The following is a 110201-nucleotide window of genomic DNA, read 5'->3' on the forward strand; positions in this document are numbered from 1 at the left end:
ACATAAAGCAGCCCTCGTCCTAACGGCCCTGCAGCTCCGCTTCCGGCCTCCTTCAGGTGGTGCGGAGCTGCAGGACCAGGTGGGCTGCCCTCCCCCTCCCTAGCATGGTGGAGGGGGGCGGGGATTGCCTGTGGTGCTTGGGGCAGCAGTGGAGTTGGGGGGCTCAGGTAGAACATTTACTCTGTTCCTAATGAGGTGTTTGCCTTGCTGGGTCTTTGCAAAATAGAACTAGCGCAATGCACCTGATGTCCTGGCTGAGAATGAAGCTGATTGTCCTAAAAAGCAAGTTGACCTAAAATCAGTCTCAGGAGGTCCGTGGCGGGCGTGGGGCGGGGGGGTAGAACTGGTAGCGGTGGGACTGGTGGGGATGCAATGTGCCCAGAAAGAGCCTGCAGGGATGGGAGGTGATGAGCATGCAATACCTCCAGCCCTGCCGGAGGCTCTCCAGAACCTTCTCCATGCAGCCCTGTGTGCGGGAGCTCCAGCCCACAGGACAGGTGAGCAGACTCAGATTTGGGGTTCCAGGGATGAAGCATAGGGCCTCTGTGGTTGGGAGGGCTGGACCTCAAACCTTGGTGCCCGGCAAGTCGGGGGTCACAGCACCCACCTCTCATTCCGGTCCGAGGGTTAATGTCCCTGGCCGCAGGCCGAGGCCCAGCCCGGGAATGAGGGGAGATCCGGGCACATTTGCAGGTGCCCATCTGGCTTCAAAGTACAACATAAAGAAAACACAATTTCCACAAAGATGGCCATCCCGAGAAGCATTGCCTCGGAAGGACTTGAGGGGTGAGTCATCAATGACCTCCATCTTCCAGTGGAGACGGTGAGGCAGGAAGGGGCAGCCAGGGAGGACAGGCTTGGGGGAGGGGCCTTAGACGGTCTAGATGAGGCTGGAGGATGAGGAGTCCCAGGACTAACCACTGGCTTAGGTCTGTTTGCCGTTATTTTCACTTATCTATTTATTTATTTATTTTTATTTTTTTTGCAGTATGCGGGCCTCTCACTGTTGTGGCCTCTCCCGTCGCGGAGCACAGGCTCAGCGGCCATGGCCACGGCTCACGGGCCCAGCCGCTCCGCGGCATGTGGGATCCTCCCGGACCGGGGCACGAACCCGTGTGCCCTGCATCGGCAGGCGGACTCTCAACCGCTGCGCCACCAGGGAAGCCCTTTCACTTATTTAAATTGTGGTAAAACACACGTAACACAACTTACCACGCGACCATTTTAAGTGTACAGTTCAGTGACATAACGTACACCCACGTTGGGAATTCCCTGGTGGTCCAGTGGTTAGGACTCGGCGCTTTCACTGCCGACAGTGTGGGTTCGATCCCTGGTTGGGGAACTAGGATGGCGCAAAGCCTTGCAGCGCAGCCATGAGTAAATAAAAAGTACATCCACGTGGTTGTATAACCATGCCCACCATCCATCTCCAGACTCTGTTCATCTTCCCAAACCAAAACTCTATCTTCGACTAAACACTAACTCCCCATTCCCCACACCCCTAGCCCCTGGCAACCACCCTTCTGCTTCTTTCAGTCTCTGTGCACTTGGCCACTCTAGGGACTTCATACAAGTGGAATCATACAGTATTTGTCCTTTGGCGACTGGCTCATTTCACTCAGCCCAATGTCTTCAAGGTTCATCCATGTTGTAGCCTGTGGCAGAATTTTCTTCCTTTTAAAGCTACTGTTATGCCTTTTTTGAAACATGAGTTTTTATGGAAAGTGACGCACGGCACAGAAAATTCTAACAGCACAAAAAAAGCTCACAGAGAAGAGTAGGTGCCCATGTCCCTCCCCCTGAAGGCAGCTGCCCGCAGTGTCCCGCAGGAGGTATTCACGGGGCTTGTCATCCGGTTGGAAACAGCGGCCCTGCACCTCCACGGCTGTTTCCATGGCGGCAGGGGTGAGGGGGGGTTGTTTATGGCCCCCCGCCCCGCTGCCGGAAATTTCCCTGTACAGACGTCTTCCTGAGCGTTTCCCTGTACAGACTCGCCATAAATTCCTAGACACGGAATTCCTGAGTCAAACCACCTGCCTCACGCTCCAGTCCGCCCTATCCCTGGCAGGGAAGAGCTGCCGGGCCCAGCTTCCCCTGAGCAGGTTCCCTGCTGTCTCCTGGAGGGCAGCAGGGGGTCCCCATCCCCGTTTTCCTGTGCGCTGAGGGCGTCATCATCATCGCTGGTCACATGTGCTGTGAGGCGTGGGTGTGGGATGAATTTGTCATTGGTGCTGGTGGAAACTGCTCAGAAATGACGGAGAGGTTCCTGGCTGAGACCCCTGCCCTGACTGGAGCTCTCCAGGCCTCGATCCCCGCCGACCAACCCTGGGGCTGGGGGGCAGGGACCTCGGCATCTCGGCCTCTGGCTGCACTGACTCTGTCCAGGACTGCTCGGTCATTTCCTGGCTGGTTCCCATGACCCCGAGTGTGTGGCTAGATTAGGGTTCGCCATACCAGGACACGGCTGCATCTGACCCCCTCTCCCACCCCTAGTTCATTTCTTCTTCCCTGACCCCCACTGCCCCCTTGGGGTCCATCTGCTCCCAGACATTGCCCCCACCACTGTAACCCAGCCCTGACCTCACAGAGACCGAGCAACCCCAGTGCAGGGCTCCCCCAGGGTAGGACGGTGTAGCTGCTCTGAGGTCTGGAGCGGGGATCGTATTCAGGACGGAGGAGTACCTTCCCCTCTGGGTGGGACGTGGAGAGGTCTGAGGGGTGAGGACCCCAAGGGAAGGTGGTTCAGGGGGCTCTCTGGGCTGGCTGGGCCACCCCCTCTGGCTCATGTATGGCTGTGGCCCCTGGTCACACCCGGGACCCCAGGCTGAGCGTGGGGTCAGGACCAGAGCAGAAGCGGCTTTGAGAACTGGAAATGGGCACCCCCCCAGAGGGGGCTGCAGCCACGCTCCCCTAAGACCCCCAGGACAGCGCATGCTCAGCATCGGGTTCTGGCTGAGAACCAAGACCTCCTCAGCAGGCTCACGAGGCTTGCCCCTCTCTGCGCCTGCCGGGGGACCTGTGCTGGGGCGTGGGTGAGGCCGCATACGGCAGGGTAACCTCCACAGAGGGCCAGGGGCATCGGGGGGGGGGGTCCGCTCACCTGTCCTGGCCTCTGATTTGGGGTCCTACCTGCCAGAGCCAGGGGTGGGGTTTGGGAGGAGGGGGCTTCAGGAAGGGCCAAGCGTTCCTGATGGAGGGAGGGGAGCGTGGCACAGAGGGCTGGGCTGTCATGAGGATGGGGCCGAGATGTGATCGGCCAGCAAGAAGTGGCCACTTGGCCTACAGAGGCTTCCTAGGCTGGACGGGGGCTGCAGCCTGGCACCTCCTCTCCCATCTTACTGGCCCAGCACCTAGACCCCAAGTAACTCCAGCTGCCAGGCCTCCTCAGGCCAGGCTTTGGGCCTCCCACGGGCTTATGGGGGCAGGGACCGGTTTATCTCACCAGACCTTGTCCCCTCCTCCGCCGGCACTCAGGAAGCTGGGGGCGGGGGTAGGGGAGTCCGGCCAGGCAGGAAGCCTGAGGTCAGCCGGCCACAGCCCAGAGTAGCCGGCACCCAGCACCGGCAACATGTGGGCTCTCCTGATGCTGTGGCCCCTAGCACTGGGGTTCAGCCTGGATGACACTCAGACCCCCATTATCTACGACGACGATGGGGGCAGCACGGAGAGGGGTGATGGTGAGTGACCTCGGGCCCTGCCTTGGGACTGGGAGGGTGCCCAGAGACGGTGAAGGGGAGACAGGGAACAGGGGTGGGGCTTCTCCAGCCCAGCCCTGAGTCCCCAGGGCTGGGGGTTTCCGTGTCCAGCTCTGTCCCACCAGCCCAGGGGCTCCTGAGAGCTGGGGGCTAGATCTACAGTTTCTCAGGGGCCTCGCCATCCAGCCGGGGAACCAGGTGAGGGGCTAGGGGTTGGGGGGTGACTCCTGGCCTCTCAGCGCTTCTATCCCCTTTCCCTCCGGGCCTCTCTCCCTCAGATAGCACACCGGGGCCCCACCCGCGCAGCTTCCCTGGCCAGCCCTGTGCCAATGACAGCAACACTCTGGAGGTCCCGGGCAGCTCTCGGGCACTGCTGCTAGGCTGGGTGCCCACGAGACTGGTGCCCGCGCTCTACGGGCTGGCCCTGGCAGTGGGGCTGCCCGCCAATGGCCTGGCGCTGTGGGTGCTGGCCACACGGGTGCCACAACTACCGTCCACAGTGCTGCTGATGAACTTGGCAGCGGCTGACCTGCTGCTGGCCCTGGCGCTGCCGCCACGCATCACCTACCACCTGCGGGGCCAGCGCTGGCCCTTCGGCGAGGCCGCCTGCCGCCTGGACACGGCCGCGCTCTATGGTCACATGTACGGCTCCGTGCTGCTACTGGCCGCCATCAGCCTGGACCGCTACCTGGCCGTGGTGCACCCGCTGCGGGCCCGCACCCTGCGAGGCCAGCGCCTGGCCATCGGGCTCTGTGTCACAGCCTGGCTGGTGGCAGCCGCCCTGGCCCTGCCCCTGGCGCTGCAGCAGCAGACCTTCCGGCTGTCGCGTTCGGACCACGTGCTCTGCCACGACGTGCTGCCCGTCGGTGCCCAGGCCTCCTACTGGCGGCCCGCCTTCATCTGCCTGGCGGTGCTCGGCTGCTTCCTGCCGCTGCTGGCCATGCTGCTGAGTTACGGGGCCACCCTGCGCACGCTGGCGGCCGGCGGCCGGCGTTACAGCCACGCGCTGAGGCTGACCGCACTGGTGCTGACCTCGGCCGTGGCCCTCTTTGCGCCCAGCAATGTGCTGCTGCTCCTGCACTACTCAAACCCAGACCCCGATGCCTGGGGGGACCTGTACGCCGCCTACCTGCCCAGCCTGGCGCTCAGCACCCTCAACAGCTGTGTAGACCCCTTCATCTACTACTACGTGTCGGCCGAGTTCAGGAGCAAGGTGCAGGAAGTGATGCTTCGCCGGGCGCCTGGTACTGCAACAGCTTCCAGGGAGGGATGCAGCCCGGCCACCTGCACCCGGTCCTCCTCGTTTGTGTGACAGCCCCTCCACAGGCCGGACAAACAGGAAGGGGGTTGCACTGGGTTGAATAGGGTCCCCTCCCAATTCATGTCCACCGAGAACCTCCAAAAGTGAGCTTATTTGGAAATAAGGTCATTGCAGGTGTAATTAGTTAGGATGAGGTCACACTAGAGTAGGGCGGGCCCAAAATCCGATGTGACTGGTGTCCTTATAAGAAGAGGACACAGAGACACACAGGGAAGTCCATGTGACCACAGAGGCAGAGATGGGGTGATATGGCCACAAGCCAAGGGATGCCACAGACTGCTGGCAGCCACCAGAAGAAGCCAGGAGACCAGCCTGGGACAGACGCTCCCTCAGAGCCCCCAGAAGGAGCCAACCCTGCCCACCTCAGACTTATGGCCTCCAGAACTGTCAGAGAATAAATTTCTGTTGTTTTAAGCCACCTGGTACGTGGTACTTGGCTACGGTAGCCCCAGGAAACTAAGGCGAGCGTTAAATGCAGGTTCCCAGGCCCAGCCAGCTCGCCTGTGTCCGTGTCCAAGGTGTGGACAAGGCGAAGCTGATGCTGCCTTGGACCTGCAGCAGGACCCCACCCAGAAGGAGGCTCGGGCGCCCTCCCCGCTTGTGGCCAAGGCGGCTGGGAGCCCTGTTGGCGGTCCTCGTTCCCAGGATGGGCCTTAGTGTTCTGGGGCATCTCCTGAGCACTGGAGACCTCTACTCTGCTCCCCAAAGCCTGGTGCAACCCATCACTGGGAGCCACAGGGCTCAGCCTCCTACTGTCACCCTGGCTGCAAGACGTCACCTCCTCCTGCTTTCCCTTGGTCTGATCCCTCTTCTCAGGTAACTCCCCCATGGACTGGGTGGGTGGAGCAATGCAAGGATTTACAGTGTACACCCAGGGTCAGGGGGCTGCAGCTTTGCAGAACCCACCCCCAGCCAGCTGAAGGCTGCTCTGAATCAAGTCAGGGGGCACCACATGGGGAAGGGCAGCCATACCCCAGACACATACACCCTGCCGTTCCCCACCCCAGAAGGCAACACAGGGCACAGTGTCAGGAGCCACCGAGGCGTCAACTGTGGGAGTACACAAGCCCTCTCCAGAGGCAGAGGGGAATGGGTGCCATTCCTGGGCTCCCTATCAAGTACAGATGTCTCTGGTCTGGGGAAGAGTGAGCCGGAAGCCCCAGGATGGACACACACACACACAAGCGCGCGCACACACGCTCTCCCACGTAAAAGTGAACCTGGGGCTGTGTGAATAAAGTCAATGAAGAATATCATGTCAATAGCCTGGTGTGATGATGTGCTAGAGTCTTCCAAGGTGTTACCACTGGGGGAGGCTGGGTAAAGGGTAGCCAGGACCTCTCTGTATTGGTCTGATTTCTTACAAGTGCATGGGAATCTATGATTACCCTGGGATGCAAGTGTTCCAAAGCCTCACCCTGCTCTGAAAGGCTGGGCTGTAGATGAAGGAATGGAGGTGAGGGGCCGGAAGGGAGCTGGGCTCCAGCGCTTAGAGCTGCCTCTCAGCCTCTCCTGCCCACAGGAGGCCCAAGTCTGTCAGGGACTCTATGGAAATGAGCTTTTATTACACCAGCAGCCTCTATGGCAAGTGGCAACAGGGCCTCGGCAAGGGCGCTGTAACCTTGCAGGATGGCAGGGGTCAGGGGTGTGGAAAGTGGCCGGTGCTGCACGACGGGGACCCACAGGCTGGGCAGCCCCCTCAGGGTCTCCATGCTGTCCAGAGATGAGCAGTGTTGGCTGAAATAAATTACCACCGTGGAGGCGGAAGACAGGAGAATGCAGGAGGGGGCACGGAGAGCCGGGAGGCAGGTCTGAGCACACGGCTTCGGTAGGTCCAGAGCTGGGACACCCTCCCAGGCTGCTAGGAGGGGGACAATCTTCCAGGCGGGGCATTGGAAGATCAGGGGTTCAGAGGTCGAGGTCAGGAAGTGGGCAGATAAAGGTGCATCTGTCTGGAGCCCAGGACTTTCTCTGCAGAGAAAGTGGTGCTGTCGAGGCTAAACATTCAGGGACCCCTGGGTTGAGGCAGGGGTGCAGGGACTGTGACAGTTCTGGGACAATTTGGGGTTTGGGTCCGGGGTTTCAGCAGCCCAGGCAGTCATTATGCAGAAAAGCAGCCTGTTTCGTTTCCACGTTGCTGACGCTCCGTCCCTGATTTGGCCAGAGTCATGCCCCCTCAGAAACAGGTCTTTGGCTATGAGTCCTTCCCAGAAATGTCCCTCCTCCGGGGAGCACAACTGTAGGAGTCAGGCTGTGGGCTCTGGCCACCCAGCCCAAGGCTGTAGGGTGGGGTGACTGGTGCTCCAGCTGCAGCTGGCAGGGAGGGGGGCGCCTCCAGCCACCTCGCTGACCATCCTTCCTGCTGAGGTGGGGACTGGGCCCCCAGGAGGCCCACCATTGTCTCTGATGGTCTGTTTATCGGGTTCGTTTGGAAGCAGGGGTCACCCGGGCAGGGTCCAGCAGCCCCCAGACAGTCAAGTCTCCTGTCAGCGACCCTCTTCCGGTGGGGCGAAATCACAGCCAGATCACGTCTTCCTGCTCGGAGCTTTAGGAAGAGAAGCCACTCTGACTGATGGGGAGAGAAGCCGAAAAATGCCTGTGGGCTGCCAGGCCTGGTGGGGGCGGGACTGCGGACCACTCCCTAAACCCGCCTCCAAGTGGCTCGGCCTGGCTGCCTCCGCCCACTGAGACATGAGCGCCCCACCTGGAGCAGGGGTTTGGGGGACATGGTCCAGCAGGGCCCCTCAGGACCCCGCCCATCCCCACCAGGCCACAGTGATGGGATGGGGCCTTCACTTCTGGTAAGAATGAGCGCAGCATGCAAGGGACCACTGATCAAATAGAAGACTTATCTGTGGAACTCAATCAGCTATGAAAAGGGAGGAACTATTGATACAACACCATGGATGGACAGCAAGGGAACTCTGTTGAGTGAGAAAAAGCCAATCTCAAAAGGTTACATACCCCACAATTCTGTTTACAAAGCATCCCTGAAATGGCAAAAGTATAGAGCAGGAGAACAAATGAATGGTTGGGGGGTGGGGGGCAGAAATCGAGGTGGGTGTGGCTATAAACCTGCAGCTAAAGGGATCCTTGAGGTGATGGGCTGTCCTGTATCTTGACTGTGGTCATGATTACACAAATCTACACGTGGGGGGAAATTGCAGACTCAATTGCAAATGAGTGCATGTAAAAGTGGTGAAATAGGAGTAAGACGGGTAGATTGCATTGATGTCAATTTCCTGGTGTTACACTGTAACTTGAGTTCTGGGAGATGTTACCACTGGGGGGAACGGGATGAAGGGCACCTAAGATCTCTCTGTTATTTCTTCCAACTGCGTGTGAACCTATGGTACCTCAAATTTAGAAGTTTAATAAAAATCTTCCCCTGCCAAAGGAAAATAAAAGCAGACCTCTCTCAGAAGACACTGGACAGGGTGGGCAACACTTGGGCGACTTTAAAGCTATACATATGATAATTATTAGCATGAGAGATGGGAGGGGACAACACATGGACAGAGATGGCTTCAAAGTTGCTACATTTTGCTGAAGGTGGTTACAATACTCCCACCAAGTAGACTGTGAAAAATTTAAAGATGAATAGTCTTATCCCCAGAGTTACCGCTAAAAAAATAATGCTAAAACAACAATAACTGAATCAAAATGCAATTCTAAAAGATATTCAAAAGAGGGCATGGAAGGAGAAACACAGGGGGGCAAAACAAAATTAGTGCAACAGTAACCCTAAACCCAGCCCTATCAATAATTATATTATATGCATGTGAACTAAACCCAGTGCCTGGTGCGAGATGACGCACCCCTAAATCTCTGGGACTTTGGTTGGTGCTGGTGGAAAAACTTTCCTACTGGGTTTGCTGAGTGGGGATGTAAACCAGCCTTTGCCACCAGCATGGGGTGGAGAGACCCTTGCCACCCAGGAAGGCAGGGCTCTGAGGCCCGCCAGTGCAGCCAGCCTCCAGGACCTGGCACTTACCTGAGCAGATAGATCAACCTGCTGTTTAAACCTCTTGAGTTGAGTTTGTTCAACCCAAAAGATTTGCCTCATCCAGGAAGTCTGCCCAGCAGCCCCTTCCCAGCCTCACCCCACAGGGCTCTCTGGTCTCCTGACCATTTCCTCCATCCTTCCTTTAGGGGAGACAAAGATTCTCTACCTAACCAAACTCCACCCGGGCTCCTCTGAGCTCTTTTTTCACTTCGGTCTCAAATTCTAGGCTTCCACGTTCATCTCAGCACTGCCCAACTGTAGCAAGAATCTGCTAACATGTCAGTTTAGCCAGAAACCCCCCTCCACCGTACTGATCACCCTTGATATCTGATTGGGTTCCTCGTCCTCCACCATCCACCCCCTGCCCCCTGTAATGTCTCATCACCCTGGCCTACCTTCAGCAACAATCAGGTGCAGTCGGTTTAGCTAGAATATCCCCCCTCCGCCCCTGACGTTTCCTCCTAGTAACTTTCCATCCACTGACTGCCACCCCCCACTCCTTGGCTATAAATTCCCACTTTTCCTTCTTTTATTATTAGGAGTTGGTTACAATCTCTATCCCCACTGCAAGACTCTATAGTGCTCCCCCTTGAAAAATATATTCCTTGCGTCATGAATAATTTCTTCTTTAACAGGGGTCCCAGGCCCAGTGGGTCTCAGGCACAGGTCTGTGCTGGGGTCCAGTCCTTGGGAGGGTTCGCTAAGCTCACCCTACACATACAGGCTGCTCTTCTATGTGTGCTGGGTGGATGGGGGTCAAGGGAGAACAGATCCCCCACCTCATCCCCTGAAACCCTACAGCAGGCTGACCCCTCCATCAGTCACTCCCACTCCCTGCCAGGTTCCAGGGCCAGTGGAGGGAGGTTGGGGGCGGGCCCAGCTCTCACCTGTCCTCTGCTTCCCCGTCCAAGTCCACCACCTCATGGCCGGCTGCCACGTGCCCTGCGTCCAGGGGACCCAGGTCATAGTCGTAGCTGTACAAAGCAGAGGCTGGTGTCGGCTGCTCTGGAAGGAAGGAGGACTGAGTCGGTAGGGAAGGCACTGGAGGGAGAGGATCTGGATGACCAACAACCCAGGGGGCCTGAGGGGAGGAGATCTGTGGCCCAGAGCAACAGATAGGAGGTGAGGTCACAAGGTGGGGAAGCGGACACAGAAATCAGAGATGAGGAGACGCAGGAAAGCACAAAGTTGGGGTGGGGCTGGGGAGAGACTGACCAAGACTGAGGAGATGCAAAGGGACCCAGATGCAAAGAGAAGAAGATGGAGCGATACATTCTGGGACAAGGTGGGGTCCCCGAGGCGGGGCATGGGTGGATCCTCACCAAGGGCACAGCGGCCAGAGGGCGCAGGTTCCAATCTCACGCGTTCGCGGCAGGCAGCCTCCTGGAGGTGGCAGGTGCTGGCATAGACGACGCCGTCGGAACCACACACCGGGTCCCCGCTGGTGGTGCAGTCGTGCGCGCAGCCGCAGCGCGTGATCTTCGTCCCCTCCTCCGGGATGGCAGCGGGACCTGCCTCGCCGGGGGACCAGCCTGGTGGGCGAGGCGAAATGGGCAGGCCCCGGGAATTCCACCCCCCAACTTGATCCCTGCCTCCACCTGGGCCTGGGGTTGGGGAGAAGTCCCTGGGGTCCGGACCACACTCCACAGCGTGGAGACAGTTCCTAGGAAGCCCTGAGCCCTGACCTGGTAGAATTTCACGCAAGTATTTGCCTAGTATTTACCAAAATAAAATTTAAAAAGAAAACTTTTATGTTCATTGCAGCTCTACTTACAATAGCCAGGACATGGAAGCAACCTAAGTGTCCATCAACAGATGAATGGATAAGGAAGATGTGGCACATATATACAATGGAATATTACTCAGCCATAAAAAGAAACGAAATTGAGTTATCTGTAGTGAGGTGGATGGATCTGGAGTCTGTCATACCGAGTGAAGTAAGTCAGAAAGAGAAGAACAAATACCGTATGCTAACACATATATATGGAATCTAAAAAAAAAAAAATTGATTCTGAAGAACCTAGGGGCAGGACAGGAATAAAGACACAGACCTACTAGAGAACGGACTTGAGGATATGGGGAGGGGGAAGGGTAAGCTGGGACGAAGTGAGACAGTGGCATGGACATATATACACTACCAAACGTAAAACAGATTACTAGTGGGAAGCAGCCACATAGCACAGGGAGATCAGCTCAGTGCTTTTGTGACCACCTAGAGGGGTGGGATAGGGAGGGTGGGAGGGAGATGCAAGAGGGAGGAGACATGGGGATATGTGTATACGTACAGCTGATTCATTTTATTATATAGCAGAAACTAACACACCATTGTAAAGCAACTATATTCCAATAAGGATGTTAATAAATAACAAAAAGAAAAATTAAAAGGAATCTAAACTCATTTCAAGAAGTCTGGAAAATAAAGGAAAAGGTCCCGAGGGACCCCTAGCCCGTCCTGCGTCCTTCGCTGTGGCCGATTGGGGCTCCCGGCCTGGGTCCCGACACCCTTTGGCTTGTGGGGAAGCGGAGGCAAGGGCTCTCCTTTGGGCCGCCCGCTTCTTCACCCGCCCCCTCATACCCCCCTAGGCCCCGCCCCTCCTCACTGCCCACCCCCCCCCACCCCCGCGCCCCGCTAAGCCCCGCCTCCTTCTCACTGCCTGCCCACTCTGCTCAACCCCAAGCCCCTCCGCTCAGGCAGCGCGCCCTTGACCGTGCCGAGTCCTCCTGCCTTTACCACTCCCTCCTCTGCCGCGGGTGCGGTCGGGGTGACGGGTGGTCGGAAGGGGCAATGGCCCCGCGCACTTACCGGGGCCCTGGGCCAAGGCACGCTCCACCTCGTTGCACGCAGGCCCCGCGCACAGCTCCCGGGCGAGGGGACTGCGCGAGCTGACATTGTAGAAGCGCGTGGCCTCGAAGGCTGCGGGACCAGGGGAGAAGGGTGACCAAGTGATGGATGACAGGGTGAGGGACTGAGCTAGAGTTGTGGGTGTTGCGCGCGGACCTACCAGGCTCGTAGTAGTCGTACACGGAGATGGGCAGCGCCGACGTCCTGCCCACGACGTGCTGGCGGAGCGCCCGGAACCTCACGCACGTCAAACACTCGCTGGGGATCTGCGGGGGCAGCGGGCAGGCTCAGGCTCGGCCGGGGCCACTAGGGCCAGAGACTGAGCTCCGGCCTCTGTGCTCTGTGACGCCGCAAAATGTGGGCCCAGAACTGGCTGATTTCGGGATGCCCAGGAGGCGTGAAACAGAAACGTGATCCCATTTTAATTTTGTGGGTCCTTCCATCCCACTTGGGAAAAACATCTCAGCTGGTCTTTCATCCCCCACTCCCTCCATGGCAGGTGCCCTCCCTCCTTGTGTGTGTGTGTGGACATTGACAAACTTGTGCAACCACTATCCATCTGCAGAATATGTCCATCACCTCAAAAGGAAACCCTATCCCCATTTGCACTCCCCATCCCCCCAACTCCTGGCAACCACCAGTCTGCTTTCTGTCTCTTCACTCCTCATGTTTTTGAGGTTCAAACCATCACTGCTTCATTCCTTTTGATGCCTGAATACTATTCCATACCCCTCCCAACTTTCTGCACCAAAGCAAGCTGGCTAGGGCACAGGGCAGGCAGCCGTGCCAACTCCGCCTGAGTTGCCTCTCCCAGTTTCTTTTTCTTGGTATGAGATCATTGCAGGAACCACGCCGGGCCGTGGCAGCTGTGCCCTCGCCAATGTGGCTGCCGTGGAGGCCTCCACCCACCACCCACCACCCCCGGCCAGCAGTACCTCATCAAAGTAGAAGAGTACTCTGCGACCAGCCACCTCGTACCTCTTCAGCGCCATGTGCTTGTCGAGGAGCAGCTGGCAGGGAAGCCAGAGGTCAGGGTCTGCCCGGCCCTTCAGACCCCAGTGCTCTCTTCCTCCCCGATCTCCAAGGGCCCAAGGTGGGCTGGACCCGTGAAGACCCAAGGCCCCGGAGGCTGAGGAGTTTGCCCACGGTCATCCAGCAAGTCCCCGTGGGCCAGGCCAGGGGGTGGAGGTCAGCACCCAGGAGAGGGCATTCAAGGCTGGTGACCACTGTCCCGAGTGCCTGCTTCCCCTTCCCTGCCTGCAGTCTCCCCTGAGCGAGCCTCAGTCCCAGGCCGGGCCTCCCTGTGGCCCCCTAGGCGCCCACAGAGCCCTGCCACCTGCTCCTGCCTCACCTGCACCATTCAAACCCCCTCCCCCAGGACAGGCCCTACTTTCCTGTCCCTCCCCACACTGCAGACATCCTCAGGTAAGGCTGTTCTACCCACTTTGTGACCCTCTTCCCCTCCGCCCCCCCAAAAGGGGGCCGGTCTCTCTTTAAGTTGAGGATGGTGGCAAATCTCTCCCTGGTATCCCAGATCATCCCCAAAGTGCAGGCAGGTTCGTTGAACCCTTCCTCTGCCACATGGATAAAAGCACAGGTGGCCCACTGAATGACACCTACTGGGAAAGCTCCCACCCCTCCCCACCTGCCCCTCAGCAGATGGCCAGCCCCCAAACACCAACTTTGCCCAGAAAGACAAAAAAACAAAACCCATTTTATGAAGGGCTGGAAATTTGCAACCTGGGCAGGGCCACCAGCCAGAGACCCGCGCCGAGCCCTGCCCACCAGCGCTACCTCACCTGCTCCAGGCTCTCAATGTCCGCCCGGAACCCTGACAGCAGGGGCACCTCCAGGACCGCCATGTTGGAGGAGCCTGTATGCAGCCACCTTCCGATGAGGGGAGAGAGAGACAGGCTCTTGAACTCAAGCCCCGCTGTGGAATTCATGGACCCCTCTGTCCCCACAACCCCCGAGCCTGCCTGGCTGGTAGCCCATCTGCACAAACACCCTTGGCTGGGTCGTTGGTCAGCCCATTTCACAGCTAAGACACTGAGACCATAAAGAAAAGGCCTTGCCGAGGGTTCTGGGCCTGACCCAGGTCTATCAGCTCTGGGCTGTGTTTTGACCCGAACTCCATGCTGTGCCCCCAGTGTGGGAAGCTGCTCCATGGGGCCGAGGGAGTTCAGGCCACTGGGGGAGACCTGGTCACTCTCCAGTGCCAGCCCTCAGTTTCCCCTTCTGTGACATGGGGGGTAGGTAAATATGGCCTCTGGGGCTTGCTATGTGCCAGGCCCTCCCTGTGCTGGGTGCTGGTGACAGGGAGGCTGACATGGAGTGAGGAACCTGCAGACTGTGTCCCAAGGGGACCGGGTGGCCACAGCTCCTGGGGCAGACGGGGGAGGCTTCCTGCAGGGGTGAGGCCTGAGAGACGCTATATCCGGGTGGCACACAGTGGGGTTTTTTTTCTTAACACATCTGAGGGAGGAACAGAGATGCCCCAGCAGGCCTGCCGGGACCAGACAGTTGGGCCAGTCCAGCTGCTTCTCGCTCCCCCGCCTGATTAGACGGTGATCACAGCCGTGCTTAGTGGAACCATCCTGAGTCTCACTGTGGAGCAGGAAACACAGCTGGAGGTTTGGGAAGCCACTCAGCCAGGGCTCCCGGGCTTGGACCAAGTTGGGCTTGTTCTTCAGAACTTCCTAAGATGGGGGCCTTGGACATGTGAGGGCTGAGGGTCAAGGTTAAAGAAGGTGTCTGGGCAGCTTTGATGGGCTTCAGGTGCCATAGCTTGCAACCACCTTTGGGGTCCCCCATCGTTGCCATGGTAATGAGCATCCTTTGTGGGCAGCTGCCTGCACCCACCACCGAGGACCCTCTGTGGCCTGGTCCCAGGGTCACACCTGGGGCTGGTGGGTCACACAGGGGCCACAAGCAGCCATCCCACCCAGCCCCAGCTGTCACTGGGGCTTGCTGCACCCATTCAGAAGCACTTCCATTTCTTTCATTTCAAAAATCATTTGGAGTGTAAGCTTCTGATCGCAAAGGCATCCATTTCGAAGACATCCATCTCGAATAAAGATACTGGCAGCTGTATGACACAGCTACTAGCAAAACAACCAGAAGAGGAATCAGGCTGCCCCCAGCCACGAAGGTCCCTCTTTCAGGAGGCCCTGGGTAACCTGGATGACGGACCACTTGGGTCACCCTGCCTTCCCCTTCCAGCACCCTAATTCCCGCCCTTCTATTTTAAAGTCGCCAATAAAGAGTGAATCCACAAGAACGTAGACAAACCCCCCCTCGGACCCCAATATAGGCAGAACCTCAGGTCCGTGCCTTCTCTCTGTCTCTCTACCTGTGACCTTGCTGTGTGACCCTCAGGAGGGTCATGTGCCCTCCAGGACCTGTGAGTAAGAAACCTTGTTCTTCAAAGGTCCCGGATGGGTGTGGCTGAGGTGTGTCTTGTGATCAGACTAAGGACCGCAAGGGCTGGTCCAGCCACAACTTTGGCTCGAGTCGGTGAAATGTCTGTGGGGCTCCTACAAGTAGTACAGGCCCAGATGAATGCCCGAGGCGTTCTTAGGCGAGAGCGTCACTGTATAAAATGCCGTCCAGGTGGCGGTGCCAGCCAGCGGGGCAGGAGGCCTTACCTGGTGCACACCTCCAGTGTCACCGGGTACTCCTGCTGATGCTGGTCAGCTGCTGGGTCGTCATCGTCAGCCGAGGAGGCAGGCGCAGGGGGCCGCCGCTCGGCCTCGGGCTCCTGGAGGTTGACAAGCAGCTGGAAGGACGGCTTGGCCACTGGGTCTGGCACGTTGTAGGTAACGTCGATCTGGGGGGGTGGGAGGACAGAGGCTGAGGGGACAGGGGAGTGGGGAGGGGAGAGGCAAGGGCAGGACAAGGTGGGGGACAGCCAGAACGACGACAACGGTGACATCAACAATAGCTCTGGGCACTACGGTCATTCCATTTCGCCCTGATGGTGTAGGTACGACCATCACCCCATTTTTCCACATTTCAAGCCCAGGTCTGTCTGCCTCTCAGGCTCCCTACCCTATCCACTGTGTTGTCTGGGCTCCCACCTTCCAGATGGAGAAGCTGAGAATGCGAGGGTCTCCTGGCAGACTTGCCCTCTGACCGCCGGCCAGAGCCTAGGAGGCCAGCCTGTCTCCACCCAGAGTGTGACTAAATCCTGAGCCTGGTGACTGAGGGGTCGTGGGGAGCGCCAGGCTGGCCATCTCCATTCAGGCCTTGGCAGGGAGAATAACAAGTCCCACCATGGGGGGTGAAGGGAGGGGTCTGCTTAAGGTCAGAGACCACCGGAACGGGGATCAGATGGAGCTTCTGGGGGGACTCCATCCTCAAGGGGACACATTGCCATCTGCCTTGGGTCCTGCCTTGGGCAGAGTGGATGGCATTTCAGGGGGCTGACAGGCTGCCCTGGGGTGGCTCTCACACACACATCCACCCCACTCGACCTGGCCCAACACTGAGCTCCCTCCCGCCCGCCCCTCCAAGGGTGCCCTGGAAGCGCCCCCCTCTCCCCGCAGCCTCACCTGCATCAGGCAGCAGCCTTCACCCTTGGCGCTCACAAACAGCCCTGTGGGGAGGCTGGGGATCTGGGGAGAGAAGATGCCGTGGTTTCCCCCGCAGACCCACGTGGACAGACAGGCAGCAGGGAGGGGCTGCCGTCGTTGCCCACCCCCCAACCCTGGTCCCGGGAGCACGCACTGCCGCCATCTGTAGAAGTTTCTGGTTGGCCCTGTGCAGCTCGAAGGTCTCCTGGTAGTCCAAGTTGGTGGAGGCCAGGGAGACGGTGAGGTTGATGCCGCCCGCGTAAGACAAGATGGCATACTCTGCCAAGGCCTGCAGAGCCACGCAGGTGTCCTAGGGACAGAGCAGGAGGCTGGGGTCAGCCCCAGGAGCAGGTCTGGCCCACACTGCGGGTGCCACGGACCCTCTCTGGATACCAGCGACCCGTGAGGCTGGAACAGAGCACTGGGTGTCCGGTGTAGATACCCACAGGGCTGGGGGCCCCAGGCAGGTGGGGAGCATCTCCATGGAGGCAGGGGCTGGGTTCCTGTCCCAGAGCCAGGCACATCTGTCCCTCGGCCCCATCCTCCTGACCTCTCTTGGACATCATGCCCCCAGGGACTGCGGGTAAGGAGCCGTCCTGAGACTTGAAGCAGCCAGTGGCTTCCTACCTGGCTCTTGAGTCCCAAGCCTGGGCCACAGTAACCCCGCTCAGACCCGAGCCCCTCTTTTGGCCTTCCTGGCTCACCTGAGTGGAGGAGAAGCCTCCAAGGGCATTCCGCTGCTGGGACAGCCACTTCACCACAGGCAGGGCAGTGGCCACATCTCCCAGGAGGGTGTAGGTCAGCAGGGCATAGGCTGTCATTTCCACCTCGGCCGAGACCACTGCAACGGAAGAGGCCAGCTGGGGCCCTTTTGACACTGGGACCCAGGACCCGGTGCCCACAGCAGGCACCGCAGGTGGGGTGGCCAGTACCTGTCTGATAGACCCCGTCACTGAAGCTCAGGAACGCATCCTTGTCCACATCCCGGGAACCCGTCAGGCTCCAGTGGGTCACCCCATCTGTAAGGCCAGAACAGGTCAGGGGCCACAACCCCTGTTGGCACTCAGCCTGGCAACCCATGCTGAGTGTCAGCGCATGTGGTCTCAAGAATAGACATCAGGGGGCTGGGCCCCAGGGCAAGAGGGTACTGGGGAAGATGGCTGGGACAGGAAGGGTCTTGGGGCTACATCTCAGATCTGCAGCTACAGCGACAAACCCAGCCCCCTCCTGCACCGTTGGCAGACATCACCAATCCCTGGCTGCTTTTCTGTACCCCGGCAGACATCACTAATCAATGGCCTCCCTCCTGGCTGGAGCCCTGAGGCAGGCCCCAGTCTACCCCACCTGGGGACCAGGAAGCCACTCCGTACTTGCAAAGGCTCCAAAGATACTGGGCTCATGTGTGGTATAAAAAGCCCTCAAACCATTGAGAAATCAGCACTCCCTGCCTCAGAGCTTGAGCAGTTAGTCCTAAATTGACACCGTCATCCAACTGGATGGTTTTAGAATTTTGCTTTTTAAGTTTTTTTCTTCTTCTTCTTCTTCTTAAGCAGTGAAAGCAATTCTTCAGGTGACATCTTAAGCAGAGAAGCTGGATGGAATACGAGCGCAGCTCCTGGGAAAGCCCAGGGGTTGGGGGGAAGGAGACTGAGTTTGGGGACCTCTGAGAAGTCACAGCTCAGTGACTGGGGCTCCCCAAACACAGTGAGGAGTCATTTTGTAGATGGGGGACTGACACTTCAAGATGGAAAAGGCTTTCCGAGGCTCACCCAGTGATGGGGGGCAGGGTGGGAGCCGGCTGCAGCCCTCCCCTGCCTCCCAGCACCCTGCCCGGGAATGGTTTCCAGGAAGCCTGGGGGATCCTCTACCGGGGATCTCCGAGCACTGTTTTCCCTGGTGGGGGCGGGGTGGCATCCCCTACTTCATAGGGGAAGAAAATGACGCTCAAGCTCAAGCCACTTCATCAAATGAAGCCACTAGTAGATGCAATAATAAATGAGTAATAGATGAATAAAAAAAAACAGTGAGGGACTTCCCTGGTGGCCCAGTGGTTAAGAATCCGCCTGCCAATGAAGGGGACACGGGTTCGAGCCCTGGTCCAAGAGGATTCCCACATGCCGCAGAGCAACGAAGCCCGTGCGCCACAACTACTGAGCCTGCGTTCTAGAGCCCGCGAGCCACAACTACTGAGGCCCGTGCACCTAGAGCCCGTGCTCTGCAACAAGGGAAGCCACCGCAACGAGGAACCGGCACCCCGCAACGAAGAGTAGCCCCTGCTCGCCGCCACTAGAGAAAGCCCGTGTGCAGCAACGAAGACCCAATGCAGCCAAAAATAAAATAAAATAATTAAAAAAATAAATTTATAAAAAAAAAAAACAACAGAGTGAGCAAAGGACGCCTCCTTAGTTCCATGCACATGTTCATGAGCTGTTTACTGGGGACCGCAGTGGGCTGGCCCCACACCGTGTCCGCTGGGGTGGCAGGCAGGGGCACCTACCCTGGGTGATGGCCAGGCTCCGGAGCTTTCGCAGAGCGGCGGGGGCTGCAGGGCTGCGGAGCAGGGTCAGCGCGTAGGCGGTCAGGGCACTGCTGTAGGGGTCCATGGCCAGGGGCGCGCTGGACTCCAGGAAGTGCCTGGCTTTGGCAATGGCACCCCTCTCCTCCTGCGGGGTGCAGCGGGGGTAGATGGGAATTGGAGCCCTGGGAGGCTGCTCTGCCTTCACCCCACCCACCACGCTCCCAAAGGTTCTCAGGACACGCCTGGGGCAAGCACTGGATGGCTTGCAGCCCCTCACTTTGTATCCTTCTGGTGCCCCACTGCCTGCAGCCTCAGCTTTCAAAGCCCCATTCCCTTTCTTTTATGTTGGTGCCATGTTTTCCAAATGAAGTCTGAGCATGACAAATCAATTCAGAGACACTCTGGGGGAAGCAGGCAGACCCCTGGCCGCCCCTCCCCAACCCACTCTATCACTAGGCTAGCTTCTAAGACCCCCAGCTCAGGCCCACCTCATCCTCCAGGCCTAGCTTCAATTGTCACCTCCTCCAGGAAGCCCACCAATCCTCATCATGCTCCTGACCCACAGTGTGAGCAGGTGAAGGACAGAAACCAAGTCCATTGTCCAGTGATGGGCTTAGTTCAGAGAAGCTGCCCAGTAATATAGGCTAAATGGAAAAAGGAGTGATTCAAAGCATTCGGGAATTTAGCAAATGAGCAATGGTGCTCCTGTGGGCACCGGTGGAGCCATGGAGTTAAGATAACTCTGCTTTGGTGATTGTTAAGATTGCAGAAGGAATGCTCTCCCAAAGCTTTCCATCTTTAGATCAGGATAAAGCATGGGAACCGCCCTTACGGCATGTCGTTAAGACGTACCATCTCCCTCCCGGGGCACGTATCAGGGATGACAGAGCAAATTAACTGGACCCCAAGCCTGAGCCACGTAAGCCCAGAGCCTGGGGTGGGGGTGGCTGGACACTTTTGCAGAGGTAGCACTGATGTCCTTATAAGAAGAGAGGACGAAGAGACACAGAGAGAAGGCCGTGGAAAGACAGGCAGAGATTGGAGTGATGCAGTCACAAGCCAAGGAATGCTGGGAGTTCCCAGAAGGTGAAAGAGGCTAGGAAGCATCCTCCCCTAGACCTCCAGAGGAGCCATGGCCCTGCCCATACACTGACTTCAGACCTTGGCCTCCAGAACTGTGAGAGAATAAACTCACGTTGTTTAAAGCCACTGTTTGTGGTACTTTGTTACAAATGCCACAGGACACAAGTCCAGGGGCCTTTATTCAGCCTAAGGCACAGGGGCCTTCACATTCTTGAGTTCAGGAAGAAACACTTGGTTCAGCTCTAGAAAAATCTGATAAGGTCAGAATGACCTAAATGTCGATTTTACCAAAACAAAAAGCAGAACCAGGGGATGGAGGAGAGGCCCACCTTGGGAACGCCAAGGAGCCTGGGTTCCTCAGTCTCAGGTGCAGGCAGGGAGGAGGCACCCACGAGGCCTGCATCCCCGGAATCCCTTGGTCCCGGGCCAACCAAGTTGGTTGGTCTTCCTAGAGGCAAGGTGTATGAGTCTGCTGGGGATGCGTAACAAAGTACCACAAATTGGGTGGCTTAAAAAAGTAGAAATTTCTTGTTTCGTGGATCTGGAGGCCAAAAGTCCAATATCAAGGTGTTAGCAGGGCTGGTTCCTTCTGAGGGCCATGAGGAAAGGATCTGTTCCAGGCCTCTCTCTTGGCTTGTAGCTAGCCATCTTCTCCCTTTATCTTCACATAATCTTCCCTCTGTGCTGGTCTCTGTGTCCTAATGTCCCCCTTTTCCAAGGATGCCAGTCATAGTGGATTAGTACCCACCCTAAAGGCTACATTTTAACGTGACTACCTCTTTAAAGGCCCTGTCTCTAAATACAACCACATTCTGAAGTCTTGGGGCTGTTATGTACTGAATGTCTGTGCCTCCCCGCCCCCCCCCCAACAAATGTATATGTTAAAGTCCTAACCTCCAATGTGATGGTGTTAGGAAGGGGTGCCTTTGGGAGGTGATTAGGTTTAGATGAGGCCAAGAGGGTGGAGCCTCTATAATCAATGAGGCTGCTTATAAGAAGACAAAGAGACACCAGAGTGATCTCTCTCTCAATCTCTCCCCCAACCCTATCCCACCTCTCTCCATGGTCACGCACCAAGAAAAGGCCACGTGAGGACACGGAAGGAAGATGGCTGTCTACAAGCCAGGAAGAGACCTCTCATTAAGAACTGAATCAGAGGGGATTCCCTGGTGGCGCAGTCGTTGGGAGTCCGCCTGCCAATGCAGGGGACAAGGGTTTGTGCCCCGGTCGGGGAAGATCCCACATCCCGCGGAGTAGCTGGGCCCGTGAGCCACAACTACCGAGCCTGCGCGTCTGGAGCCTGTGCTCCGCAACGGGAGAGGCCACCGCAGTGAGAGGCCCACGCACCGCGATGAAGAGTGGCCCCCACTTGCCGCAACTGGAGAAAGCCCTCGCACAGAAACGAAGACCCAGCACAGCCAAAAATAAAATATAAAATAAATAAATAAATTAAAAAAAAAAAAAAAAGAACTGAATCAGAAAAAAAAAAAAGAACTAAATCGACCAGAACCTTGACCTTGGACTTTCCAGTCTCTAGAACCATAAGACATAAATGTCTGTTGTTGAAGTCCCTCACTCTGTGGTGTTTTGTGACGGCAGCCTGAGCTGACTAAGATGGGGGTTGGGATTTCAGGATATGAATTTTGGGGGCGACACAATTCAGCCCCTTAACACAGGGCAAGCAAGGGGCTCTCTGGGCAAAGCGTGTGGGACGTGGAGGGTCTTAGGTCACACCAAAGCCTAGACACAGTCACATTGGGATTGTGAGGCTGAAAATTCTGAGAAGTGCCACAATTCACAATTCATCACCAGAGGATTTAGAATTGACACAGGTGTTAGGAATGGTGGAGTCCCGACCCCAGAGGCTGAGATCTGTCTAAGCTCTCACTGCAGGGGACATGCCACACCCATCTGGGACAGCCTCACAGAAGTGACGATGGCCCTTGAGTTCCTTGGGACGTCTAAGCCCTGCTGGGTCTAGTACCATCCCTGAAGGTTCTAGACTCTTCCCCACAAAAGCATTCATGAGTCCAACATTTTGTATAGGGCTCCCTGAAGGCAGCCCATGGGTCACTGGCCGGGAACCTGATTAGGCCCAAAATGATTCTCCAATTGGGCCTGGGGGCTGTGGACAGTCCTGGGAGGGCTCATACTCAGGATACAGCCACCCCTACCCCACTCTCCCACACACGCATGTCCCCGGTGATTACTGCTGGAATCTCTCACACCTCTGCTCAGGCCACAAGAAGTTGGATGTTCTGTGACCATTGAAAAGCATCAAAAAGTCTCACTAGTGAGCAGAAGGGGGGCAATAAGGAATAAATAGAAGCTGAAGATGGCCAGAAGATGGCCAACCTGGCCTGCAGGGCAAAACTGTCCACTTGCTCCTCCAGCCGGCATCTCCCGGGCCCACTGCGCTTACCTCCGAGGCCAGGCCCATCTCCAGGAGCGCTGCCACCACGTAGGCTGTCAGCGGGACTGTGCCGTGGATCCCACCCTGTAAGAGGATTTGTAGGTTTCATCCCAAGCCAGAGGGGACAGCCCCCTGCCCCCGCTGGGCCCAGACAACACCGGGGAGCAGCCAGGGCAAGGCCAAGACCCCAGGAGGAGGCTGGGAGGCTGCCAACCTGGATGTCCTTGTTCAGAATCCTGCCCACCGCCGGGAAGGAGCCGTCTGCCCGCTGCTGCTGGACAATCCAGCCCTTGGCGGCTGCCAGCTCCTGAGGGTCAATGAAGATAAAGCTGCGCGCCTGGGCGAAGGACTTCAGGACAAAGGCTGTGAGCCTGAAACAGGATGAGGTGGGGGCTGGGAGAGCCATGGGCTGGGGAGTTGCAAAACAGAGTCACCTCCCGTGTGCCCCGCCAGGGACTGTGGCACGCTCCCCGCATCATCCAAGACTCTGCTTCCTACTCTGCAAGACAGGAGGGTCCAGCCTGCCCTCGCAGGGCTGTTGGGAGCACTTGATGGAAGTGTGTGGGCACCCAGCAGGACCTGATGATGGAGCCCAGCCTCCCCGTTTGCTCCCTCCCCCGCCAGAAGCACCCGGTCCTGCTCCTTGCCTTGCACTCAAGGCCTTTTTGTGAGCTGGTCCAATCCCACCACCCACCCCGCCCCCACCATGTGCAGAAGACCTTCCTTGTTGCTCCTCCATAACCACTCCCCAAGAGATCCCAGGTTTTGCTGAGAGATCCCAGGAAAAACCGGCAACCAGGTACACTGGACACTTGGGCTCCTCTATAGCCCTAGCCAGCCACAGCCATGGGCCTTCCAGTCCCCAGACCTGCAAATGGCTTTGGAATGGGCACATGAGGTGATGCTGGGAGCAGCTGCAGCCATTTTGCCACCACGAGGAGAGCAGCTGCTGTGCCAAGGATGGCCACAGGGACCAAGGGAAAGAACCAGGAACCCCAATGGATTGTGGGGCTGCCAGACTGGCCAATCCTGGAGCCTCCCCAGCTCTATGGTGTGAGGAGATGTTCAGAATTGCTTTTTCAGCCAGTTTTCTTTTGTTTGCAGCTGAAAACATCCCACCAACCCACTAGCTTCAGTTACTCAGTTACCCAGGCCCTGGATGCACCATGCTCCTACCTCCCTTCTTTACAGGATGAAGTCTTACTTGCCTCTCAGTGTTCAACCCAGGGGTCTCTCCCCAGAGGAAGCCTCCCAGACATCTCCACTCTGTGATGGGCATGCTGCCTCTGGACCCCCAGGCCCTCCCTGTGTCATTGTTTTCTGTCTGTATCTCTGCAGCCTGCCCCTTGTCCACCCCATCCCCCCAGCCCAACTGTTGCTAGCGCACCCTGAATGGGAGACGATGAAGCTGGAGAATGAATGAATGAAAAAAGGAATTCAGGAGAACCACCAGATGGAAACCAGGGAACCAAGAGGGACAAACAGCAGAACTATCAGGAGGGGAAACACCCCAATTCAGGACCAAAGAGTAATCCATCCTTTTCAAAATCAAGTGGCTCCCCCACCTGACACGCATCAGGATGGCTACCATAAAACAAAAACCAAACGACACGTGTCGATGAAGATGCAGAGAAATTGGAACCCTTGTGCACTGCTGGTGGGAACAGACAATGGTACAGCCCCTGTGGAAAACAATATGGCAGTTCCTAAAAAAATTGAACACAGAATTATCATATGATCCAGCAATTCCACTTCTGGGTATGCACCCCAAAGAAATGAAAGCGGAGTCTTAAAGAGATATCTGTGCACCCATATTTGTAGCAGCATTATTCACAATGGCCAAACTATGGAAGCAACCCAGGGTCCACTGACAGATGAATGGACAAGCAAAATGTGGTATTGAGGTAGGATGTAGATGGGCCCCTGGGCTGAGTGGCTGGTGTTTGTCAAGCTGAGTAAACTGAAGCTTGTTTCCCCCTGATATTTCAACGGAAAAGTTAATGGCAGGAGCAGAGGAGAGCTGAGCTCTGCTGGAGTAAAAAGATAAGAGGACCACATCTTTCATTCTTGAGGTCAAGGAGACCTCCCCAACTGCCCATGCACAAAAAAGCTCCTTTGGGGATCAAAAATGGAGGGAGCACTAACCCATAATCTCTGTTCTGTCAATCTCCCAGAGACCCCCCTCACTGGAATACATTTTGGCTAAAAGATGCATGCGTGTATCAGGCAGGGCCCTGGGTCAGGTGAGATGTGGAAAACCAAGAAAGATGATTGGTGAGAGGAAAACAAAAACCCGGAAAAACTGCCCCCATATAAGTGATTTAAATCATCTCTCTGGTGTACTCCTCGTTAGGGAGGATGCCCGCACTCTTCTCTGGGTGTGTATTTCTGCTTTACAAAGTCTCTTTGTGGAACTGTCTCTCTAAAGAAGACGAGGACCAAGGTCCTCTCACCTGCCGACACCAGTATATCCATACAATGGAATATCATTCAGCCTTGAAAAGGAAAGAAACGCCGCAAAGTGCTATAACGTGGACGAACATTGAGGACATTACGCTGAGTGGAATAGGCCAATCACAAAAGACACTGTATGATTCCACTTATATGAGGCACTTAAGAGTAGTCAGAATCATAGAGACAGAAGGTAGGATGGTGGTTGCCAGGGGCTGGGGGGAAGGGAGAATGGGGAGTTAGCATTTAATAAGTATAGAGTTTCAGGTTTACAAGATGAAAAGAGTTATGGGGATGGACGGTGGTGTTGGCCGCTCAACAGTATGAATGCACTTAATACCACCGAACTGTATACTTAAAAATAGTCAAGACAGTAAATTTTCTGTTATTTAATACCATTTAAAAAACCAGGGCTTCCCTGGTGGCGCAGTGGTTGAGAGTCCGCCTGCCGATGCAGGGGACACGGGTTCGTGCCCCGATCTGGGAGGATCCCACATGCCGCGGAGCGGCTGGGCCCGTGAGCCATGGCCGCTGAGCCTGGGCGTCCGGAGCCTGTCCTCCGCAACGGGAGAGGCCACGACAGTGAGAGGCCCGCGTACCGCAAAAAAAAAAAAAAACCAAAAGAAAGAAAGTCAAGTGGCTCCAAGCTCTGTTTCTGTGAATCACCAAAACCTGAAATATTAACCTTACCATTATTAACCTTGTCCTGGCCACTCTCCTTCCAAGATACCTCAAAGCCATCCTCTTCCTTCTACCCCCATGGCTCCTGTGTCAGCCAGGCCACCCCATGGCTCCCACTGCTTCCACCAGCCCAGCCCTGCCCCATCACCTACTCCGTATGCAGCAGAGTTTAGAAATTCCAAACACTGGGGGGCCAAGATGGAACTTAGTTGCCCCTGTGCTGGGATCTGTGGAATTTCCACATTCTGCTACACTGTTCTCTCTTTTTTTTGCGGTACGCATGCCTCTCACTGTTGTGGCCTCTCCCGTTGCGGAGCACAGGCTCCGGATGCGCAGGCTCAGCAGCCATGGCTCACGGGCCTAGCCGCTCCGCGGCATGTGGGATCTTCCCAGACCGGGCCACGAACCCGCGTCCCCTGCATCGGCAGGCGGACTCTCAACCACTGCGCCACCAGGGAAGCCCCCACTGTTCTCTTTATTTTTCCATCTTAAAACACAAACAGGGATAAACAAACTGTGATACATCCATACAACTGAATATTATTCAGCAACAAAAAGAGCTAACAAGCCACGATATGACCTGGAGGAAATTTACATGCATATTACAGAGTGAAAGGAGAAATCTGAAAAGGCTGCATACTGAATGATTCCAACTCTATGACATTCTGGAAAAGGCAAAACTATAGAGACAGTAAAAGTCTCAGTGGTTGCCAGGGGCTGGGGGGAGGGAGAGACAAATGTGCAGAGCACAGGGGATTTTTAGGGCAGTGAAACTATTTTGTATGATACCTTAATTGTCCAAACCCATAGACTATGCAACATGAACCCTAAACTATGGACCTCAGTTAATAATAATGTAACAATACTGGTCCATCGTTTATAACAAATGTATATCACTAATGCAAGACGTTAACAGCAGGGGAAACTGTGTGTAGGGGAGAGGGCGTGTATGGGAACTCACTTCTACCTACTTAATTTTTCTATGAAACTAAAACTGTTCTACAAAAATAAACTCTATTAATTAAACACACACAGCCCAGCATGACTCAGATTACAGCCATGCTTTGTTCTAAGCCCTCCTGCTCCATGTGGAATAAAATCCAAACTCCTTCCCCTGCTCAGTCTGGCCTTGCCACCCTCTCCTCCCTCACGTTGGGCCACTCTCCTCCTCATCTGTGCTGCTTCAGCCACATTGGTCTCCTTCTGTGGCTCAAACTCGTCAAGCTCAGTTCTACCTCAGGGCCTTTGCACAGGCTGTTCCCTCTGCCTGAAATCTTCTCCCCTTGGATTTTCATACAGCTCCTCTCTCATCTTCAGGGGACCTCTTCAGGGGCACCTTTCCTGACCACCCCATGTAACTGTGTGCCTCATCATACCCTACCCCCTTAGCATGCTTCATAGATACGAGAAATTATATAGGTGATGTAGTAGCTTTAAAATATATCCACAAATGCCTTGCTTCTTTTCCTTTCAAGCAGTAGAACTCAATTTCCCCCCTGCTTGAGTATAGGCTGTACATAGTGACTTGCTTCTAAAGAACTTAATGTGGTGGGGACTTCTTGGTGGCGCAGTGGTTAAGAATCTGCCTGCCAATGCAGGGGACACAGGTTCAAGCCCTGGTCCAGGAAGATCCCACATGCTGCTGAGCAACTAAGCCCGTGCGCCACAACTACTGGGCCTGCTCTCTAGAGCCTGCGAGCCATAACTACTGAGCCTACATGCCACAACTACTGAAGCCTGCGCACCTAGAGCCTGTGCTCTGCAACAAGAAAAGCCACCACAGTGAGAAGCCCCCACACCACAACGAAGAGAGTAGCCCCCCGCTTGCTGCAACTAGAGAAAGCCTGCACACAGCAATGAAGACCCAACACAGCCAAAAATAAATACATAAATTTTTTTTTTTAAAGTAGAATGTGGTGGAGGTGACAGTATGACTTGGGAAACCAGATGATAAAAGGCATGTGGCATCCTCCTTGTTTTCTCTCTTGGAGTTTTTATTCAAAGGGAAGTCAGCTGCCATGTTGTAAGGACACTCAAGCAGCCCTATGGGATAGTCTTCAGTGAGGAACTGAGGCCTCCTGCCAATAGCCATGTGAGAGAACTAACTTGGAAACAAATGCTCCAGCCCCAGTCAAGTCTTCAGATGATGACAGCCCCAGCCAACACCCTGACTGCAACCTTGGGAGAGATCCTGAGCCAGCAATGCTAGCTAAGCTGCTCCTGAATTCCTGACCCACAGAACTGTGACTAAATGTTTGTTTTAAATGGCTATGTTTTGGGGTGACTTGTTACACAGCAGTACATAACCATTACGTCTTGTCCAGGGTCTCTCTCTCTCTCGGGCAATGAGCTCCTGGAGGCAGGAACCACGTCTTTCTTGTTCTCTCAGGAGTAAGAAAAGAGCCTGGCACATAGTAGACACTTGAATAAACAAACAAATGAATGAGTGAATGAACACTGGATGCACCGGAACCTATCTATAACAGATCCTGAGTTTTAAGGAAGTTGAGGAGGTTGGACTGGATCCTGGACTCCCTGGCCAAATATTTAGGGAGAGGTGCTAACAGGGTATCCATCCCAATGGGTACCTGGCACTGTAATGAGCACGCCCACACCCTTATCCTACTGCCTACCCGATCCCAGTCCAGAGTGGGATGTGTGGTGAGGAAACAGGTTCCGAGAAGTTGAGCATCTGGTCTAAGGCTGCCACAGTTCACACGAGACAGAGCCTGGGTTTGCCCAGCCCCGGGGTGGATACTGTTGCCATTGTCCTGTGCATCCTGCAGTTTTGTCCTACAGGGAGGTTTCACAAGGCTAAGGGGGAGAGGCAAGCTGCTGGGTGTCACATTTCCATGACCACGGCAGAACTGGTCTTTTCTTGCTCAGTGTGTGTGTGTGTGCGTGTGTGTGTGTGTGTGTGTGTGTGTGTGTGAACTGTGGGAGGGCATACAAAGGTCACAGCTCACTATTTCTGACCGGTGGAGACCTCTGGCAGCTGCCAGGACTTGGCCAGCTTTCAGAGTGACTCAGTGGCTTTGGCCAATCCCGCAGAGGGTGGGGGCCTCTGCTTGCTAGTGCATGACTGTGGCCTTGCCTCATGGGCTGTCAGCAAGGCAGGGCCCTGGGACCAGAACTGGGTCAGACGATTGGCTTCTGGGGACTGGGGGGGGCTGAGCAGGTCATCAAGGCTGGGCCCCTCGGGAGCCAAGCGAGTGACACTTCACCGCAGCATGGGCTCAGCCAGCCGTGTCCCTGTTCCCCCGGCCCCTGGCACTGACGCTGGGCCAATTTAAGGACTGGATACTTTCCATGCCCATAGCTGCTGCAGGCGCCATCAGGGTGTTCCTCTGAGAAGGAGGCCTCACTAGGGACAGAAAGTTCGGGGTGCCCCACTTCCTCAGTAAGCCCCAAAGTGGACGAGGCAAATCCCTGATGATGCCAAGAACTGCTGTGGCCCAAAGATCTCAGGGAATAAGACCCAGGTACACCCAGGCCCTCCCTGCTCTGGTTGACCCTGAAAGCCAGAGGGAGCCGCTCGCAAGGGAAACCGGACCCCAGGACGTGCCTCCAGAACCCCACAAGCCAGCTTTGAGGCAGTGGTCTGGCCTCTCCCAGCCCATCCCCTCCTGCTCAGGGTCACCCCATTCCTGGGTCCCGTGGGCTCTGAGGAGGACCAGAGCACCAGGACCCATCCTCAAGGGGCCAGAGGGCAGGGGTTCAGTTCCTGGGCCCTGTGGCAACAACAGCAGAAGGAGTAATAGTAACTGTCACCGCCGCCAGCTCCACCATGCACAGGCCAGGCAGAACCCGCCCGCCACCCCAACAATCCAGACCTGTAAACCCCAGGGGCTAAGACCATGGCCATCTGCATTTCCCATGCAGGCTCCCGGCTACGCTGTGCTGGACATGAGAATGTGACTTCAAGTGGAAGAACCTCAGCAGCCGTGCCTGGGGAGTGAGGACTCACCACATACTCCCCGACTTGTCCTGCTCCCCGAAAGCACTATAGGAGCCATCTTGGTGCTTGTAGGTCAACTGTCTCTGGTAGCCTGTGGGGCAAGAAGATGGGACAGCACCCTGGTGAATGGCTGGCCGGCCAATGTCTTACCCCAGGACCCTGAAACAATGCCACACCCACATCGAGGGTTCCTGAGACTACCCCACGCCCACAGCTGGGGTCCTTGAAACTGCCCCACGCCCACAGCTGGGGTCCTTGAAACTGCCCCACACCCACAGCTGGGGGGATTGAAACCTCTACTTTATTCTTCTTTTGTTTCCTGATATCGCCCCTTTGTGACTCCTGGTCACACACCGGCCCCTCAGTCGTACCTGGGGCAGGGGTTGGTCAGTGAAATGCACCATCTCCAGGCGCCCTCGAGCTTGGTTTGCTCAGAGCAAGGGAGCAAGGAGGGACAAGAGGGAGGGAGGTCAGGTGGGTTACTGGGGCCTCCAAGGCTGGGCTGGGTGGTTGGTCTTATTGTGAGGGCAGCAGGGGGCATGAGTGGAGGGGGTGAGGGGAGCAGGGGAGGGGTGTGAGGGGACAAATGTAGTGGGTGGATCGTAGGGTCCAGAGAGGAAGCAGAGAAACTGGGCAGGTGGGGACTGTCTAGGCGAGCATGACCATGGGCTTGGAGCGGGTGGTGGGGACAGGGAGGGAGGGGTTCTGCGGTATAGGCAGAGCTGCCTTAGCTGAATAAGATGTGAAGGAAAAGAAGGATGCCGAGGGCATCAAGGTTTGCGGCCTGAAAGGCAGGAAGGATGGAGCTGTGCCCATGGAGGCGGGGAAAGAGGCAGGAGGAACTCTGAACTGGGTGGACAGTATCTCCCCCGCCAAATTAATGTCCACCTGGAACCTCAAAATGTGACCTTATCGGGAGTGAGGTTCTTTGCAGATGGAATTATGTTCCTGGATTAGGCTGGACCCTAAATCCAATGACTGGTGTCCTTCTCAGAGGAAAGAAAGGGAAACACACAGATATAAAAGGGCTTGTGGAGACGGAGGCAGAGAGCGTGGTGATGTGTCCACAAGCCAAAGAACACCTGGAGTCACCAGAATTCCGCCAGGACAGAGGCCTGGGACAGATGCTCCCTCGGAGCCTCCAGACGGAATCAACCCTGTTGACACCTTCATGTTGGACCTCTGGCTTCCAGAACCATGAAGGAATAAAGTCCTATTGTTCTAAGCCACCCAGTCTGTGGTACTTTGTTACGGCAGCCCCAGGAAACTAACACCAAAGGTTTGCCGGAAAACCAGGGGGACGGGGGTTAATCTGGGGCTTGTTGAGTCTGAAAGGCCAATTGGCTGATAAGCCTCAGGTCTGGCTGTCCCGGGGTGGGGTCCAGGCTGCCACTCTCCCATACAGGTCATCGCACTCTGGGTGGCATTCAAGGGCCTGAGCCCAGATGAGTCCACTGAGGTATGCCTGGCCCTGGGAGGCCAGGGCCCACCCACCTCCAAGACCCTCACAGCACATGAACCTGAGCCCCCCGTCCCCACGATGGACCAAGCAGACTTGGGGTTCTGGGCAGTCTGTGGTCAGCCTTCACGAAGCCAAACCTTCAGCCCATGGCAACCCCTGAGTTCTCTTTTCATCTGAGAGTTGTACGTTCTTCATAGTAAGTTTTTTCATTTTCTCATCCACAAGGACAGATGGTTCTAGATCATCAGGACTGCCCTTGGAGTACAGTAACTGCGGGAACCGTAACAGGCCAGGAGGCAGGGACCCCAGACTCGCCTTAGGGATCGAGATTGTCACATGCCTCAGTTTCCCCATCTGATAGGGGCCAGCATCGTCTGAGCCAGGCACCTGCGGGTCCTTTTCGGTGGCAGAAATTTCCAAGGTTGTGCCCGTGGGTTCTCATCTCCCTCTGGCTGGGTCTAGTGCCCTGGCTACCCCTCGTGCCCCAGTCCAGGGGAGCCTGCAGTCTGAGAAGCCCCCACCACTTGCCCCTATGAGGTTGTGGGCACCTCTTCACTCCCAGGAGCTTCACTTTGCTCATCTGGGAAATGAGGACCATCAGTGTGGAGGCTGCCGGGAAGGCAACTCAGGGCAGCGTGGATGGAGCGGCACTTGCCTGGCACAAGATGGATGCCAGCTTCAGAGCTGGGTCCAGCCCCCTCCATGCGCTCCTTTCACTTCAGCTCCAGCCCAAGGCTAGAAGCAGAGCCCAGGAGGCCCCAGGACCTTGGGATCAACTGACAACTCCCTTGTTACACAGGTAGGAAACCAAGTTACTGAGAAAAGCAGGCCCTACCCGAGGACACAGAGTGGGAATCCATGACAGAAGTGAGACCCCACCTCCAGCCTCCCACCCCCTTCCTCCTACCTGTGGGGCCTAGATGTGCAAAGTGGGTAAGACAGGGCCCTCAGAGGCCTTGTCCGCCCCCCTGCCTCCGCCCCCTCTGCCATAAGGCTGTTCCCTATCCTAAGGACCTGAGTCATGGCAATGGAAGATGTTCAGTGCTGTGTTATTTATATCTGAAGTTCAATGCTGCTTTGTTTATTTCTGAAGAAGTTCAGTGCTGGTGGTTTATTTCTGAAGATGTTCAGTGCTGCATTATTTAGCAAAAAAAAACTGGAAATAACCCCAGTATGTCCAAAAGCATAGTTCAGTATGTTGTGCTCCATAAATGCACGTGATGAACAAATAGTGTAGTCTCCAAAGTGATTATGAACTGAACACATCCTGAGACCCAGCGATTTCACCCCACAGAAATTTGGACGTGTTGTCACCAAGTACACTAAGAGGGTGATTAATGGCAGCACCATTCTGAAATCCCTGAGTTGGAAGCTGCTCCAAAGCCCATCAACAGACACACTGACTATGGTCTCCCCACACAGCAATGGAGGTGAACAGACCACAGGTCCCCACAGCCCAGTGGACGAATCTTATGCACACCGTGTGGGGTTGGGGGTGGAGGGCATGCCATAGGATGCCATGTTATGAGACACCAAGAGTGGCAAAGCTAATCTTTGCTCCTGGAGGGCAGAGGAGTAAACCCAGAGCCAGCAAGACAGGGAGGTTATGGGGATATTTTTCCCTTTCCGGATGTTTTTATAATGCTATTATACTGCTCTGGTTGTTCAAAATATCTACATTTTTAAAAGATGCTATTCCTCTCCCCATGGCTGATTACCAGCATTCAGAGCCTTTTCCTAACAGGTGCAGACACCAGGTTCCTATTAACAGGGACCCCATCAGGCCAACCAGAGTGGCCTCTTTCACCCACTTCTTTGCCTTCTTCTACATCTGTCGCACTTGGCATATGAGCTGCCCCCCCCAGCATGGTCAAGGCTACCTGCAGTCCCACCCCCTCCACCCAGGCAGTGTCCCCAAGTACCTTGCACCAGGTAATCAGTGGTCTCCCTTTCCACCTCAGGGCTGAGCTGTCGGGTTTTCTGGAGATACTTCAGGACAAAGACGTTGGGTGCAAAGTGGATCATGTTTTGCTCTCCGCAGCCAAAGGGCAGGCGCAGGTGGTTGCTGAGATGGTTCAGAGTTGGCCCCATGACATCTCCTGGTGGGAAGAAAAAGAAGGATGGGCTGGGGACTGGTCTCACCCAGTGCCCTGGCTGTCCTACGGACAGCTTTCCTTAGAGAGAGCCCACTTGTGGCCTAACACCAGCAACCCATCCTCTAATTGCCAGTGCTGCCCTTTGAAACTGGGCTGCACCCTTGCCCAGTCAGCCTGCTTGGTCTCCTGGCTTTGGTGAACACCCACTGGCCCTTTCTTCCATACCTCCCTCTGTGTTCTTTAGTTTTAACTCAAGTGCTCTTTCTCTACCTTTCCATTATGTTAAATGCTCTTTCCTTTCTGGCTTTTTAAACAGGTGCAATTAAGGCTATACATTTCCCTCTTAGTACAATTTTGGCTGCATCCCACAGACATTAAGATGTCAATCCAGCCATGCGATTCCATTCTAAATATTTTTTCTAACTTCCAATATGAAATGTGATTTTTCTCTCTGTGAGTATTTAGATTTTTTATAAAACTCTTCCCACATGTGTGGTATTGTTGGTGTGTTTTTAAAAGTTCTTTTTTTCTCTTATTTCTGACCTACTATGTTCTCATCCCTTCAGTACCCTGCCTTCCTCTCCCTGGCCTCTATGCCCCAAACATTGCTGATGGGCCCTCCGGAATCCCCACTGTCCCCTGATTGCACCTCTCTTCCTTCCTCAGCCTTTCCTCCTGCCCCACTGAGGCTGCCACTGCTCTTGCAGCCTCCTCTTGTGGCAGGGCCTACCTGGCTACTTTCTCATCACCCTTCTCTGGGTTTTCCAGCTTCTTCTCCAACCTTCCATCCCACTGTGCTGATGACACTGACTGGCACACAAGTCCCTGCCTTCACCTCCTCTCCACTGCTGTCCATCTGCCTTCTCCCCTACATCCCTCACCTCCATCTGTGCCACTCATCCCCAAGGCCACATTTGAGTTTATCTCATGCTTCAGAAGTCATAAACTCCAATATCCTCTGGTCTGGTCACAACCACCACCCTGCCCAGGACCCAGGGCTTCCATCCTCTGATGTCAGAGAGACCCAAGACACCCTCCTTCAGGCCTGTCTGCCTCCTCCTGGTGTCTCACCCTCACCTCACCCTTCCAATTCCCAGCACTAGATGGATCACACAGTCCCCACTTTCCAATCCTATGCCTGGGCTATAGGAGACAATCCACAGCCCAAGAGATCCCTCGCCACAGCCTCTTACCCCTGCTCAGTAAATGCTCTAAGCGTTTGAAATGGTCCTGCCCACTCAGCTGGACACCCAGAAGCCCCGCCCTCCACCCCATACCTGGTTAACTTCACCTGGCCTTTCAACCTTCTTGTATATCACCCCAGACCCACTGCCCTCATGGAGTTCACCACCCACCCTCCCGGTTGCCCCACACAGGGCAAGGACCTGCCTTCTCAGCCAGACTAGGAAGCCCTGAAGGTCGGGTTTGAGGTCATCTCTGAGTCTGGCCCCAGCGCCCATCATGGAGAAGGCACTAGAAGCTGCTTGTCAGGTGAGTGGGTGTGTGGTTGGAGGCCCCGGGGCACAGGTCCCCAGCAAAGCCTGGTATGAGACTGAGCCCAGAGTAAACACTTGTCCCTTGGCCTGGGTTCTTGCTCCTGTCCTCCCCAAATCAGGCTGCAGGGCAGACGCACCTATGATGGAGGCGGCTGCACGCTCAGACCCAGGGATGGCACTGTGCGGGACCCCCAGAGTGAAGGCTTCGCTGTAGCTCTCATCTACTTCCACCTTCCTCCAGATGCGGAACTCGCCCACAGAACCCCAGCCAGTGGAGAAACCGATGAACTGGACCTCTGGTGTCTTGGGGAGGGTCCAGGCCATGATGACAGAGTCATTGGATGGCTCTGGACCATGGCCAACCTGGAAAAAGAGGCCAATGCTGCTGGATGCTGGCAGGAAGCGTGAAGCTGTGCTCAGACATGGTCAGAGGCCTTGGCCACGCTCATAAGTTGGGGCGGGGTTCTCAAGGGGTCAGAGATGAGAGAAACTATAGACACCACACTGTTCATGAAACACCCAACAGAGACACAAGTGTGGCATCTGCAGGTTCCAAAGTCGCTGGGCTCCCTGGAACCTCTGGATCTTAGCATATGCCTGGCAAACTCCTCTATTTGTACTTCAAAACCCCACTTGGCTATATCTCTCCTCTAGGAAGCTGTGTCAGCTGCTTCTTTTCTATGTCTCCTTTGCTTGGCCCAGAAAGAGTCCACAGTCCCCATTTTACCTGTTTTATCCACTTTCTTTCTCCCTGACCATCCACCACCCTTCAGCTCCCAGATCCCTAGGCACTTCCTCCACCACAGCTCTCACCACCTGTTTTTTGTACGTAACTCCAGGCAGACTATGAGCAACTTGAGAGCTGCCTTGTGTTTCTTCTCTCTCCTCCCCACCCCTATCACATGTATCAGGAAGCAACAATGCCAGAGGACCAGGAGGTTCCCGCGCCCACCCCAGGCAAGCCCAGCCATGCCTGGATGAGCCCGCTGTGCCAGCTGATCCAGAATGTTCTGAATTCATCCCAGGAGAGGATCTTGGCTGTGTGTGTGCTGGCCACGGGCTCGCCCATCTTGCTGGTGGAGATCCAGGACCTGGTGTTCTGGTGCCCTCCCAGAACGATCTCGATCATGCCCGCCGTGTCCTGGGGTCCTGGGGACAAGGCCATGCGGGCATCGTTGTGGGCTCGCACGGCCACGTCAAAATGGGTGAGGCGCAGCGGCCGCTGCACATACTGGAACTCGTACTTGTTGGGTGTGGAGATGTGGACTCTCTCTGGATGGAGGGAAGGAGAAGGGGTGTTGAGGGGGCACCGAATCATCCTACCCCCACCCCCCGCCCATGCCCAGAGCTAAGCATCGGGACCTCAGGGGGCCAGCCTCACTGTGGCTCCCCATGAAGCTGCAGGAAGCATGGTGGAACGGAGCTGGCTTAATGACCGTTTTGTCAATAGCACACAAAAGATGAAATGCTCACAGAGATAAATCCTACAAAAGACGTGCAAGACCCATAAGCTGGGAACTGCAAAATGCTGCTGAAACTAAAGACACAAATCAATGGAGAGCTAGAGCGTGTTCGTGGGTCAGAAGATAACACTGCAAAGATGTTAATTATTCCCCAAACTGATTTATAGATTCAATCCAATCCCAATCAAAATCTCAGCAGAGTCTTTTGAGGAAACTGCCAAGCTGATTCCAGAATTTATATGGAAACTCAAAGGATCTAGAAGAGCCAAAACAACTTTGATAAACAAGAACCAAGTTTACTCACACCCTCTGACACTGAGACGTACTCTAAAGCTAGAGCAATCACAAGAGTGTAGCATTGGCGTCAACATAGACAAATGCTCAATGGAACAGGACAGGGAGTCCAGAAATGGACCCACACATGTATGAGCGACTGATTTTCAACAAAGGTGCAAAAGCAATTCAATAGCAAAAGTCTTTTCAACAAATGATGCCAGGACAACCGGGCCTCCAGATGCATAAAAAGGAACACTGATCCATACCTTGCATGGGCTCCAAGAAGTAACTCGAAACAGATCATAGCCATTTTATAAATGTAAGACCTAAAACTATAATACTTTGAGAAGAAAACGTAGGGTTGGGCAAAGATTTCTTAGATAAAACAACAAAAAATAATCCATAAAAGGAAAAAGTGATAAGCTGGGCTTCATTGAAATGAAAACCTTCTGTTCTTTAAAAGACACGATTCATCCAATGATGGACACTTAGGTTGCTTCCATCTCCTGGCTATTGAAAATAGAGCTGCAATGAACATTTTGGTACATGACTCTTTTTGAATTATGGTTTTCTCAGGGTATATGCCCAGTAGTGGGATTGCTGGGTCATATGGTAGTTCTATTTGCAGTTTTTTAAGGAACCTCCATACTGTTCTCCATAGTGGCTGTATCAATTTACATTCCCACCAGCAGTGCAAGTGTTCCCTTTTCTCCATACCCTCTCCAGCATTTATTGTTTCTAGATTTTTTGATGATGGCCATTCTGACCAGTGTGAGATGATACCTCATTGTAGTTTTGATTTGCATTTCTCTGATGATTACTGATGTTGAGCATTCTTTCATGTGTTTGTTGGCAATCTGTATATCTTCTTTAGAGAAGTGTCTATTTAGGTCTTCTGCCCATTTTTGGATTGGGTTGTTTGTTTTTTTGTTATTGAGCTGCATGAGCTGCTTGTAAATTTTTGAGATTAATCCTTTGTCAGTTGCTTCATTTGCAAATATTTTCTCCCATTCTGAAGGTTGTCTTTTGGTCTTGTTTATGGTTTCCTTTGCTGTGCAAAAGCTTTGAAGTTTCATTAGGTCCCATTTGTTTATTTTTGTTTTTATTTCCCTTTCTCTAGGAGGTGGGTCAAAAAGGATCTTGCTGTCATTTATGTCATGGAGTGTTCTGCCTATGCTTTCCTCTAAGAGTTTGATAGTTTCTGGCCTTACATTTAGGTCTTTAATCTATTTTGAGTTTATTTTTGTGTATGGTGTTAGGGAGTGCTCTAATCTCATACTTTTACATGTACCTGTCCAGTTTTCCCAGCACCACTTATTGAAGAGGTTGTCCTTTCTCCACTGTACATTCCTGCCTCCTTTATCAAAGATAAGGTGACCATATGTGGGTTTATCTCTGGGTTTTCTAAGCGTCCATCATCGGATGAATGGATAAAGAAGATGTGGCACATATATACAATGGAATATTACTCAGCCATAAAAAGAAACGAAATTGAGCTATTTGTAGTGAGATGGATGGACCTAGAGTCTGTCATACAGAGTGAAGTAAGTCAGAAAGAGAAAAACAAATATCGTATGCTAACAACACATATATATGGAATCTAAGGGAAAAAAAATGGTCATGAAAAACTAGGGGTAAGATGGGAATAAAGACACAGACCTACTAGAGAATGGACTTGAGGATATGGGGAGGGGGAATGGTAAGCTGTGACAAAGTGAGAGAGTGGCAGGGACATATATACACTACCAAACGTGAAATAGATAGCTAGTGGGAAGCAGCCACATAGCACAGGGAGATCAGTTCAGTGCTTTGTGACCACCTAGAAGGGTGGGATGGGGAGGGTGGGAGGGAGGGAGACGCAAGAGGGAAGAGATATGGGAACATATGTATATGTATAACTGATTCGCTTTGTTATAAAGCAGAAACTAACACACCATTGTAAAGCAATTATATTCCAATAAAGATGTTAAAAAAAAAAAAGAGTGTGTCAGTAAAAAAAAAAAAAAAAAAAAAAAGACACTATTAAGAGAACGAAAAGACAAGCCACAGACTGGGAGAAATACCTTTGCAAAGCATTTATCTGATAAAAGACTTGTATCCAGAACACATTTTTTAAATCTCTCAAAACTCAATATAAATAAACAACTCAACTTTATTTTATTTTATTTCACTTTGGCTGCACCATGCGGCTTATTAGATCTTAGTTCCCCAACCAGGGATTGAACCCAGACTACGGCAGTGAACGCACTGAATCCCAACCACTGTACCACCTGGGAACTCCCAACAACTCAATTTTAAAAAGGTTAAAAGACACTTCACAAAAAAAGATAGACTAATAGCAGATAAGCATATGAAAAGACGCTTAACGTCATTAGTCATGATGGAAATGCAAATTAAAACCACAATGACATACCACTAGACACCTATTAGAATGGCTAAAATTAAACAGACAATACTAAGTGTTGATAAGAATGGGGCAGAACTGGCTTATCCAGTGCTGGTGGGAATGCAAAATATTACTACCACTTTGGGAAACAACTGACAGTTTCTTAGAAAGTTAAACACAAACCTACTACATGAGTTAGCTATTCCACTCCTAGACATTGACTCAAGAGAAAGGAAAACACATCACCCATACAAAGACTTGTACATGAATGTTCATAGCAGCTTTATATGAAATAGCCCCAAACGGGAAATAACTTGAAAAAATAACATTCAAAAAGTGAATGGATAAACGAAGTGTGACACATCCATCCAATGGACTCCTACTCAGCCTTAAAATGACTGAATTATTGACACACACAGTATGGTTGAATCTCAAAATTATTATGCTGAGTGAAAGAGGCCAGACAAAAAGAGGACATTCCCCATGATCCCATTTATGTAAAATTCTAGAAGGTGCAAAGTAATCTATAGAGAAACAGAAGCAGATCAGTGGTTCCCTAGTGGCAAGAGTGGACAGGGTGAGAGAGTTCAAAGGGATGTGACTTTAGGGTTAATGAAAATCTTCATTATCTTAATTGTGGTGATGGCTTCACAGATGTACACACATGTCAACATTTATCAAACTACCCTTAAAATATGTCTAATTTATTGTATGTCAATTATACCTCAATAAACATGTTAAAATGTTACTGACCTTACTTTGAATACAAATATATTTGGCCTAGTGTTGATTATGATATAAGAAGTACAAACAATATATAAATGTCCAATAATGTTTCAAAATGTTCCATAATGATCAAATTTTGGAGCAGTCCTTTCATGGAGCATACTAAAGCTCTTTTGAAATGCTGTTTATAATGACTTTACAATAACAAGGAAAAGTTCTCAGGATGTGTTAAGTGAGAAAGGCAAGATATAAAATTACATAGCTCATGAGTCACAACTGTGCTAAAACAAACAATAATCAATCCTATGAAAGTGAATACAACAAAATGTCAAAAGAGGTCATCTTTGGGTATGAACCAGAGGAGATAGTTTCTGTCTTTCTCTCTTTCTAAATTTTCTCTAATACACAGGTATTGCTTTTTCCTTTCCCAATTTTTAAAATTATGGTAAAATACACACAATGTAAAATTTGCCATCTTAACCATCTTTAAGTGTACAGTTCAGTGGCATTAAATACATTCACATTGTGCAAACATCACCACCATCCACCTCAAGAACTCTTTTCATCTTGTAAAACTGAAGCTCTATACTCGCTAAACAATAAACCCCCACTTTCCCCTCCCCCCAGCCCCTGGCAACCACCACTCTACTTTCTGACCCTATAATTTTTACTGCTCTAGGGAGCTCATATAAGTGGAATCATATGGTATTTGTACACACGCATTGCTTTGTTAAAACGTTTTTAATTTAAATTTTACTGAGATAATTATAGATTTATATGTGACTCTAAGAAATAACACAGAGAAATCTGTGTACTCTTGACCCAGTTTCCCCAATGGTAACATCTCACAAAATTCTAGTATAGTATCACTAACGGGATATTGGCACTGTTACAATCCTCATTCAGATTTCTCCAATTTTATTTTATGGGAGAAAAATAAATGTTGCCATTTTATCATCACACCCACACCCTTTCTCCTTGCCCTAACAACCAATAATATGACAACCATCTCTAAAATTTTGTCATTTCGAAAAACAGAATCTTTTATGTACCCTTTTAGGATTTTTTTTTTTTTTTTTTTTTTTTTTTTACTCAATCCACTTCATCCAAGTTGCTGCATGTTATCAATAGCTTCTTCCTTTTTACTCTAGATAGTATTCTAAGATATGGATGGACCACAATTTTTTAACCATTCACCCACTGAAGGACATCTAGACTATTTTCAGTTTGAGGCTATTGCAGATAAAGCTGATATGAACAGTTGTATACAGGTTTTTGTGTGAACATAAGTCTTCATTTCTCTGGGATAAATGCCTAAGAGTGTAGTTACTGGTGGGTATGCTGATGGCATGCTGTCTTTTAAGAAACCACCAAACTGTTTTAAGAAACCACCAGCAGTGACTGTACCACTTTACATTCCCACCAGCAATGGGTGAGAGATCCAGTGTCTCCACATCCTGGCCATCTTTTGGTGCTATCTCTACTTTTTATTTAGTCATTCTGGTAGGTGTGTACTGATAACTCACTGCATTTCAGTGTGCATTTCTGTAATGGTTAACAATGTTGAGCACCTTTTCGTGTGTTTATTTGCCACCTGTACATCTTCTTCGGTGAACTGTTTATTTCTTTTGCCCATTTTCTAATTGGATTGTTTGTTTTATTTACTGTTAAATTTTGAGAGCTCTTTATATATTCTAGATCCTAGTCCTTTGTCAGATCTGGGTTTGGAAATATTTCCTTCCAGTCAGTAACTTGAATTTCCCCCCATTAACAGCATCTTTCACAGAGCAAACATTTTTCATTTTGATGAGGTACATTTATCAATGTTTCCTTTTGTCATTCATACTTTTGGTAATATGTCTAAGAATTCTTTACCTAGCCCTAGATCCCAAAGATTCCTCCCATGTTTTTTTTTCTAGAAGTTGTACAGTTTTACATGTAAGTTCGTGCTCCGTTTTGAGTTAATTCTTGTATAAGGTATGATCTTTCAGTCGAATTTCATGTTTCTGCCAATGGATGTCCAATTGCTCTGGCATCATTTGTTGAGAAGGTTCTCCATCCTCCATTGAACTGCTTGTGCACCATTGTCAAAACTCATTTGAGCACATATGTGATGTATTGCTATTTACTGAAAAAAGGGAGGGGGGGATGTTAAAGGAAGCCTGTGTCCAGAGTGTGCTGTGGGTCAGGGGACCTGTTGTGCTGAATGCTTTGGGAACAAGGAGGTGGTACACCTAGAGGGTAGGCATCACCAGGGGACTCCACTTCAGATCCTCTGCTGTGCCTCTTGGCAAAACCTGCCAGGTGAGTGCCCAGTGCCAGGCCCAGCCCAACCTCCAAGCTGGAGGGCTCTTTGGGGAGGGACTGGATGGGGAAGGGGCAGACCCTCCCATAGGCAGCTCAGACTCATGTTCCTCCCAGCACTGCCCTGATCCCACAAGGCAGAGGTGTGGACAAGCCTTTGGCCACTCCACCCACTGGGCACTCTGTGCCCATTTCCTGTTCACAGATCGTGGGCGGGTATAATGTCAATTTCAGGGGATCAAGGTGCACCCCAGATCTCACACTTTCTGGAACCCACCTTAATTTCCTGCATCCTCCTTTGCTATCCCTGGGTTCTGGGTCACCCTCATTCCCACAGCTTTCCCATGATGTGACTCTAAGACCTCCTTTCCCCAGACCCTGGGTGAGGAGCCCAGGGCCCAAGGACAGCCCTACCCCTGACGGCAGTCTCTTCTCATTGGTGTCTGCAGTCTACCATCATATGTGCTCATTTCCTGCATGGCAGATGCCCAGTCCTCACTCTGGCTTACAGGTGCCCCCAACTGGGACATATCAGAGCTTTGCTGCTGTGTCCCCAGCTCCCAGGGATGGTGGGTGTCCACTCAGCAGCAGGAAAGCTGCCGAAGTGCAGGGGTAAGGGCCAAAGTCCTCGGCAGGGTGGACACGGGAACTCACCATTGGGACAGAAGAAAGCGCTGTAGGTGTATGACCGGGGGGCTCCTTCAGGCTGAAACAGAGAAATGGGGAGAACTGAGAGATGGGGGGTGGCAGCCAGTGCAAGGGTGAAGCCACCCTCCCACGGCAGCAGCTCTGAGTGTGGATCCCGCGGGGTGATACCACGACCACAGGTGCACAGAGATGGACCAGGTCACCTGCCTCCCATGCCCAGATAGGGAAACTGAGGCTCGCTTCCCCTTCTCTGGGCTCTAGTCAAACAAACTCACCAACCGCTCCTAGACTTATCATGTTTCCCACACCCCCATCCTACCCTCCCAGCCACCCCTTTGGCCCAGCTCCAAGCCCAGCTGCTCCCTGTGGGCAGAGAACACTATGACTTGAAGGCTGCCAGGATCTGAGGCCCCATCCAATGTCCAAGAGCACTGAGAAGGGGGCACCCAGGTCTGCCAAGGACGGGGTCTCTGTCCCACTGTCCGATGCATCCCTTGTCTCCTGTCCATCATGCTCCTGCTTCCACCCCTTCCACAACGTCCCCCAAATAACAGAAGGCAGCTGGTTCGTTCTCTTATTTATTTATTTCTAAAATTTATCTATTTTTGGCCCCACCACGCGGCACGAGGAACTTCCCCTGACCAGGGATCGAACCTGTGCCCCCTGCAGTGGAAGCGTGGAGTCTTAACCACTGTACTGCCAGGGAAGTCCTGGCTTGTTCTCTTAAAAGGGAGCACTGGGAATTTAACCCGATACACCTTGTGGGTTTTCGTCTGACCAGAATGGCCCCTGTGGGGTTCTCGCTCTTCCAGATCTCTTTTAGCGCCATCAGCAAATCGGTGAGCTGGGGCCACCTGAGGTCAGACCTCAGACGGTTAATGCTTGGCCACTGCAGCCAGGCAGCCTCCTGGGGTCCCAACTCCTCCTACTGTGAGGGTCATTTTATCTGCCAACTTGTGTAAGCCAGGGCATGCCTAAACATCTGGCCAAATGTTACTTCTGGGCATACCTGTGAGGACTTGTCTTAAAGGAGTCAGCACTTGAATTGGTGGACAGTGATGTAGATGGCCCTCCCCAACGTGGTGGCCCCCAAACACTCCATTGAGGGCCCCAATACAACAACAGGCAGAGGAAGGATGAATTCTCTCTCTGCCAGACTGCTTGAGTTGGGGCATCCATCTTCTCTGCCCTCGATGCTTCTGACCTTCAAACTCACAGATGGCAGACTTCTCAGCCTCCATGGGGACTTCTCAGCCTCCATGATCGTGTAAGCCAATTGCTTATAATAAATCTCTTCCTAGAGAAATGTATACGTCCTATTGGCTCTGTTTATCCGCAGCACCCTGACTAATACACCCACTCCTTGCTGGGTGACCGAGGTCCACTCACTTAACCTCTCTGGACCTCTATTTGTCACCTCTAAGACGGGGGTGATGAAGGTGCCGACCTCACCGCGATGTGAGGGTTAGGTGTATTTCAGACAGAGCCTGGCGTCTTCTCAGTGCTGCTCAACAGTCAGCTCTTGTTAGAGTTCCTCATCCCCCTCTTCCCCCCACCCCCGCCCCCAGTCCTCTGTTGAAGCTGCAAAGATGGGCGTCATCCATCCTGGGTCTGTACTGATGAGTCCGGGAGGCACCTGTCTGGATCATGTCCACTTCCTGCTATCATCCCAGGGCCACGCCCAGGGGCCTGCACCGGGGTCCTGCCTCACCCACGCAAGCCACAACCTGACACCCACACTGCACACCTCGCTAGCAAACCTTTAGCAAAATCACCCGCGGTTGGCACCGAGAGGCCAAGCGCACCCTTGTGGATGATGCTGAGCTGTCCAGCAGCCGGATTGTCATCTCACACCCAGAAGGCCTGACGCGGAGCCCACAGGCCATCTGCTCAGCCACAGGCTCCAGGGTGAGCCCTCGAGATTTTGCTTGGACTTCAGCAACCCCCTAACCGATCTATCAGCTCAGCCCCTTGTTGGAAAAGGGGTTGAGTCACTGGACAGGGCCTGGCCATTGTAAGCCCATGATAGCTATACAATCATAAAAATGATTCATAACTCAGATGTCTATCAATGGCTGAATGGATAAACAAAATGTGGTCCATGCATATGACGGAACATTATACAACCGTGAAAAGGGATGGAGCGCTGACACGCGCTACAATGTAAATGGACCTCAAAAACATCATGCTAAGTGAAAGAAGCCAGACAGGAAAGGCCACATAGTGTACGGTTCCATTTATATGAAATGTCCAGAACAAGCAAACCCAGAGACACAATCTGAGTCTTTCTGCTGGTGCTGAGATGCCCTCTGGCTCCGGCTGACCATCCAGGGCCTCCTGGACACACCCCCACCCCCAGCATAGCCTCTGAAGCAGCCAATGGGGCCGCTCGTGGCCACGCCACCCTGTCTTCTTTTCTGGCTCAACTCAGAGGGGACCCTGGTGCCAGCCTCTCTCCTCCACATGCTGCCCTGGCTTTTAGCTGATCCTGGGTTCCAACCTCCTTCGCCTCTGTGCTCAAGGCAGCTCCTGACCAGGTTCCAACACATGGTCACTGCATGATGTCATTATTACCTCTGGCAAGACTTTTCTACAACCTTGTAGCACAGATCAGTGCTTCGTTCTTGTCTGTTCTATGGATTTATCTATTCATATAAATAGGATCATACACCATGTGGCCTTGTGTGTCTGGCTTCTTTAACTCAGCATAACATTTTCAAGGTTCATCTACACTGTTGCATGAATCAGCGCTTCATTCCTTTTTATGACTGAGTAATATTCCGTGGAATTGGGTAACTGGATCCCCTTGCACCACATTTATCCATTCATCAGCTGATGGACATATCCTAAAACGGAAAGAGCGTCCCTGGTTTATGTCCAGGTTCCCCCAGTTGACCATTCTAAATGCCTGGATGACCACAGACCACTTTTCTTTAGCACTCAGGCCAGGCATCAAGAGATGTCTTCCACACACTCTCATTTAACCGTCCAGCAGTTTCATGTTTGAATCCAGGGCTCTCACTCCAGAGCCCACCCCAAGCCAAGAAGGCAGACTTCCTCTCACTCCTGTAATGCCCGCCAGGCTCCCCTCATGGGTCTGAATTATGTCAGCCTCCTCTTTGATCCTGTGAACTCCACTGAGACACGGTGGGGTGATGGAAGGCTCTCAGCCTTCCAGCAGAAATGCAAAAGGTCACAATCCCCTGGGCCAGCTGGGGAACCAGGAGGGATGGCATTCGCCGCCCCTCCTCCTGATACACACCCACGACAGCTCGGCCATCACCTGCTTCCCCACCACGTGTCTCTCAGGAATGGCCTTTCTGTTGTATTCAGACTCCTGCCCGGCAGGTGGCACGTGGTGTCTTGGGAGGGTCCATCGTATAACTGATGGAGCGAGCGACCCATGCGCTCAGAGCTCTGTGGTGGGATGAGATGGGAGAAGCTGTGCACCCAGTGCCTCCTATTTCATAAATCCATTTTTCTAATTCATGCTTCATTTTTTTGCATTGACATTTCAAGTCTTCTGATGCCTAACTCATACCTCCTATCCTCCAGTGCTGTCTGTACAGAGCTGGACCAGTGGATGCTGCAGACATAGGATACTGCTGAACAGCATGAAAGGGAGGAAAGGCTTGAGGATAAGAGAATCGTTCTCTGTGCATCTAGAAATTCCTCCTGCAGAGGAAGAAGACAAGAGCTCCAGGCCTCCAGATCAGGCTGGCCACACTGGGGGGCTCGCTGCCTCCTCGGACTGAGGTAGGGCAGGCTGTGGTCCAGGGAACGTGCTCAGGCTGTGCAAAGGGTCACCAGGGGTCTCTGCATTTCCTGTTGAGGCCATCCTATCCTGCTGGCTCACAGAGATGGCGTGCCTCATCTGATGACACACTCGGAGGACTCCATCACGTCATGTCAACAAAGCTGCAGCAGTAACCCATCCACCTCCAGGAGTTCCACCCAGCGCGCGTGTGACTCCAGGCACTGATGGGAACCATTTGTGCTCAGCCCCGTGAGGACTGCAGCTGGGAGGGAGGGCAGCTGTTTGCAGCTGGGCTACTGGGGAGGGGCAGAGACTCGGGGCCACTGTGAGGAGATTCAGTGGGGCTGCTGTGTGCTCTCCATGCAGCACTAAACAGGAGTCTCTCCACAGCTCTGGGCTCTGATACATCTGAGCAGCCCAAAAAAGACGGGGCACTGTTGCTGCTACAAGCCCAGCACTGTGAAGTGCCGTGTGCATTCTCCAACCTTCCCCATGCTATGGGGTAAGCGTGAGCATCCCAGTCTTACAGAGCAGAGTCGGAATAACAAGACACTCGCTGAGCCCCATGCGTAAGTGGCAGATCCCAGATTCACAGCCCGGGGAGGGTCGGGGGGCGGAGGTGGGGGTGGAGGGCGGGGCGGGTGGGCGGTGGTCTGGGCGCCCCTGCTGGAGGCTCCGTGTCCTTCCCACACAGGCATTCCAAGGACAACCCTCTGAATGATGGGTCACAGTCCCTACAATTGCCTATTGACAAACGGACAGCCAGGAGACAGGGGCACACCACCCTCCAGGGTGATCAAGCCGGGGGTCAGGAGGACACTTCCCTGCAGCCCGTGTGAGTCCCAAATCACTTCACCAAAGCCTGCTCTGCTCCTTGGAGAGGAGATGGATGCCGCAGTCCTCCAGCAAGGCAGCCCCGTCACCTGCCCCAAGCCCCAGAGCAGGACTCATGGGGGCTGCCCTGGCCCTGGCTTGGGAAGGGACCACACTCTCCGGCCCCAACCTCACTGTTGAGGTAATCAGGCCCTGGCCAAGTGCCTCGAGTGAGGACATAGGCTTACCTCAACCATCACACCGCGCCGGATGTGATCCCTCCCAATGGGGACCCTCCTGTCAGCGTAATTCTCCTCCGGGGTTCTGACCGACTTCCCATCCCGGCAGCAGCTCGTTTCTCTGTAAGCCAGGACTTTGGCTGCGGAGATTTGAGTACTCGGTGCTGGCTCTCAGAACAGGTCCCTATCCGGCGCTCTTCTATACCCCACCCTTGTCCCAGGCTTCCCAGGTGTGCATGCACACATATGTGCGTGTATGTGCCTATGCGCGTGTGTGCACGGTGTAGGCTGGATGTGTGTGCATGCATATGTATGCATGTGTGCAAGTGTGCGTGCATGCGTGTGCTACCTCGGTTTGGCATCTTAAAAGACTGGCTTCCCCCAGATGAGGCCCCCTACCTCCTGATCATTCCCTCTGGCCTGCATCCCCAGCAGCTGTCTTGCCCCTTGATCTCATCTTCTGCCCCGCTGACCCTTCACCCGTGCCTGGACTCTGCACCTGAACCCCTTGGCAGCCTGGAGAGTGGAGTTGCCCAAAGAAGCACATGACCCTCACCTGTGATGTTGCTGAGACCCAGGTCGCCAAAGGACAGAACCACCCAGGAGGGTTCCATCTCCCCAGGGACCACACACGTCTTCTTGGTCAGATGGCGTTTGCCAGGATGTCCGACAAATTGGATGCCCTTGGGAACTGAGATCTTCACGTAGACCTGGAGAGTGTGGCAAGAACCATGGTGCCCGGAATCTGTGTGCCCTCCCAGCACACCCCACTGCCCACTGCACTCCGTCCACCCTGGCAGCCTTTCCCCCAAAGCCACGCTCTCTTTGGGAGGCTCTCTTTCCATTTCTGATCAGAACAAACCACTTACCATTGTCCTGCTGGGAGCCCCCTCCTTCCCTCAGCCCCCTGAACCCTCACTGGTCCAGCTCTCCCTTGGGACCAAGGGCTGTCCCTCTGGCCAAGCATGGGATAAGAGGGGCCACTCCACATGCAGGCCCCGCAGGGAACTTCATCTGACCCTCTTTCCAACCACTGAGGTCCACCGAGTCATAATAGAGTTTGGTGTGCACACGTGTATGTGTCATGTGTGTGCTGTGCATGCATGCGTCTCTGTGTGCACACCTGTGTGTAGGCGTAGCATTACACGGTGTGTGAGTGCACGCGAGTGAAGGCAAGTGTCTCTGCACACGTGCAAGCATGGCTCTCTACACATGTGTGCTTGTGCACACCATGTCTCCGCGTGCATGTTGTGTACGTGTGTGTGTTTATAACCCTCAATCTACAATAGGCTCTTTGCTCCACATGCATTTGTCCAACCAGCACATATGCAGCACCTGGTGGGTTCAGGAGCCCTGCTAGGAGCTCAAGAAACAGATCTGAACAGACAAGAGCGATCCCTGGGCCTCAGAGGCTTGACATGCCTGAGTCACGCACACACGCAGGTGTGTACAAGGAAGCTTTACAGTGGCAAGTGTGACAGTGTCTGAATCCTGCCCAAGGGCAGGCCCAGTAGAACCTGAATGAGAACGGTTGGTGCAGGGTGCTTTGGGGACTCCCCCATTCCCCTCGAGACAGCATCCTTCTAGAAAGTTCTTCCAGGGAGGAAAGAAGAAATTCAAGCATCAAGCATCGGTGAGATACATTTTCCAGGTGCTGGATGGAACCCGCTGTCCAGGCTGAGGGGTCTGGATGTGCCTGTTTTCCTGGAACCTCAGGAAGAGCACATGGAGGTGGGGGGGCGGGGGGGGGGCGGGGAGGGCGGTTCCTGAAATTGACGTGTGGTGATCCCTGGACACACCTGCTGCCCGGCAGGGCTTCCTTCTTCCCGCTGACAAGCCAACCACCAGTGCCTGCTAGGAGCTGAAATGGGCACCTGGGGGGCCTGCCTGCAGTTCAGGAGGGAGCCTCCCTTGGGGGCCACCCTGTGATTAGGGACCACCCTACATTTATTCTGGCTTTCTGAAACTAGGGTCCTATTCCTCCTAGCCATAAGCTACATAAAAAGCATGAATGATAAAGGTTCTGGGTTTGGGGGCACCTTTATCCCAGCTGACTGCCCTGAGCCCCTCACATATCCTCCTTGGCCCCCTCCAGGCCACCGCGTGGCCACTGCCGTGGTTCTCACTCAGTGGCTCTCACTCAGATTACTGCAGAAGCGTCCCCCTTCTCTCCTGCTTTTCCAACCAGACCCTAAAGCCCAGCCAGATTGTGTCACGGTCAGTTTCTGGGACAGGCCAAGCTGCCTCCTGCCTGTCACTTGCATATACTATTCCCTCTTCCAGGAATGCCCTTCCAGAGCTGGTGCCCAGCTTAAGCATCGCCCAAAGACTTCGGCGTTCAGAGAAGCCACCCCTCCTCAGGGCCTCCCTGGCTTCCTGTAGACACTTAATTTTTTTTTTTTTTTTCTGGCCGCACTGTGTGGCACGGCTTGCGGGATCTTAGCTCCCCAACCAGGAATTAAACCTCTGCCCCCTGCAGTGGAAGCGCAGAATCCTAACCACTGGACAGCTGGGCAATTCCCGACACCTAATTCTAACACAGGTCTGCCACTCACTCCCTGGGGGACCTTGAACATACGACGATGCTTCTCTGAGCTCCCCAAGCGGGAATGATTCCATCACAGCCCCTCCTTCCTCAGCCCACGTGGGCACTTGATAATGATACAGTTAAAATCATCCACCCAGCACTGGGCACAGAGATGCGTGCCCAAGAACACCGAGTTAGTGGCATCAGAGCTCCAGGTGAGCTCAGGCAGACCCCACGTGCTGAGCATTGGGGTCTTCAGATTCCCACACAGAGCGTGGCACGCATCAGGTATTGGGCGATAGCTTTTGAGTGAATGAATTCAAATCTCTCACATCTTACACACAGGAATTCCTTTCTGGTGGCCTCTGGGTGTTTCATTTCTATCCCAGACCTGCACTGACCCCTTTTATTTTCACTTGGAATTTTCTTTTCATTAAAGACCCAAGACAGAAGTTACTGTGTGACAGTACATTACGTGTGGCTCAAATAAGCATCGGGGAGTCAAATGCAAATACCAGCCTCAAACCCGGACTGTGCCAGGCAGAAGGCAATGGGAGGGGTCCTTTACTGGCCTCAGGGCCAGCATACGGCATTCTGAACAACACGTTCTTGGGTAGATGTAATCAGTCAGCAGAGGTATAGAATTTGCAAAGGAAAAAGGGAGTAAATGATTTCATGGAAGCTCAAGGTCAGCCTCTGAGCTGAGACTCAGAGACTCGGGACACTGCTGTCTCCACTCTGGGCCAGCCTCAGAAATGATCACAGACATAGCCGAGGGTGCAGGGGGTGAGGGTAGATCTCTCACACCCAGATAAGGAAACTGAGACAAAGTGGGCTGGTGAATGGAAACAGCAAGCTGAAGTCCAAAGGGTCATCTGGGGGATGCTGAGACAGGTATGCGCTGGGACTACAGCTGTGCCGTGGGGGATCCGCCACCTCCACTCAGGACCTCCACCCCCAGCAGCCTCGCTGCCCTTCAGGTGGCAAATTCCAATCACTCCCTGGCCAGGCCTTGTTTTTCAAGAAAAGCCAGAAATCTGGGCAGGGGGTGGATAAAATCTCTTGGTTTCCAGTGTCTTTGGCCTGGGGCTGCCCCTCCCATCTCTGCCCTTGGTGGGGAATGTGCCGGCAGCCTTGAGGGGGGCGGGTGCACACACATGGGCAGGGCCAGGACAAGGTTAGCAGGCTCCTCCCGGCTGGCTGGGGTGAGGCTGAGACCTGTAGCCTGACCTCCAGGCCAAGCTGCGGAAAGCTGGCTTGCTCCCAGCTAGACCCCTGGCCCTGCACCCCACGCACTCCTCCATTTGCAGCCTCGGCTCCCAGCTCCCACTCCTGAGGGTTGCCCCTAACTCTGGGAGCCCACCTCCTCTCTCTTCCTGCCACCCCCCAGCTGACATCCAGGCTGAGATGGTGCAAAATGATTACAAAGGCGGGGGAGGAGGGTGCCCCTGCCTTCCTGCAGCCGCACTGATGCTCGGGCCCCCAAACACCCCTTCCCTATCCTGTCCCCACCTGACCCTGGTCCTCGCGGCTCCCTCCACATTGCCTGCCATCCCTCCTCCTCGTCTGAAATCCCCAAGCCCACCTCCTTGGGGTAGCTGTTATCGGTTGTATTGTGTCCCCCAGGAAGATATGTTGAAATCCTAACCCCCGGTACCTATAAATGTGACCTCATTTGGAACTACAGTCTCTGCAGACGTCATCAAGTTCCAATGAGGTCATTAGGGTAGACCCTAATCCAATAAAACAGGGACTCTTCTCAGAGGAAATTTGGACACAGAGATAACAAGAGAAGTCACCCTGGGGCCCCTTGATGAGATAAGGCGACAGCTCTATGACCCCAACTAGGTCGGGTCTACCAGCCCCTTGCCAGCCTGAAGAAGCTACAGAAGACAGACTCTGTCGCCCTTTATCCTCCCAATAAAGATTTCTTGGGGTTCACGTCTCTCAGGGGGGATTTGAGGTAGGAGGTAGAGGGGCCCCTGGGCTGGACAGCTGGTGTTTGCCAAGTGGAGTAAAATTGGAGCTTTGTCTTTCCCTACACTCCAAGGCCAAAGTTAAAGGCAGGAGCTGAGCTCTACTGGAGTAAAGAGATAAGATGACCACTCCTAAGGTCAAGGAGACCTCCCTGACTACACATGCGCAGAAAGCCTCCTCAGGGGTCAAAAAGGAGGGGGCGCCACTCCATAATAGGTGATGCCAAACCTCCCACAGGCCTCTGTGCTAGAATCCATCTTGGCAAAAAGATACACAAGCATGTTGGAGCGGGTCCTAGGGCAGGTCAGATGTGGGAAGAGAAGGTGCTGACAACTGGCCAAAGGTAAACAAAGGCCGGGAAGAACTGCCCTGTAGAAATGATTTAACCGCCCCTTTACTGCACTCCTTCTCATTAGGGAGGATGCCCACACCTTCCTCTCCGGGTGTGTACTTCTGCCTTGCTTCTGTCTTAAACAACTGTCTCTCTGTGTGCTCTCCCACTTGTAGCGCTGTGTCTCTCATCATAAACTTCGCCTGTTTATGCAGGTTTTGCCTCTTTGAGAAATTCATTTTGCAAACAGAGCAACAGCCAGGGAAACTCTGCTTCTAGCCTCTGGCCCCTGGTGGTCTAGTGGCTAGCATTCCTGGTTTTCATCCAGGCTACCCAGGTCCAATTCCTGGGCAGAGAACTAAGACCCAGCTTCAAGACCACTTGCTGCTGTCGCTCCGAGATCACCTGACTCCATGCCGTTCCAGATGATACTCACCCTCCCGCACCCCTGCAGGGTCAGGAGTCAACGACAGTGGCTCCATCACATCCGTCACCCTCTAACCCCGCCATGCACACACTCCCACCCCCAACCTGCCCGGGTGTAGACAGCTGGTGAAGTAGAAGCTGACTCATCCAGCCTCTGCCTCACTAATAACACAGATGCTGTCCCCCACGGCCCTCCAGGATGACCCCATGCCGCCCTGCCTGCCCCACATCCCAGGTGCTGTGCCCCTCCAATCCCTCCCCCCAGGATGACCCCACCTCCCTCTGCTTCCTGCCGTTAAGGATGTCACCCCTCCCCCCCTTAATGGGAAAGGCTGTGTATGGAGGGCGGGTTCGGTACCTCGATGCAGGTGTCCATGTAGTTGTAGATGCTGAGCGGGATTTTGGCCTGCTCCCCGCGGACCACGTTGGGGGGCAGGGTGAAGTCGACAAAGAAGGTCTTGAAGGTCTTCAGCAGAGTGGGCTCGGCAATGCCCAGGCCCCTCTCGGCAGACAGACCCACTGCCTCACCCACCCAGCTGGTGATGGAGTCAGGGACCTGCACGCTGAGTGTGTCCTCGCCTGATGGATCACTGCGGAAAGATGGACAACCGTGTGCTCTTCTCCACGGCCGTGCCGCAGCGGCCAGGTGGGAACAGAGGAGTCCAGCCGTATGGCCTTGGGCTCCAGGGTGGTGCCCCCCGCAACTGCCCCGACAGCTTGGAAATAAGCACTAAAGGCACCCCACAGCGTGTGACAGGAGAAAGTCATCCCTCGGCCCTGACTCGCCATAATCAGAAACATGAATGTCTCTCAGGACAGCTGTGATCACAGGACCATTCAAAACATGGGTCCAGAGAGGCAAACTCTGGCAGTGTGTGCTCTGCCCAGCTTAGGGGAGAAAGACGCTGAATCAAGGGGACTGGTCACTTAGAGCATGCTTGTGTGTCTCCCAGAAAGACATGTCCAAGCCCTAACCCCTGGTAACCTGTGAATGGGACATTATTTGGAAATAGGGTCTTTGCAGATGCCACTAGTTAAGATGAAGCCACACTGGAGTAGAGTGGGCCCTAATCCAATGACAGGTGTCCTTAGAAGAGGAGGGAAATTCAGACAGAGAGAAGAAGGCCAGGCGAGGATGGAGGCAGAGACTGGAGTGATGCAGCCACAAGCCAAGGAATGTCTGCCTGTGGGGGACACCCACACTTCCTGGCCTGGCATCCTTGTCCCATACACTCCTGTGGAGCCCAGCTCCCTGTTAATTAAGGACGTATGTGTGATTTTTCAGGCCTGCCCACAGGCCTGCAGGTCTCACGGGGTGGGAGTAGGGTAGGGAGGTGAGGGGTGCGTGTGCACTGGGGTCTCTGAGGGGAGCTGCAGCCAAGGACTCAGGGCCCCTGGCTGGCCATGCTCTTTTCATGTTTGCATTCCCAGCCCAGAATTTCCATTCCCAGGTCTCTTTAGCATAAGGGACCATGGGCAGAGGTTTTCTTCAGACACCTCTGCCAAGGCCTCTTTATGGTCAGAAGGAAACACTGAAGACATCCCTCCCCAGTTGGAGTACTTTCCCACTCCTAACTCTCTCCCCTGTCCACCCCCAACCCCACCTCATGGTCCATAAAGCTGCTGGAGCCTATTGTCCAGGGCTCCCTCCAAGTGAGATGACCCCTATGTCTTGGCGGATCCACCTGACAGTGGGCCATTCTGTGGGGAACAGAACAGGGGGAGACATATACAGAACACTCTACCCAACAACAACAATGGGACACACATACTTCTGAAGTGCACTTGGGGTATTTTCCAGGACAGACCCATAGGTTAAGCTACAAACTAAGCCTCAGTGGGCTTAAAAAGAGAGATAGCATACCAAGTCCCTTCTCTGACCACAATAAGATGAATGAAGTTAGAAATCAACAAGGGAAGGAAAGCTGGAAAATTTACCAATTTGTGGAAATTAACACATTCTTAAACAGCAAAGGATCACAGAAGAGATCACAAAGGAAATTAAAAAGTACTTAGAACTCCCTCTTGCTAGAGCATTGGAATCACAACTAGCTGCTGCACAATCACGGGCAGGAAGACACTGGAGCTCACCAAAAAAGATACCCACATCCAAAGACAAAGGAGAGGCCGCAATGAGACGGTAGGAGGGCGGCCATCACAATAAAATCAAATCCCGTAACTGCTGGGTGGGTGACTCACAAACTGGAGAACACTTATACCACAGAAGCCCACCCACTGGAGCGAAGGTTCTGAGCCCCACGTCAGGCTTCCCAACCTGGGGTCCAGCAACAGGAACTCCCAGAGAATCAGAGTTCGAAGGCTAGCAGGATTTGATTGCAGGACTTCAACAGGACTGGGCGAAACAGCGACTCCACTCTTGAAGGGCACACACAAAGTGTGTGCATTAGGACCCAGGGGGAACTGAACCAGACCTACCTGCTAGTGTTGATGGGTCTCCTGCAGAGGTGGGGGTGGGTGGCTGTGGCTCACTGCAGGGACAAGGACACTGGCAGCAGAAGTTATGGGAAGTACTCATTGGTGTGAGCCCCCACCCCCAGACCTCCATTAGCCCCACCAAAGAGCCTGTAGGCTCCAGTGCTGGGTCGCTTCAGGCCAAACAACCAACAGCGAGGGAACCCAGACCCACCCATCAGCAGACAAGTGGATTAAAGTTTTACTGAGCTCTGCCCACCAGAGCAACACCCGGCTCTACCCATCACCAGTCCCTCCCATCAGGAAGCTTGCACGAGCCTCTTAGATAGCCTCAACCACCAGAGGGCAGACAGCAGACACAAGAAGAACTACAATCCTGCAGCCTGCCGAAGGAAAACCACAATCACAGAAAGATAGATGAAATGAAAATGCAGAGGATTATGTCCCAGATGAAGGAACAAGATAAAACCCCAGAAAAACCACTAAACTCCAGAAAAAGAATTCAGAATAATGATAGTGAAGATGATCCAGGACCTCGGAAAAAGAATGGAGGCAAAGATCGAGAAGATGCAAGAAATGTTTAACAAAGACCTAGAAAAATTAAAGAACAAACAGAGATGAACAATACAATAACTGAAATGAAAATTACACTACAAAGAATCCATAGCAGAATAACTGAGACAGAAGAATGGATAAGTGACCTGGAAGACAGAATGGTGGAATTCACTGCTGCAGAACAGAATAAAGAAAACAGAATGAAAAGAAATGAAGACAGCCTAAGAGACCTCTGGGACAACATTCACATTATAGGGGTCCCAGCAGGAGAAGAGACAGACAAAGGACCCGAGAAAATATTTGAAGAGATTATAGTCCAAAACTTCCCTAACACGGGAAAGGAAATAGCCACCCAGGTCCAGGAAGTGCAGAGAGTCCCAGGCAGGATAAACCCAAGGAGAAACACGCCAAGACACATAGTAATCAGACTGAGAAAAATTAAGGACAAAGGAAAATTATTAAAAGCAACAAGGGAAAAATGACAAATAACATACAAGGGAACTCCATAAGGTTAACAGCTGATTTCTCAGCAGAAACTCTGCAAGCCAGAAGGGAGCGGCATGATATATTTAAAGTGATGAAAGGGAAGAAACTACAACCAAGACTATTCTACCCGGCAAAGATCTCATTCAGGTTTGACAGAGAAATCAAAAGCTTTACAGACAAACAAAAGATAAGAGCACTCAGCACCACCAAACCAGCTCTACGACAAATGCTAAAGGAACTTCTCTAAGTGGGAAACACAAGAGAAGAAAAGGACCTAGAAAAACAAACCCATAACAATTAAGAAAATGGAAATAGGAACATACATGTCGATAATTACCTTAAACGTGAATGGATTAAATGCTCCAACCAAAAGACACAGGTTCACTGAATGAATACAAAAACAAGACCCATACACATGCTGTCTACAAGAGACCCACTACAGACCTAGGGACACATACAGACCGAAAGGGGATGGAAAAAGATATTCCACACAAATGGAAATCAAAAGAAAGCTGGAGCAGCAATACTCATATCAGATAAAACAGACTTTAAAATAAAGAATGTTGGGGCTTCCCTGGTGGTGCAGTGGTTGAGAGTCCGCCTGCTGATGCAGGGGACACGGGTTTGTGCCCAGTCCAGGAAGATCGCATGTGCCGCGGAGTGGCTGGGCCTGTGAGCCATGGCCGCTGAGCCTGCACGTCCGGAGCCTGGGCTCCGCAATGGGAGAGGCCACAACAGTGAGAGGCCCACGTACCGCCAAAAAAAAAAAAGAATGTTACAAGAGACAAGGAAGGGCAGTACATAATGATCAAGGGATCAATCCAAGAAAAAGATATAACAATTATAAATATATAGGAGCACCTCAATACATAAGGCAAATGCTAAGAGCTATAAAAGAGGAAATTGACAGAACACAATAATAGTGGGGGACTTTAACACCTCACTTTCACCAATGGACAGATCATCCAGATAGAAAATTAATAAGGAAACACAAGCTTTAAATGACACAGTAGACCAGATAGATTTAATTGATATTTATAGGACATTCCACCCAAAAACAGAAGATTACATTTTCTTCTCAAGTGCACACGGAACATTCTCCAGGACAGATCACATCTTGGGTCACAAATCAAGCCTTGGTAAAGTTAAGAAAATTGAAATCATATCAAGCATCATTTCTGACCACAACACTATGAGATTAGAAATAAATTACAGTGAAAAAAATGTAAAAAACCACAAACACATGGAGCCTAAACAATACGTTACTAAATAACCAAGAGATCACTGAAGAAATCAAAGAGGAAATCAAAAAATACCTAGAGACAAATGACAATGAAAACACGATGATCCAAAACCTATGGGATGCAGCAAAAGCAGTTCTAAGTGGGAAGTTTATAGCTATACAATCCTACCTCAAGAAAAAAGAAAAATCTCAAATAAACAGTCTAAACTTACACCTAAAGGAGCCAGAGAAAGAACAACAAACAAAACCCAAAGTTAGTAGAAGGAAAGAAATCATAAAGATCAGAGCAGAAATAAATGAAATAGAAACAAAGAAAACAATAGCAAAGATCAATAAAACTAAAAGCTGGTTCTTTGAGAAGATAAACAAAACTGATAAACCTTTAGCCAGACTCGTCAAGAAAAAGAGGGAGAGGACTCAAATCAATAATATTAGAAATGAAAAAGGAGACGTTACAATGGACACCACAGAAATACAAAGCATCCTAAGAGACTACTACAAGCAACTATGCCAATAAAATGGACGACCTGGAAGAAATGGACAAATTCTTAGAAAGGTATAACCTTCCAAGATTGAACCAGGAAGAAATAGAAAATATGACCAGACCAATCACACATAATGAAATTGAAATTGTGATTAAAAATCTTCCAACAAACAAAAGTCCAGGACCAGATGGCTTCACAGGTGAATTCTATCAAACATTTAGAGAAGAGCTAACACCCATCCTTTTCAAACTCTTCCAAAAAATTGTAGAGAAAGGAACACTCCCAAACTCATTCTAGGAGGCCACCATCACCCTGATACCAAAACCAGACAAAGAGACTACAAAAAAAGAAAATTACAGACCAATATCACTGATGAATATAGATGCAAAAATCCTCAACAAAATACTAGCAAACAGAATCCAACTACACATTAAAAGGATCATACACTATGATCAAGTGGGATTTATCCCAAGGATGCAAGGATTCCTCAATATACGCAAATCAATCAATGTGATACACCACATTAACAGACTGAAGAATAAAAACCATATGATCATCTCAATAGATGCAGAAAAAGCTTTTGACAAAATTCAACACCCATTTATGATAAAAACTCTCCAGGAAGTGGGCATAGAGGGAACTTACCTCAACATAATAAAGGCCATATATGACAAACCCACAGCAAACATCATTCTCCATAGTGAAAAACTGAAAGCATTTCCTGTAAGATCAGGAACAAGACAAGGGTGTCCACTCTCGCCACTATTATTCAACATAGTTTTGGAAGTCCTAGCCATGGCCATCAGAGAAGAAAAAGAAATAAAAGGAATCCAAATTGGAAAAGAAGAAGTAAAACTGTCACTGTTTGCAGATGACATGATACTATACATAGATAATCCTAAAGATGCCACCAGAAAACTACTAGAGCTAATCAACGAATTTGGTAAAGTTGCAGGATACAAAATTAATGCACAGAAATCTCTTGCATTCCTGTACACTAACAATAAAAGATCAGAAAGAGAAATTAAGGAAACAATCTCATTCACCATTGCAACAAAAAGAATAAAATATGTAGGAATCAACCTACGTAAGGAGGTAAAAGACCTGTACTCAGAAAACTATCAGACACTGATGAAAGAAATCAAAGATGACACAAACAGATGGAGAGATAGACCATGTTCTTGGATTGGAGGAATCAATTTTGTGAAAATGACTATACTACCCAAAGCAATCTACAGATTCAATGCAATCCCTATCAAATTACCAATGGCATTTTTTACAGAACTCGAACAAAAAAATCTTAAAATTTGTATGGAGAAGCAAAAGACCCCGAAGAGCCAAAGCAATCTTGAGGGAAAAAAACCGAGCTGGATGAATCAGACTCCCTGACTTCAGACTATACTACAAAGCTACAGTCATCAAGACAATATGGTACTAGCACAAAAAGAGAAATACAGATCAATGGAACAGGATAGAAAGCCCAGAGATAAACCCATGCACCTATGGTCAACTAATCTATGACAAAGGAGGCAAGGATATACAATGGAGAAAAGACAGTCTCTTCAATAAGAAGAAAACTGGGAAAACTGGACAGCTACATGTAAAAGAATGAAATTAGAACACTCCCTAACACCACACACAAAAATAAACTCAAAATGGATTAGAGACCTAAATGTAAGACCGGACACTATAAAACTCTTAGAGGAAAACATAGGAAGAACACTCTTTGACATAAATCCTAGCAAGATCTTTTTTGACCCACCTCCTAGAGTAATGGAAATAAAAACAAAAATAAACAAACAGGACCTAATGAAACTTAAAAGCTTTTGCACAGCGAAGGAAGCTATAAACAAGACAAAAGACAACCCTCAGAATGGGAGAAAATATTTGCAAATGAATCAACGGACAAAGGATTAATCTCCAAAATATATAAACAGCTCATGCAGCTCAATATTAAAATAACAAACAACCCAATCAAAAAAAGGGGAGAAGACCTAAATAGACATTTCTCCAAAGAAGACATACAGATGGCCAAGAGGCACATGGAAAGCTGCTCAACATCATTAATTATTAGAGAAATGCAAATCAAACTACAATGAGTTATCACCTCATGCCAGTCAGAATGGCCATCATCAGAAAATCTACAAACAACAAATGCTGGAGAGGGTGTGGAGAAAAGGGAACCCTCTTGCACTGCTGGTGGGAATGTAAATTGATACAGCCACTATGGAGAACAGTATGGAGGTTCCTTAAAAAAACTAAACCTAGAATTACCATATGACCCAGCAATCCCACTACTGGGCATATACCCAAAGAAAACCATTATTCAAAAAGACACACACACTCCAATGTTCACTGCAGCACTGTTTACAATAGCCAGGTCATGGAAGCAACCTAAATGCCCATCGACAGACAAATGGATAAAGAAGATGTGGTACATGTATACAACGGAATATTACTCATCCATAAAAAGGAAAGAAATTGGGGTATTTGTAGAGACGTGGATGGACCTAGAGACTGTCATACAGAGTGAAGTAAGTCGTAGAGAGAAAAACAAATACTGCATATTAATGCATATATGTGGAATCTAGAAAAATGGCACAGATGAACCGGTTTGCAAGGCAGAAATCGAGACACAGATGTAGAGAACAAACGTATGGACACCAAGTGGGGAAAACGGGGTAGGTGGTGGTGGTGGTGGGATGAATTGGGATATTGGGATTGACATATATACACTAATATATATATAATAGATAACTAGTAAGAACCTGCTGTATAAAATAAATAAAATTCAAAAAGAAAAAGAAGTGTTTTTGCAAAGATAAATGATATGTCAAAAATTAACTGTTTTACTTTGCTACTCAAATTATCTCTGGATTTGAAAGAAATTTTTAAAAATCTCTGCAAAAAAAAAAGAAAAAAAGGACTTAGCAATGAATAAAAACAAAAGCACAACACACCAAAACTCACAGGATGCATCGAAAGCAGTATTAAGGGGGAAATTCATAGCTGTAAATGCTTACATTAAAAAATAAGATCTCAAATAAACAGTCTAACTTTGTAACTTAAAGAACTTGAAAAAGAAAAACAAAAGAGATCAAATAATAAAGAAGCAGAAATAGTAAAGATTATAGCAGAAAAAAACGAAATAAAGAATACAAAAATAATAGAGAGGGCCTTCCCTCGTGATCCAGTGATTAGGAGGACTCTGCGCTCCCAATGCAGGGGGCCCAGGTTCGATCCCTTGTCAGGGAACTAGATCCCGCATGCTGCAACTAAAAGGATCCCACATGCTGCAATGAAGATCTCGCACACCACAACTAAGACACGGCATAGCCAAATAAATAAATAAATTTTTTAATAAAGGAAAAATAATAGAGAAAATCAATGAAACCAAAAGTTGGTTCTTTGAAAAGATTAATAAAATTAACAAACCTTTAGCTAGATGATCTAAGAAAAAAGAGAAAAGACTTAAATTACTAAAATCCAAAATGAAAGTGGGGACATTACTACTGATTCCACAGAAATAAAAAAAGATTTTAAGAGACTTACTGTACACCAACAACTTGGATAATCTAGATGAATGGACAAGTTCTTAGAAACACAAAACCTACCAAGACTGAATCACAAGGAAATAACAAATCTGAATAGATCTCTAACAAGTAAGGAGATTGAATCAGCAATCAAAATCTTCCCAAAAAGGGAACCTCTGGATGTGATGGCTTCGCTGGTAAATTCTATCCAACATTTAAAGAACCCTTGTGCACTGTTGGTGGGAATGTAAAATGGTGCAACCACTGTGGAAAACAATACGGTGAATTCTCAAAAAATTAAACACAGAATTACCATATGATCCAGCAACTCCACTTCTGGGTATATACCCAAAAGAACTGAAAGCAGGGTCTCGAAGTGATATTTGCACATCCATATTCACAGAAGGATTATTCATAATAACCAAAAGGTGGAAGCAACCTAAGTGTCCACCAAAGGATGAATGCATACACGAAATGTGGTCCACCCATACGACGGAATGCTATTCAGGCTTAAAAAGAAAGCAAATTTTGATACATGCCACAACAAGGATGAACCATGAGGACACCATGCTAAGTGAAATGAGCCAGTCACAAAAGGACAAATACTATATGATTCCACTTACATGAGGTCCTTAGAGCAGTAAGGTTCATAGAGACAAAAAGTAGAAGAGTGGACGCTAGGGGGCTGAGGGGAGGGAGGATTGGGGAGTTAGTATTTCATGGGGACATAGTTTCAGTTTTGCAAGAGGAAAAGAGTTTTGGAGACGGAGGGTGGTGATGGCAGCACAACGATACGGATGCACTTATTACCACTGAACCGTACACCTAAAAATGGTTAAGGTGGTAAATTTTATGTTACGTGTATTTTACCAATTTTAAAAATTAGAAAAGAAAAAAAAAAAAAGAGCTGACGAGTCCTTGCCTGGGCCCAGCGAGAACCTCCTCCTTGGTCTCAGATCTGTACTCTCTGACTCATCCTTGCTCCAGCCAACAGAGGGAGAGAGACCGTCTCAAATCCCAAATGCCTCCCAGCAACCCTCTGTGGCTCTCCACACCCCCACCACAGACCACACGGCCGTCACACTCCCTGCCTCGTCCTCTTGGCCCCACCTGCCTCATCCCGACCATGTGAAAATCACCAGCCTCTCCCAAGCCCCAACTCTTGCCCATGCTGGTCCTGCCTCCTGGACCCCCTTCCCCCCTTCTTGTTTAACTATCCTGTGGGACCCAGCTTGGGCTCCACCTGCCCTGGGAAAGGGTCCCTCTACTTCCTCCCAAGCCCTGGGCCAAGCCCTCCATGAGAACACTGGCCCTACTGAAGCATGAAGCCTTTGGAGGCATAAAACATAAATTCTACACGTGAGGGGACCCTATCTGCCTTGTTCAAGGTGCCATCCCTGGCACCAAAAACACTACCCAGCACCCAAAACATCACCCAGCACACAGAAAATAGATACATTTTTACTCTCCGTACATCTCTGATGATGGACCGACAGCCCATCTTAAATCTGGACTCCCAGAACAAAATGCAGTAATCAGCTTCTGTTCTGACCAGCGGGGAAGACTGCCCATAATGAGGACACGCACATCCGTGAAAGCAGCCTGAGGAACCCCCAGCTGAGTGCTTGGCTCTGTGCTGAGCATGTACCACGGCATCTCATGCCAAGAAGGGGACCCCAGCTCAGCAGTCGGTCCGCCCGCTGGCCAATCCACTAGCCCCAGGGTCTGAACTTTCATGCCTAACTGGTTTCCCAGGGCAAGTCACCACTACCTTCTGACACTAAGCATTGAAAGAAAAAAGCCAACTGCATCTGGCAAGAATTTAGCACAGCACTGCTGCTTCAAGGCGAACTAAAAGAGAAAACAATGCAGAAAGGAAATGTGCTGAGAGAAGCAGCCTGTTTTGCGGGCAGGAGCCTGAGTCCCCTGAGGAGCGAGGAGGGGGTGGGTGGGTGGAACTGAGTTCATGTTCCAGGGAATTGTAATCATTTTAATGAGCTCGTTACATAAACAGAGCGGACAGAGTTACCCCAAGAGGGAGTTGTTAAGAAGCATGAAGCCCTCAAATTTCGTATTTCACAGGCAGATGTCTGAGGCTGCAGAGGGATTTGGGGCTGACTTCATAGCTTTGAGTTTTATGTGTTAGAAAAGGATGCCCAATGTCTTACTCAGATGTTGGTGTCAGATCTCCAGGCACACCGACGGGGAACCATCTTTCATGAGTGCCTCTGAGTCAGCCCACAAAGGCAGCAAAGGAAAGAAATCATACTTACCTGACGTTGAGACAGTGCCAAATCCATGTTTCAGGGAAGTAGGTCCTTTTCTTCTTCTCTGCTCTACGAAAATTTTTGTTTAAAAAAAAGAAATGATTAAAGTTTCACGGACATAACTTAATTCTGTTACCTGGCAGGTTAACATTCTACTTGATTAGCCTATAACATGTTAATTCTCTTACCCAGCAGCTTCATATTCTACGCGTTTTAATTCTCTGCCCTGGAAAGGTTAGTGTTCTACTCTAATAGGACATAATGTGTTAATTCTTTCACCTGGCAGGGTTAACATTCTACTTGATTAGGACTAGTACAAGCGAGGCATCAAAGGCTTGACAGAGGCTTCTTAAAACGACAGTGGTGCCTCGCATCCTGAATTTAGAAGGTAAGAAGGGCCACAGGGACCACCCCATGTCCTCTCCTTTGTTAATTTCCCTCCCTGGGTTTGCCATGTTTTTCTGCATCATTACATAGAGCTCTCCTATCCCCTCTCCCCCTTCCTCTGTGCTTTCATTTTTTTTTTTTTTTTAGTTTTTTTTAATTGAAGTATAGTTGACTTAGGGCATTGCGTTAGTTTAGTTTCTGAAGTACAGCAAAGTGATTCAGTTGTACGTATATACATTCTTTCATGTGATTTCATTCTTGGTTTATCCTCAGAAGCCTCACAGCCCACCTTCCTCAGGGGCTGTCCTATTCTTTTTTTTTTTTTTCTTTTTTACAGTCTTTATTGAATTTGTTACAATATTGCTTCTGTTTTATGTTTTGGTTTTTGGGCCCTGAGGCAGGTAGGATCTTTGCTCCCCAACCAGGGATTGAACCTGCACCCCCTGCACTGGAAGGCAAAGTCTTAACCACTGGACTGCCAAGGAAGTCCAGGGACTGTCCTATTCTTTGAAAAATAATATTAATAAGCCCTACTTGACATCTGGCAAAACTTCTCAAGATTAGAAACGCTCACATCTCTTTCAACCTGAGGTTACCTCTCCCAGGGATGAACCCTGAAATTAACCACAGACACATGTGCAAAGACAGACTACGGTGTGGCTCACTGCAGCACTGTGAGAAATAACAAACATCGTTTGGTTAATCAAATGACAGTACATTCACACCGTGGAATATTATGTGTCAGTGAAAAAGGGTGAGGTAAGTATATATGTACTGGTATGAAATGGCCTCTAAGGTTTATCGCTGACTTTAAAAAGGAAGGCACAGAACAGTATTATAGTATTCTCCCACGGCGTTTTTTTTTTTTTTTAAATCCTTGTGTATACACAGAAAATTTCTAGAAGGATATCTAAGGAATTATTGACCATTATTGCCTCTTAGAAGGGAGCGGAGGATCAGGAGGTGGGAGGGAGACTTCCATTTCATTATATACCCTTTCATACTCTTTGAAAAATAATTTAACCACATGCATATGGTTAAGAAAAATGTCCTTCAGAATAAGGATGCATTATCCAATTACAAAAAGGCACAAACATTTGCTTTTTAAGGCATTTCTTATGCCTTTCTGCATTGGGATTTACAATTCCCTTTGAGGTTTTGGGTTTCGAGGCTGCTTGCATATCCACTTCAGGCCAAGCTCTCAGGAGGCATGCACATGGGAGGTTCCAGGCTTCCAGAGTAGTGTCTGGCTGAAGGATGCTCAGGGGCCAATATTCCACCTCCTCACTCAACCACATCTCAGAAATGCCTTCGTGTGCGTCCAAAGTACCATAGGGGGAGCCTGGTCTGCCTATGCCCTGATGTGGAGTTTGGAAACGAGGACCCCTGTGGGCCTGTTAAACGTGTGACTTGGGCAGGAAGAACCTAGGGGATCCAGGTATCCAGAAACCACTGCAGAGGAGACTGGGGGGACTGGGAAGGTTCCCAATCTGGGCAGAGAGGGCTTGAAAGAAGAAGAGGGTTTTCATGGACAGGCCTGCCAGGGTGGGAGATCCTCTGGGCCACATCTGGCTCAGAACAAGGGCTAAGGAGTCTGGGTGCCACCCTCAAGGTCTCCAAAGAGACCCAGATGCTGGGGCACTGCTGACCACACTGACCCCATCCCTGGCCCACTTGGTTCTGTGCTTCTCATTTAATGAGTTGGTAGGAAAGGGTACATCCAAGGCCTGCCTCCCTTTTCCCAGCCTACACATCCCTAAATTCAGAGAGAGTGAAAAGGCAAGGTCTTCAAAACACCCTACCCCTCACCAAGCTGGCTGGAGTTGAGGAGTTAGTGGGAGAGGCAGAGAATGAAGAAGGTGGGAAAGAAGACAGGTGGGGGATGGGGGAGCAGAAGGGAGGGAACAAAGGGAAAGACAGGAGAGAACAGGAAACACTACCTTCTGTGAAACAAAGGTTTCCATGAGACCAGGGACAAAGCCACAAATCTAAGGGGGAGATGTGAACTCCTCTCTCTCAGTAATTCATAAGTTAGCAAACAAACAAAGAAACAAAATGAGCACGGATATGGAGGGTTTGGGCACCATCTACCATAGACTTGACCAAAAGTACGTATAGAGAATCCTATACCCAATGACAGGAGCTTGGACATTCTTTTCAAGTAGATATGAGCATTTACAAAAGCAGACCATATACCACATAGCCCGTCTCCAAAATAAAAACCAGATGATGGGTATCATACTGACTATGTTTGTTGACCATAGTGGATATCATACAGACCATGTTCTCTGGCCATTATGCACATCTGACACAAATTTATAAAACACATAAAATTATAATAATTTTAAAAATCACTTGAAAATTGAAAACACCTCTGGGTAAGTCACTTGCCACATCTGGGCAAATCAATTTTTCTGCTAGTAGGAATCTATTTGGAAGCCAGCAATAATGGAAACACTTCATAGCACAACTTGGGTGCAGCCAAAGCAACACTCTGAGGCTTAAACATTTGATTTAAAATAAGAAAGACTGAAAAGTAATTACTTGGTGTCTAACTCCAAAAGGTAAAGAGTTGGAGGGGAAGGGGGAAGAGACAGGAACAGAAGGAAGGAGGAAATGGTGGGAGGAAGGAGAAAGGGTAATAGAGAGAATTTTCTAAGCAGAGTCTCTGGGAGTGGGAGGATCAAGCCACAGTTTCCCACCCTGCCCCAATTTGTCTGTCCCTAGGCAGATCTGCTCCCCTGTTACACCTTCCTTCTCTTCTGCACCCCTAACCCCCAATTCCATGCACTTGGATGGGTCCAAGGACTAGGGGGAGCAGGACCAAAGTGCTCATTGCCCCAGCACACTAGACCATTGGTGAGTCTGGGCCCAAGGAGACACTGGGCAATGTCTGAAGACATTTTTGGTTGTCACAACTGGGGGTAGGGGCGGGGGGTTGCTGGCATCTGGTTGGTGGAGACCACGGATGCCACTCAACACCCTATAGTGCGTGGGACAGCCTCACTGCAGAAAATGATCCAGACCCAAATGTCAACAGTATGAGTTTAGACAACCCTACTCGAGGCAGTGACAATTACCTGGGGGGTTGTCTGGAGGACACTGCTGCCATCAGGCTCCCTGTGTGGGGCTGGAAGGCAGGGACAGCCTCATCAGTGTACAGGCCGCCGTCTTGCCGGTGGTTCAGGCTCACCAGGTCTGTCATCACCACCAGTCCTGTTTCCTAGGCAACAGATAATGCCCAGACCCATAGTGGGGAAGTGGACATTGTAGTCCCAGAGGTCACTGCCCCAACATCACGGCTGCGTAGCCCTGAGGGAGTCAGTCCTCTCTCCAGGCTTGGTGACACGGACTAAGGGGGTCATGGGACCCGGTAACCATCCAGGGCAGAGCAGAGGGGAGGCCAGCGCGTTTGTGGTCTAGGCACAAAAGGCCACATCTTGTATGATTCCATTTATATGAGACGTCCAAACCCACAGGCAGATCAGTGGTTGCCAGGTGCTGGGGGAGGGTGGGTGTGGAGTGACTGCTAATGGTGACAGGTCTCCTTTTGGGGTGATGGAAATGTTCTGGAACTAGACAGAGGTGCTGGTTTGCACAGCACTGTGAATGTACTAAATGCCACTGAATTGTTCACTTTAAAATGGGTTAATTTTCTGCTATGTGAATTTCACCTCTATTTAAAACAAATCAATTGGTGCAGTGCCTGATCCGGACCAAGAGCCAATGACTGTGGGCTGCAGTTATTACTGTTATAATATAGGGACTTCCCTGGTGGTCCAGTGGTTAAGACTTCACCTTCCAGTGTAGGGGGTGCGGGTTTGATCTCTGGTCGGGGAGGTAAGATCCCACGTGCCTCACGACCAAAACACATAAAACAGAAGCAGTTATAACAAATTCAATAAAGACTTCAAAAAAATGGTCCACATCAAAAGAATTCTTTAATAAAAAATGATATATATGTATATATATTGGTATATATATTTGATACAGCAAAATGTTAACTGTGGGATCCAAGTGGTGGATCCACAGGTGTTCGCTAATTTGTTCAACGTTTCTGTATGTTTGAAAATGTTCCATAATAAAAATGGGAGGAAAAGGATGCCTTTTATTTATTTTAATTTGTTTTGGCCATGCCGCAGGGCTTGCAGGACCTTAGTTCCCCGACCAGGGATTGAACCCAGGCACCAGCAGTGAAAGCACAGAGTCCTAACCACTGGACCACCAGAGGATTCCCAAGGATGCCTTTTAAATGATTTAAAACCTAGGATGAAAAGTGTTCTCGTGCATTTGAGTGGAGACCGCCAGCATGCTAAAGTAGGCTAGAATGACATTTGTGTGTGTTGCATCTCCAGCAGTGCCCTGGTCCCCGGAGCCAGGAAGGAAGGGGGACAGATTAGAGCTATAAATGTCAGCAAGGGACCTGAGAACACGGCACCTGCACCCATAGTGTAGGTTTTCCTTCCACCAAAGCACTTTCATCATCATTGCTCCAGAACAAGTTCAAGTTATCAATGGATACTCATTCTGCTCTCGTCCGTTTTGCAAACTGGGAGGGTCCACATATGAGCTTCCACTGGGGAGAATCAAAAAAGATTCTGCAATGCTAAAAGTTTGGAAACTTCCACCCCAACCCATCTCTGTATCCCGAGACCCTTTGTTTCTAAGGAAAAGGAGCTCAGAAGGGGGCGGTGGGGTCCAAGACCACCTCTCCTTACGGCAAAGGCAAACCCGGAGTCCTTGGTAACGCCCCAGGGCCACAGGAAGATGGAGGAGCGCCGGCGTCGTCGGGCCATCAGCCCAGCCCACCAGAAGGGTCCATCCTCCCTGGACACCCCAAAAGCATCAGAAACATCGTAATCTTCCAATTCCCGGAAAACCTACAAACAAAGGGGAGCAGGAACTGGTCAACTGAGGGTTTCTTTTCAACCCAATCCGGCCTGGCATGCTCCCATCTCAACCTCCTCTCACATGTATCACTTGGAACCAATCTTAGCAGACAGGAGTTGGTGGCATTAACCCATTTTTAAGATGGGAAGCATGGGGCTGAAGAGGTGGGACCCGGACAACGTGACATTGGATTTGACTCCAAGATCTTTTAACTGCACCCAAACAGCGACAAGGATGGGGTTTGCTGAGAATGAACCCAGTGAAGAGAGACAATCTGGATTTATACGGGGCTTTTCAGTTATTGGAAAGGAAGAGACGTCCGTGAGGATGCTGGAGCCCAGCGCCCAAGGGCCCCCGCTCACCTGGGTGGGAGTCAGCCGAAACCCAGACCTGAGCAAGTAGATGCTCTTGTCAACCGCAGCTACACACACGCAACTGCCCCTTGCAGCCCTGACCCGCAGATCGATGACTTCCCCGGGTTGGGTCTCATTTGCTGAATATGTCAGTGAAACCTGGACCCAAACACACAGCAGAAAACTCGGGAGCTTGACCAAACTCTCCAGACCCACCCACCCACCCACCCTCTCTGCCCTCCGAGAAGAGTCGGTCCTCGCCAGCTCAGCTGGGACCCTGGCTTTGCTGCATAGATGAGGAAAGGGATGGGAGGCTGAATGACCGGAACTAGGCTGGCGCAACTGGTACATTCTGTGCAGAAGATGGGCGGGGAGAAGAGAGGTGGGGAGGTGGGCGGTGACAGAGGACATGTTGCAGCCAGTTTTGGAGGGCGCAGGAAGAGGACGTGGGGGGTGGAGCCCGTTTGGGGGGACATGAGTGGTGTCCCTTAGGTCTGGAGCCCAGCAGGGACAGAGAACAGCTGACCACTTTTCCTGTGTGTAATGAATGCAATCCCCATCTGGGTGAGTTTTGGAGGATCTCCAGTAAAGACGCAACTTAGGATCCTGAAGGTAGGGCAACCCTTAAAAGTCCTGCCTGTCGTACTATGTGAAGTCTGAGTGGCAGCTGTGTGCGGTCTACCCCAGCCCCGACACCCTGGAGCCCTCAGCCCTGATGACTCTTGCCCATCGCCTCTCCTTCCCCCAGTTTGGTACCCGATGCTCTACCTGGTTTTCAAAGAAGGTCTCAACAGCAAACTGGAGGCTGTCAGCCACCCCTTCTCCATTCTCCCTGACGTAGAAGGCCAGCAGGCGGCCGAGGGGGACCATGCTGGGGGTCACGGTCAGCCGGAGAGAGGTCACGCACACATTGACCTCTGCTGCTGGGGCTGGAGAGGGCTCTTAGACAAGTCAAAGGTGGGGACAGACGTGAAAACTCAGCATCCCACAGTAGAACCACTGACGCCCCAGTTGCTCTGGGGGTTACATAGGGGGTAGCACGAAGAGATGGCAGCCCAGGGCTGGCCCAGGGCAACTACTCCATGGATACTCACACCCCCTGTTATTTCACCCAGAAGGGAAGATAAACCCAAGAGGATGTGGATGCACAATGTCCAAAGCACCATTCAGGCCGGTGGTTCTCAACCATGGCAATGCTGCTCCCCAGGGGACGTTTGGTAATTTGGGTTGTCACAACTTGGGGGTGTTACTGGCATCTAGTGGGTGGAGGCCAGGGATGCTATCCAACACCCTACAATGCACAGGACAGCCCCACAGAGAATAATCCGGCCCCAAACATCAGTAGTGTGGAGGATGAGAAAGTGACGTGGATGAGAGAGACCCTGTCTGACGTCCTGTCTGCCTGTCTGCCCGCCTTCCTATCCATCATCCATCTAACTATCCATCCATCCGTCCAATTATCCACCCATCCATCCATCTATGACTCTATCTAATCATCCATCTATCAATTTATCTATTGATGATTCTATCTATAAAGCTATCTCTTTATCCACCCACCTATCCATGACTCTATCCATCCATCAATTTATCTATTGATAATTCTATGAATCTGTCTCCCTATCTATCTATCTATCTATCTCAGTGATTCACACCCAGGAGTCACTTTTCCCCCTAGAGACATTGGTGATATCTGGAGACATTTTAGGTTGTCATACTGTGTGTAGGGGGGTTGCCCCTGGCATCTAGTGGGGGGAGATCAGGGATGTTGCTCAGCACCCTACAGTGCACAGCACAGGCCCCATCACAAAGAATATCCTGCAAGTGTCCACAGTCCTCAGTTAGGGGATCCTGCTTTAGGCAGAAGGGCTGTGAAGAGGAGGAGGCTGCGGAGACCCAGGGGAGGAGGTGGGTCTTGTGAGGAACATGTAGAGTCAAGGAGAGGGAAAAGAAGGACCCCTGAATGTGGAATCAGTCTGGGCAAAGGCAGAAGGGGCCTGGCAGATGGCAACCTGGCACATCATGGGCCTGTGCAGGGGCCCAGCCCATGGCAGGCTCAAGAGGAGCTGCCTCCAACAGCTGGTCACTGCCCAACCTCCTGGCCCCAACCCGGTCTTACCTGGAACATGTGCCCTCCACCCTGAGGCAGGCCCCCACTCCTGGCTGCACCCTGCCTACTCCTCCTTGCTGAGGCACCCACCCCAGTCTCAATGGTTCAGAAGGAATATAGGAAACTCCAGCCCGTGGCCTAGCTCACCTGTCTCGGAAAGGTGCATTAAGCGGATGTGTTTCTCCGGGGCTGCCCGCTTGCTTCTCTGCTGGGTGATGTGGGCAGGCTGCTGGCCCGAGAGCACAATGTTGCCCCTCGCAGCTACCTCATAGTACAGAGTGAAATTGCAGGGACACGTGGACTTCACTGGGAAATGGGCATCCTCCCCGACCTGTGGGAGACATGTAGCATGGGGAGCCATGCCTGGCACCCACAGCCCAACACCAATGCCACAGCCTACCCTAGGGAGAAGGCCACTGTGGGGCCACAGGGAGTCCAAGAAAGCTGAGGGAGGAGCACTAGCTTCAGAGCTGAGTGCTCAGCATCTGGTCCTGGCTGTGGCCACATCGCCATGGCAACCTCAGCTGATGCTCTGTAAATGGGGCTGTGCTGCAGATGGACCGTGATAAGGGTACGGAACCTCTCAGTGAGTGCAGTGTAGTAAGGATCTGAACCTAGCCTAAGAGAGGTCTGGCCTTCGTCCCCTGCTCCTGGAAGGTGATCTTTAAGGCCTTGAAATGTCCTGCCTGCCTGCTGAGTCTTTGTTTATCTGGGGTCTGGGGCCACACCAGATACTAACAATATAATTTATGGTAGGGACATTAGACCACACCATATCAGTTTGACCTCTGGAGGGGCTGAGACTAGGGTCGGCCAGGCAGGTGGTTAGCCATGTCTATGTGACTAACCTCCAATAAAAACCCTGGACACTGAGGCTCGGGTGAACACCCCTGGTTGGCAGTACACCATGCGTGTAGTCACACATTGTTGCCGGCAAAGCCACACTGTCCTTGACTCTGTGGGGGGAGGACAACTGGAAGTTCACATTCAGAACTCACCTGGCCCCTGCCTTATGATCCTCTTGCCTTGCCTGATTTTAATCTGTATCTTTCACTGTATTAAACTGTAACTGATTCTAACAGCTTTCAGTGATTCTGTGACTCCCTCTAGAGATTAAAGAAACTGAAAGTGGTTTGGTGACCCCCCCCCCAAATTCTGCAATTGATGGGGGATGGTCTTGGGGACTATTCCCTAACTTCACAGGCACCAGTGCAGGCAATGGGCTGGAACTTCTCATTGGATATACACTTGATGAGTTGGGTTCTATCACAATCCCCAAGTTTCCAGAGGGGGTTTGATCCCTTCCCAACATCAGTGAGTGGTGGGGACAGGATTCAAACCCCAAAGGGCTGAAGCCAGAGCCCCATGCTTAACCTCCAAGCTGCCCTCATTCCCTGTGTTACAGCTGAGGTCTCCCAGGTCCTGTGACCTCCCCAAGAGCTTGGAGTGTGACCATTTCCAACACTGATGTTACAGGCTGCATGAGAAGTCATCCTCTGGACTTTTGCCCCAGAGGTTCCCTCCTCTGCCCCATGTTTTACAATCCATGACTCTCCCCAAACATCTGGGCCACCCTGAATGCCCAGAGGAGGGTAATCTGAGGTGGTGAGTGGTGAGTATCATTCTCACTGTGGGTCCTTGGTCAAGTCATTTCACCTCTCTGATCCTCAGTTTCCCCATTTGTAAAATAAGGTTATATCTCCTGGACAGAAGGTCCTGAGGATCCAATGAAATGATGAATGTATCATTCTCAACACCACACCTGTTCACTGTGGGTGGTTAATAAATGTCATTCTACTTCCCACTGAAGACAAGAACCCACCCGTTTAAGGAGCTGACCCAAAGGTCCTCACTCCCACAGCCAAATTTGGGAAACTGGAGTAGCAGAAAGAAGAATGAACTCTTGAGTGTCAAGATCATGAAAGACAAGGAAAGACCAAGAAACCATCAGACTGGAGGACACAAAATGCAGTGTGAGATCCTGCATGGGATCCTGGACCAAAAAAAGCAGGTGCCTGGAAAAACTAGGGAAATGCAAATAAAGTCCGGGGTTTAGTTAATAGTCATGTCCAGTGCTGATGTCTTAGTTTTGACAAATGTGTCATGGTCTCATAAGATGGTAACATTAGGGGGAAGCCTAACGAAGTGCCAGTGGCCTTTTTTGTCCAAGTGCAAAAGCTGATCCTAAAATTCACACGGAAATGCAAAGGATCCAGGATAACCAAAACAATCTTGACAAAGAACAAGGTTGTGGGACTCACACTTGCCAATTTCAAAACTTACTACAAAGCTACAGTATCAAGACAGTGTGGTATTGGTATAAGGACAGACATATAGATCAATAGGATAGAACTGAGAGTCCAGAAATAAACATCTGTGGCAAATTGATTCTCATCAAGGGTGCCAAGACGTTTTGATGGGGAAAGAACAGTCTTTTCAACAGATGATTCTGGAACAACTGGATCTCCACATTCAAAGGAATGAAGTTGGACCCTACCTCACACCATATACAGAAGTTTACTCAAAATGGTTCAAAGACTTAAATGTAAGAGCTAAAACCATAAACTGTTAGGAGAAAACACAGGGGTAAACCTTCATGACCTTGGATTTGGCAATGGTTTCTTTGAGATATGGCACCAAAAGCACAAACAACCAAAGGAAAATAATAGATAAATTGGATTTCACCAAAATTAAAAACCTTTGTGGCATCAAAGGACACTATCAGGAAAGTGAAAAGACAACCCACAGAATGGCAGAAAATACTTCCAAGTCATATATCTGATAAGGGTCTAATGTCCAAAATATATAAAGTACCCTCACAAAAACAAAAAGACAAACAATTTAAAACACTAGGGAAAGAAAGCTGGATGAAGGATATGCAGGAACTCTCTGCCCTATATGAGCAACTCTTCTGTAAGTCTAAAGTTATTCCAAAATCTGAAATGAAAAAAGGAAGCATGGTGGTAACAGATTATAACACATTGAATAATCTTTTAGAAGTTCACAACTCCATAGGCACACTGAAAACAACAATAATACAGCAAAATTAATAGTGGGGCAAGTTCTTTTTTTACCAGCTAATAAATTTAGAAGGAATGTCAGAATCACGGTAAGTGCAGAAATCAGAATATCCATCATAAAGCCAATGTGATAACTGATTACAGCAAGAATCATCAAAGATGCCAAAGGCATTTGGTGAAAGGTTGCTGGGGCTCAGGACACTGTGGCAGGGACCTCAGAGTGTCACCCAGATTATTTATTAGCTTCACCTGCAGAGGGAAAGAGCTGGTAGGAACCAGACCCAGCTTCAGCAAGGGTGGGGCTGCCCAAATCTGTGTCTCCTGATGGCACTCAACAAAAGGAGTACGTACATAGTGGTTTTGCCAGAACCATGTTTTAACCTGAATCTCACTCATAATGTGGGATAATCTACAAGATCACAGGCTTGAATTCTTTACAGAAGTCATGGCAACGAAAAGGCAGGGAGACTGTTCTAGATCAAGAACGATTACGGACACAGGAAGAGCCAGATGCAACTTTTAAATTGATCCTGAGTAAAATCCATGCACGCATACACACATGCTCACACAGGTGAGCGCACACACATGTGCACATGTACAAGCATGCATCTGCAAGACATGCATGCACACACACATATGTGCAGGCATGCATGGGTGCGCACACACACCATATATAAACTATATCTCGAGGACACCTTTGAGAATCTGAATATTGCCTGTGAGTTAAACAATGTGATTGAGTTAATATAATTTTCTTAGATATAACAATGACCTTGCGGTCATGTTGAAGAATGTCCCTATTTTTAAAACACATCATGCTCAAGTATTTAAGAGTGAAGCATCATATCTGTAATTTACTTTCAAATACTGCAGTCAAAAAAGGGGGAGGGCTTCCCTGGTGGCGCAGTGGTTGAGAGTCCACCTGCCGATGCAGGGGACACGGGTTCCTACCCCGGTCCGGGAAGATCCCACGTGCCGCGGAGCGGCTGGGCCCGTGAGCCATGGCCGCTGAGCCTGCGCGTCCGGAGCCTGTGCTCCGCGACGGGAGAGGCCACAACAGTGAGAGGCCCGCGTACCGCAATAAATAAATAAATAAATAAATAAATAAGGTGGAAAGAAATAGATGGATAAATAGGTGAGTGGATGGATGGATGGGTAGATGGGTGGGGGAATGGGTGGTAGGTGGATGATGGGTGCATGGGTGGGTAGATGGGAAGATGGATGGATAGGTGGATGGGTGGGGGGGTGGGTAGATGGGTGGGTGGATGGGTGGATGGAGAGATAAATAGATGAGTGGATGGATGGGTGGATGGGTAGATGGATGGGTAGGTAGGTGAGTGGGTGGGTGGGTAGATGGGTGGGTAGATGGATGGAGGCAAAATATTAATTCATAAATCTAGGTGAAAAGCGTATGGTTATTTATTATACTTTTTTTTATTTCTCTCTAAATTTGCAAATATCCTCCTTATAACAACACCCAAACAAAAGTCTCTTTCTGTTCAAGATGTTGGGAAAAAAAAAAGGAAAGAGTGCAAATCTTTTTCTTCTCACGAACTAACCCCATGGCATCAGAGCAACCCTAAAATATTGGGGTGACAGTCCCATTTACAGAGCAGCTCCTCCCTGTACATCCCTTGGTGCTGGAGGGCCCCAACACAGAGCTGGGACTGCACCAGGCATGGCCACTCTTGCCTCAATGCCCTGAGGTCACACTCAGGGCCCCTCGATGACAGTCTGGGACGGGGAGAGCTGGCGCCTGCTGACCTAACTGAGGCAGGACAGAGGTGTCCCTCCAAGAAGAAATTCTGAGCAGCCCAGCCAAGTCCTCGCCTACGGGAACAGTGGTCCCAGCAGACATGACACAGGACTCCTTCCCACCCCCACAAGAAGGTGGCCAACCCCAGCATCCCTACGCAGCACAGATGGTGAAACAGTATTAAAACAAGAACAGGGTGTGTAGCCAAGCTGGGCATGATCTCACTGGAGTTTCTCATTCTCATAACCCCCACAGAGGGCCATTAAACCCAGGGAATAGGCAGCCCTGCCACCTCAGTTCCGCCAAGACGCATCCCAGGGGCCCCTCAGGTCTGGGCAGCACCCTCGGAGAGGGGATCTCAGAGGTTTACAGGGCTGGTAGGGCCTGGGAGTCCCGTTGGCAAGTGGTTTCCATTAGAGGCAATGCTGGCAAGCCTGCCACCACCCACGGCAGCCGGGCTCAGCCCTCAGAACATCAATTAGGGGAATTAACGGAGTGCTTTATAAAACATACATATACGTATACATCGTTTAAGAGGTGAGGGGACAAACAAACCGCAGTTGATCCAAACCGTATGCTGCAATGTAATTCGCCACGAAAATGAAAGGCCCTCTCCAGTCAGGAAAAGAATCGGAGGTAGTTCGATGCAAATTGCTAAATGAAAGAAGCCAATCTGGGGACTTCCCCGGTGGTCCAGTGGCTAAGACTCCGCACTTCCAATGCAGGGGGCCTGGGTTCAGTCCCTGGTCAGGGAACTAGATCCCACATGTCGCAACTAAAAAAGATTCCACGTGCCACAACGAAGATCCCGCAAGTGGCAACAAAGATCCCACGTGCTGCAACTAAGACCTGGCACAGGACTTCCCTGGTGGTGCAATGGTTAAGAATCCGCCTGCCGATGCAGGGGGCACAGGTTCAATCCCTGGTCCAGGAAGATCCCACACGCTGCAGGGCAATTAAGCCCATGTGCCACAACTACTGAGCCCACGTGCCACAACTATTGAAGCCCACGTGCCTAGAGCCCGTGCTCCACAACGAGAAGCCACCGCAATGAGAAGCACGGGCACCGCAATGAAGAGTAGCCCCCGCTCGTTACAACTAGAGAAAGCCCTCGTGCAGCAACGAACCCAACACAGCCAAAAAAAAAAAAAAATACCCACTGCAGCCAAATAAATAAATAAATATTTTTTAAAAAAGAAGAAGACAATCTGAAAAGTACATGCACTATATAATTCTGGCTCTATGACATTCCTGAAAAGGAAAAAGTATAAAGACAGTGAAAAGCTCAGCGTTTGCCAGGGGTTGGAGGGAGGGCGGGAGGAATAGGTAGAGCACAGTGGATTTTTCGGGAAGTGAAACGATCCTGTATGACATTGTAACGGTGGATACGTGACATTGTGCATTTGTCATAAAACGTGCACCACCAAGAGGGAACCCTGACATACACTGGGGACTTCAGTCCATAGTCACATATTAATAGCGGCTCATCAATTTTAACAGATGGTAATAATCAGGGAAACTGCGTGCAGGGGAAGTGGGTGTATGGGAAGTCTCCGTAGTTTCTGCTCAGTGTTTACGGATCCCTATTTCCACACACATCTTCACGCATCTTACTTAATTTGGATCATGGAATAACAGACTTGGGAAGAACTATAACGTGAGACCCAGCTCTGAGTTTGTCTCATCTTTGCACTCGGTGTGTCTGCAAGTGTCTGGTGGGTGACTTCCGGTGCCTTTGCACAAGAAACTCCAGACAGTGGGGAACCAGGGCCAATGGGACCCTGAGGGCAGGTGACATCACAGTAAACCCTGGCCTTGGCCTAAATGTCCATCATAAATGAATGACAGGAATTCATTCCATGGAATACTCCCCTTGCCGGAGGGATGGGGCTCCTGTGTCAGCATGAGTATTAACCCTGCTGGGGCACGTGCAGACTCCCTGGAGGCACATGCATGCTGCTCCTCGGGCCCCGTCCTGCTCCAGAAGGGCACACCTGAAAGCCTTACCTGCAGGGGGAGGGAGGGCGGCTGCAGCTGCAGGTAGCACTGGCTGGGGGAGTACCAGCTGCTGAGGGAGAGGTAGCTGGGCAGGTACTGGGCCCCCACGAGCTTTCCACCGAGGGCTGTCACCTTGGTCTAAAGAAGAGAGGGTATTTGATCAAGGCTTGGATGCTTGGTGTCGGAAGGGGGTCTTAATCAGGCCTATGTAATGAAACCCCAATAAAAACTGTGGACACTGAGGTGGGTGTGAGCATCCCTATTGCCTGTGCTCTGTGTGTAGTATCAGGAGGGTGATGTGTCCCGACTCCACGCTTCTGCCTGCCCTGCCCTGCCCTGCAACAAGATCTTCTCATGTTCCAATTTCCCTTTGGAGAACCTCTTCCCCAATTCTCAGAGTATGGGGTCCAGTGTGGCTAGCTTGTTCTTCCCCAGCTCCACGGGAAGCAAGTGTCCAAGGCTGGCCACAGGGTGTTGGGGGTTGGCTCAGGCAATGGCAGGTGGCCCACGTGGCCACTGAGAGACAGTTCCATCATGGGCATATTAGGGAAGCCCATGTCCTGGGCTTGCCAGCAGCTTCGGTGGCTTCTCGGAGGGTAAAACCTCCTTGGGAAGTGAGCACAGGGGAGATGGTGGTCAGGAGAGGGAGAAGCCGCGCTGGGCAGCATCCCCAGAGCTGTGGACGCTGCTCCCCCTGGAGTTCTCCATCCTCCCCCTTCATGCCCCGTTATATTACTTTTGCTCTTTTGGGAGTTTGAACCTGTTGCCTTCACTTGCTGCTGGAAAAGTGTGGCTAACACAAGAGAGTTGCCAGAAGTGGGGGCAAGAAGGGAGTAGTCTAAGACCTCTGTGTGATAAAGAACAAAGAAGCTGGGGACTTCCCTGGTGGCGCAGTGGTTAAGAATCCACCTGCCAGTGCAGGGGACACGGGTTCGAGCCCTGGTCTGGGAAGATCCCACATGCAGCGGAGCAACTAAGCCCATGCGCCACAACTACTGAGCCTGCGCTCTAGAGCCCACGAGCCACAGCTACTGAGGCCCGTATGCCTAGAGCCCGTGCTCCGCAACAAGAGAAGCCACCGCAGTGAGAAGCCCACACCTCAACGAAGAGTAGCCCCCGCTCACCACAACTAGAGAAAAGAAGCTGGCCCACCTTTATCTCAGTTACTGGCAGATAGCCTCTGAACCCCTAAAATTTCCCAAGTGATGCGGGTGTCTTTGTTATTCATGGTGGGTCCTGATAATATGAGCTAATGAGATAGTTCGGGATGGGGACAATCATGCCAGAAAGACCAATCATGGGATTAGAGGGTTGGGGCTTTGAGCCACATGATGTGGTATCAACTTGACCTCTAGGGAGGGGAGGCGACTAGAGACTGAGTTCAGTCATGGGGCCAATGATTAATCAATCAAGCCTATGTAGTGAAACCCCAATTAAAACGGTGGACACCAAAGTGGAAGTGTGCATCCCTATTGGCAGTGCTCTGTGTAGTGTCAGGAGGGTGATGTGTCCCAACTGCATGGGGACAGCACATGAAGCTACAACTTGGGGACCCTCCCAGCTCTCGTCCTATGCATGTGTGTCTCTCTCTTTGGTTGGTCCCAATTTGTATCATTTTGCTATAATAAAACTGTAATTGCAAAAAATACAAACTTCCAGTTATAAATTCAGTCCTGGGGATGTAATGTACAGCATGGGGTCTATAGTTAATAATATCGTATTGTACATTTGAGAAAGGTGCTAAAAGAATAGATCTTAGAGGTTCTCATCACAAGAAAAAAAAGTGTAACTGTGTATGGTAACTGGACATATTGCGGTGTCATTTCACAATATATACATACATTAAATCATTATGTTGAACACCTGAAATGAATATAATGCTACATGTCCACAGGTGCTGTAATTGTAAGGTAGTGGGGTAGCAGGAACCTCCAAATTTGTAGCCAGGTGGTAAAAAGTGTCGGTGGCCTGGGGATCCCTGGCTGTTAAAAATCTTTAAGGAGGGCTTCCCTGGTGGCGCAGTGGTTGAGAGTCCACCTGCTGATGCAGGGGACACGGGTTCCTACCCCGGTCCGGGAAGATCCCACGTGCCGCGGAGCGGCTGGGCCCGTGAGCCATGGCCATGGCCGCTGAGCCTGCACGTCCGGAGCCTGTGCTCCGCAACGGGAGAGGCCACAACAGTGAGAGGCCCGTGTACCGCAAAAAAAAAAAAAAAAGTCTTTAAGGACATGTCGCCCACAGGGGACATAGTGACCACAAGTGTCCTCGGCTCCCACCTACACATTTATTCTCAGCTACCTTCTGTCCCCACCATCCCAGTGTCCGTGGGGCCACCACGCCTACCACCAGCTATAGAGGTGAGGGCTGGGACATCCTCTTTACCACACCTGCTCCTCCCTCGCCGGACAAGGAGACACCAGGTCCTGCCAATTCTACCTCCACAGCTCCAGGCTCAGTGTCCTCTCCATCATCCCCTCCCGTCTGCCCACCTGTGGCCCCGCCCAGACATCCCCCACTATGGGCACTGGAGTGACAGACTGCCTTCTGGGTAAGCCCTGAGCACCCCTGTGAGGTGAGGGGAAGCCCCACTGGCTCCCTCCTCCATATCTTCTTGAAATGGCTTGGCTGGCTGGGCATTTGCAGGATCCAATTACGCTAGGACTCTGGGCCTCTGGGGCTGTGCATATGCTGTTCCACCTTCCTGGAAGCAGCCTGGCTGAACCTCCCCCTTGTCAGGAGTCCACCTGGGAAGATCCCCTCACAGAAGCCAGGCACCCTCATCTCTTCTCAGCCCCCGCCTCACTCTGGGGTGGCTGGGTTATCTGACTTACTATCAGCCTCCCCCATCAGACTTTGAACTCCCTCAGGGCAGGGGCAGGACCCAGGTCCACTGACCCAGTGCCCAAGCATGGCCTGGAGGAGGGGCCAAATCCATGCCTGCTGGCTGAATGACAAGGGTCTAGGTGACTCACCCACCTCCAGCCACACGTGCTGGGCTGACACAGGGATGGAGGGGATTTCAAACCCTACCAGCCCACCCCGGGACACAGACTCGGTGGTGTATATGTTGTCCTTCGGCGTCAGCTCTGCCCTGATCTGGACCGTCACCCCCTCAGCCGGGCTGCCGTCTGGGTAGGACAGCTCCACCTGGAAGGAGTCACCAATGATTCAACGTGGTTAGGGTGGCAACACTTCCCAAATGGATCTATAGATTCAACCCAATCACCCAGCAGACTCCCAGCCAGCTTCCTCTTAGCAATCAACAATCTAATGCTAAAATTCATACGGAATTGCAAGTGGCACCGAACAGCCAAAGCAATCCTGAAAAAGAACCAAGAACTCACACATCTCAATTTCAAAACGTACTACAAAGGTACAGTAATCAAGACACGTGGTACTGGTATAAGGACAGATATGCAGACCAGTGGAGTAGAAGAACTGAGAGTCCAGATATAAATCCACCCATCTATAGTCAATTGATTCAAAAAAATAAGATTAAAATATGGTGAGGGGGAATTCTCTGGCAGTCCAGTGGTTAGGACTCCACGCTTTCACTGCAGGGGGCATGGGTTCAATTCCTGCTCAGGGAACTAAGATCCTGCATGCCGAGTGGCACAGCAAAAAAAAAAAAAGAAAAGAAAAAGATTATAGTCAATTGATTTATGACAAGGGTGCCAAGACCATTCAATGGGGAAAGAACAATTCCTTCAAAAAGTGGTTCTGGGACAACTGGATCTCCACATGCAGAAGAATGCAGTTGAACCCCTACCTCACACCATATACCAAAATTAACTCAAAATGGATCAGAGACCTAAATGTAATGGCTAGAACTACAAAACACTTCGAAGATAACGTAGGGGAAAACTTTTATGACCTTAGACTTGGCAAAGAAGTCACAAGGCACAAATCACCCCATGCCAGCCATTCTCCTGGTGCCATAGCCAGGTAGGAATGGGGCGGGCAATGCCACGGACCATGCCACGTGACTCTCAGACCTCACTCATTCAGGCAGGTAGAAAAGGCAGTCAGAATGAGGGGTTCAGATATTGTGAAGAAATATGGTCAGTGGTTCCTGAAGGACCCTGGAGCACCCCTCAACTGTGTAGGTTATCTGGTGATGGGGTGACCAGCTTCAGCTCCGTTCTTTAAGGCAGACAGTAGAAAATTTCTTAGATGCAGGTGAAATGCTCCCCTTTCACTGAATGGACAGCTCCAAGCCCCTTCTTCATACACCATCTGACCCTGCACATGGTGCCTTAGCTTCTACTCAAGCTGGTACCCTCAAAGCCAGGGGCACACAAGCCATGTCTCTGTGTGTGGGACAGTGGGAGCTGAGATCTCATCACGGAGGAGAAAAGAGAGGTCCCAGAGCAGAGCAGGAGAAGCAGGACACAGCATGAGGACAGACCGCTAGGATCCTGTGGGTGACCCATGGAACATAAAAGGGGACAGGGGTGTGGGTGCTGGGCAGAGGCAGGGGTTAGAGGGCATGGCCAGCTTCCCCCTGAGGTGATGCTAGGCTCCACTGGCCTTGACTCCCCCAGCTGCAATTGAAACACAGATGCCCCAGTTCAGCAATTAGGATAAGGATCTCGAATTTCTAGTCACCTCAAACTTTACTGTGTAGAAAAAATGGTGTGGTGGGTGGGAGGGAGATGGGGGCTTGTTCAAAATGCTGTTCCCCACAGGGGATCTGAATCAGTCTGTCTCAGGGACGGGGATCTGACTTTTAGGGACTTAGCTATTAAGTCATCCAGAGATAACGTCAACCCAGTTAAGGAAGGTGATTTAATAAGTGGATACGTTTGGTAGTGTATATGGGAAGGAGATGCAAGGGAGGAGATATGGGGATATATGTATATGTATAGCTGACTCACTTTGTTATAAGGCAGAAACTAACACACAATTGTAAAGCAATTATACTCCAATAAAGATGTTAAAAAAAAATAATAAGTGGATACGTAGCATCATGGTTTAACGCTCTAGGTACGGGAATGTCTAACTATGTGGATTAAAGTAAACCATGCTTTTAGGTGGAGCAGAATGTCCAGTGTCCCCTGCCCTGAGTACCAGCTCTCATCACACTCAGCAAAGCAGTCCCTTGATCCCAAGAGGGCAAAAGTTCTGCTGGCACAATCAAACGACGTAGTATTCAGCCAAGTCACGGCTGTGGGGCGCGCGGCATGCACTGCAGTGGTTACACAGTGGTCCTTGGGCAGGAGCTGGGCTGGGAGGCAGCGCAGAACCTGTGACCTTGACGGCCCCTGCTGGGCACCATGCCCAGGGCTTACCTTCCCCACATAGGACAGACCCGGCTTAAACTGCTTCCTGGTGTCCTTGGAGTACCGGACATCCACCAGCTGTCTCTGGACGGGGGTGGAGTCATCAAAAGCCACCTGTTGGCTCCCGTCCGTGCTGGTCACCATGGCCCAGATGCTGACGGTGCCCCGGAAGTGCTCAGGGACATCGGCCAGGATCATGTCCTTCACGCAGATGTTGAAGTCCTGGGAGCCGTGGATCTGGAGGCGGGAAACACACAGGTCATGCTCGCCGGGAGCTGGAGTGGCTTTGAGAGACGACTCGCAAGCGCAGAGCTCGAGTAGGTGACTCTGGGGACTTCCCTGGCGGTCCAACGGTTAAGACTGCATGCTCCCAATCTGGGGGGCCCAGGTTCGATCCCTGGTCAGAGAACCAGATCCCACATGCCGCAACAAAGATCCTGCGTGCCGCAACTAAGACCAGGCGCAGCCAAATAAATAAATATTAAAAAAAAAAAAAAGTAGGTGGCTCTGGTGGCTTGGAGGCCCAGGGGGACACTCGGTGACCCACCCAACCTATGCCGTGAGTCACTGCGTGGGGACTGAATCCCTGGCTGGACATGCATTATGTCCCAGGAGGAAGGGAGTCAGCTCCTTGGGCAGAAGGTGAGACAACCCCTCGGGCCAGACTGCAGGCAGGGACTTGAACCTGGTCAGCCACACTGGAGCACTGGCTCGCCTCCCACGCCCGGGGTACAGAACTCCCTCAATCAACCCCTATCTCAGGACCTGGAGGCAGAGGCTGGCAAATAATCCACATCCACAAACAGCTGTGGAGTGAATTACTCAGTAAAGGAGAAAATTAAGGCAAGAGCCACCAGGGGCAGCCTCCAGGGACAATGGCTAGGATACCGAGGGCACCAACACCAGGCACGAAAGAGGTGAGGGGCCAGGGTGTCTACTCCACAGAAGAGAAGCCTCAGGGACAGAGAGCGGGGACACATCCCAGGTGGCAAAGGGATGAAGACATAGCTTCGGGTGGAAATGGGAAGGAGGTGGCGCTGACAGGGTTTAATGCCTACAGGGGCACCGAATCTCCAAAATGTGTGTGTATGTTACATAGTAGCACACTCACAACTTAATGTTAAGTTGAAAAAGAAAAACAAAAACCAGCTTATAAAACTGGACACGCACGGGAACGTGAAATCATGCAGCCACTTTGGAAAACAGTCTGGGAGCTCTTCAAACAACTAAACAGAGAGACACCACTGAGAGACTGAATATACAAATGGACCAGGGCCAGATAATACAGAAAAAAAGAGAACTCGGACCCACACTCTGCAGGCACCAGCAAGGAAGCCAACCCATTACAGTCGGCTCTCCGTATTCGCGGCTCCGCATTTGCGGATTCAACCCACTTCAAAGAGTTTCAATCTGGGATCCTGGGATGCAGAAGCCTCAGACATGGAAGGGCCAACTGTATCTATAAGTCAGACTTGTAAGAAGTCAGACCCCTATCTCAATAGCAACCAAACCATAACCCCCGTCACAACAAGCCCCAAATGGCCAGGACCAGATTCATAACTGACAATTTTTCTGATTTTGGCTCCCACTTCCATCTTAGGACCAATTGGAAAGAGCCAAATGTGCACCCCCTCATCAATCACTTTGGATGCCTGTTTCTAGTTACCCGCCCATGACTTTCTGCACACCAATAGCCTCCCATCACGGCACACTGGAAGCCTTCCCTTTCTTTCACTATAAAGCCTTCCCACTTCTCCACCTGCCTTTGAGTCTCTGCCAAACACAGGTGATGGTGGCTAGCTCCCTTGCTGCAAGCTTCGAATAGATAGCCTTTGCTTGTTCTTGTTTGGGCGGTCTTCATTTAATTGCATACCATACAACCCAGGGATTCCAAATGCAAGAGAAATGAAAACATCTGGCCACACAAAAACTTGTACGTGAATGTTCATAGCATCATCCAGAATAGCCGAAAAGCAGAAACACCTCAAATGTCCGTCAGCTAATGAAAGGATAAACAAAATGTGGTCCAACCATGCAGCGGAATATTACTCAGCCATAAAAAAGGATGAAGTACCTACACACGGTACAATGTGGATGAACCTTGAAAGCATCAGGCTGAGTGAAAGAAACCAGACACAAAAGGTCACATGGTACATGATTCCATTTATATGAAATGTCCAGAAATCCACAGAGACAAAGCATGTAAGTAAGTGGTTGCCAGGGGCTGGAGATGCAAACAGGGCTTAACTGCAAAAGGATGCGAGAGATTGGCGGGGGTGGGGGGACGGTTAGCAGAAATATTCTAAAACTGTATGGTGGTGGTTGTACAACTCTGTAATATACTAAAAACTACTGATTCGTACATTCTATATGGGGATTTGAATTATATGATATGTGAATTATGTCTCAAGAAAACTTTTTTTTAACTTTACACACAACATCCTAAGAGGAAACACATCAAAATACCAATAGTGGCTGTGTCTGCCTATCAGAGGACAAGTCGACTTTATTACTTCTTTTTTATATGTTCTAGCCTCTATGTTCAGCCTGCAGGAATTTTATCATCGGAATATCCCCACCAGCTAAAGTGTTTTGGAAAGCAAAATAAAACGGACGATCACAGAGATGAAGCTGGTGGGAAGGGACCCACCGAGTGGGTCGGGGTTCCTGCTCCTCACCTTGGTGGTCCTAAGGATGGGGCGCCCCACCTCCTGGCTGTAGTACCCCACGCCATTTACAGTCATGTTGATGGTTAAAGTCCCTGAGACAGGTTTCCCAAAGGTATACCTGGAACGAAAGGACAAAGGGTAGTAAGTTTCACAAGCAGGAGATGCCCAGGGGACAGCGGAGGAGGGGTCAGTTTCAGGAAGGCCAGGCCCCGCAAGATGTGATCAGTGGTACAGTGGCTAACCCAGGGATGCTTCCCATCCTACACTCCACCTTACAGCCCTCCCTGTAGCCCTGAGTAAGGACAGATCACATCAGGGCCCTGTGATCCTCTGCACCAAGCCTCATGTTGGACAGAAAAAGAGACCAAGGGTCAAAGAGGAACTCTGGACCAAAGCAGCAGGGTATATGAGACAACCACTGAGGCTGGCCACACATTGGAGCAAGGCAGCCCAGAGGATCGAGCAACCGTGGACAACAGGAAGGCCTGGCTGGGCTTAAGTGCCCAGGGAGTTCAACTTTGAACCAGAGATCTGACCTCTCTGAGCTTTGGTTCCCTCATCGGGAGAATGAGAATAAAACCATCCTCTCAGGGATGTTGGTAAAATACTTAAATGTATGTATATCATGCCTGATGCAGTGGAGACACCTGCTTACTGGGACACAGGGGCAAAATGGGAGCAAAATTTTAAAAATAACACCCAGAATTTTGCTAGTATTTTCTAGACTATAAAATGTGTGTATCCAGCAGCTCTATTTACAATAGCCAGGACATGGAAGCAACCTAAGTGCCCATCAACAGATGAATGGATAAAGAAGATGTGGCACATATATACAATGGAATATTACTCAGCCATAAAAAGAAACAAAATTGAGTCATTTGTAATGAGGTGGATGGACCTAGAGTCTGTCATACAGAGTGAAGTAAGTCAGAAAGAGAAAAACAAATACCATATGCTAACACATATATATGGAATCTAAAAAAAAAAAAAAAAGGTTCTGATGACCCTAGGGGCAGGACAGGAATAAAGATGCAGACGTAGAGAATGGACTTGCGTACACGGGGAGGGGGAAGGGTAAGCTGGGACGAAGTGAGAGAGTGGCATGGACATATACACACTACCAAATGTAAAATAGATAGCTAGTGGGAAGCAGCCACATAGCACAGGGAGATCAGCTCGGTGCTTTGTGACCACCTAGAGGGGTGGGAAAGGGAGGGTGGGAGGGAGGCGCAAGAGGGAGGGGATATGGGGATATATGTATACGCATGGCTGATTCACTTTGTTATACAGCAGAAACTAACACAACAATATAAAGCTATTATACTCCAATAGAGATGTTAAAAAAAAAATGTGTGTATCCACCACGTCCCTGGATTTTAAAACACACACAGCCAGGGGAGACACACGAGGGAGAAGTCTCAGCCACAACCTCCGGCAGGTGGCAGAGATGGGGCGGGGACGCGGGCCATGTAGGGCTCTCCCAGGGGTCCCAGAAAGGGACAGAGCCTCTTGACTCCCTCCGGTCGACCCTCACATCGTGCTCCGTCAACAGCCTGGTCATTAGACGGGTCAGCCCACTGGCTGTAAGTCAGTCCACTGGCTGTGGATGCTGCCCGCAGGGTAAGGGGCATGGCCTGGGGGGTGTGCCCTGGGGAAGGGCATGCCCTAGGGGAGGGCCATGTCCTAGGGGCAGGGGCTTCCCTGGGGAGGGGCAAGTACTAGGGGAGGAGCAAATCCTAAGGGGACTGGGTGTGCTCTGGAGGAGGGGCGTGTCCTAGGGGAGGAGCACTGCTGGGAAGGGGTGGGTCCTAGGGGAGGGGCGTGCCCACAGTGGGAAGGGCTCACCGACAGTGGCCGCCTCTTTCTCACCTGGCCCGCACAGTGCCGGTCTCACAAGTGTCCAGGTCCTGGATATATCGGGGCGGGTCAATAAGGAGCTCAAACTTCGGCAACACTGAAGGGAGAGAGCAGAGAGGAAGGAGGCAGGGTGGCTTCCACCTCTGGGGCGGCCCCAGAAGGGTACCGGAGATGCGGGAGGGAGGAACACAAAGCCACCTCTGGGGTTTCTGTGCTGCTGACACCATAGGAATCCACACCACCCGTTGCTGAGCAGCTCTCTGGGGGTTTTGCCGGCCGCATCTATTTCCTGTCTTTGGGGGACCAGCACTTCGTTTTTCTCAGGGGGCCATGTATCATCAGTTTTAGGCCACCTGAACTGAGTGCAGCCATTTCCAGCCCATCCCAGGGGTGCACAAGTAGCCAGGCTTCTGGACCCGTCAGGGGCATCCTGAGGGTGCCTGCAGCTGGAAAGGGTCACTCTTTGCCACCCTGGGCACATCCAGCCAGCTCGTCCCACTGCACAGCCCACGGAGAGATGGACACCAAGGAGCAGAATGGAGGAAACATGAAGACTCTGGTCCTGAGAGCTTGTTACACAAGCCTATAACCCTTTCCTTTTGCTTACTGGGTCTGCACCAGGCTTCTGTTGCTTGCAACCCATAACCCTGACCTCTAAGGATTTTCCTTCCAAGACCTGCCTCGTGAAAGGAAGAGAAATCCTTGACCCCATCAGGGAGAATTTTAGCACAGAAGCAGAGTATATGGCTCTGGCCCAGGTTCATTCCCCAGCTCTTATTACTTGAGCAGTTTCCTTAACAGCTCTCTCAGCCCCAGTTTCCCCATCTGTAAAATGGAGATACCTCATAGGTTCAGGACAAGGATGAAAGAACAAAAGGAAGTGACAGCCTTAAAAAGGAAGGACATTCGGACACATAATGCAACATGGATGAACCCTGAGGACATTATGCTCCGTGATATAAGCTACTCACAAAAAGACAAATACCTTATGATTCTACTCATATGAAGTCATATATTTTACAATTTTTTTTAAAGGACATGACAAAGGCCCAGCCTTCCATATCATGCCTGGCCCTACTGAGCCCTCAGCGAATAAGGCTCCTGCCATCTTCCCCCTTGTCATGTGTGTTGTCACTAGGGCTGTGGTTTCTCCCAGATCTGAAATCCTTCGGTCCTAAGATTCTCTGACTTACCATACTTCTGAACTTCAAAGGACTTGTTGTACACGTGGCCTTGCATTTCGACAAAAACGAACCATTCTCCCAGTACCGGCTGGTCAGACAAGGGGAAGGTCATGTTGGTGATACCTGTGTGAAGAGAGACGCCCCCCCTCATCCTGGGGCAAGTGAGTGTACAGAGGGCCTGGCATCTGGTGGTGAGGTCAGGGCAGAGGCGCCCCGGGGACCCTGCGCCTTCCCCCGGCCGAGCAGTCCCTCGGGGAAGCCAGAAGCCACCCGAGGCTGGCGGGGATTTGTGCAGAACAAGCACCTCTGCAGTCTGAAGGGGAAGCAGCGAGACACTGCACCTTGGGTTCCTGGGGGACCCCCGAGGCCAAGGCCAGGCGCAGACAGCTCTGCTCCCCACGCGAGTCGTTCCCTTGGTGACAGAGAATCACACAAGCCCTGTCCCTACTTGGCAGCCCTCTCCAGGCATCTCAGAATCAGGAAGAGCGAAATGAACATGGAGAGGGGTCAAGGCCAGGCCAGGAGATCTGCACAAACCACCACAGCCCACACGGTGGCTAGAGACCCCATTCTCTGTGTCTGGTTCACAGAGGCACGCGGGGGCCAGGAGCCCCCGAGCAGGACTCAGGGGTCTGTCATGTCTGTGCATTTCCCAGGTAGAGGGTGCACAGCTGTCCTCAGTCTCCCCAAACCCCACCTACAGCTCCCCTCTCCCAGGACTCCACTTCCCTTAGGACCGAAGCACAAAGGGAGACAGATGTCAATTACATGGCCCTTATTGTCATAGAGAAAGAAAAAAATGCCATGGCTCATGTTGGGTTGGGGATGAGGACAAAGAAGATCTGCAGCAGGAGGAAGGTGGGGGGTGCCCACAAACAAGGCCCTGATACTCCAGAAAGATCTCAAGTTACAGGAGGATCCCCAGCTGGGATCCCAGGCACACAGAAATGTGGGCGGAGGGTCCCAACGCTGCAGGGAAGGAGCGGCAGGTGCCCAGACAGAGCACATTCTATTTTCCTGGAAGGTTTATCACATCTGCCACCCAAAGGTGGCCCCAAACCACAGAAGGAATTAGGAGAGAGGATGAGAAGAGAGACTTACCGCAGCATAAGGGCTGCAAGTGTCTCCACTCCATCATCCGTGAGCCCCGGGGGTCCTGCAGGGGGACGGATGCACAGTAAACTCAAGGCAGCCTGTGTGTGCCCGGTGTGCATGCGGGCCTTCCAAGCCTGCTCTCTAGGCAGAACAGAGAGCTCGGGGCAAACAGAAGCTCAGGGCAAAGAAGGGACTTGTCTGAGGACAAGGTGGCGGAAAGGGCTGGCCTGCCTCCTCATTTAGGGAGCGGCATGCAAATCTACAAAGAGATGGACAGACACACACTCAGCTTATTCCAGGGTGGGCCCAGGGATCGGGATGGACCAGGTCCCAGTCTACGGGGTGCCGAGGCAGGCAGGGGTCAACCCAGAGGGTGGGTCTTAGGCAAAAACAGACCAGGTCTTGCAGAGAGCGGGCTAACTGTCTCTGAGCCAGCTGCAGAGGGGCAGGCCACTCACCAGGACATAAGCTTCCAGCTGCAACAGAGACAAACAGAGGCAGTGAGCAAACCCTCCCATAAGACCCGAGCCCTCCGTGCACGCTAAGTGTTCATCCCTCGGGACAGGCACAGTTTCTGTAATGGGTTTAATGGTGTCCCCCTCCTCCCAAAATTCACATGTTGATGTCCTCACACTCAGTGTCTCAGAATGTGACTGTATTTGGAGATAAGTCTTGATAGTGGTGATGAGCTAAAATAAGGTCCCTAGCATAGGTCCCAGTCCAATAGGACTGGTGTGATAAGAAGGGGAAATTTGGACACAGATGCACATAGAGGGAAGACAATATGAAGACACAGAGAGAAGATGGCCAGCTACAAGCCAAGGAGGGAGGCCTGGAACAAATCCCTCCTTCATGGTCCCTGGAAGGAACCAATTCTGCCCCCACCTTGATCTTAGACTTCTGACCTCCAGAACTGGGAAATAATACATTTCTGCCCTTTAAATCACTGAGCAAACTCATACAGTGGCCACTGGCAATGAGGGTGGCTGAGCCCCATCCAGGACCTCTGTGTTCCTGGCTCCCCATCACAGCCCTGCCCTCCTCTCCAGACTCCCACACGCCCCAACCAAGGACAGCTCCTCCAGGCAGCCCTCCCATGTTGCAGCTGGGTTGTTTTTTCAAGGGATCATGCCAGGTTCCTCGAAGGTCTGGAATGCACGCTTTCATCCCTGAACCCCCAGCACCTGCCTGGAGCCTGGCTTCTAGCTCCATCAATGTCACACTGAACAGTCAACACTGACTCCGGTGAAGGTCAACTGCTTGCACAACTTGCCCCCTCTCCGGGGAAGGCTGTGGGCAGACGACCCCCTAAAACAACTGGGCACAGGGACTCAACACCATCCGCTCAGAAACATACACGTTTGGGACCTTCAAAACCTCCCTGGCCGTGGACCTCAGTATCCCACTCCTGGGGTCCAGCTGAGCCTAAGGAAGGACACACCAGTGAAAAAGAAGGTTTGAGCATAAAAACAATCGTGGCAGCATTTCTGACAATGACCGAAACCTGGAAACAAGCAAATGTCCACCAGGAGGGGGCAGCTGGGTATGAAGCCTTCCTTTGGCAGAAGGACCTCAGGCACTGAGGTGAGTTTGCAAGGCTGTGTCAAAAACGTGGGCAAGTGCATTCAAAGATCTAATGAAAAAAGTAACGTGGAAACTCGGGCTGGTGAAAGTTAAGAGAAAGCTGCGTGTACCCAATGGAACTGTGCTTCTAGGCTGGGGCCCACTGGAGAACTTTGCAGGATTATTTTCCAGCCCCCTGGGGTGGGGTCTGGGTCTGCTCTGCTCAGTCACATGCCCCAAGTGTTAGAACGGCGCCTGGCATGCAGTAACCACCGTACACGTGACCCCTCAGGGATCCCTCAACTGAAGTCACCCCAGACTGCATTCCCATCTTTGCTCTGGATATGTACAGTTTACTTAAATCTCTTCCTTTACGATCTCTTTCCTTCTGAAAGTGCCTCTTTGCAGCCGAATGCCAACTAATAAATACAGAAGAAGCAACAGAGTTGGAAAAATCACCACTTTGCAAGCATCATAGCAAGTTTTGATTCATGTAATTCTGAACTCATCTGTGGAGGCTAGAACTAGCGGGTGATCATGGTGACTGGTAACAGGGTGTCCACACAGTCTCAAGTGTCCCCCACAGATTACTTACGGATTACAAAGGGGAAACAGTGACTTTGGCGGGGAGAAACCAGGCAGACTCTATCTGAACTACCGTCAGGTACCTCAGGATACGACACGCTGGGGAGGACCAGCACGGCTCCTGGGGATCCTCCCCCATGACGCACAACTTGAACCTGATCGCAGAGGACAAGCCAGCAGACCAGCCCACTGGGGAACACCATTCAAAACAACTGCCTGGAGTCTCCAAAAACGTCAGTGCCGTGAAACACAGGCAAAGGCTGAGGAGCTGATTCAGAGTAAAGGATGCGAGAGACATGACGATTGAATTCGACACGTCGTCAGAGACTAGGTCCTGGACCAGCAAAGAAACATGCTATAAAGGACATTATTGGAACAATATGGACTCTGGATTAGATAATATTATTGTACCGATGTCAAAATTCCCAAATGTAATGATTGTACTTTCGTTGTATGAAAGAATGTTCTTGTTCTTTAAAGGATACAGGAGGTGTTCGGGGACAAAGAGATGTGATATCTGCAAATTATTCTCAAATGATATATCATTAAAATAATTTTAAAACTATGTATGTACATATACATATATACATACAATACATGTATATGTATATACACACACTGAAAGCACATAAATATAATAAAATGTTTTGTAATTGGTGAATCTAGATACGTGGTTCTCAAAGTGGGTTTCCCAGAGCAGCAGCAGAAACCAGGGACTTGTGAGAAATACAGATCCTTGGGGCCCATCCAGGAAGCTGCTGAATCAAAAATTCTGGGGAGGGCTTCCCTGGTGGCGCAGTGGTTGAGAGTCCGCCTGCCAATGCAGGGGACGCGGGTTCGTGACCCGATCCTGGAAGATCCCACATGCCGCGGAGCGGCTGCGCCCGTGAGACACGGCCGCTGAACCTGCGCGTCTGGAGCCTGTGCTCCGCAACGGGAGGGGCCACAACAGTGAGAGGCTCGCGTATCGCAAAAAAAAAAAAAAATTCTGGCGAGGGCCCAATAACTTGTATGTGAACAAGCCCTCCAGGTGGTTCTGCCGCACACTCCAGTTTGAGAACCTCTGTTCCTGATCAGAGCTTGGCCAACTATGACCCTTGGGCTAAATCCGTCCCTCTGGCTGTTTGTGTAAATAAAGCTTTATTGGCACCCAGGCACACCCATTCATTCACGTGCTGTCTGTAGCTGAGTCCATTCAAGTTATGACAGAATCCCTCTGACTGGCAAACCCGAACGTACTTACTACCTGGCCCTTTACAGGAAGTTTGCCCACCCCTGGGCTCCATGAAGGGCTTATGGGAAGTTCTCTGTGACTTTCTTCCAACTTTTCTGTACATTTGAAGTTATTTCCAAATAAAGATTAAGAGAAAATCAATGCCTTTTTTATGTGAGTGTATTTACTTTGAAGGAGAAACGGTGGGTTTTAAGTGGCAATTATATTTTCTTTCTAATAAACGTTAAATAAATGCAGGGCTATTAAGATTTTAAATGATGTGCCACGGCCCCGACCCCGCACAGAGGGGTACTGGCCACTGCGGGGACCACTGGTGCCTCTTGCGGAGGAAGCATGCCCACAAGCGCTCTTGTCACACAGAACTTCCCCTGGGTCCCCCAAGGGACGTGGAGCCCCAGGAAGAAACCGAGAATGGAGGTAGAAATTGGAAGAGGCGGGGGAAAGGCCAGTTGTGGATGGTGGCCCTGGCCAGGCCGAACCCAGGTGGGTATGTTCCGGGCCCACGGTTTTAGAAGCCAATCTCACCTTCTCGCTGATGGGCCTCAGGTCTGGAGTGACAGTGAAGATGCTGATGAGCACTGGAAGAAAGGACACAGGCGTTTGGCAGCTCCAGGCCATGGCTGGCCCTCCCCGCCCTGGCGCGCACTGGCCACCCACCTCGGTGTTGGGGCCTGTACACCGGCTTGTCGGTCTGGATGAACACAGAGGCTCCCCGGCTGTCCACAGTCACTGAAGTCTGGTTGTGGAAGAAGGGGCCCTCCTCTGCCCACCAACCACGGCCCCACACCTTCAGGAGGGCCTGGCCCCAGAGGCCCGTGGGCACCTGCAGGCAGAGCACAGAGCTTTGGGCAGGGCGTGTCACCCTGGAAGGTACCCAGGTATTGTGAAAGCAGCATGGAGATCTAGGACAGGGGAGCACACCCGGGGGCAATTGTGCACCCAGGGGACACTCAGCAGTTTCTGGAGATTTTTGGGGTGTCACAGCTTCGGGGAGCAGGCGCTACTGGGCATCTGGTGGGTGGAGACCAGGGATGCTGTTCAAGACCCTGTGAAGCACAGGACAGCGGTCAGCAGCGCTGAGAATGAGAAACACTGGTGTAGCTTGACAAGACAGAGCCTTCTCCTCTCCTGACACTGCAAGCTTGCAAAGATATTCTCATCCCTGTAGAGCTACAAGAATTATCTCCCATCTTACCCAAATGCAGTCATAGCTGGTAAGCTGGGAGGTATGGAGACCCTAGTCCCTTCATATACATATATACATGTATGCATACGTATGTATGTTTTCATATTTCATATATGTATATAGTGCATGAGCCTCTGTGCTTTGTCTCACTGTAAACACTGCACACACATTATACAATCCCATTTATATGAAATGTCCACAATAGGCAAATCCATAGAGACAGAAAGCAGATTATTGGGTACCAGGAGCTGGAGGGAGTTGGGGAATGGGGAGTGACAGCTAACGGGGATGGGGTTTCCTTCCTGGGTAATGAAAGTGTTCTGGAACTAGATGGGGGTGGTGGTTGCAATGTGAATGTTCTAAATGCCACTGAACTGTCCACTTTAAAATGGTGAAAGTGGTAAAAAAAAAAAAAAAAAAAAAGAGGGTTTTTTTGGCCACCTAGATGGATTAAAAAAATACCCACTGCAGTCTTAAGGATTCACCCTGGAGTTCAAATCCTTCTATGGCAAAATTTCCAACATTTAGGGAATGGAAACTACCCTATATAATTCCCTCATTTTTTCCTTTTTAAGCGATGAGCCGAATACCCATGCATGTGAGTCATAGCCTACAGAAACTCCTTTTGTGACTAAAGCAAACAAAAGTCACGACTCTGGATGTGACCATGTGCCATGAATGCGATGCTCGTGGCCAACCCTGGGTGCCTGGCGGGTGGACATTACGTGTCATCAGTTCACACTGGGAGCTACAGCACCACCTGTTCCTAAGACCATCCAAATGCGGGGGTGTTCTTCTCCCAGTTGTTTGTCAGCATCCACCTGTGTGATTGCTCAAGGGGTGAAAAAGTCTTCATCACCATCACAGCAAGCAACCATGCTAAGTATCCTGGTGAATTATCTGACCGGTCCTCACACCAGTGTGCCCATTTTATGGATGAGGTCGGGGCATGCCAGGACCTTCTCCATCCTTCCAGCACCTGTCTCTGGCTGCCTCTCTTGTCTGCTCTGAACAGCATCAGAGGGACCCTGCCTGCCTGCCTGCCCACCTGCCACCCTCGGGATGGGGCGTCTCAGGACTCTGGGGTCCCTCCTAACTGCAGTTAACCTTGAGAACCTTTAGGACGAACTTGAGGATAATCCCCTTACTTTGACCCCCAAATCTTTACCTGCTTTTGTTTCTGGAAACCACTCAGCACCAGCCAAAGACCTCCATGCAAGGAGGAAAAAACCCCAGGCCACCCAGGGGAGCAGGTATGGACAGGTAGGAAGTAGCTGGTGGGCCGGGGGGTGGGGGGGGGGAAGGGGGGCTGTGTGCCAGCGGGGGGTCGTGGGTGCCGGGACCAAGAAGCTGCCCCTGAGAACAGAAATGATCAGATGTGACATTTGGGGACATGAAGTGACCCGCCCCGGGTCTTGAAAGCTGCAGAGCTGCCGTTTCCAATCAAATCTCAGCTCAAAGTGGCGTTCCTACTGGTCCTGCACCTGCCAGCCCTCAGAGGTCTTGCCGGAAGGTTCTGGACTGAGCTGACCCCCATCCCCACCCCTGACCTCAGTGATCCACATTTGCTCCTTTAGCATCAGTGACAGCCAAGGACTCGGGGGGCCGAGATCCAAGCAAGGGAGGCGGCCAGGCAAAGTTGGTGTAGCTGGCAGCTGAGTACAAAGGTGGGGGGCTTGGGGCCCAGCTAAAGCAAGAGGCTGGCTGTCCTCTGGGGAAGGCTGTGTGGAGGGGCCAGTCCTACGGCAGGCTGATCCACCGCCCTGATGAACGCCCAGCTCCCCGCCCCTCCAGGCAGGAGAGGCCCCTGGGGCTCTGGGTGTGGGTCCCAGATTACCGGACTCCACCAAACATACCCGAGAGAGAAGCCACCAGACTCACTAGACCCTGAGTTTCCGACACATTGCTGTGCAGATGGGTGATCAGGACTATAAAGGCATGGCACACAGTAGACACCCATGGTTAGTGGCGACAGGTATCACGATTCCACTCCTAAATGGAAACCATCCAAAGCACAGGGATTCAGGTGAAGGCTGATTCCACAGATTGGAAATCTCCCTCCCACTATTCATGGGAGCTGCTGGCTGGCTCCACTCCAGGCCACTGGCTGCCTCTTTTGGCCTCTTTCCTGCCCCAGGGCTTTTGCACTGGTGGTTCCCTCTGCCTGGAATGCCCTGCCCCCAGATTCCTGCGTGTCGGTTCCTCCTGGTTTCAGCTCAGAGGGACCCTGCTGCCATATAAAATGTGACTCTACCCCCCACTCCTCAGCATTCTCTTTCTCTGACACATTTCAAAATAAAATGTTAGAATTTGATTAACATTTAGTGTCCTAAAATAGGACACATGCTACTATCTGAGGTGATCATGTTTATGTAGTTGAGGGTTTACTATCTGACCCACCCCTTTGCCCATCACCAATAAGGCTGGTGGCTGAGAGCAGGGAATGTGGCCAACTTCCTGCTTGAAACTGAATAGACGCTTAAGACATTTGTTACACAGATGCACGGGTTAAGTCTAAAAAATCAGAATAAAACAAATATCACGAGGTTTTAGGTACGCTTTCTTGAAAGTTCCATCAAGGGCCTCTTACCGGCATCCTCGCTGCTGCACAGATGAGAAGGACGAGGAGAGGCACAGACCGGGCAGAGCCTGCCCGTGGCAGTCAGTGGCAACACTAGGTCCCCACAACACGGGTTTCCAAACCCTGTACCCGGAAGCACTCAGGTCCCCAAGGCAGGCACGGCTGGGGAGTGGGTGGGGTAGTGGGCAGGGGAGTCCTACACCCACAAGAGCAGCTTCTCTCTTGTCTGAGGCCCACACCATGGTTCCACAGAGCAGAGTTTCTTAACTCAACTTCGGCACTACTGACGTTTAGGGCTGAATCATCCTCTGCAGTGACGGGGACGGGGGCGTCCTGTCCCTGTAGAGTGTTGAGCAGCATCCCTGACCTCCACCCACTAGATGGCAGTAGCACCCTCACCCCCAGCTACCATAACCAGAAATATCTCCAGACACTGCCATTGTCCCCCGGTGGGGGAGGGGAGCATCCTTCCCCATCCCCCAAGTTGAGAAAGGCTCATCCAGAGCTCTTCTAAATGCTAAGGATCCCAAGACCCTTCTGAAAGTCTCCAGTCCAGGGATCCCCGGCCCTTCTCCCAAAGTTATATGGCCCTTTACTGGTTTCTTATACAAATCCACAGCATCTAGCCTGTGAAGAGTGCCTTCTTATGTGCGGTGACTAGGGACAGAGCATAATCTTAACCCCGCTGGGGCAGCCCTGGTTTCTTCCTTTCTTCTTTTTTCTTTCTGGTAAGTAATATGCTTTAGTAAAAGTACTTCTCTAAATAAAATATACGAGGCTTTCTTTTTTCCTAAGTAGTTCATCTATCAGTGGACAGGGCAGCCCTGCATTCTATTCACAAGAAAGCAGATCTGCTCACAGGAAGCTGGCAAGGGCGGCTCTAGCCTATTTATCCAGGGTTTTCCAAATGTTGACATCTGGGGCTGGCTCATTCTCCGCGGAGGGGCTGTCCTGTGTATTATAGGACTTGAGCAGCATCCTTGGTCTTTACCCACTAGAAGCCAGTAGCAACCTCCATCCCTGCCCCCCAAGCTGTGACAACCATAACTGTCTCCAGACCCTGCAAACCTCACCCCCGGGAGAGAACTCTAGAGAAAGAATTCTAACATGGACAAGAGGGCAGGAAGACCACTGCCCCACAGCAATGAGACACTAATGATGCATCCCATCCCATGGAAGAGGAACCGCCCCGGACTTGGTTCTAATCACTGGGAGAGAGCACATTACAATTTGGAAAGATTCTCTACTTAGCCCATCCTTTCAGGGACTCCTTTGAGCATCTGGTAAGCGTTAAGGACTAGCTAACCCAGAAAAAGCCGACAATTTCAGGGCTTATGACTGCCTTGAAATCCAAGGACTCCAGTTAAAAAACTCATGTCAGAGAATGACCTACCTGTAGTTTGGTATGTAAAATAATTTTAAAATAATAATATTCAATGCCAACAAGGCTGAGGGCAATTTGGTCTCTAATGTATAGCTGGTGGTGCCATGCACGTGCACTGCTGTGTCTTCCAAGACAAAACAGGACACAGCAAGAGCCTTGGATCCTAATTTGGTAGTTCTTTCAGGCTGTTCAGTCTAAGGCAGGCATCCAGTACGTTAACAGCTTTACGCACAAAGATGCTCTCAACTTTTGGATTACATTATCAAAACCCTGAAAACAAGAAAGAAATCTAACTATGTACAAGCGATGTGTGTGTGAGGGGGAGGTGTTAGTAAATTAGTATATAAAAGAGATGCAGTGGAATGTTATTTACAATAGGATGCAATTATAGAGACTTGGAAACAGGGAAGTATGTTTACGCAACGTGTGAAGAGAAAATGGCATGAAAGACCACAATATACCCTTTAACTGCAACTATGAAAGAAAATGTCTTTATGTGGACAAGGATTTATGGGAAACATGAAAAAGTGAAAAGTATGAGGAATGGGATTATGGGTGAGCTTTCTCCTTTTGTAAACTGTTTTTTCCTTCATTATTCTTTTTTTTTTTTACATCACCATTAAGGATTCTTTTCACAACACAACTTCTCTTGTTCCATTCCAGTTCAATTCTTTATTTCCAAGGTAGGGTTTCTGATTTTAAAAATTCATAGCTTACCTTGAGTTTGATCGTCCCTTTATCTAAAAAATGAAAATAAAAACAGTTAAATCAGGAGCTGTGTTTTCCTGCCTCCTTGAGCTGCAACCTTACAAACAGGGGCTTTCTCAACCCAGAGGGATTTTCTGTGGACAAACACACACCCTGGGTCATGCTGGTCTGGCCTGGGCTGGGATCGGCGGAAGTGAGAGGTTTCCTCCAAGCTGGAGAGTACTGAAGACCGGAGGGCATGGACAAAGCCGAGCTATTCAGGGGAAGGTTGGCCAGCCTGCATACTTTATTCACTTCACCCCTGGCCCCTGCCCAAGGTAAGCTGTGAGGGGAGCAAAGAGAAAACTCCACGGGAGAGGAACAAGGAGAAAGGTGGAGAGAAAAAAGAGAAGCCTGAGGTCTCCAGTGGACCTCACTCCAATGGGTCTAACTAGTCTTCCATCTACCTCTCTCTTCCACCCAAACTGAGTCATCTGTCGTCTGACACTTCTCCAGGCTCTTTGGCCTCCAGGACTTAATTAGGCATCTACTGTTTCTGCCTCCCAGTGTCCATTTCCTGCTAGCAGAAGCCCGATTTTCTTGCAGGAGCCCACCTACCCAACTCCTAATTCTTAAGGTTTAGTGCGTTCTGCCCATCTTCCCTGGGGCTCTGTGCAGATCTACATAGGCCTTCCTCCTAGACACGGTGATTGGTTCAGAGTTGAGCACATGTCCTAAAATGGGCCAATCAGCATGGGCCGTCCACCTGGTCACAGGACTTGGTTCAGAGTTGAGCACATGACCCACATGGGCCAATCAGCATAGGCCTTCCCTCTGCTCACGGGGATTGGCTCAGGATTGAGCACATGACCCAACATGAGCCAATCAGAGTTAATCCTGGGACTTTGCCCAAAGGTCCTGTAACTGCCAGTCCCTCCCTGCTTTGGAGAGACACAGGCACATCCAGAAGTGGAGCTGGGAGACTGGGCCAGTGATGCCAGGGGACTTTTCCAGTTATAAGAGCCCATAAACTCTCTGTTGCTGAAGCCAACCTGATTTGGGTTTCAGGACTGGCCAGTGGAGTCGGGACTGCCTGCACTTCTCCTGCCTACCCGAGTCTCCCTCTCCCAGGGGACAGAGGCTGCCTTGTCGGCAGGCCCTAAGGCAGCGCCTGGTCTCCACACTTAGTCCAAGAGGCCAACGCTGCTGCTGTTGTCTGCATTTTACAAAGGAGAGCCAGGGAGAGGCTGGCTGAGGGCCTGAGCTCAACTCAGTGGCAGGCTGGCTGTGAGCCCAGCTCCAGGTCTAACACCACAGGGGTGCTAGAAGCTCAACAAAGGATCTGAAAAGGTCACAAGATTCCCTCTGGGCCCCCTTCCCACGTCTAGCCAAAACTGGCACGAAAGGGTGCCTAAATCTATCCAGATCTGCACTCAATGAACCTAAGGTGCTGAGGAACAAGGAACTCTGATTTCCCAGACTGGGCAGGTGGCTTCCCCTGCTGGGCCTTACTCTCTCCATCTGTAAAGTGAGGAGAATGCAACCTGTCCTCCTACTCCTGCCAGGGTTCTGGAGGTGAAGTGGGAAGGAAGCAAAGCAATGCCGATACTGCCTGAGCCCTAAAGACCACTTTGCAAAGGGAGGGGAAGGCCTGGTCAGGCACCCCAGGGACCTACCCAGGATGGCTCCCTGGCTCTGCGCCACTGCCTCGCCCTGGGCCACCAGCTGAGCCTGGACCATGACTTCCCTCGGGGAGTTAAAGATGGTCACACTGATGACTTCCTCCACTCCTGAGCGGAAGACGGAGGGTGCAGCGATCAAATAGCCCCTGCAGAAGAGGAGAACCGCAGTGAAGGCCAAAGGTCCTGACTCATCCCTAGCCTCACTGTCACCTGTCTGAATCAGGGTGCACCCTAGGTGGACTCCCACCTATGCCTGACCACACTCCAGTGGCACTGTCACTTTATGTGTCCGTGTCCCCTACCAACCTGTGAGCTCCTTGAGGCTTGTTCACCTCTGAAGTACCCCCCACCCCGAGTAAGTAAGAATCTGGCTTCTCTGGATCTACCCGGAACCACACCCCCTTCGATCTCGGCATTATGGCCTCTGGACTTTTTTCCGCAGCTCCTTCTGCCACAGGACCTTTGCACATGCCACACCCACAAACTAAAATACTCTCCCCTGTAGACTGAGTTACTGGTAGGATCCCACTTCATCCTCAAAGCCACCCATGAGACCTGCTAACATCTCCCATTTACAGAGTCAGAAATTAAGCCCCAGAGAAGCCAATTCATGTGCCCGAGTCAGTGAGAGATTAGGCTACAAACCCAGGCAGCCAGACTCTGGACCCCAGTGGAAAGAAGCAAGGAACTACCTGCAGCATTAATTTTAAGAATAAGACCCTAAAAACAAACTAAATGGCCTGAAACAGGAAAAGCACTGTGAACAATGGAGTCAAAACAGCTCTTTCTTTCTCAAAAGACTCAGCTTGACCGGGAAGACATTTCTGGAAGAGAGGTGTTATTATCCTGTTTTCCAGACGGGAAGGCCTGACCTTGCAGAAGGAGAAGGAACGTGCACCAGATCACCCAGCCAGGCAGGAGAGGGCCCTGGGGTCCCCTTATGGCACCGGACCTGGAGGCCTAGGTCCTCCCCACCTGAGCTCCTGCTTCCCCGTTATTTTGCAGCCTTAGGTAGAAGATCACAAAGGCTCATCCGTAACCACGTGACCCACTCACAGGGCAATGGCAAGTGCCAGGAGCCTGGCAGCAAAGGCAGCACGATTCCAACGGTGCAGAACTACAGGCTTCAGAAGGAAAGAGGAGAGAGGGAAGACACTGGGCAAACACTGAGATCAGGAGAGGTTTTTTTATTTCTCAACATCCTCTCTGGGACAACCCCAGGTCCACATACAAAGAGATGAATTTAGACCCTTACCACACACCATACACGAAGAGGACCTTCGAGACATGCCATGTACTATATGACTCCAGCACTGATGAGAGTGTGCAAAGACCCTAGTTTCGTAGGTGCACTGCCCAGCAGTGGCTGGACCCAGTAACCCTGGGGTCCGATGTTCTGTCTGACTCCAGCACCGACAAGCGCCTGCAATGACAGGGCTCCTCTGCAGTGTCAGGCCTTGGCCCTGCACAGAGCATACATTGATCCTGGGTATGTGACTGCACCAGCCGGAGCATGCAATGACGCTGGGTTTCATGGATGTTCTGTCCGGATCCAGCACTGACCACAGTGTGTACTGACCCTGCGTCCTATATGTTCTGTCCCACTCCAGCATCAAACACAGCATTCAGTGACCCTGGGACAGACATGTACTGCCTCAAGCATGGGAAGACCTTTGCTTCATGTGTGATGTGCACCATCCAGCTCCAGCACTGACCAGAGGGTGCAATGACCCTGGGGTCACCTGTGCAGCGTCTGGCCTCAGCAGTGCACAGAGCACGCAATGATCCTGGGTACGTAACTGTACTGTCTGGAGCACACAATCACCCCCACGTACGTGATGTGTACTATCTTTAACACCGACCTGCACGGGCAATGACCCTGGGTTCCTGTGTGTCCTGCCCCACTGCAGCACGGGAATACGGCCACCTTCAGGACAGAAACTTTCTGCCCAGCTCCCAGATGACCCACAGGGCCTCCCACATAGCACCTGCTGAGTGTGGAAGAGTACTGGGGGAAATACACAATCCATGTGTTCACTTTCCTTGGGCACTTCTAAAGCCCTTATCCAGATCTGAGTTAGGGTCTTCACTCACAGGCCCAGAGAACCTGATGGAATCAAATTAACTCTCCCTGCGACTCAGGAATTACAGCTGTTGGAGGGCTCGCCAGCCAATCACTGTCTACCTGATACACCCCTGCCATCTGGGCTGACACTGGCTTCTCATCCTTTGGTCTTGGAAGGTCCCATCCGGGGAAGGGTGGTATTTGGTAAAGTGTAGACAGTATTGGTCTCATAACAGTGTGCAAATCCATGGGGCTTTCTGGCATCAGGCATTCCTCACACTACAATCAAATGGATCATAGAAGTGGGTATCCGGGGCTATTCCTAAAACGGGATCCTTCGGGCTGATAAGCCATGGCTCTGGCTTAGAGGTCAGCTAATCTGGACCCCTGGGTTGGTCACTGTGTGTCTCCCAGCACGGAAGTTCCGTTTGACCCAACAGTAGGTAAGATCCCAGGGCAATTTTAGTCAGAGGCAAACACTCCTGAGAACTGTTTAAAACCCTGCAACACAGGAACTCTGAATTTGGTCCTTATAAGGCGGGGTCTCTCATGGAAGGCAGGGTCATGCTTCGTGCTGGGGACTGTCCTGTGCATGGCAGGATGTGTAGCAGCATCCCTGGCCTCCACCCAGTAGATTCCAGCCGCATGGCCTCCCCCTAGATGTGACAACCAAAAATGCCTCCGGACATTGCTGAATGACCCCAGGGAGACAAAAAATCGCCCCTTGGCTGAAAACTGCTATCCTGAGGGATGCCAGCTTTGAAAGCATCAGGTCAAAAGTTTGCTGGGTTCCAATTTCACAAGGCCCAGGGGAGGTAAATCCCATGATTCCAACTGCAGCACGGTGTCTTACTTTTCAAACTTGTAATCCAAAGGAGCAGCACGGGAGGTGCCTCCGCTCACCTCGTCTCACTGCTGACCTGTTTTCTGGGAACTCCTATACAAGGGCTGCTTGAATAAGGCTCAGAAAGGCCGGTCTGCACTAAACGGCTGAGCTTGAGCCGCTGCAGGCAGGCCCCCTCCCAGCCCACAACCCCGCAGGGCTCACCCAAACTTGGCAGGTCTGCGAATAGTCCCTGTGAAGCCAACTCATGGGAAATTCTCCTTAGCAGCTAGTTAATTCACCTCCTCACTGTGTCAACTCACCAGAAGCTCTGTAAGCAAACTTCAAGAAAAATGTGGAAGCAAAATAAACACTTCCTCCGCCCCCCCCCCCCACGCCCTCCCAAGGAAAACGGAACGAACGGCAGGTCTCTCCTTCCATTTCTCAGCCAAGACACGCACCTCTTACCTTCAAGCCACGGACAACTGGAAATCGCCACCCAAGAAGACAGCCCTGGTCACACCAAGGGAGCGAGGTGGGATGGGGGGAGGGCCTCGCCGCCTTAGCTCTGAGGAGTCCTTGTACCCCCACGGGGCCACTTCTGAAGCCTCAGGCTACCCTCTTCCCAGTCAGACTCGTGGCGGCTAGGGGGTCAAGATTCTAGGTCCCGCCCAGCCCGGAGGCTGTGTGGCCTTGGACAGGTCGCTGCGTCTCTGAACCAGACCCCGCGACCCCCACCCCGAGAAGGCGGCCAGCCTCCTCCGTCGCCCGGGGCTACTCACGGGGCCTGGGACTGCGCAGCGCGCACGCCGTCCCGCGGCGACAGCAGCAGCAGCAGGAGCCGGAGCAGCGGCCAGAGCAGGGCGACCCACATTTTCCGGCTCCACGGGGCTGCCGCGCCCGGGTAGGGGGCCCTTTGTTCGCAGCCCCCGCGCAGTGCGCCCGGCGCCATGCGCCCAACTCCGCGCCCGGCTAGGCTGGGGCAGCGGGGGACCAGCCCCCTCCCCGGACCCGCCTTGTCCCCGGGCCCGCCCCCACCCGGACCCGCCCCGCTCACCCCCTCCCGGCCTCCCGCCCCGCCCACTCTCCGGACCTCGTCCCGCCCCCTCCCCCCGCTCCCTTCCCGGGACTCATCCCCCCCCTCAAAACCGACTCTCCCCCAATATCTCCTGGGACCCGCCCCGCCCTCAGCCCGGACGCACCCCCAGACCTGACCCATTCCCTTCCCCTTCGTCGGACCCGACCCATCCCACTCTTCGCCCCCCGCAACCCGGCCCCGCATCCTCTCCGGACCCGCCCCCGCCCTGGACTGCCCCCTTCCAAGCTCCTTGCCTGGCCGCCTCCCCGCCGCCCCCACCCCGCGGACCAGCCCGGTCCCGCCCCGCCCCGCCCCACGCGGGGGCCGCTCGGTCTCCGCGCCGCCTTCACCCCGCACCTTGTAGGCACCCCCCACCTGCCCCAGCCTGGACCCGGCGACCTGTGCAGTGCACGCGCAAGAGGAGCTGAGCCCTTTGGGGAAACGGAGGCTGGCCAAGGGATGAAACTTCAGACCCGCAGCTTCCCCCAGGCGCCTGACTGCCGCTCCTCGCTTCTTCCCTCTCCCCACCTCCTCCATCCACAAATCCCCTAGGCCAGGCCCCTCCCTCTCTGGGCCTCACTTTCCCTCTCGGAGAGCAGGGTGCCCCCTCCTACCCCTCCCAGTGTGCCCAACTCAGTGATGGCCTCACTGTTGTAGGTCCCTCTGGAAGGGGGCACCAACTTTTTATGTCATGTCCAAGTCCTGTCCCTCCTCTAGTTACCCCCCAACTGTCCCAGGTGGTCCCTCTAGTGAGGACCCCTGCAGCGACAAGGGTCTTACTTCTAAAACTCTAGAGCTGACCACATGGCCCTCCTGCCCCAAATCCTCCCGGGTCTCTATTTATCCAGGCCAAGTCCAAACACCGGGCTGCCCTGAGGCTGCCCTGGTGGCTCCCACCTCATCCTAGTTCCTAGATGCCCTGTGCCACCCTGTGCCAATCCCCACTGCCAGCCTTTGCTCAAACTCTGCCCCTCTGCCCTCCTTCTTTGCCTGGCCAACTCCTGCTTCTTCCAGAAACCTCCCTTGCGCCCTCCCTGCCCTACGGGGATCGTGGGTCCTCCAGGCAGCCTCTCCCACCAACCCTCTCCAAGGGCTTTTGGCCAAGCCTGGCCACCCAGTGAGCACCAAGCCCTGGGCAGGCAGTGGAGACTTCAGGACAGACAGGATCTGCTGTCATAGATGGCGGAGGGGGCTGTGCAGGGGCTGGAGTGGACTGGGGAGCAGCTGCAGTGCTGAGAGACCAGGAGGAGTTGCCAGCCTCCAGTCCCAGCCACACTGGCACCAAGCAGGGTGGTCTAGCGTAATCCTCATAATTCACATCTGCCCAGCCCCTGCGTGCCTCCCCCTGCTCCTCCGTAAACCAGGCTCCACTCTCCAGTCTCGCGAGGCCAGCCTCCTGCCCCTCTGTTTTCTCCCTCATCCGCTGAGCTCTGGCTACACAGGCCTCCAGGGTTCCGTGGATCCCGACTCACTACCACCACCACCTCCTCCAGCCAAGGTGCCAGCTGGCCCCTCTGCCTGGGCTACTCCTCCTCCTGGCATCCCAAGGCTGGCCCCCTTCTACCTTCAGGACTAGCTCTACCCTCCCTTCTTGCCTGACTACCTGTAAGACAAAGCCTCAGATTTCAAGTCCCCCAAAGCCTGAGTTCCCTGCTCTTGCCAGGTCTGCCCCCACTCAGCAGGAGAGGCTGAACCCCACCTGGCTAGTTCCCCTGTCGGTCAAACCAGCTGCACGCCACCCAGTCCTAAGCTAACAGATTTCATTTTCTTGGTTTTTTGGTTTTTGGTTTTGGCCGAGCCCCACGCCTTGCAAGATCTCAGTTCCCCGACCAGTCCTAACCACTGGACCGCCAGGGAATTCCCTCACTTTCTTGTTATTCAAGTAAGCCCATCACGTCCTCCCGAGGGAAGCAGGGGCACCCCACCCTCTTGTTACTACGAAGCCTGCCTCCCCACAGCCTCTGGCTGTCCACCCCGCTCCTAAGTGCAACCCTCATGTGGTCCTGCACGGCCGGCTGTGTCTTCCCCCCACCCCGCCCGGGGCTGTGAATATATGTAACTAACAGACCACTCTACCCCACCCGTTCAGTGTTGGGTATTGTGTGTTTGACTATCTTGTACTATTTAGCATGAGGGATCCTTCCTTTCCTAATGGGGTGAATAAGAGGCAAATAGAGCACCACCGTGCTCTCATCACCCAATTTAACTCGCTCCATGGTGCCCAGTATGGTAGAGGCCATGATCTTATTATCCAAGTGAATCTACTTCCCATCTGTCTCCCCTGGGGCAGGAGCGCCATTTGCTACTGGATGCCGGGCCCCTGCTTTGAAGTGTCACAGTACATGTGACATCCTCCCTGGTCCCCTGAGCTGCAGTGGGGAACTGGGGAAGAGTCCCACATTTGATACATTTCCAGCACTTGTGTGAGTCCCTGGTTAACAGAGCCATTATTAGAAATTGTTACACCAACTTTCAATTTAGTATATGATATTAAAAATAAAAACAATGAGTATGCAAAAGTTATCAGTTCCTCATTATTTCACTACATCATACTCTTCTCTGTGCTCTTGAGAGTATCCCTGACCTTTGTATCTGATGGTAAAAAGACTCTGTAATGATACACATCTCTTCCCATGTAGTGACTTCCTGCTGGCAGCTTGAAACTGGCCATGGGGGGAGTACAGTCAATTCTGCTCTAACACTAGTTTTGAAAACAAAAATTTGTTCCAACATGATGGATACATAAGGGAAGGATTTGAGCGTAATTTGATGGAATGTGGTATTGCTTATGCAGGATTTGGTCTGCAAGAAACACGGAGTGAATGCAGGAAGTAGCACCCCACTGACCAGAGCCACATGGGAATATACAACCCGTGCCCCCACCCCCACACACACCCTCAACATCTACACTCCCTGAGCTGCTAGGAGCCACCCTGCCCTCCCCTGTCTGGGATGACCACGTCGCATCTCATTTCAGCAAACCTCCTCCTGGTACCTCTCAGAGACACGAAGGCTACAATCTTCCCACACCACATCCACACATGAACCTCAGGTCTTTTCCAAGGTCAAGCGCCACATGTGCTATAGTATTCGTGTCATTCTTAGGGTTTAACGTGTGTATAATGGTGCTATCAGTTTTTAGTAAATGCCTATCTTTTTAAAATGTGTTACTGACACAGTTTTTTTTTTAATTAATTTATTTATTTTTGGCTACATTGGGTCTTCATTGCTGGGCGTGGGCTTTCTCTAGTTGTGGCGAGCGGGGGCTACTCTTTGTTGCGGTGCATGGGCTTCTCATTGCAGTGGCTTCTCTTGTTGCAGAGCATGGGCCCTAGGTGCACAGGCTTCAGTAGTCGTGGCTCACGGGCTTAGCTCCTCCGCGGCATGTGAGATTTTCCCAGACCAGGGCTCGAACCCGTGTCCCCTGCACTGGCAGGCAGATCCTTAACCACTGCGCCACCAGGGAAGCCCTTGACACAGTTTTTGAGTGTGGTGTCCTGACTCCTTTTTTCCATGAGCCCTGTGGTTGGTGTGAAGAACATAGTCATTTTCAAGAATATGTCAGGGAAGAACTGGCTGCTTTTACCCCCCAGGAAGAGTTTGCTAAATATCTCCTCGGTCACCAGTGATGAATGGCATAGCACTCTGGGTGGGAGGACGAGGAAGACAGTTCAACGGTGAGAAGCATTTTGTTCTTCCAGGGAGCCAGCCTGGTCCTGGGCCCACTGAGCACCTGGCAGTCAGGATGTGGCAGGGGATGACAGATGAGCAGCCCCACCACCGGCAGGAGGTGGGAGCTGAGCACAGCATGGCCAGGACCCCAGAGCCAGAGGGGGAACAGGGCATGCCATGTGCAGGAGTGGCTGTGGTGAATGACGTTTGCTGCTGAGGAGGAAACAGCCAGTTCGTCACTTGGGGAGTGGCCAGTGATATTAATGAAGCTGAAACTGCATGTGACCTCTGACCCTGCTGCAAGGACATGAATGCGTCCAAGGTGACCCAGCCAAGAGCTTTCACAGCTGCGTCATTCAACGGTGGTGAATAGACAGAAGCAGACTGTGTGTCCATCCATGGGGCAAGGGACAAACAGATAAAGGAGGTATGTGCCCTGTGTGATTCCCACAAATCAGGGAAGGTGGGGTATGGGGGTTGGGGGGAGAAGAGGAGCCAGAGAGAGGGATGCAGGAAGGCGATTTCAACAAGACCCAAGCACTTTCACCTCCTGCTGCCTGGGGAGCAGGAACCTGGAGGGGAGGGAAGGATGACTGGGGGGATCTTCCTGCACCTGTGTGATCTCTTTCACCCCGTGTCCTTTATGCCCGCAGCATGTGAAGAGCAGAGGCTTTTCCACACAACCAGTGTGATCCCCCTTCCCAGGCTGGACTTTGAGAAAGGCTCCTCCAAAGAAGATATATAAATGGTCCACAAGTACGTGAAAAGATGTTCAACATTACTAATCAGTAGGGAAATGTAAACCAAAACCACAATGAGCTCCTACTTCACGCCTATTACAATGATAGTATTTTTTTTAAAAAAAGACAGTAACAAGTGTTGGTGAGGACGTGGAGAAATTGAAACCCTTGTGTATTTCTCACGGGAATATAAAATGATGCGGCCATGCGGGAAAAAGTCTGGTAGCTCCTCAAAAAGTTAAACAGAATTACCCTATACTCCACCAGTTTCCACTCTGGGATATATACCCAAAGACAGGGAGATTGTTAATAAGCAATGGGGCTAAATAGCAATGTTTTCACCCAAGATAAGGCATGAATTAGGTGTAGGTTTGCCAGAGTTAGCAAAGAAAAATACAATTATATTTGACTCAGATAAACAACAACAACAAAAATTTTTAGCATAAGCGTAGCCCATGCAATATTTGGGACATGCTCACACTAATAAATTTTATTTGTTTCTTATGTGGGATTCACATTTGACAGGGTGTCTTAGGCTCTATGTGACATTTCTAACTGGGTGAGGACAGAGAGATAATCTTCATTATTATCTTTAAAATAATCTCAGAAAAGAAGGGAATGATTCCTCCAAAAGTTAAACATAGAGCTTGCATATGACCCAGCAATTCCACCCCTAGGTGTAGACCTGAAGACTTGAAAACAGGTGTTCAAACAAATTGTACACACACGTCATAGCAGCACTCTTCACAGTAGCCAAAAGGTGGAAATGACCAAAATGCCCATCAATACATGAATGGATAAACAAAATGTGGTTCATCCATACAATGGAATATTATTCAGCCATAGAAAGGA

General features: G+C 51.5%; 2 protein-coding genes across 2 annotated transcripts; one reads left to right on the plus strand and one right to left on the minus strand.

Moving 5' to 3' along the window:
• Positions 1-3540: 3540 nt before the first annotated feature.
• F2RL3 (F2R like thrombin or trypsin receptor 3) lies at positions 3541-5427 on the plus strand. Its single transcript, XM_065874054.1, has 2 exons — positions 3541-3677; positions 3974-5427. The coding sequence occupies exons 1-2, from the start codon at positions 3569-3571 to the stop codon at positions 5005-5007; spliced, it is 1143 nt and encodes a 380-aa protein (XP_065730126.1). The 5' UTR covers positions 3541-3568; the 3' UTR covers positions 5008-5427.
• Positions 5428-5484: 57 nt separating this feature from the next.
• CPAMD8 (C3 and PZP like alpha-2-macroglobulin domain containing 8) lies at positions 5485-104733 on the minus strand. Its single transcript, XM_065873781.1, has 43 exons — positions 104642-104733; positions 100966-101117; positions 99320-99342; positions 94109-94274; positions 93977-94029; positions 90528-90545; positions 90076-90130; positions 88984-89097; positions 87803-87887; positions 85943-86051; positions 83274-83501; positions 80959-81129; positions 77992-78120; positions 71356-71539; positions 69870-70042; positions 69111-69260; positions 68577-68738; positions 66939-67081; positions 63478-63540; positions 52828-53059; positions 47765-47918; positions 47218-47348; positions 42406-42457; positions 35570-35868; positions 34734-34959; positions 32927-33103; positions 29552-29633; positions 22667-22823; positions 22462-22536; positions 18936-19101; positions 17371-17457; positions 17143-17279; positions 16593-16748; positions 16418-16480; positions 15512-15693; positions 13664-13751; positions 12800-12874; positions 12025-12130; positions 11826-11936; positions 10345-10554; positions 9910-10027; positions 6585-6753; positions 5485-5568 (listed from the first exon to the last, which is right to left on the minus strand). The coding sequence occupies exons 1-43, from the start codon at positions 104731-104733 to the stop codon at positions 5485-5487; spliced, it is 5607 nt and encodes a 1868-aa protein (XP_065729853.1).
• Between the last annotated feature and the right edge of the window lie 5468 nt (positions 104734-110201).

Source organism: Phocoena phocoena, chromosome 3 (assembly GCF_963924675.1).
Source record: "Phocoena phocoena chromosome 3, mPhoPho1.1, whole genome shotgun sequence".
Lineage (NCBI taxonomy): Eukaryota > Metazoa > Chordata > Mammalia > Artiodactyla > Phocoenidae > Phocoena > Phocoena phocoena.

What these genes read in the sequence shown, in the direction of transcription:
- F2RL3 (XM_065874054.1), top strand. Translation starts at nt 3,569, where the DNA reads ATGTGGGCTCTCCTGATGCTGTGGCCCCTAGCACTGGGGTTCAGCCTG. An exon ending in CAGCACGGAGAGGGGTGATG is followed by an intron (nt 3,678 to 3,973) that starts GTGAGTGACCTC and finishes TCTCTCCCTCAG; the next exon opens with ATAGCACACCGGGGCCCCAC.
- CPAMD8 (XM_065873781.1), bottom strand. Translation starts at nt 104,733, where the DNA reads ATGTGGGTCGCCCTGCTCTGGCCGCTGCTCCGGCTCCTGCTGCTGCTG. An exon ending in ACCGGCACTGTGCGGGCCAG is followed by an intron (nt 86,052 to 87,802) that starts GTGAGAAAGAGG and finishes CTTTCGTTCCAG; the next exon opens with GTATACCTTTGGGAAACCTG. An exon ending in TGCCTTGGCCCAGGGCCCCG is followed by an intron (nt 10,555 to 11,825) that starts GTAAGTGCGCGG and finishes CTCGCCCACCAG; the next exon opens with GCTGGTCCCCCGGCGAGGCA.